At 42.8% G+C, this 144,179-nt stretch overlaps 1 protein-coding gene and 1 pseudogene across 3 annotated transcripts; one reads left to right on the forward strand and one right to left on the reverse strand.

Moving 5' to 3' along the window:
- Window positions 1-14,892: 14,892 nt before the first annotated feature.
- On the reverse strand, window positions 14,893-15,073 carry LOC125155905 (uncharacterized; annotated as a pseudogene).
- A 16,253-nt stretch (window positions 15,074-31,326) lies between these two features.
- Window positions 31,327-109,588, forward strand: PRRX1 (paired related homeobox 1). Of its 3 annotated transcripts, none has more exons than XM_047839710.1 (5): window positions 31,327-32,790; window positions 87,895-88,070; window positions 92,799-92,980; window positions 96,728-96,799; window positions 109,402-109,588. In XM_047839710.1, exons 1-4 carry the CDS (start codon window positions 32,550-32,552, stop codon window positions 96,780-96,782), a joined length of 654 nt encoding a protein of 217 aa, XP_047695666.1. In that variant the 5' UTR covers window positions 31,327-32,549; the 3' UTR covers window positions 96,783-96,799; window positions 109,402-109,588. The 3 variants fall into 3 exon arrangements, with proteins under 3 accessions (XP_047695666.1, XP_047695665.1, XP_047695664.1); XM_047839709.1 differs by lacking the exon at window positions 109,402-109,588 and adding an exon at window positions 102,096-102,237 and having other exon boundaries at window positions 31,329-32,790; XM_047839708.1 differs by lacking the exons at window positions 96,728-96,799; window positions 109,402-109,588 and adding an exon at window positions 102,096-105,444 and having other exon boundaries at window positions 31,329-32,790.
- The last annotated feature ends 34,591 nt before the right edge of the window (window positions 109,589-144,179 follow it).

Raw genomic sequence — 144,179 nt, forward strand, 5'->3', positions numbered from 1 at the left:
GTGTAGCTAAGACAGCACTCACCCCACACATATGACAGTAATGATAGGCTTCTCATAAATTAGTAATAGAAAAACTCAGAGGCCTTATTACACACCCAGAAGAAACAAATAGTGTGCACCTGCTTCTGTAATCCTTACGTAAGTGAGGGAAGAGCTGTGATTTAGACCGTTTTGTGGTTTCTTTGGCCTCTCTTTGCCCCCAAAGAAAACAAATACACACACAGCTGTTATAGCACTTGCTTTCTGCTCCAGAAAAGGGTAAGCATGGAATAGAAATTTTGAGTGCCTGCAGACATTGCCTAATAACTAAAAAGTGACAACACAGCAGGTCTCTCCTGGTTCCCAGTAAGGAGGCAGTAATTCATTATAAAAGCATCTCTGCACCTGCAGTGATGGCTGTTTCATGTTCATTTGTGCAGCAGAAGCTGTCCTTGCATAACTGCGTGAGTCTGAAGCTGAGGAAATAACATCACTACTATAGACCTGGACATGGGAAGCACAAGGATGATCCCAAGACCAAAAGAGGAAGGCATCCCAAGCGTCTCCGGTTCAGAGGTAGTGAGCTGAGATGAGGTCAATGCAGCTTTTAAGAAATTAAATATAAGCCAAAGATTTGAGAATTCTAGACCGTGCCCAATTTCAGTCCTTTCAAAGGGCTGTACAACTGTGATACAGTATGGTACTTGGCTAAGATCGGTGATGTCAATGAATTTAACCTTTATTTTGACTCTTATTTCTTGTTGTTGCTTTTGGTGGTATTGGTCAAAGACTATGGATGCTATTTTAACAAATCCCATTGATTATGGAGAAATGAAATAGCCTTCGAAGATTCCTTTGGAAACCTCTTGTCTTTTTTTCCTACTATGAACTAAATAATCTTGTGGCGGTTTTTAATAAGAATCACTTGACATAAAACGAAAGTTTAAGTCACAGTGCTATGAAGCATTTCAGAGAAATGCATTTATGCATTCATCCAATCAGCTCCAATCGATCATTGAGGGCCAACTATATGTTGTGCTAATCATGGGGAAAATAGAGATGAATGAGAGCCATCTCTAGGGGGGAAAAGACATGTGGACTAATAAAAAGCAATTGAATGATAGATTCTGAGAAGACGGTGAACTGTGATTCAGCAGGACACAAAGATATGCATAGTCAACACTACCAGGTTTTCTAAAGAAGTAAAACTTGAACCCAGTCATGAAATATGACCATGTATTCATCAGACTTTCCAGAGAAGGACATGAATGGTCCAGATGGAGGAAACTGAACGTGTGAGGGTAGAGGCTGAAACAGCTCAGTACATTCAGAAAGCTGAAGCTAGTGCCATTTAGAATAAAGGCTGATTCATTTATTAAACAAACTCCTTAAAACAGTGAAGAAGATGTGTTCAGCCCATGCCCGCCCAGATTTTAAAAGTACTATGTAAATAAATATGTAAAATTTTAAAGCACTAATTATAAGTGCTTATAAAGAAAAAAAGTGAAGGCTAAGGTGGAGAATAGAGAGGAGATGAGGAACAGAAAAACTCTTTGAAGTCCAGGAAGTACTCTTTTTTTTTTTTAATTTTTTTTTTCAAAGTTTATTCATTTTTGGGACAGAGAGAGAGACAGAACATGAACGAGGGAGGGGCAGAGAGAGAGGGAGACACAGAATCGGAAACAGGCTCCAGGCTCTGAGCCATCAGCCCAGAGCCCGACGCGGGGCTCGAACTCACAGACCGCGAGATCGTGACCTGGCTGAAGTCGGACGCCTAACCGACTGCGCCACCCAGGCGCCCCATGAAGTCCAGGAAGTACTCTTGTGAGAGGTGACTTTGGAACTGACACCGGAAGAATGATCAGAAGCTAATCTTAAGCAAAGTAGGTGGGATGACCATTACGGATGAGTAAATGGCTTAGGTACTGATATGTTAAATGGAGGGTGGGAGGTAAGGTCAGTCTAGTTCATGAAAGGAAGTGCATGCAATCACTTTACTAAGGTGTTTATCCTCCCGTAGGTAATAAGGAACCACTGGATAATGCCAAAAGAGGCAAATATGATCATATTTGCAATTTAGGAAATCCACTTTCTTGGCAGAGTAGAGGGGTATTGGCCACAAAATAACCAGTGAGGAAATTGCTGCAATGGTCCAGGCAGTGGAGAAAGGATGAAGACAAGTGATATTAAGGAAAGAAAGGAAAAATAAACAAAAAAATAAATGAAAAAGAAAAAAGAAAAAAAAAGGAAAGAAAGGAAAACTGACATTACTTAGTCTCCTATAGCTATAGAATGGTTCCTTTCTATTTCCTTTATTTGCCTTTTGTGTTTTGTTTATAATACAAGAAATATATGTAATTTTGGAAGAAATAAACAATCAAACAAAAAATAAGACAATTAAAATCACTAAAAGATTCCGGCACTTAAATGACTCTTCAATATCTCGTGTGCTTTCTTCTGGTCTCATTTTTATGCAAACAGAGATTTGGTTTATAAATATTTTTGCCTAATTTTCACAAGACTCCTGCATTGTGGAGAGAGGCTTGGGGAAATGATGGAGTAGGAGGACCCTAAGCTCACTTTCTCCCATGGTGCCAACTAGATACCACTCACATCTGAGTAAATAAACCAGACTGCGATCTAAACACTGGCAGAACAAGGGCCACAACTAAAGGTAGAGAAGAAGCCACATGGCAGAGGTTAGGAAGGGCAGACACAGTGCTCGCGAGCTGCCCACAGACAGGAGGGAGCCGCAGGTGCAGAAAGGGGAAAGCACCAGGGAGCCCACATATGGAAAGTGAATCCCCATAACATCTGGCCTTGAAAACCAGAGGGGCTGAGTTTTGTGAGCTTGTATATCCAGCGGGACTTGGAGCCTGGAGCTTTATGAAGTCAGCTGACATGGCACTAGGCAAGCCGAGAGGGTGAGTGATCACTGGCTCCCTCCCATAAAGAGACAACAGCCTGAGGAGAGGCAATGTGTAAGCCATCGTTTACACAGTGGGCAGGAAAGCTGTTTATACAGATCTCAGGGCCGGTCGGGATAACCTCTCCAGGAGCAAAGTTGCTGGCAGGTGCCATTTTCCTCCCCTAGTCCCCTCCATCTGGGGGAGGTGGCACTGCACAGACACAAGCTAGTAACCTGCTGGTGCACCCCACCCACGAGCTCCCATCCACTCCAAGCCTGCTGGCCTTGACCCTTAGGCTCAGCACAAATTTTGTTAACGCTGTGTACTCCCCACCTCCTTGTTGCCTCCATGTCATGCCCCTGGTGGCCGTTGTATTTCAGGGGATCTGGCCTAGGACCAGTGGCTCATCGCACACACTGCACACACCCTGCCCAGCCACCAGGTGCGAAGACACCACACACGCCCCTGCTGCCGATGCTCCTGGCTGCCAACACCAACACCGAGTGCTGACCTAGGCTCAGCAAAAATTGTTCTACACCACCACCCTGCCTCCAAGCTCTTTTAATGTCGCACCCCCTCAGAGCTGGCCTGCCTGGGTATCACTAGCAACACAGCAAGCACAGCCACGACGGGCAGAGAGTCAGTGCATATGCCTGAACCGAAAGGAAAAGTGACTCAGGCACAGTAGCGGGACACAAGGAACACACATATGAGACTTTCCTGAAGTGCCAGGTTCTAGTGAGCAAGGGAAACTGCACCCCAGTGCATTACAGGACCTCTTCTTCATAAAGCCACTATTTTCAGGAGCAGACGATGTAGCTGACTTTCCGAACACACAAAAACAGAGACCTAGACAAAATAAGGAGACAGAGAAATATGTCTCAAATGAAAAAAGAGAACAAGGAGCACCTGAGTGGCTCAGTCGGTTAAGCGTCCAACTTCGGCTCGGGTCATGATCTCGCAGTTTGTGAGTTCTGAGCCCCACGTTGGGCTCTGTGCTCACAGCTCGGAGCCCGGAGCCTGTTTCGGATTCTGTGTCTCCTTCTCTCTCTGCCCCTCCCCCACTCGTGCTCTGTCTCTCTCTGTTTCTCAAAAATGAATAAATGTAAAAAAAAAATTTTTTAAAAAGAAAAAACAGGACAAAATCATAGCAGAAGATCTAAGCAAAACAGATATAAGTAATCTGCCTGATACAGAATTTAAAGTAGTGAACATAAAGACATTTGCTGGACTTCAGGAAAAGGTGGAGGATATCAGTGAGACCTTCACAAAAAGATAAAAAATATCATTTCAGAGATGAAGCATTCAATAAATAAAATTAAAAATACAATAGATGGCATAAAATGTAGGCTACAGGAAGCAGAGACATATTAGTGACATGAAGAATAGAGTAATGGAAAGCAACCAAGCTGAACAGGTGAGAGACAAACAAATATTGCATAACGAGATAGACTTAGAGAACTCAATGGCTCCATGAAGGGTAATACATTTGTATTATAGGGATCCCAAAATAACAAGAGAGAATGGGGCAGAAAATGTGTTTGAAGGAAAACTAAAAACTTTCCAAATCTGGGAAGAGAAGCAGAGATCCAGATTCAGGATGCACAGAGAGCCCCAAACAAATACAATCCAATGAGGTCCACACCAAGACACATAGGAATTAAAATGGAAAAAAATAGTGATAAAGAAAGAATTTTTAAGATTGCAAGAGAAAAGGAGCCAATTACATACAAAGGAAACCTCATAAGGCTATCAGCTAATTTTTCAGTAGAAACTTTGCAGGCCAGAAGGGAGTGGCATGATGTACTCAAAGTTCTTAAAGGAAAAAATCTGCAGCCAAGGATAGTCTATCCAGCAAGACTATCATTCAGAATAGAAGGAGAGATAAAGAGTTTCCCAAACAATACTTAAAAGAATTCATGACACTAAATCAGCCTGATAATAAATCTTAAGGAGGACTCTGTGAGTGGAAAACAAAAAGCGGAAGTAAGAGTAAGAAAAATATGGGGCACCTAGGTGTCTCAGTTGGTTAAGCATCCGACTTCAGCTCAGGTCGTGATCTCGCGGTTTGTGGGTCTGAGCCCCACGTTGGGCTCTGTGCTGACAGCTCAGAGCCTGGAGCCTTCTTCGGATTCTGTGTCTCTCCCTCTCTCTGCCCCTCCCATGCTCATGCTCTGTCTCTCTCTGTCTCTCAATAATAAATAAACATTGAAAAAAAATTTTTTAAGTTTAAAAAAAAAGAGTAAGAAAAATAGGAAGCAGAAAATCAATAACAACAAAAACAAAAAAAAATTAAGTATATCTATAAAAGTCAGTCAAGAGAAGCACAAAATAAAAGGATGTAAACTATGATTCCAAATATCTGAAATGTGGAGGGGAGAGGAGTAAAAAATGAATTCAAAATTAAGTGACCATCAACTTAATACAGACTTCTATATGCAAAAGATGTTATATATAAACTGAATGGTAACCACAAATCAAAAAATTAGTAGATATGCATAAAATAAAAAGTAAGGAATCCAAATATATCACTAAAAAAAATCAGCAAATCATGAAAGAGAGAAAGAGATAAAAGGATCAGAGAAAAACTATAAAAACAACCACAAAGGAAGTAACAAAATGGCAATAAATACATACCTATCAATAATTACTTTGAATGTAAATGGACTAAATCAAAAGACATAAGGTGAAAGAGTAGATAAAAAAACAAGACCCATCTATATGCTGCCTACAAGAGACTCATTTTAGACCTAAAGGCACCTGCAGATTGAAAGTGAGGGGATGAAGAAACATTTATCCCACAATGGAATATAAGAAGAAAGCTGGAATAGCAATACTTACATTGAACAAAATTAACTTTAAGACAAAGGCTTAAAAAAGAGACAAGGACAGTATATAATAATAAAGGGAACAATCCAACAAAAAGATATAAAAATTGTAAATATATATGCATACAACATGGAAGCACCCAAATACATAAAAAAGTTAATAACAATATAATAACAATAACAACAACAATAATGGGAGGAGGTTAACACCCCACTTACATCAATGGACAGATCATCTAAGCAGAAAATCAACAAGGAAACAATGGCTTTGAATGACACACTGGGCCAGATTGATTTAACAGATATAGTCAGAACATTCCATCATAAAACAGCAGAAAACACATTCTTTCCAGGTGCAGATGGAACATGCTTCAGAATATATCACATATTCAGCCACAAAACAAGCCTTCACAAATTTTTAAAAATTGAAGTCATACTGTGCATCTTTTCTGACCACAATGCTAGGAAATCAGAAATCACCCACACAAAAAAAATCTGGAAAGAGCAAAAATACATGGAAGTTAAATAATATGGTACTAAACAATGAATGGGTCAACCAAGAAATCAAAGAGGAAATCCAAAAGTACATGGAAACAAATGAAAATGAAAACAGAATAGTCCAAAACCTTTGGGACAAAGCAAAGCTGTTGTAAGAGGGAAGTTTATGGCAATACAGGCCTACCTCAAAAAGCAAGAAAAATCTCAAATAAACAGCCTAATCTTACACCTAAAGGAGCTAGAAAAAGAACAAAAAAGAAAACCTAAAACCAGCTAGAGGAAGGAAATAATAAAGATTAGAGCAGAAATAAATGATACAGAAAGTAAAAACAAAAACAAAATAAACAAAATAAAACAATAGAACAGATTAATGAAACCAAGAGCTTGTTCTTTGAAAACATCAATAAAATTGATAAACCTTCAGCCAGACTCATCAGAAGAGAGAGAGAGAGGGAAAGTACTCAAATAAAGAAAATCACCAGTAGAAAGGAGAAATAACAACCAACACCACAGAAATACAAAGGATTATAAGAGAATATTATGAAAAATTATATGCCAAAAAATTGAACGATCTAGAAGAAATGGATAAATTCCCAGAAATATATAACCTACCAAAACTGAAGAAGGAAGAAATAGAAAATTGGAACAGATTGATCGCCAGTAATGAAATTAAAGCAGTAATCAAAAAAACTACCAAGAAACAAAAGTCCAAGACCAGATGACTTCATAGTCAAATTCTACCAAGCATTTAAAGAAGAGTTAATACCTATTCTGCTCAAGCTATTCCAAAAAAATAGAAGAGAAAGAAGAACTTCCAAATTCATTTTATAAGAAAATATCACCCTGATATCAAAACTACATAAAGATACCACAAAAAAAAAAAAAAGAGAGAGAGAGAACTATAGGCCAATATCTCTGATGAACATAGATGTGAAAATCCTCAACAAAATACTAGCAAACATACTCCAAAAATACATTAAAAAATCATTCACCAGGATCCAGTGGGGTTTATTCCCAGGATATAAGAATGGCTCAGTATTTGCAAATCAATCAACATGATACATCACGTCAACAAGACAAAGGATAAAAACCATATGATCGGCTTGATAGCTGCAGAAAAAGCATTTGACAAAGTACAACAACCATGCATGATAAAAGCCCTCAACAAAGTAGGTTTAGAGAAAACATACCTTAGCATAATAAAGGCCATATATGAAAAGCCAACAGTGAACATCATACTCCGTGGGAAAAAACTGAGAACTTTTCCCCTAAGGTCAAAAACAAAACAAGGATGTCCACTTTCACCACTTTTATTCAACACAGTACTGGAAGTCCTAGCCCCAGTAATCAGACAACAAAAATAAATAAAAGGTATCCAAATTGGTAAGGAAGAAGTAAAACTTTCACTATTTGCAGATGACATGATACTATATATTGAAAACCCTAAAGACTCCACCAAAAAAGCTACTAGAACTGATAAATGAATTCAATAAAGTTGCAGGATACAAAATCAATGTGTAGAAATCTGTTGCATTTCTATACACTAATAAGCAACAGAAAGAGAAATTAAGAAAAACATCCCATTTACAATTGAACCAAAAATAATAAGATACCTAGGCATAAACTTGATCAAAGAGATGAAAGACTTATACTCTGAAAACTATAAAACATTGATGAAAGAAATTGAAGACGACACAAAGAAATGGAAAGACATTCCATGTTCATGGATTGGAAGAATAAGTGTTGGTAAAATGTTGATATTATCCAAAGCAATCTATGCATTTAATGCAATCCCTGTCAAAATACAACAGCATTTTTCACAGAACTAGGATAAAAAAAATCCTAGAATTTATATGGAACCACAAAAGACCTCAAATAGCCAAAGCAATTGTGAAAAAGAAAAGCAAAGCTGAGGGAGCCTGGGTGGCTCAGTGGGTTAAGTGTCCAACTCTTGATTTCAGCTCAGGTCATGATCTCACAGTTTGTAGAATTGAGACCTGTGTCAGCCTCATCGCTGACAGCATGAAGCCTGTTCGAGATTCTCTCTCTCCCTCTCTCTCTGCCCTTCTCCTACTTGCACACATGTGCTCTCTCTCTCTCTCTCAAAATAAACAAACATTAAAAAAGAAAAGAAAAGAAAACTTGGAGGTATCACAATTTCAGACTTCAAGTTATATTACAAAGCTCTAGTAATCTAAATAGTATGGTACTGGCACAAAATAGACACATAGGTCAATGGAAAAGAATAGAAAACCCAGAAAGAAACCCACAATTATGTGATCAATTAATCTTTGACAAAGCAGGAAAGAATGTGCAATGGGAAAAAGTCTCTTCAACAAATGGTGTTGGGAAAACAGATGAGCTACATGCAAAAGGATATTGGACCACTCTCTTAACACCATACACAAAAATAAATTCAAAATGGATTAAAGACCTAAATGTGACACCTGAAAGCATAAAAATCCTAGAAGAGAGCACAGCCAGTAATTTCTCTGATATGGGCCATAGCAATTTTTTTTTTTAGATATGTTTCCTGAGGCAAGGGAAACAAAAGTAAACTATTGGGACTACATCAAAATAAAAAGCTTCTTCACAGCAAAAGAAACAATCAACAAAACTAAAAGACAACCTACTTAACAGGAGAAGATATTTGCAAATGACATCTGATAAAAGGTTAGCATCCAAAATATAGAAAGAACTTATACAACTTAACACCAAAAAACAAACAATCTAATTAAAAATGGACAGAAAACATGAACAGACATTTCTGCAAAGAAGACATTTGGATGACCAACCAACGCATCAGCATCAAAAGATGCTCAACGTCCCTCATCATCAGGGAAATGGAAATCAAAACCACAATGAGATATCACCTCACACCTTGCAGAATGGCTAAAACCAACAACACAAGAAACAAGGTTGGCGAGCGTGTGGGAATGTGATTGGTGCAGCCACTGTGGAAAACAGTATGGAGGTTCCTCAAAAAGTTAAAAATAGAACTACCCTATGATTCAGTAATTGCACTACTATTTACCCCCAAAATACAGAAACACTAATTCAAAGGGATGCACCTCGATGTTTATAACATCATTATTTGCAATAGCCAAATTATGGAAGCTGCCCAAGTATCCATCGATAGATGAATGGATAAAGAATGTGATATTATATTCAATGAATGTACTATTCAGCCATAAAAACAGCCATAAAAATTTTTATTCAACCATAAAAAACAACAAAATCTTGCCATTTGCAATGACATGAATGAAGCAAGAGAGTATATTCTCAGCGAAATAACTCAAAGAAGGACAAACATGAAATGATTTCACTCATATGTGGAATTGAAGAAACAAAACAAATGAGGAAAGCCAAAGAGAGAGAGAGAGAGAGAGAGAGAGAGAGAGAGAGAGAGAGAGGCAAACCAAGAAACAGAGTCTTAACTTTAGAGAACAAACTGATGGTTACCAGAGGGGAGGTGAGTGGGGGGATGGGTGAAATAGGTGACAGGCATTAAGGAGGACACTTGTGATGAGCACAGGGGTGATGTATGGAATTGTTGAATCACTATATTGTTCACCTGAAACTAATATAACACTGTATGTAAACTATCGTGGAATTAAAAGTTAAACATAACAAAAAAAACCCTCCTACCTTGTGAACATCATCCCAAACTAGTGTACTCCAATGACTTCATTATTTTAATAGCTACATGGTATTTAATAAATTTATAATGTATTTAATCATTATTCTATTACTTAGTTCTTTTCACATTTTTCCATTATAAAAAATACTTTTATGAATATTCTTGTATATACATTGCTGTGCTCCTGCCTGATTATGTTTTAGAAATTTATTCCTAAAAGCTGAATTTATTATATCAAAGCATACATTTTTTTGATGCAATTTGCCAGAATACACTTTAGAAAATTGGACTTGTATCTTTGTTCTAGCTTAACTCTAAAATAATTTTGGAAATTGAAAAAAAGTAACTATTGTTGCAACTACATTAAATTTACTGATTTATTCAGGACTCATCAACATTTTTAATTTATTTTTTTAATTTTTAAAAGATTTTTAATGTTTATTTTTGAGAGAGAGGGAGGGAGAGAGAGAGAGAGAGAGAGAGAGTGAGCACGAATGCGGGAGGGTCAGAGAGAGAGAGACACAGAATCTGAAGCAGGCTCCAGGCTCTGAGCTGTCAGCACAGAGTCCCCCATGGGGCCCAAACTCAGGAACCACGAGATCATGACCTGAGCCAAAGTCAGATGCTTAACTGACTGAGCCACCCAGCGTCCCCCCAGGACTAATCAACATTTTTAACATATTGAGTATTTTCATCTGGAGATGTGCTATGTTTCTCCTCTTCAAAGCAAGTCTCCTTTGATTTCCTTCAAGAGTGGATTATAGTTGGCCTTTTCTAAGTCCTATACATGTCTTTTTCATTTTATCATTAGGCATTTGACATTTTATTACCATTATGATTAGGGTATTTTATTTAATATTGTATATTGTATCTGACTATACTTGAAATGTGGGAAAACTATGGAACTTTTAAATTTTAATTTGTAACTCACTATAGTATTGAACTCATTGGTTCTAAGGGTTTTTTTCTGTTGATTTTCTCAGGCTATTCAGGTGGACAATCATATCATTTTATAACACTTGATAAGTGTGCTTCCTCTTTCCAACATTACACAGTTCTCTTATTTAATTGTGTTAGCTGGCATTTCTTGGACAATCCTACACAACCTTTGTGATCATAGGCTCTTTTCATTATTCCTGACTTTCTGTAGAGTTACATCATCATAAGACATGATATTGTTCAATTATTTTAAGCTGTGTATCTTATCATGCTAAAAAGTTACTCTCTAATCTTATTTTTAAAGCTTTTATGAGAATAGATGTTGAATTTTATTAACTGCCTCTTCAGCATCTCTTCTGATGCTTTTCTTTTGATGAATGATAGTAATACATATCCTAATATCAAACCACTCATTTCTTCTTAGAACAAATCCTGCTTAGTCATTATAGCTTAGTCTTTTAAGAAATATTTTAGGTTGTTTGGGAAATTGGTGAGTCCTTTGGTTTTTGCACTTCTCTATAAAATTTTGGTATCAGAGTTTTGTTAGCTATCAAAAGAAAAAAAAGAAATTGGGAGCATTCCCTCTTTCTCTATGTTCTAGAACAATTTAAAAAGCCCAGAATTATTTGTTCCCTGAATGTTTGGATAAATGCATCCATAAAATTACTTGGCTCCAGTGTCTTTTGAAGGGACAATTATTTAACAAATGTCTTTATTTATTCATTGAATTTTGATCCAGTAAATATTTTTACCATTTCTAGGGGCGGTACATTTTATTTTCATTTTCCTGAAACACTTTGCTTATTTACTTTCAAGTTACAGGATAAAATTATAGGATGTATTCTCTTACAATGCTTTTACATTTTTTAATCAATGATTATAAGTTCCTTCTATCGTTCTTTATTTCTGAAATAACTTATATAATTAATATTATATATATCTGGCACATAGAATATGTTCCTTGATAATAATGTTCCTATTATTACTACTTTATTAAATAGTGTATTCATTATTTTAGTTTTTACTTTTTCTTAGGATTTGGCAAAAATAAAACATTATGAAGTTGAAGTTGTCTTTGTTTCTTGTTCCATGATAATTTTTCTCCTTCTTTTCACAGAGGCAATCATCATCATGAATTTGATATGACTGTCAATTCCACACCTTTAAATTTACAAGTCTACAAATTCATGAATAATATACATATACATAACATAACATACATAAAATAATACAGTATTATTTTATGCTTTAAAATTTTTTTTAACGTTTATTTTTGAGACAGAGAGAGAGAGAGAGCATGAACGGGAGAGGGTCAGAGAGAGGGAGACACAGAATCTGAAACAGGCTCCAGGCTCTGAGCGGTCAGCACAGAGCCCCACGCGGGGCTCGAACTCACGGACCGCGAGATCATGACCTGAGCCGAAGTCAGCCGCTTAACTGACTGAGCCACCCAGGCGCCCCTATTTTATGCTTTTAAAGCACTTATTAAAGTAGTTATAATACTACCATACCGATGTATACTTCTGCATCTTTTATATTCAATTTTCAAAAACTATACTAATGGACCTATATAGATTGATTGGTATATTGATACATCTGGATATGGAGAGCTCATTTGTTTTTAGCTGCTGTATGGTATTTTGTCATGTGACTAAACCAGCGTTTATTTAATCCCTTCATTTATTAATATTTCCATCCTCTTATTTTTTAGTCTTTAGGTATAATCTACTCTTTTAAACTGAAGTATAATTGACTCATAACACTGTATATAGTTTTAAGCATAAAACATAATGGTTTGATATAGGCATATGTATTGTGAAATGATTAAAATAAATTTAGTTAACATCTGTCACCACACTTAGTTACATTTTTTTTCTTCTGATGAGAACTTTAAAAATCCACTCTCCGGGCGCCTGGGTGGCACAGTCGGTTAAGCGTCCGACTTCAGCCAGGTCACGATCTCGCGGTCTGTGGGTTCGAGCCCCGCGTCAGGCTCTGGGCTGATGGCTCAGAGCCTGGAGCCTGTTTCTGATTCTGTGTCTCCCTCTCTCTCTGCCCCTACCCCCGTTCATGCTCTGTCTCTCTCTGTCCCAAAAATAAATAAACGTTGAAAAAAAATAAAAAATAAATAAATAAATAAATAAAAAATAAAAATCCACTCTCTCCTTCAAATATAAAATTTAATATTGTTAACTATGGTCACCATGATACCTTACCTGCCCTGGACTTACTTATCTTGTTGGTGCAATTTACTTTAAGTGTGTCTTTTGTTGGTATCATAGTGCTGGATTTGTCCTTTAAATATTGTCTGACCAATTTGGACTTTTAATAATCAATTAAATCTGTTTGTAATATTTTGAGTATTGATATACTTGATTTTGTGTTTTATATTTACCATGCTTCTCTCTATATCCCCCCCTCTCTCTTTTTTTTTTTTTTTTGCTTTCTATTGATTTTATTGAATTTTTTAAATTCTTTATTTTCCTCTAGTGGTTTTGGAATTATACATTCCATTTATGTTCTTTTAGTGGTTAACCTCAAATCTGTAACATTAATTTAATTTAATAGTTTAAAATTTAATCATTATCTATATCTTCCTATTAAACAGTCTAAAAAACCTTAGAATGATTTAACTCCACGCTCTTATTTTCCATGTAATTTTTGCCTAGATTTTTGGTCAAGCTTGATTTTTAATTATAACAATTTAGTGATTATTTTTATATTTACTCATACTAAAATCACAAACATCAAAAATGGGCAAACCAACTTGAGGGAAGGCACTGGATGCATAAGTGGGAATTTTTTTACCTTAATGAAAGATAATAATCTAAAAAAAGAGATTAAATAAATATGTTCAGAGTATTTCAAAAAATAAAAGATGTGTTAGAAGTCATTGGGCAAGAATAGGACAGAATGGAAAAGAATCAATTAATGTAGGCAGTCATTGAAATAAAATAACTCAGGTTGAACAACAAACCAGACCCTGCTCAAGAAAGAGGTCAAGAACTAGAAAATAGGGGGTGCCTGGGTGGCTCAGTCGGTTAAGCATCTGACTTTGGCTCAGGTCATGATCTCACGGTTCGTGAGTTCAAGCCCTGCATCAGGCTCTGTGCTGACGGCTTGGAGCCTGGAGTCTGCTTCAGATTCTGTGTCTCCCTCTCTCTCTGCTCCTCCCCTGCTCATGCTCTGTCTCTCTCTGTCTCAAAAATAAATAAAACATTTTAATAAAAAAACAAAAATAAAAAAAAAGAATTGGAAAATAGGTCTGAGGAAGTCAAGTTTCTCAAAACACCATATCGAGAGACAGAGACAATATAGGATAGAGAAGTTAGGAACATGAAAGATGTAATCACCAATTCTGATATATGTTGTTTAAAAAAATTCCAGACAGAGGGCACAGAGAGAATGGGAGAGAGCCAATTATGGTAGAGATAAGAACTAAAAAATTTTCCAGAATTGAAAAAAGACATGAAAAGGAACATATCAAATCCTTAGCAGGAGCTTAAAAGAAGCTCACACATATTCAAACAGTTGTGAAATTTTTAACAATTACAGCAAAGAGAGAGGATCAAGGCACCAGAGGAAAACTCAGTGCAAGTTATTTTTCAGGAGGCTCCTTCAGGGTCTCCTTTCTGACTCAGTCATTCCTTTCATTGGTTTGGCGTTTGCCTACTCAACTTGCCATGTTTACCAGGAGTCTATATAACTTTCTAAATATTTTATAATTCTAGTTTTCATTATGCTTCGGTTCATGTATTTTTACAAATTTAAAATGTTAATTTTCTGCGGCGCCTGGATAGCTCAGTCGGTTGAGCATCCAGCCCTTGATTTCGGCTCAGGTCATGATCTCATGTTCCTGCAATTGAGCCCCATGTAGGGTTCCACACTGAAAGCACAGATCCTGCTTGGAATTCTCTCTCTGCCCCTCCCATGCTCTTGTGATGCATGCTTGTACACACTCTTTCAAATAAGTAAATAAAAATAAAATTTTAATAAAGATTAATTTTAATTGTCATAATTTATGTTACACTTTTTTAAATGTAATTTTTAACTATATTGTCTTATTGTCAAAAAGGATCTGTTCTATTTCTGCTTTTCTAGGAGTTTCTGTTTGGCATAAACGATAGTAATAAATGGCACCTGACTGTGATAACTACAGCCAGTCCAACTCTTGTTTGTTCACTCAATCACAGAAGCCAATCGAATATTCTTTGACTGTTTTATTAAACTGATAAGAACAGATACTACACTTGATCTTAGCCATAAGGCTGAGAAGCAATCTTTGACTGTTTTATATAATAGCATATAACATATTATAAAACTACAAATATGTAATCTATTTTAAATTTCAGAAGATGTATAAATATACATAATATATAATAAATATGAAAATGTGAAGCTTTCTTGTTATATTTCCATGAATGTAGCTTTCTAGTTATTTAGCGATATCCATCTACTGGAGATACCAAACAGGAACAGCAAAGAAAGAGGTGATATTTAATCACTGGCTACCCAAAATGGGATTTTTGAGTAATCTTTACGACAATATTCTTAGAAGCCAAGCATTGTAGAGGGAGCAAAATAAACCTCTAACTTTTTCTACTCTTTAAAAATCATCAAGGGCCAGGAAAGGTTGACCTGAGCATCAAATTCCCACGGGTAGAGAGAATTCAGAAGACACATGTCCTTTCCATATAGGAAAGTGAAAAATCCCACCTTCTGGAGTAAGAGATCGTGGGAAAAAAAAAAGAAAAGGAAAGAAAAAAGAGATGGGAGGAAGTAAATGGTCAGAATCCGTTTCTTAGGCATTCTCCCATAGAGATTCCCTCCCCTCCCCCCATCGCTCCAACTCCAAGGGCTTTTCTATTTCCTATTTGGAACTTCAGGAAGAGATGACCTCACAGAGTTTTATCCTGTATCAAGAAAAAACAAACAAACAAAACATGGAAAGGCTTGGTTTGCTTATGAGGCCTGAGTTAGCCCTCTGAAGGAAGACTCCCTCAATTCCTTAAGTGTATAGAAGAGACCCAGAGGTTCACATGCCAATGGTGTGGACGATGGTGGGTAAGGAAAGTAAATGAGTTGAACCATTGCACCTGTATGGTATTGTTGTGGCAAGTGATGAGGAGACTTGTAAAAAGGATCCCAGTGCTGGAGAGCTGAACCCACGGGCTGAAAACTGAGACAGGTGTGCTGGATTGCACCAAAGTGTGGCTTAGGAAGCCATGGTGAACATTGGCCTACCCATCTAAGACCAAGAAATCATACTTTCATCAATAATACCTGCAAAAGGGAAGCCAGGAATTGGTCCCAACCAGAAGCCTTGTCACAGAGGACCTAGAAATAAAAACAGGACTTATTTATGGATTGTGGATCTTATTTGTGGGTCTTAGGATCTCTCTCCTCTTTGAGATTTGAAGCCCCTCCCTGATGTGCTCAGATGCTATCCTAGAAGAAAGCCAGGGGGATGGAAAGCAAGTGGAAAGATTGAGCATCAACATCCCCAAAGAGACTGAGTTATCTTTAAGAGACTATTTGCTCCCCAGGAGTCTGAGATACCATTAAATGTTGAATTTAAGTTTTTCTTTTGGCCCTGCTGGATGAAGGGTGGGGGGCAGAGGGGTGGACTAGGGAAATAGATTTTATAAATTAAATAAATTACTTTTTTATTTGAAAACTATAGTTTTCAGAGGTGCCTGGGTGGCTCAGTCAGTTAAGAGTCTGACTCTTGATTTTGGCTCAGATCATCCTCTCATGGTCACGGGAGGGAGCCCTGCATTGGACTCTGTGCTGGGCATGGAATCTAGTTAAGATTCTCTCTCCTGCACTTGACCTCTGCCCCTCCCCACTCATTCTCTTTCTCTCTCTTTCTCTCTCTCTCTGAAAGAAAGAAAGAAAGGAAAGAAAGAAAGAAGAAAATAAAGAGAAAAATATAATGTTCAATCATCAACTTTGCTACACGAATACGTTTTTAATTATGTGTTTATATCTTCTCTTTGATAGTGAGCACACTGTAGCCAGACCAATTTTTTTGTTTATCTGTTTATTTTAATCCTCAGTGTTAGTAGGCACTCAACACATGTTGAGTGAGTGAGTGAATGAATGCGTATTGAATGCAGAAAGGCCTGAGAAACTGTTTTAAAAGTACCTATTTTGTTGGTGAGGATTGAGATAGGCATGAAAGGTACAATGAAGACAGACATCTTGTCGAGAAGTGAAGGTCAGTTCTGGGTGAAGAGGTGAATAGACTCTGCAGATATAGCAAAATCAAGCCTTGCAAAGGTCACTGTGTTGAATTCTATCAAACCTTTAATCTCAATGCCATGAAAAGCAATACGAGCGAAGAAGAAGGCTGGAATCTTCACTTAATGTGCTGCCTGACTCTCTATACCTTTTATTTGATTTTCAATAAAGGTCTCTTTGTTCTCATACATGAGTAATGGGTTCAAGGTTTTTATTAGTACTCTTGCTACAGCAGGGTGCAGGAGCTGAAATTCTTCTTCAACCTATGGAAGTGCAGATTCATTTTTCAATGAGACTGTTATCTTCAGAGAGAACATATTTCACCAACACAGTCCAAGGTCATGACAACACGTCCTTCCTACGATCTAAGGACAGGAGTCTGAGTCCCGGCAACTGAGGAACATGCGTATGACAATACTCTTCCCAATGTGACACGACAAAGGAATCTTTCATTAGACACAAAAGATTGGAACCTTTCAAACAAGAGCTGAGTAAAACGGTAAAAAGAAAAAATAACCTAAGTACAAATATCCTTTGATTTATAGACTATCTAAGCATACGCTTTGTCATTCTGAATGCTACCGTACAACTTTCCTCTTTACTCCATTCCCAGGAGAAGAAAGCAAAGACAGGGTCCAAAATGCTTGATGATAACCCTGTTTGGGGATATGGACCCTTTGGTGAGATAAGCAAATGGATTGAGGACTTCTTCCTCATGATATATCTAGGGTTTTTTTCTTATTACTGCTATAGTATCTCACGAGGGCCAAGTGAGAGTAGAGGCCAAGGGATGGGAAATAGGTACTCTTAGGGCTAAATTTGTACTAAAACTTACATTTACAGTTTCAGACCATTGAATTGACACTCCTTTAAATCACTGATACACACGCCAACATGATACAACATTTATCAAGGGAGTTACCAGCAGGCGCCTGATCATGGTCAGAGTCAACCAGATTCTAATCGTGGCCGAGTGACCTCTCCTGCACTGGAAAATGATTTAACCTTGGCAAAAAGGATAGTAAAACCTACTTTCTGGGATTATTGTGAGGCTTAGCTGAGGTAATGGATATAAAACACTCAGCACAGTATTTGGCACATAGTAAGTATTCATCTAATGATAGCAATTATTACTATTACTGCAGGTCCAAAGTTACGACATCGAGATCAATGTGAACAATCATATAGCTGGAGAAAATCTCATGGCCTGTATGTTCCAGATATCTGATTTCAACGCTATATACTTAGTATATCACTTAATTAAACACACAAAAATATAGTTAAGATCCTGCTAAATGTCAGAAGGCAATTTGAAAAATACTTGATGCTTGTTAGACCAAGTAATATTCAGTTTTAAGTATTGTTTTTTACATGTTTCTACTCATCCTTACAGAAATTCTCAGTCAAAGACAAATGATAGATAAATGACACCCATTGGGCCTCCAATTTCTTCCTTGAATTATAGTTTCTGTGGAAATGTAACAAGGGATGTCTTCAGCTTGGGAAGCAGAATATGAAGGGAAGCAACTTTTTTAAAAAAATAAACAAACAAAATCTGTTCTTTGTGCCTGGCGTTTTTTTATCAACATGATCTCTGTAAGACTCATTCATACTGATGCATGTAACAGCAGGTAATATTCAATTATATAAACCTAACACTATTTATTGATAACACCATTGAATATTTGGGTTATTTGCAGTTTGAATCTGTTGCAAAGAGTATTGCTTGTTTAAGAGTGTGTTTTTTAACTCGTCGATTTTCCAGTTTTCTTCTGTTGTTGAATTTTAATTTCATCCCATTGTGGCTGGAGAAAAAGATTCGTATACCTGTCTTTTCAGATCTATTGAGACCTAATTTGTGGCTTACATATGGTCCAACCTGGAAAATGCACTATGCACATTTGAAAAGAAAGCAAGTGCTTTTGTGGTTGAGTAGAGTGTTCTGTAATGTCTGTTAGATTTAGCTGCTCTCTGATGTTGTTGAAGACCTCCATCTACTGAGAGTTAAGTATTAAAATCTTTTATTATTATAGAGCTATTTCTCCCTTTAATTCTGTCAGTTTCTTCCTATATTTTGCTGGTCTGTCATCAGGTCCACAGTGTTCATAATTGTTATATATTCTTGCTGTATTGAAACTTTTATTAATATATAGTGTTTTTTATCCTTTTAACCTGTGTTGATATAAAGTCCATTTTGGCTAATATTCCTCTAGCCACTTCTGCTCTCTTTTGGTTACTATTTGCTAAAGTAACCAATTTCCATTCTCTCACTTTCAGTCTGTTTGTGTCTTCGGATTTAAAGTGAGTCTATTGTGGGGCGCCTGGGTGGCTCAGTTGGTTGAGCATCTGACTCGATTTCTGCTCAGATCATGATCTCAGGGTCATGGGATTGAGCCCCCAATCGGGCTTCACGCTGGTCATGGAGCCTGCTCAAGATTCTCTCTCCCTGTGCCCCCTCTCTGCTGCTCACGTGCTCTCTCAAATTAAAAAAAAAAAAAATTCTGTAGACAGCATATGGTTAGATCATGCACTTTAGCTTTTTCAGCAATCTCTGTCTTTTGTTTGATTGGAGAGCTTAATCCATTTACTGATAAGGAAGGACTTCTGTCATTTTGTTATTTATTTTCTTTAGACCCTACAGCATTTTGTCCCTCATTTCTTGCATTACTATCTTTTTTTGTGTTTAGTTGATTTTTTTTTGTAGTAAAACATTTAAATTTATTTCTCATATCCTTTGTATATATTCTATAGCTATTTTATTTTTTTTTAATTTTTTTTAAATTTATTTTTAATTTTTTTTTCAACGTTTATTTATTTTTGGGACAGAGAGAGACAGAGCATGAACAGGGGAGGGGCAGAGAAAGAGGGAGACACAGAATCGGAAACAGGCTCCAGGCTCTGAGCCATCAGCCCAGAGCCTGACGTGGGGCTCGAACTCACGGACCGCGAGATCATGACCTGGCTGAAGTCAGACGCCTAACCGACTGCGCCACCCAGGCGCCCCTATAGCTATTTTCTTTGTGGTGACGATGGGGATCACATTGAACATCCTAAAGTTATAGCACTCTAATTTGAATTTATAGCGGATTAAATTCAGTTACACACACACACTCCGCTCCTTGACAGCTCTGTCCCTACCTCTCTGGTTGTGGATGTCACAAAATTATATCGTTTACATTGTGAGTCCCCAAACCTAAACAAATAATTCTTTTGAATGCATTAGTCTCTTAAACTATATATAAAACATGTAGAGTTACAAACCAAAGTTACAGTGATACTAGCTTTTAGACAATAATTTTTTAAGTTGATTAATTTAAGAGAAAGAGAAAGAGAGAGAAAGAAAGAAAGAAAGAGAGAGAGAACCCCAAGCAGTCTCTGCAGTGTTAGCATGGAGCTTGATGTGGGGCTCAAACCCATGAACTGTGAAATCATGAGCTGGAATCAGGAGTCAGATGCTTAGCCAACTGAGCCACCCAAGCATCCCTAGACAATAATTTTTTTTTTTTTGAGACTAAGAGACATTAGTCTCTTAAACAACGTAGAACAGAAAAAGTGAAATTGCAAATAATACTAGCTTCCATTTAACTTTATATATATAATTTTTTTTTCCTTTAAATGGCTTCAGTTTGCTGTCTAGTTTCCTTTCATTTCACCTTGCAGGATTCCTGTGAGCATTTCTGGTAAAGCAGCTCTAGTTGTAATGAACTCCCTCAGCTTTTACTTGTCTGGAAATGTCTTAATTTCTCCCTCACTTTTGAAGGACAGTTTTACCAGATATAGGATCCGTGGTTGGCAAGTTTTTTGTTTTTTATTTTTCCTTCAGGTGCTTTGGATATATTGACCCTCTGCCTTCTGGCCTCTAAAGCTGCTGATGAAAAAATCTGCTGATCATTGTAGTGAGGCTCCCTTGCACGTGATTAGTTGCTTCTCTTGGGCTGCTTCCAGATGATCTCTTTATCGTCGGCTTTTGAAAGTTTGATTATAACGTGTCCTGGAGTGAGTCTCTTTGAGTTCATCTTATTTGCACAGGGTTGAGCTTCTTAGGTGTTTCTATTCGTGTCTTTCCTCAAATATGGGAAGTTTTCGGCCATTATTTCTCCAGAAAATGTTCCCTGTGCCCCCTTCTCTTCTCCTAGAACTCGTATAACATGTAAAGGGCCTGCTCGATAGCACCCCACAGAGCACTTAGACTGTATTCACTTTGCTTCTATACTTTTTCTTTCTGTTCACATGTGATAATTTTCACCTTCCTACCTTTAGCTTTGTGGGGTTTTTTTCCTCTGCTGGCTCAAATCTGCTTTTGAATTCCTTTAGTGAAGTTTTCATTTTAGGTATTGTGCTTTTCGGCTCCAGAATTTCTTTTTGGCTCCTTTTTATGTTTTCTATCTCTTTATTAGTGTTTTCAATGTGCTCATATATCTTTTTTTTTTTCTTTTAACTTTCTCCACATCTTCCTGTAAGTCTTTGAACATCCTTAAGGCAATGATGGTTTTAATGGCTTTTCTAGCAGATCTTCTATCAAATCTTTTTCAGGGACATTTTGTGTTCATCTATTTTTTTACTTTGAACAGGCCTTACTTTCTTGTTTCTTTGTATGCCCTGTGACTTTTTGTTGAAAGCCGGACATTCGAATCTAATTAATTGGTAATCCTAGAAATCAGATTCTTCCCCTTTCCCAAGGTTTCGGTTATTGCTTTTGTGTATTGTTTTTTTTATTGTTGCAGGCTCTCTGTTCACGGATCAGCCTGAGGTGCAAACTTAAGATCTTCTCAGGTCTTTCTTGAGCTTGCACTTTTCCTTGGGCATACATGGTCACTTTCTAATTTTCCCCACATAGGCAGTTGCTTTTGAATGTCCTCGTCTTTAAAAACTGTCTATCTCCCAAATGGGGGAAAAGAAAAATGAAGGGGGAGAAAGGGCACTGGCCACTTAAAACCCCTAGAAATCACTTTAGTTTGAGGGGAGGGGGCTTGCAACAATGCGGGGAGTGGAAAAATAATTGCCACCCGCCCTCTTTGTCTGCACCTCTGTGATCAGAAGCCACAACCAGCAATTAGAGCACAAATCCCTGATATTGGAGGATAGGGTCCAATAAACTGTGTGTAGCTGCTCTGAGAACATGTGCACAGCTTCCTGCCATGGGGCTGAGAAACTGACTGAAATTAACCTCAATTTACCATCCAAGCCTTACCCCTGGAAGTTTCAAGCCTTTAATAGACTCTGGAGTTTTAAATTAATTATATTAGACAGATTCTGCCAGTGCAATTGTTGCCTAGGTGGAGAGACAGTTTCTGGTGTTTCTGACTCCTCCAGTCTCCCAGAACCCTCTCTGCTTCCCAGTATTTATTTCCCTCCATGCCTCAGTCTAGATATTTTCTTCTGGTCTATTTTTCAGCTCATTAATTCTCTTTGGAACTGTGTCAAATATCCAGTTAAACTTATTTACTGGGCTTTCAAGTTCAGTCATCTTTTTCAGTGCTAGAAATTCTATTTAGTTTTTACAATTCTAGTGGTGAAATTCTCATCTTATGTGTTCCTTTGGTTATATGAATTATTAATGTTTTTAATTTAAAGATTTATTTTTCTAATGTGTTTATTTATTTATTTTGAGAGAGAGAGAGAGAGAGTGCTAGCAGGGGTGAGGGGCAGAGAAAGAGGGAGAGAGAATCCTAAGCAGGCCCCATGCTCAGCACAGAGCCCAATGTGGGGCTTGATCCCACGACTGTGAGATCATGACCTGAGCTGAAATCAAGAGTCGGGCACTTAACTGACTCAACTATGCAGGGGCCCCTTAATTATTAATCTTTTAAGTCCATGCCTGCTTTCCCTAATACCTGGGCCACCTACTTCTGTTGTACGTGTCGTTTCTCTTGGTCTTGTCTCTTAATATGTCTGGTTTTGCTTCTCTGTTTTAGGATCAAATGCTGGACATTTTGTATGAAAATTATGGTGACTCTGGATGTGATATTTCTTCATAGAGGATTCAGCCTATCTTAAAGGACAACAGAGAGGCAAATCAGCTCAATTCATTTTGTGACTGAACTCAATGTTGGTAAGAGTCAGCCTACATCTAATTTGTTTTCTTTCTTAGGATATAGTTATCTAGATCTCCTAACAGAGAGCCTGAAGTGTTTCTCATGGATTCTCCTTGGTATGCCATGAACTTCAATTGTGGTCTTCTTGGCCCTTGTCAGGTTGCCAGAATCTCTGATCTGCTTTTTATTCACATTGCCTCTTAACCTTTGGCCTTGTGCAGCTTAACTGGCAACTACCTCGGGGCGGTGGGGGGGAGAGCGATTGTGAATATTGGTCTCATTTGTCTCAGTCTCCCTCCTTTATGAAATCTCAGCAATCCCGGATTCACATGTATCTTCCTTTAAGGTCATACAATTGATAAAGCTCTGCCCGGACTCAAGTCCTTCCCTCTTGTTGCTCTATGCCAAAAGGTGGCAGAGAACCCAAGGATAAAGAAAGAATGGATCAAGTTTGGTTTACCTCAGAAAGCATTCTTTCTGGAACATGATTACTTCCATGAGCCAACCCCTGAGTCCTGGTTGCCTTAGAAGCCCTCTGATATTTAGGGTGAAGACGACATAAGTAGTTCAGGTTTTTCCAGTTGCTCTCCGAGGGAACAATGTTGGTCTGCTACAAACTACCGTGTCATAGCCCAAAGTGGAAATGCTGAACTATTGCTGAGTATTTACTATTTGACAGGCACTCTGATGGATCCTTACCTGTGTTGGCTCACATTTTTTAAGCAGTTCTTTGAATTGCTGAAGCTCAGACAGACTAAGTAACTTGCTCAAAATTTTTGAGAGGCAGAACCAAGGAACGTACCTCCACAGCCTCTCTCAAAATAGCCTGTCTGGTAATGGCTAAAGATTAATGGTCATTTGGTCCAAAAACAACATAAAATTGGATATCCGAGATTCTGTATACTAATTATTAATGGAGAAACTAAGATACCTGACAAATTAGAGCGCTCAATAAACCACACCCTTCAAATTTTGAAGGAAATGATTCAGACTTCTGGCTTAAAGAGCCGAAGATACTCACAAGAAAAATTTCAGAAAGAGGAAAGGATCAAAAGGTGAGTGTTTTTGTTTTGTTTGTTTTTTATCATGTATGTTGGGAGGGACGGTTCTGGTGTTTTAAATATGAAGCTGGACACCAGGTTCCTGAAAAGCAAAGGTATGTATTGTGTAAGAGAGGTGAATAGTGACTTTAAGTGAATGGGTCCTGAGCTGCAAAGTGTTGAAATAATACATTATTTCAGACTTTAAAATTCAAAAATTCATAAATCCCGCTCTATCAATTCTTCCTTCTGTAGTGACGAAAATGAGACAAGAGTGTCAGGAAAATGTGACAACTAGAGGTATTGGTAGCTACAGCTGGCCTTATCTACAGTCATACCTTTTATATTAAGTTCTTCACACACCTGCTATCTCACGGTACCCTTTTGAGGTGAGCCAGAAAAAAAAAAAATGTCGCCGAAATGTGTTGCTACTGTTTACTGTAAACTTAAAATAAGGCATGATAAAAAAATAGATACGATAAAAAATAGAAAAAAAAGAAGATAATATATATACACCTAACCTAACAAGTGTAACTGGCCAATAGAAGGCACAGCCAGTTTGTTTATGTATGGGCCACTGTTAGAGGCAGAGGGGACAACAGGAGAGGAGAAGAGAGAGCCCTGTCTGGGAGTAGGGGTTTGTGCAAGGGCTCCAAAGAAGAAAGCAGGTGGAGAATGGGCCGTGTTTGGCTCCAGATTTATGAAAGCAGCAAGCCAAAGAAGGTTATCCAAAGCGGCACACCCACTGGGTATGCTATAAATAAGCACTCAAGTCAGCTGAAGGGCCTTACAGGTTTCAAATCAGCCAAACTTAGCCGGGCCCAAAGCATTTTGTACCTATCCTGTACAAAGAGTCCACCTCACTTTTGCTTGGCTTAGAAACAGAGCTCCAGGGCCCAGAAGTTGGGGAGCCCGCAGAGGCAGCCAGCCAGCCTGGGACCTCAGCTCAGATGTCTCGTGCGGGGCCAAGAATCCAGCGAGCACGCAGGTTCTCTGGTTCTCAGAGTGTGATACAAAAACCCAGCAGGCTTTAGCTGTTCTGGCGCAGGAATGAAGGGTCAGCAATGGTTTCCCTGGCAGCGCTGTGTGCTGCTGCTTGCCTAGAACCCTTCCCGGTTTTCAGCTTCTTAGTCACATGCGTATGCCTGTCCTTAAAGGATTTTTCTAAAATAGGAAGATAGCAGGAATTTAGCCTCCTGTTTCTCAGTAGTGCCCGGAGCTACCTGAAGCCCCGGCCATCTGAGCCTAAGGGAAAGAGCAGAGGAAGGAATTTCACGTTTGTCGAATAACGACTATGGTAAGGCACTTTGCTTTTGTTTTCTTAATGTTCCCAATAGCCATGTGCGGTCCCTCTGAATTCGCCTGGCGAGAAGGGCTTGAGTTCCTCAGGAGAGAGAAGGTAGAGTACCTGCACATTCATATTTCCTCCGAGGGCATTTGGCAAGGCATCCTGACGAGTTGTTATGTTTTATGTCACGTGAACACTCTATAATAACCATAGCTATGCATTCGCATGTAATGTCGCCTGTTTGTTTGCTCCAGTATGACTTAGTCTTCAGTACCAATGCAACAATCACTTGGTGACTATCTGGTGACAGATTTGATGCCAGCTAGATAAAATAGGCCGACCTTAGTGACTGCCTGGATAAGCCAGAGTTGGTGTCAAAGAGGCAGGAATTTGGGGTAATTCCTTGGTTTCCTACTGGGGAAAGAGGAGAAGCATGGAACGACTAGGTCAGTTTAGTTTTGGACATGTTGAGTTTAAGGTTCCGGAATGAATGAATGAATGAATGAATGTCAGCAAGAAGACAGCAATTTTTTCTTTCAGGGCTGACTATATGCTGAGCACTGTGTTAAATGGCTTGCATACATTCTCATTTAATGCTTGCAAATATATGCCGGTAGGGGCCATGATTAGCCCTATTGAAAAGATGAGTAAACTGAGGCATAGAGAATTAAGTAACTTGCTCAGTTTGCCCCAGGTGACCGTCAGTAGATGAGAAAGCTTAAGATTTAGATATTAGACTCACTGTCAAACAAGAGGCAGTTAGCACATGAAAATCTATGAGATCTTATAGTAACAACCTGTTTAATGGAAAGGACAGTGAAGACAAAAGGCAGGACTCCGGAGAATATTAATATTTAAGGAGTAAGCTAAAGCAAAGGAGTACTCTATGAAGACCAAGAAGTGCTCAGAGAAGCAGAGGGCCAGGATAAGAAATTTCAAAACGAGAGTGTTCGATACTGTCAAATACAGCTGAGGCACTTAACAAACTGAGGTCTGAGAATATTCATTGCACTTGCCAATGTGATTACAGATGATAGATATCTTTTTAAAAATTTTTAATGTGTATTTATTTTGGAGAGAGAGAGAGAGAGAGAGAGAGAGAGTGTGTGTGTGTGTGTGAGAGCGGGGGAGGGGCAGAGAGAGAGAGAGAGAGAGAGAGAGAGAGAGCACGCGCCTGCGCGCTCAAGTGTGGGAGACAGAGACCCCAAAGCAGCCTCCAGGCTCTGAGCTGTCAGCACAGAGCCCGACGCAGGGCTCGAACTCATGAACTGAGATCATGACCTGAGCCGAAGTCAGACGCTCAACCAACTGAGCCACCCAGGTGCCCCCAGATTACAGATATCTTTAGCTGAAGCTGGCCCAACGGTGCGTGCAAAGTTAGTATCCAGTGGTGAAATGGCCCCAGGGAATATATTGGGTCTCCCAGCCTGGAGTAGGATGGACACATTATCCATCTTATGGGTATGTGTTTTTAGTCCTATTTTGGAAATGTGTTTTTAGTCCTATTTTCTTTCATTCTTGCAAAATTTCAAAATAATTCAATAGGGCTATTGGATGGAGGTGGGTGTGGGTAGAGAGCATTCACCCAATGCATGGGATGTTCCTAAAATGCCACGTATGATTATAAGAACCAGAATTGGGAGGGCAAAGGAGAGTTTCTTTCAAATCTGGCAGAGAGCCTTCTTCTCAGAAACATTAAAATATGACACCCCTGTGGAATCGATCTTGCATCTCATTTTCTTCCCCTGTTTCATCGCCTATGAATATATAATATATTAGATTGTCAACCAGGAGCAGGAGAACATTTCTACCCCCAAAGCGTATTATTTGCATGAGGGTGGTATTGTCTTGTTTATGTGTCGTGGGACCTGTGACCTGTCACATGTGATTACCACATCAGCTTATTAACACATCAGGGAGTGCAACTCCTGGTTCCCACCTCAGGGGGAGAAATGCTTAGGGTGGGGGACATTCTGCTAGCCAGATGAGGCAGTGTTCTGCCAGTTCCCCGTGCCAGGGAAACCCTGGACAGTGATCAGTACCAAACCTGCCTATGAATAGGACCACCCAAGGGCACGTGGCTAGAAACCAAACCTCCTTCCTACCATGGTCTGATCTCTCGTCATGTTTCCTTGCTAGTCCCAGCTTTGCTCCCACTTGCTTATGGAGGAATCCAGAAACAGGAGTTAGTTTTCAAACAGGGCGGGGCAGAAGGAAGGGTTGCAAAGGCACGCTCAGATGCCGGAAGGATCATGTGGAAGAGGGTTCTGTTTAGCTGCATCACCCAGCGCTTCAGAATTTTAATAAAGATTGATGGATGGATGGAAGTCAAAGTGAAAGCCAAGGAAAGATCTACACATGTTCAGAGATTGTGAGTTCGAAATGCTCTCCTTCCAAGTCTTCCCAAAAGGAAATCACAGGGGGAAAGCAAAGTAGTGATTAAGGAACTAAACAGGCCACAGCGTTCTCTGGGGCCTTCTAAATTCCCAGGCCAGGCCTGCTGCCTGCTTGCTGAGATGGGCATGTGCTCCCGGCCACAGCTTCCCTTCTTCTGACATCTTTCTGCCAGATGGTCCTTCTTGAATTCTAGAGGTGCTTGGCCCTTCTGATTCCTGCAACCTGAGCCCAGAGAACTTTGATCCACCAATTTTCCCCTCCCTCCACCCCTCTAGTGAACAAGGCCTGGCGCCTGGACAGCAAGGGGAGGCCAGGCTGCGACCTTGGGTGCTCTGGAAAGGCATTCTCCTGCCCACCTCTGTGTGCCTAAAAGAGAGCACCTGGCGGCGCTGGCTCTGAGGGTCCCAGAGAGCCTTCTCCGGCCTGGCCGGCTGGCGGCACGAACCCGTGCTTTTCACCATTTTACTTGGGCGAACTGCGCTCTCCAGTCAGTCTTGAGTCTCCCTGTAGGGTTATCCCGATGGCTTTTAATTACGATCCAGCAAATCCAGAATCTCAGCAAATTACAAATGTATGTAAACATAATCAGGATGTGGATCCAATCCACTAGCAATTGTTAATAGATAAAAAAAGGGGGGGGGAGAAAAAAACTAAAAAGGTGTAAACAAGTAAAAAAAAAAAAAATACCAATTCTGCAGGGTCTATGCCTCGGGGATTTGCTTTCTTGGGGATCCTGCCTGCTCCTTCTTCTAGCCCACCCTGCAGCCCCGACTCCCTGCAGTGATTTGGGGCGGAGGCTGGGGGATTCTGGGGCTTGACCCCTGCAACGGCGGCCTACGGGATGCCCTGGGAAGGAGCTGCCTTCGGGAGGGCTGAAGAGCGCCGCGAGCCTTTTCCTCTCCCGCGGCCTCCTCCGCAGGATTCCAGAAAAAGTGCTCTGGGTCTGCGAGACGGGGACCCTGCCTCCTGCCTGGAATCCCTGTCCCAACACTGGCATCTCTCTTTCCCAAGTTCCAGTTTCTGGACCCTGCCCCACTCCCTCACCAAGGTCCTCAAAGGCCACCCCAATTGCTGGAGCAGGGCTCCCAGACTCGGGCCTCCGGAGCCCCTGCAGGGGCCGCTTCGCCAGCGCTGAGCGAGCCCCACGCAGGCGGCGGTATTCGAGCTCTCACTCCCGGAGACATTTTAGGGAAATGTTGTGCATCGAAACTTCTACATAATATAACATATATACACACATACACATATTTAGTCGGCAAATGTTAAGCAAATGTGTCTGATGTTTTTGTGGAAGCCGTTAGCATCCTCGTTGGTAGTGGTAGGACTGGTTGACATTATTACACGAATGACAAGTGGGTGATGTTAAGGGAGTGCCTGATCCCTCCCGAGAACACGGGGGAGTAGAAGTGGAGACTTCCGACTCTGTTTCCAACGGCCCATCCCTGATCTCCCCCGTCGCTACCTCTCGGTCAGTAACCAGACCGCCCGACCGCATACCAGGGACAAGGCAACTTTCTCCGAAGGGCGATCTTCCTCGACTGACAGATCGCTGGGTCGGTCTCCAGGGGCAGCAGCACGTTCCGGGGGGCCGTCAGAAGCCCCACGGCCTCTTACCCAGCCCTTTGTCCCAAAGGGCAGTTCGGTCAGTGTCAGCACGGAAAGAAACGTGAAATTCAACTGTAAATGAGGGCGGAGAAGGCGGGAGAGGCCCGGGCCCGTTCCGGGTCTGAGCAGGCTAGGGGAGAGCGGGGGAGGCTGCCCCCGGCTGCGGGAACAAACCCAGCAGTGCCTCGCGCTCGGCGTGCGGGGAAGGGGGAGAGGGCCCCTCGGCCTTTCCCCCTAAGCTCATCCAGCAGGACGTCTGGGGGAAACCTCTGCGCGATCGAGTCGCGTCCGTTCGAGCGAGCGGGTGGCAGTGCCACGTGAGGCGCTCGGCCTGGGCTCCCAGAGGCTGCGGTGCTGGAAATCCCCGCGGAGGGCGTCCGGCGCGGCGCCCGCACTCGGTGCGGGCCCACCCGGGTGCGCGTCCGCCTCCCACCGGCGTCCCGCTAGCCCCGCCGCGCCGCTCGCACGGGCCCAGACGCGGACAGATGTTTACTGCTTGGAGCCCCGACCGCTGGGGAGACGCAGCGACCCGCGCGGCGCACCGCGCGGCGCTGGCGGGGCTTTGGGCTCCCGGTCGGGGGTGCGCGCGGGCCGGGTTGGGGCGGGGGAGGGCGAGGGGATGGAAATAGGAGGGGGCAGTGGGTGGACTAATGATGAAAAAGTCTCCTCCATCCCGGCTCCTTAATTAAATGCATGGAAAGAACCGAGGCGAGCACATCTGGTTTCAATCTGCAGCCCTTTGATGGCATCAAATGTTCTTTTCCCAGATCAGGGCTGGGAGTTCTGGGCTAACTATGGCCGTTTGGAGCCCAGAAAGCATTTACACACACTCGGACCCCTCTTTCTCTCCAGTAGAGCCTCTCGGCTATAGGAGGAGGAAAAAAAAAAAAGGGGGGGGGGAGTCTAGTAATCAAGGCAGTGGGAAAGTGTGTGTGTGTGTGTGTGTGTGTGTGTGTGTATTTGAAGAACATAAAATGCCACAAATAAGCACTTAATATTTTACTTACTCGTCATATAGTAACTCATTTCTAATGAGACTATTAAAGCTGTTACCAAATTCCAACAGGTCATGAAAAAAATGCCTCAGCACCTCTCTGTTCCTTGTCAAGTCAGGGCTCAGCAGACAGACGGCAGAGCATTATCCGTAGACTTGGGGGTTCCTCTCTCCCTCCGCGTCCTTCCTCTTACCCCCCCCCCCGCCCCCCGCCGCCCGCCCAGGCACCCGGGCCGGACCCTGAACTAAGCAGGAGCCCCGCCCGGCCGGCCGCTCGCTCCAGGAGTGCCCCTGCCTTCCGAGCATCTGGGCAACGCGACCCTCCCGGCTTAGCGTCGTCGCCTGGGGAAGCGACCTTGGCCGCACCAAAGAGGTTACGAAATTGGCCAGGGTGGGGGGAGGCGAGAGCAATTATGCTACACTCGCAGAGTCCTTTCCTCCGGCTAAATAAATATGTAAATTTCCCACTGCCCTGGCCCCGGGATTCCTAGCGGCGAGAGACTCGAACCGATTCGGCGCCTTCTAGATCTCCCCTAACCTGCCTTTGGTTCGCAGAAGAAGCGTGGGAGAGCCTCCCACTATTATCGCTCCTGTTAGTTTATTACATTATTTAAGAGGCTGTCTCTACGGAGCCAAACGTAGCTTTAATTTGCTTGCTCTCTCCTTCATTCTCTCTCAGACACTCCCCCACCCCCACTCCCAAAAACTGTTAGAACTGCAGGAAACGCTAAAAAAAAAAAAAAAAAAAAAAAAAAAAGGCAGAGAGAGAGAAGAAAATTTGATTGAGATAGTTGTGGATTTTTTTCCAACAAGTTTCCCCGCAGCTGTTATCAAAACATGCAAATGAGCTTTTCCAACAAGATCTTAAACAAATCTGGAGGAGTTAATGCCCAAGCAAAATAATCAGTCCGTTTGAAGTGACTGTGGGTTTCAGTTTGTCTTTCCTCCCCGTGATACTATTGCAGGGGAATGATAATTAGACCTTTACTTAAAAAATCCAAAGGGGCTCTCTCGCTTTCTCTTCCCTCCCTTTTCGCTCCCTCCTCCCTCTCTGGCTCCCTCCCTCTCTCTTTCTCTCTTGCTCAGATGTTGGCAAAGGGGGTTTTCTTAATCAGACTGTTTTTTGGTCCGAGGGAAAGGAGGAAGAAGGAGATTGTGATGGAGAAAGGGGGTCTGTAAAACGTCAGGCACCGCACAAAGGCTTTGCCACGTAATTACAGGCTCCTATTAAGTCGAGATCTGCCCTCCCAGGGGTCTCCAATTTTCTTGTATTCCCTACAAAGCCTCCTCTGCATGCCAGTTTGTGCCTTTTGAAGTGCCAGAGAGCTTCTTGATCCAACTGAGAAGGAAAAAGGAGCTCAGCAAGAAGAGGGGGAGAGAGAGAAGGGAAAGGGGGGAAACCCACCACCACCCTCCTTCGGACTCTTGAAGCCCTTTTTTTTCTTCTTACGAAAAGTAAAGTGAGAATCCTGCTCTCCAATACATCTGCAAGACATCACCCTCTCCTCCTGAAACTTTAGTCACTCCTGAGAATCCACAGGAGTGCAGAGAGGGGGAACACGTTTTCTTGAAGATGTTTTAAAGCTGGAACAAGCCTTCTTCTGTTGGTGCTTGAACTCTTGCCTGGGAATAACTTTTTTAACCTTGAAAAAAAAAACCCACTTTGATTCTTCTCTCCCACCCCTTCTTCTCTCTTCTTCTGTTTGCCTAACTCCCCCGCCCTGCTGGCCTCCCCTTTCCTTTCTCCCCCTTATTATTATTTTTAGTGTGTGCGTGTGGACGCTTTTGGAGAGCTGGAAGGAATTTTTTTTCTCCTGACTTGAACATAGGGTGACTTTTTAATTTTATTTTTTGGTGTGGATTATCTCCTTGGACCGCGCCGGACTTGGCCTCAGGAAAGCAACCGAGGCTGTCGAAGGCTGTTGGTGCAGAACTCTGCTCCGCAGAAGGGGGTCCCCCCGCCCTCTTTCCAATTTTTTTTTTTTTGTCCTTCCCCTCCTTCTCTCTCTCTCTCTCTCTCTCTCTCTCTCACTCACTCTCTCTCCACTCCCCCCTCTCTCTTCCCCACTCGGCTCCTCTCCCCCCTCGCGCCCACAGCGTTTGGTGTTGATTCGAGCGGGAAGAGGGGGGTGGGTGGGATCGGAGGGGGAGACCATGACCTCCAGCTACGGGCACGTTCTGGAGCGGCAACCGGCGCTGGGCGGCCGCTTGGACAGCCCGGGCAACCTCGACACCCTGCAGGCGAAAAAGAACTTCTCCGTCAGTCACCTGCTAGACCTGGAGGAAGCCGGGGACATGGTGGCGGCGCAGGCGGACGAGAGCGTGGGCGAGGCCGGCCGGAGCCTACTGGAGTCGCCGGGACTCACCAGCGGCAGCGACACCCCGCAGCAGGACAGTGAGTGAGGGGCGCATGCCCGCGGGAGTGTGTGTCCCGGACGGGGTGGGGGTGGGGGGTTGGGGACGCTGGGGGTCCCGGCCGGGCGCTTGCAGCCCGCCAGGGCCAGGGGAGAGAGGGGGCGAGGAGAGGTGGTGGCAGTGGCCGGAGGAAGGGCCGGTCACAGACGGGGAGGAAAGGAGGGCTCTGCCGAGGGCGTAGCCCAGGCGGCCGCTGCAGGGAGAGGCCCCGAGGTCGGGGTCGGGGACTCTGCCCGCCGCCGACTGTCTCTGAAACCCACTGGGCCGCCCCTCAGTCCGGGGCGCGCGCGGCGACGCGGGGCAACCGGGCTGGCTGGGCAAGGGTCCCCAAGGGGTGTAAAGGCGGGGAGCCTGCCCTGTTCGGGAAGGCGGAAGGTTAAAGGCGCCGAACCGGGTCGGGGGGGCTCCTCCCAGGTCGCGAGCGCGGGTTCGAAGGCAGGCAGGGCAGAGGAGGAGGAGGGCAAGGCGCGCAGCGGCGACACCCGCGCGGCCCCCGCGCGCGGGGCTCCTGAGGCCGGGGCGTGCGGGAGGGGCCGCTTGGAGCGCCGAGACCCAGCGGCCCAGCCGCTCTCTGTGGCCGGCGGTGGCCGCCCTCCACCTGCGGTTGGGTTCGAGACCCCCGGCGGAATCAAAGGCCTGTGCCTGGGGAAGACTCGGCGAAGCAGAGGGAGTGTCCTTTGGGGTGAAACCCGAGCTCCCGGCCCGCACGGTCCCGCACCCGAGAGAGGCGCAGGGGAAGCGCGGGCCCCAAAGCCGAGCCTAGTGTCACATTCGAGGAGCTCTCCCTATTGGCCCTAAGACCTCGAGAAAAGTCCCCGTACAGTCTCCCTTCCCCATCCTTCCCTACTGATACACCGCGTCTCCGTGGATATGTCGCTGGCCTCATTAACCATGCCTTAAAAGGTGACCCCAAACGTATCCCTACGTTCTGGGGTCTGTAACAGACCTGTCACCTGGCTCATCCCAGGTGACATGGGGCTTGATATTTCCTTTTTGAGATTTCAAGGGTCTCAACTTGGCTGGAAGTTTTTAAATGAAGCTAATTCCTTTCCGTGTCATTATTTATTTGGTCTTCAAATTGGGAACCTGTAGACACAGGAGACCCGCCGGCATTCCATGATTTAAAAAAAAAAAAAAAAAGCCAATATCAGACTCTCGGGAAATAGACAAAGCAAACAGGACCCAGAGACAGCTGGAAGCAAGGCCCGGGCAAAGGGCTGCAAAGAAGCAGGCGGCAGGGGAAGCCCCTTGCTCCAGCAGGCCGCCTGCCCCTGGCCCAGCTTCCTGGGTCCAGGCCTAGGATCCCCTCCGCGTTTTTCAGCCCAAATCGAACTGGGGTCGATCCACCCTACGTATTCCCAGAGGCAGAGGGCGACGGGGAGTTCAGGCTGATGGAAATGTGGCCTGCTCTGTTACTACAGAAAGAAGGCCAGCTCTGAGGAATGAACACCCGGTGTCCCCAAGTCCCGGGCAATGGCTGGGCACAGCGGCGGAGGCTCTCTTGAAGATATTGGAGCCTGGAAGGGGTGGAAGGGAGGGGGGTTGCTCGCGCTGCACGCGTCCGCAGCAGGAGTTAATTGCTGGAGTACACACTTGGAGCTCCAAGAGAAAGCGCGGCGGAATGTGATTGTTTTTTAAACGTTTCGCTAGGGAAAATTTAAATATGCAAAGCACAGGGAGACTAGGCTGCCGAATCGCCCAGCTTCTCTGATTCCCCACCTTCCGCGGTTCTCCTTTCGCCCTGGTTAATTATTAATCGCCACATTTATCGCTGTTCGGAGAACTGGAGGCTGGACCCACAACCGAAAACACGGTCGTGAAGAAACGGCTGCGTGAAAAGACCAGGATGGGGCGGGCGAGACCAACCAGTGTGGCTTGACCCCTAAAACAAGCAGAGGGATGTGAAAAGCAGGCCCAAGGCCGGTGGTCACAGCGAGTCCGGGGCCCGCGTCGGCCTCGATGGGCGCCGGATACAAGACGGCTGGAGGGCTGCCGAGGGAACGCCACGAGAAGGGAGCTCGGGTTCCTGGTGGCCTCCTGGTGTGAATGGAACGACTCTGGACTGGGGAGGCCGCCGGGGAAACGCCTGAGGTGTAGGTGGCGCGCGGTGGTGGCTCCTGTGAGACCCAGACCTGGCGTGGCCAGAGGTCGCGCTGCGCACGTGGCGTCCGCCGTGGTGCGGAAGGACACAAAAAGGGCAGCGGGCGAAGTTGGGGACCGTGTGTCCGGAGGGAAGGGGATGCGAACTTCGGGAACCCGCCCCCTTGATTCTTGAACGCATCTCTGAGTTTCAAGGAGTAACGACAGGCCTGGTGGGGAGTGGGCCCCCGAGAGGAAACTGAGGCTCGGGTGCCAGCCAAAGAGAGGCTGTTTAAGGAAGGATGGTGGACAGACGGTTCTGGAAGAAGGTAGCAGAAATGCAGACCGCGCTGATGGGGACAAAGTGACCGACACTTGGGGCTAAAAAGTAGCAGAGAAATACAACAAGGCCTGGCTTTCTGGAGATGACTGGGGCCTATTCTTCCAACAAACAGTTGTTGCTTTTAGAAGCCCTGTTTCCTCAACCTCCTCACTCATCTCTGAGATGAGAATAGGAAGGTCTGGTGAGTGGGGTGATAGTGTTCAGGAGGACCCTTGTCCTCAGTCCTTGGGTCCGCCATCAGGGGTCTCGAAGGAAGCTGTCGTGAGCTGCTCGAGTCGGGCCCCCCACTGGGCCCTGCTGGGCTTCCAGTGGGCAGTGGACAGTGAGGCTCCCAGGGCGAGTCAGAGAAGAGAGGAGTCTTCAGGCAGACGACTAAAGCTGGGCTCTGGAGCCTGAAAGGGACGGAGAATGACCCCAAGAATCAGGTGCCCCTTGCAGCCTGCTGGCAGTCTACCCCAAAGTGGGAAGCCATAATCTTCAGAGGGATGGGGCACGTGTAGAAGACCCGGGTTTACTCTCTCAGTGACATAGAAACCTGTTCTTCCTAAATATTCTTTTCAGCTCCCGTTAGTAAAAAGGGTTTCATTTACAACGATATTGCAAATTCTCCAGTTATAACCTGGGCCGACCTTAGTAAGACCTCACTGATCTCTGTCACTCCTCAGCACAATTCTGTTTCCTCCTCGGTTGACATTCATTGCACTTTCTTCTCTGTAGAATGATTTCTTTTCCCTCTTACTGATTTCCCCAGCCCAGTAAATTTCTCCGACTTCTGGGTTCAAACGCCTCAAGTGTTAAAGAAATGGTTCTTTAACAGTTAGGAATCCAGTGGCTAATGGGGCAGTGTGGAGTGTGAAGGGGGTGGAACAGGGGAAGCCAGGGAGAGGAAAGAGGAACAGGTCATAAAAATAGGCAGACCTACTCCTAGGACCACGGTGCATCCCGCTGTCATTTCTTAATCTGAACTTCTGCAAACTCTTAAAAAAAAAAAAAAAAGCGCCTGCCTTCCACGTTCCCAACCTCTAAATTAGTGAAACCAGATTGTCCTAATAAGACCTTTTGTTGGAAACACATGTAGTCATAAAAAGGTAGACGGAAAGTCAATTAGACACGCGTGCACACACGCACACAGTCCCAAGCCGGTGCTAAGTGTGCACCGGGCGCAGCTGGGCCCCGGGCCTCGGCGGGATGCAAATGCAGAACAGCGGCGCGGGAAATCGATTTGTCACAAAGGGAGAGGTGTAAACGCGGCGCGAAGGAGTCGCCGGCCACACTCCCTGGGCCCAGCTCCGCCGGCTCCTCCCCGCACGAGGTACGCCCAGGGGAGCTGGAATGTTCTCTAGGGTGCTCCCTAGTTGGAATTCACATCAGAATATCAATTTCCCTGGAGTTTCAGCATTTGTAACGCCCAGGGCGCCAGAAATTTTTGCGGCACCACCCTGGGGCCCTGGAGCCGGTGCTGGCACTCTGAATTTGGGCCTCAGTGATCTTGATTCAAAGAGGAGCCAAGGAAATATATAATTTTAAAGGTAGCCTGGAGATTTTTTTCTCTTTATAGGAGGCAGTGAAATCCAGAATCAAGACAGGTCACGGAGCCCCTATGGTCGCAAGTCAAGTCCAGAGGAGAGGTGGCAAATCCTGTTTATCTGACAGGCAGGAGCAGGGCGCTGGATGGCCTCCTTCTCTTAATATTTTGGAGAATTTGACAGTCTGGTGACTTTCACCCGCCCTGGGGAGAAGGGCAGCCCGGAGTGCGAAGGTCAGGGATCCGGGCCTGTACAGTCCGAGGCCGCACACTGCCAATACTCGCCAGGTCTCCAGACCCCCCCGACTGTAGAAGACAGTGAGCGAGTGTCTCCACCATTCATTTATCTGACGAAGCCCTTTCCAAGACTCCCGAGCGCCTCTGCCGCATCTTAGGCGTCAGGCACCCGTGCATTTTGCCATGGTGAACTTTAGGGTCCCCCGCATACTTAGATTAGACCGGGGGTCGCAAGGGGTCCAGCAGCTCCTTCGTCTTCCCAGCGGCGTCATTTTAGATTTTACAACACGAGTCAATAAACCATCTCCAAACGAACAAGGTGTCACATACGCTCCCCTGCCCTGCGGGGGGTGGGGAACCCCAGCAACTTCAGAACCACAGATACCTTCCTACTCCACTGGCTCCGATAAACTGAGATCCGGGTCTTGGACTGCGCGCCCGGCCAGCAGCCACCTCGGAGACCTTTTTTCACTTTTAAATGGCATCTGTAGATTTCAACTAGAAGTCAGTTTGATTTTTTTTTTTTTTTAATGCGTTTCTTTCACAATCCCTCCCCTCTACCCTGCTTACCTGCTCCCTCCTTCAGCGGGACCGCCACCCCAGCTGACCGCTAGCCCAGAGAGAACTCGGCTTCTTCGCAGGCGCATCGGGGACTAGGGTAACGGGATGTCGAAGATCTCTGCGAGCTTGTGCGCGCAAGGCGATCCCCGCGTGCCTCCTGTCCGTGGCGGTTCTAAGGTCATATATTTATTTTTTAGTCTTTGAGAGATGGAACTAGATAGAAGAAGCGCTAGGAGGTACTTTTTTTTTTTTTTTTTAAATAGGGCGAGTAGTGTTTATAGAAAAGGAGATAAGTCTTGAGTTTTGCTTCTCCCCCCCCACCCCCCACAAGGGGTAGAAGAGTTTCTTGGGGAAGAACTCCACCCGGAAAAAAAAAGTAAAACTTGGGGGTTCAGCATCCTCTATTCAAGCCAATTCGTAAGGTCAACCAACAGGATTCTTGGAGTATTCCTCTGAGCTAGAGATTAGACATTTACAGGAGCTACTTGGATAAGGTCTAATTTCCTGTGTCCACTTGGTGTCCAAACATTTACAGAACTACCTGTGAGTGCACACCATTGTAATCTGGGTGCTCTGCGGCGGAATTCGGTTTTAATTTAACTCAGACCGAGTACCACCCCAAACGGTTTCCCCTCAACTCCCTTTTCAACAATACAGAGAGGATGTCTATGTCAACAGCATTAATGTTTATCCACAAGAATTTGGATTCTTGTAATTTCCACCAGCTTCAGGAGCAGGCTAACAACACTCAATTAAAATCTATCTCAAACAGTAATAACAATATCAACAAACTGCCACGACCTTCTTTTCTCTAAATGCTGTTTCTTATTAAATCAGGAAATGCAGAAATGCATTGCCAAGACATCTGAGGAAGGGACAGTCATCGGTGTTCGGGGTCTGCGGGTTTGCTTTCCACCTGTAGAAGTTGTTGAGTAAGATGTCTCCACCGTAGTCTGAATATTAGTAGATTCTTGGCGTGGTCATTTTGTCTAATATAGTGAGGCAGCCTGGAGGAAGTAGTTGTACAGAAAATTAGGAACTACCAATTTTAGCTTTAGACTTAACAAAAAATCACTACATTTCACTTGCCCTGGAACCACTTTTCTTGAAAAAATATCTAGGAAGCTGATTACAGGGACGATCGTCACTTTAAGGGTGGGGTGGGGAACAAAGACACAACCAGTGGTTGGTGAAGGAAATTTTATGAAAGAAAATAAACTTGTCAGAACAAATCAATCACACACATACACGAGTGACTTCTCAGAAGAGCCCAGGGACAATCGGAATCTTAAGGGTTCTGCGCCCCGCAGTTCTCAGATACAGGAAGAGAGTCATGACCAGAAATCAGTCCTCGGGTACTGGATGTCCCAGCCTCTTTGCTGCACCACGTCATGAGGGAGCTCTAATTCCCAAGATCTCTGAGGCTTATTTTTGCCGTTATCGATACCCCCAGACTCAGCCTCAAATGAGGAACGAATCTGAAAAATGCATCTTAATTTGAATCCTCACGATTCGCGTTATTAGAAAGGACAAGGATAGGTCCTCCAGTTGCTGTTTCGTCTGCTTGGAGCTGTTTGCAAGCGACTGGGAATTTTCTTAACGGGCGGGCGAGGAGACACCATTCGGGAAACTTCTCTGCAGGAATGGAGATCGCACCCGGCCTGAACAGCAGGCTCTCCATTTGGGGGGGGGGGGGGCGGTGGAGGAGGGAGTTGATAGAGCAGAGAAATTAGATTTTAACTTTCGAAACAGAGCTTGACAATGGCTTAGATTTTCTTGCTCTTCATCTGGGCCGGAACAAAGATGCAAACACCCCCACCCCACCGCCGCCCTCGCCTTCCCAGTTCCCAGGGCGGCGAGGCGGCTGCCCTGGGCGCCGCGGGATGTACCCGCGAGCCTGCTTGCCTTCTCCGGCCGAAAGGAGGCGCATTCCCCCCGGGGCCGGGGCGGGACGGGCCTTGCCTTCCAAAATCCTTGGACTTTGGCAGCAGAGCGACCAGCTGGAAGACCCGTCTACGCAAGTAGCAACAGATAGGAAATGTCTGTGTCACGAAGACACTCCAGGGACTGCATAAATGTATGCCATACACGCGTGTTCACAGAAACACGGAGTTAGCTGGTAGGAGTTCTGCCTTTCTTGCCTTTGACATGAGGGTGGTCAGGATTCCAGGAAGGGGAAGGAAGGTGGGGGGAACTAGATGCCCCTGGTCAGCGGGTGCTAGGGATGGAGGCTGGGAAGGAGAGGCTTTGTCTCCGTGGAGGCGGGTGAGATGCTTCTGCACATCAACTCCAGGTGCTTAAAGAAACCTGGGCAGATGGGAGAGCGAGAGCGGGAGGGCTGGCGTGTTAGGGAGGGGCTGCCGAGCTGTGACACACACCCTCACTGTACCCCAGTCTTCACGCAGGACAGACACTGGCCACCCTAGAGTCAGGCCCTGGGGTTAGCGGAACCCTCTTTCCCTCAAGGGAAGAACAACAGCTACCCCAAGTCTTGTGTGTGTGTGTGTGTGTGTGTGTGTGTCCCCAGATCTGACCCCTGGCTTCCCCTCATCCTCCCTTTTTAGGCAAATGGCTTACAGGACATTTGAGGAAGATTCTTAACCCCCTTCTGTAAATCTTGGGTTTTTCTACTGGGCTCCCTACCACACCCTGAACTTGGAGGTCAACAAGGCAAGGCAGCAGTGGGAGCAAGGAACGAACGGGCAGAAAGAATACTTTGTCTTCTCAGCAGAGGTGGTGGTTCACACATAGCTTCCAAGATAATCGGAGCTTGGGTGTTCACTAGAAGCAAAAGTGCCAGGCCAGGGCCGCAAGGGAAATTGCTTTCCCACAAACGTTTGTCTGAGAGTAAGAACATTCACCCTATTCACTTAATTACTCATCATCAGTCATGTCATTATATTTTTAAGGACCTCACGGTGCTGGAAGGTGCTGTGGTTATAAATAAGCATAAAAACAGATGGGCGCTCTCCCAGCACTCGAAATGTATATGGGGAGGCCAAATCTTTTCAAAGAGGATTCAGATATACAACTTAAAGGCCAAGGGGCCCAACTCAATCAAAGTTTGAGCCAGGACATGCTAAGTTTAATCAGCTTGACTCTGGAGCAAACTGAAAGGCCTCTCCAGCACTTGGGATTTTTACAGACAAGCCCATTTTCTCCAATCTCCATTGTATTTATCCACACAGATTCATGCTAGGGTGCAAAGGGCTTGGTGGAGTTGGCCTGGGCCTCGTGGGGGGTAGGGGAATCAGTGTCCAGCCTCCTGCCCTCGTCAGCCATCCTTTTCTTTTCATGCCCTGTGCCCCGACTGGCTGCCCAAGGTATGTGTGCTGCCCAGAAGACTCCTGCCTGGAAATCCCCTAAATGCTGCTTTCTAGAATCCTCACAAAAGGAGAGGGTCTGTTGAGTCAATGGTTGATAACATAGCCAAGCATTTTCATGTATTTTTTCTCTCTGATATTTCCTTTTATACTAGCGTACTTAGAGACTTCTCGGGAATAGAGGTTTGGGGAACTGGTTGCTGTTTTGTTTCTTTTTTCAGGTGATTCATAAATATATGAAGTCGAATCTTCCAGTGGAAGTAGGTATTGAATCTCAACTTTTATGCCTGGGCATTGACATATTGTCATCAATCCAGACTGGGAAGTGACACTAAATAATTGTGTACATCGTGACTTTTCTTTCATTTTCCACCAGGGCTACTGTCCCAAATACCTGTCTGGGTCACAGTAGTCCCATACCACTGGGACAGCTGCTAAACTGTTGCCTGGGCTCAGGGAATGCTTAAGTGAAGGGGTGACCTCCCCATCTTTAGTGGGTCCCCCGTTCTAATCCAGCTCAAGCACTGGGCCCCCTCTACTTCCCTTCCCACTTTATACTGTTTGCCTGGGAGATCGCCCCCAGGCTCACCATTTCAGCATAGGTCTGCATACTAATGACTCCCAGGTTACGGCTTCAGGGCCCCCCTTGGAACTGCGCATCCATATAGGTAGTGCCCTGTTCAACTGATTTCCACGTGAACATCACAGAACAACAACAAAACATGACACTATGGCGCTCCCTTTCCCCAGTCGATCCCCTTTTAGCTTTTCCTGTGTTTCTGCATCACAACCCAGGATGCAAACCTCAGAAATTACAGGCTCACCCTGACTCCTTCCTTTCCACCTCTGGCCAATCCATGTTGGGATCTGAGCAAGTTTACCTTCTAAAATCACCCGTGCCTTCTGGATTTCCATCCAGGTCCCAGCAGCCTGCCCATTCACTGTAGATCAGAACTGTTCCCCTACTTTTCCCTAGCGTGCTAGTTAGGCTGGGACATTTCGCACGTCCTCTAGTCTCCTTCCTGCTTCTCTCACTTCTGATGAGATGTCCTTTCTCTGCACCTCTCTTTGCAAACCCACCTGTGCTCTCTTGCAAGGTTCTGCTCCCATCTCCCCTCCTTGAGACTCTTTCCTTGATCTGCTTCCTTTTGGCCTGAGTGAACCCCTTTCCTCCACGCTTCCGGTAGAAGTGATTGGCACTTTTACAAGTATTGCTTAATTATTTTCTAAATGAGCTATGATTGTTAATTTACCCTGAGGATTTTCTTAAGATTAGAGAGTTTTGTAGGGAGGTGGGGAGGCATATTCCATAGTGTATATAGCAAAGCTGTGTAAGTAAATAGATTTCTTTTCTTTTCTTTTCTTTTCTTTTCTTTTCTTTTCTTTTTCTTTTCTTTTCTTTTCTTTTCTTTTCTTTTCTTTCTTTCTTTTGTTCTTTCTTTCTTTCTTTCTTTCTTTTTGTATAGTGTGGTTCTGCTGGTTTTACACTCTCTAGCTGAGAGTAATATTTTAGAAATAAAGCATGGTGGCTCAGTCTGGTTAAGCACCCAACTTCAGCTCAGGTCATGATCTTATGGTTTGTTAGTTCAAGCCTTGCATGGGGCTCTGCACAGACAGTGTGGAGTCTACTGGGATACTCTCTTTCTCTCTCCCCCCTCTCTCTTCTCTTCCCCCACTCACTCTCTCTCACTCGCTCTCAAAAAAACCCTAAAATACATATATATATGTATGTATATATATATATATATATATATACATACATATATATATGCACATACATATATGCATATATATACACATACATATATGCATATATATATACACATACATATACATATGCATATATATAGGCATAACACCAACGTGCAATTCATGCTCATTTTAGAAACTGTTCTATTGTACACTAAAAAGTTTAAATGGGAAAATAAAGTCACCCATGTTTCACCACCCTGAGGTAGACACAGTTCATAGTTTGGTGTTGAAATATTTCCTTTCTATTTTTTACACAATTTTGTATTAATGTCGTCCATTACTGATTTTTCTTAAACCAACGGAGCAGTTTTGTTTTCCGTTGAGAGAGAGAGTAGGGGAGGGGCAGAGGGAGAGGGAGAGAGAGAGAGAGAGAGAGAGAGAATCCCTAGCAGGCTCCAAGCCCCACATGAAGCCAGATGCAGGGCTCCATCCCATGGCCCTGAAATCATGACCTGAACCAAAATCAAGAGCCGGAGGCCTAACCAACTGAGCCGCCCAGGCGCCCCAACAGAAGAATTTTTACTCTCATTTTCAAAGATTGTGTTTCCCCCACATTCAGAACATACACAAACATATAACCCACTTGCTCTCATCAGAAAAATTCAACCAGCACACGCACAACAAACAGCAACTCCTCAAGGATTGTGGGAACCCTGATGTCACAGTCATTTCCCAGAATCCTCAGGTGCCATTGGGTCCATTTCCATCCAGCAGTGAGGACCTTCAGAGTAAACAGTTGCTGTTTCTTTTCTGCCTGTTCTAGCGGGGAACTTTCCCTAGACATGAGCACATGTCTCCTTTTAAAATTGGAAAAGCCGGCATAGTAGTTAAAGGACATTCTAGGACCACAGTTGGAGGGCTACTGCTCAAAAAATTAGTTTTTACATAGTTTGGTAAGGAAGAACTCCACACAACTGGTGGGGAGAAAGTGTCTTAAAGGACTGCACATTTTCTGTTATTGTAGATCTCTGGATCTTGATGTTTTAAAAAAAATTTTTTTTGTGTGTTTATGTATTTTTGAGACAGCATGAGCAGGGGAAGGGCAGAGAGAGAGGGAGAGCCAGAATATGAAGCTGGCTCCAGGCTCTGAGCTGTCAGCATGGAGCCCAATACGGGGCTCGAACTCACGAGCAGTGAGATCATGACCTGAGCTGAAGTCGGATGCTCAACCGAATGAGCCACCCAGGCTCCCCTTGGTGTTTCTTTTTTTTTTTTTTTTTTAATTTTTTAATGTTATTTATTTTTGAGAGAGAGAAAGAGCATGAGCAAAGAAGGGGCAGAGAGAGAAGGAGACACAGAATCCGAAGTAGGCTCCAGGCTTTGAGCTGTCAGCACAGAGCCCATCGCGGGGCTCGAATTCACAAACCCCCTTGACGTTTCTTTGAAATGTTTTAAAACTCATACATGCTTTTGTAACATAGGAGGAGGAAGGCAACATTTATTTCTCTATATACCTTGTAGAATGATGGTCAGGTAGTTAGTGACACATTTCATCACACAGCAGTGTGTTTTGATAAGAGAAGCACTTATAAAAATAAAAAAAATAACGCATTTATCCGTATATGAAAGTCTACAGTACCACAGCCCTTACTTAAAGTGATAATTACAGAGAAAATATAAATTGTTATTAAGAAGTATACTTAAACATCGTTCCCAGGCAAATTGATGTTAAAATATTTGCCTGATGCATGCAAATATTTTCTTTAAGGCAAGTATTAAAAAGTGATGTAAAATCATGTGGAACAGAATTTTTAAAATATGAATTAGATATATCTTAATAATGAATCTCCTTCTCCTGGGAAAGGGGGGACAGAGAGAATAATCATTACATTTGAGGATTAAAAAACCACACTTGTCCAATAAAAGTTTCTGCAGTTCCCTGCGTTGCCTATTTCTGAGGGAAGAAAGGAGAACCACCCAGAGAGCTCTTTGCCTGTAACCAGATGTGCTGTTCAGCAGCCCTACTCAAGTTTGAGGGAAGACCACAGGATGAATCCTCAACACATTTAAGAAATAAAACGTAATTTAGTTCATTAATCATGAAACTGAAATCTGCAGTTTTGCTCCACATATTTCAAAGGCTGAATCCCTTCTGTCAAGAGCAACAGAAAATCCTACCATGTACACTTGACTGTTAGAAGTCTGTTCTTAGCTTCCCTCAGGGAAGAAGAGATTTTTCTGGGTGTGATCAGTTTTACTCAGAATATATGAAGCTCTATTTAAATGTATGGTTCCCCCCTCCACTCCCAACCCCCGCCTTTGCCCTGACATTATCCTTTCTCAGGGTGGTAAGAATATCTGTTTTCTGCCCTGTTTTGCACTTTTTGGCTTGGAGAATCAGGGCTACCTTGAGCAGCCAAGAAATTCCAGATGTGCCTGGGTAGGCCTTAAAGCACGATCATTTTAACTGAATTACTGTATATACTCTGACTGTGGGAGGATTTAATTCTTTTCCCTGATTACTTGTGTAAGTTAATGTCTTAGTTTGTCTTAAAGAATTAATAACATTAATATGAATAAGAAAGGTTGTGGGGCACCTGGGTGGCTCAGTCGGTTGAGCGTCCGATTTCGGCTCAGGTCGTGATCTCGCGGTTCATGGATTCGAGCCCCGCGTCGGGCTCTGTGCTGACAGCTCAGAACCCGGAGCCTGCTTTGAATTGTGTGTCTCCCTCTCTCTGCCCCTCCCCTGCGCGTGCTCTGTCTCTCTCTGCCTCTCAAAAATAAATAAAAAACATTAAAAAAAAAAAAGAAAGCTTGCTTCACAAACTCCAAGAACATATATATCCATACTATTATGTTTTATAAAACCTGTCCTAAGAAGCAGGTAGGGGTAGCATGATTATTTTCCTTTTACAGGTAAGAAAACTGGCTCGGAGAATTTTAGGAAGCTACTGTTAAGTGAGGATTTCTCTCTTGATCCCATTTTATTTATTTTTTCATTCTATCTCATCATCTTTGATGTCAGCCAAATTCTTGTTAATGCATTATAGTTCAGTGAAACAATGCTGAGTCACGAATAGGGAGACTAGCATGCCAACTTCGTAACACATGACCATGCGGCACAATTCTTGTTTATTTCCTCTGGCTCACATTCTGTGTTATAAAGGGAACGTATTAACCACTGTACCTGTCTTCCTCGTGGGAATGCAGCAGGCCCCAAAAGATACTGCCTTTGTGAAAACACTTGAGGAATAAAGGGCCAAATTTATCATCATACATAAGGAATCGAGTAGAGACTTTTCTAAATGATGTCATCAAGCAAAAATTTAAAGCTAAGAAGGTGTCTCAGTAGATTGATGCCCAGCCCTCCAAAAGCAAGAATCTTTCATTCAGATTTAGGGGCATTGGGGGTTTCAAAGCCTTTTACCTTGTATTTAGAGACTTCTGTGCTAAATTACGATTCTACGATTTACTTGTTCCTTGACTTTAGATGCCTCTCTGGCTCATGATTTCCTCACCTAAAAACCTGGCGCGTTAATATCTATTACACAAGTCTGTTGCTTGGAATAATGAGGTAGTGCAAACAAAGACCCCCAAACCCTATTTCCCATCCCATTGAAGGCACTCAGATAAATGCTTGCTCTTTTCCTGCTCCCACTTCTGTGACGTGTCTGACAAGTGTCACTCATTCCAGGCTCGGATACGTATTCAATGTGGTTTCCCAATCGGTGTCGGAGTCCACTTAATGTCGTTAGAACTAGGAATATTCCCATACTCCAAAAGTCACGCTCTTACAACATGTCCCTTACCAAGCGACCAAAGAGACAAATGTTTTTGATCTACGGTCAGGAACTGATGCCTTATGATTTTTAATGACGGGCAGAAGCCACACCATGTGTGCCCGGCAGAGCCCGGAGTCTGGCTCAGAAGTCCCGGACTGTGGTCCACTCCTTCAGGCCACCCCTTCTCCTCATCAGCATGAACCAGTAATCTAAATCTTCTTAAACTTTGAGTTGGCCCCAACCGTTTCTATTTCCACTTGCTTCATCCATCACCGCGGACTGAACGGTGACTAAAGAAGACAAATGCCTCGCCCCAGTTTAGACCCTGAGTTTAATGGAGAAGATACGACATATGCTTAGGACATCAGCCATCAAGACTCCTCATCCCAGACCTGACACAGCCACGAGGTTTCCTGGACGCCAGCCCTGTTAAATTTTCTCGGTAGTGTAATATCTCTGACATAGCACTGTCTTACCACCCCTCTGAGATTTCTTGGGTTTATTTAATTTTTTATACATGAATAATACTCGCCACACTGTGATCATATGTGAAGTTGCCATTCTTGTGCCAACTTGGATTTCCCAACCAGGCGAGTAGGATAAACATCTGTCCCCCAGTTTGATATGTGACCTGCTTTCAGATATGTTGCTTCGAAATATGGGAAACCCGGAAGGTATTCAGACTGCATTTCTCTATCATAAAGCATCCAGGCCTCTTTGCTTGGTAATAGATGAGCTTCTTTGGTAATAGATGCGCATCTCCTTGGTCCATGGGGAGAAAACGGGTCACTGGGGGTGAGGGACTTGGATGAGTTTGTCGCTTGACTTGTGTGCTGGTGTAGAGAAGCAGTTTACCATACGTTTTATGCAAAAGAGAGGCAAGTCAGCTTGTAAGCATGCTCAGTGGGTATTAGTCGAGACTAGGAGCATGGATCTGTCAGGAATATCCATTCTGACATATGGAAAAGTGTTTGTGTGTTTGCTAAAAATGCTGTGTGTGCTTTACAGTAGTATGTAGTCTCTGGGGTGTGGATAGCTGGATTACTGTTCTCCTTTAGAGAACACGGAATCCTTCCTCATGTAGGAAAACTTTCCTTTGGTCCTTGTTTCCTGCATTTCCATCTTCTATGTGTCTCCCATATGCTATTCATTCTAATGATTTAGAGGAAAGAGGTAAAGAGAAATAACAGATAATCGGATTCTTTCTCTAATGTGCTTACAATTGAACCCTGCATATCTTAAAGGGTGATGATGCCTGGTTCCTCTTCATCAGAATGAACTGAAATGTCTTCCAATGCAGATTCCAGGATCCCAGTCTATAGCCAGTGAATCAGCATCTCCCAAACATGTGCCTTTTGACTGCAGATGATTTTCATATACCATAAGTTTTGACAACACGGACGCAGACCGTGTTCTCTACCAATACCGATTGGTCGAATGATGTCTTTTTGTGTGTGCCGTCCATTGTGTCCCGTGTGGTCCGTTGTTACTAAATTCTCCCTAAGCATTAGTCTTATCTCTTCAACCAGGTATGTAAAGTTTTCAAGACAAGGGCAGACAGGAAGATGTTTTATACGTCAGAGAACAGATGGTGCTTTTCCTATTGTAAATGACTTTAATAAGCAGTTACTGAGTAAATGAATGCATGAAGCACTCACTAGATGCCTGGTACTGTTTTAAATGCTTCACATATAAAAAAAAAAAAAGAAAGAAAGACACACCATTTAAGGTGAAACTAAGGTGATTCTTGAAGGTTGTAAAAATCCTAACTGTGGCTAATTTTAGGTGATTGCTATCTCAACTCTTTTTTTTAAATTTTTTTAAACGTTTATTTATTTTTGAGACAGAGAGAGACAGAGCATGAACGGGGGAGGGTCAGAGAGAGGGAGACACAGAATCTGAAACAGGCTCCAGGCTCTGAGCCATCAGCACAGAGCCTGATGCGGGGCTTGAACTCACGAACCGCAAGATCGTGACCTGAGCCGAAGTCGGACGCTCAACCGACTGAGCCACCCAGGCGCCCCTCTCAACTCTTATTCTAGAAGAAAAACCTTGTGCCAAAGACAGGGCACGCTATCACACAGACACTAACTAATATTTACAATTTGACTTTAGTTTTAAGTACGTTTTCAGATGAAAGCATGCCACATTTAGGAAGCTGTATTTCAGTATTGTGTGTCTCTTTTCTTCACAAAGTCCTTCCTTGCTGTTTCATGGTTGATAAAGCCCAGTTTTCTTCCAATGTTTATGCAATTTTGCTTACTCTTTCTCTACACGGTCTGAAAAAAGCCAAGTGGGTTTTTTTTTGTCGGTATGTAGAATTTTGTTAAAAACCATTCAATGAGTAGGATGGATCGCAACGTTTTCTAAACAAGACCCCGAAGCCTGAGTTGATAAGGTGCTGCATAACTTCATAAACTCATACTACAGAGGAAAACCGCTGGGGGGTGTCGCATGGTAACTGACTAGGCTATCCATCAGCATGCTGGAGGCACCCCTGAGGACCCGCCAGAAACTCGGGGTGGGGGGGTGGGATTTTCAGACGGATACGGTCTTGCGTTAACCGAGTAGAAGCCAAGTCCAGACTCAGCCTTGGGTGCCGTTAGTTACAGACCCGTAGTTCTCCAACATTAGCACTCACCAGAATCACTGGAGGGTGTTACAACACAGAGTGCTGGACTCTACTCCCAGAATTTTAATTCAGGAGCTTTTGGGTGGAGGCACCAAGTCTTTAAATTTACCCTCTTTTTCAGACACTGGCCGTGAGAAGGTTGTATTTGAAATTTCAATGTAACTTTTCCAACCTTGCCCTGTTTAAAGACAAGTATATTCCATCCGTGGGGTATTAGACTTGGCATACACTAAAGCTGCATCTGAAATGTCTCCTCTTAAGGTATGCTGCAAGGCTTTTGTATTAAGCGGATTTTCTATTATATATAAAGCTTTTTTTTTCCCTAATGAAGTATGTGTAAATTCATAGATTGCTTTCCAAAGAGTGTGTATATGGGGAGGAGGGGAGAATAGAAATAGCCTCTTAAAAAAAATATTTTTTTATGTTTATTTGTTTATTTTTTTTTTAATTTTTTTTTCAACGTTTATTTATTTTTGGGACAGAGAGAGACAGAGCATGAACGGGGGAGGGGCAGAGAGAGAGGGAGACACAGAATCGGAAATAGGCTCCAGGCTCTGAGCCATCAGCCCAGAGCCTGACGCGGGGCTCGAACTCACGGACCGTGAGATCGTGACCTGGCTGAAGTCGGACGCTTAACCGACTGCGCCACCCAGGCGCCCCTATTTGTTTAGTTTTGAAGGAGAGACAGCATAAGTGGGGAAGGGGCAGAGAGAGAGGGAGACACAGAGTCGAAGCAGGCTCCAGGCTCTGAGCTGTCAGCACAGAGCCTGATGCGGGGCTCGAACTCACCGACTGCGAGATCATGACCTGAGCCGAAGTCCAATGCTTGACTGGCTGAGCCACCCAGGCGCCCCGATAGAAGTAGCCTCTTAAATGACAGACCATTTAACTCATTTGGAAAAGCAGGGTTTGTGTGACTTTAGAAAGCTCAGAGGAAGAGAAAAAGAATGGAGGGCGCTTGCAGAGACGAGAAGGGCCAAAAAGCAAAGAGAAAGGCTTTTTTGGAGCCCTCTCTGCAGCAGAGACAACTGCTGTGTAACAGGCCTCCGAGCCCATCTGGGATCCTTTGGTGACATGAACTTTGCTCTGGTGGTTTCTGACATCACTGGAGCCCCCTTGGCGAAATTACAACTTCATAACTCACAGTTAGCTGTTGTTTATTTTATATTTAATCATTTGTGGAGCACACTGGCAGCATACCCAGGGGAGCTGTGTGGTTATGGTCCTGCAAATCTTGTCGTTGCATAATTAAGTACGTCAGAAGTAATTCACCAAGTGTCATAACATCCCATATTTCAGACCTTTGCAGATGCTGGCCTCGGCTGTGATTGTCCTGAAAGTTGTCCCGGCTGACTCACCTTCTCAATGAGTTTTCCTTTTGCAGGAACAGTTACCCAAGACAGCTGGGCTTCCGAGTGTGAATGCAGTTTTCTGAGTTTCTATAGAAAGACAGTCCCGAATGTGATACTGACTTTGAGAATGGAACTATAAAATGTGGTTTTATTCCCAGTGTCCCGTAAGGATACAAAATGAATCAATCAGATAACAAAGAAGGTTTCTGGGTTAGCAAAGTGAAGGTGGATTAGTCTCCGTATTTCATCGTGTTGGGCCCTGTTGCTCAGAAATGTCCCCACCTATCTAGTGCCTTGAGGGGGGGGGGGGTCTCTCAATGGGAGAAGGGGAAAAAAACGGAAGGAAATTAAGATTCCCTAAGTCTTTTCTAAAGGAAAGAAATTAAGATTTATTGAGCACCCAACATGACCACGTAATGTGCTGGGTGATTTGTACTACTTATGTTGTTTAAATTTTCAGAATAAGGTTGAGCGGTAGATATTGTCGCCCTGATTTACAAATAGGCTTTGAGGCTCCGAGGAGGCTTAGCAACTTGCCTGAAGCCTCAAAGGTAGTCTTGACAAAACCAGAACTTGTCTTGACCCCTCTGGAACACTGTGTTCCATTGTCCTCGCCTTTACCCTCCGGTGGCTAGAAAATTGGAAGGAGCTGGTTGAGCTCAATGGCTTCTCTGCGACATTTATTGAGTGGAACACAGAACTCCGGTGATTGTAGTCCTGGACTGTGTATTGGGATTATAAGTGAAAACATGCAAATAATCCATCAGGAAATTGTATCTTTGCAAAGAAAACCCTTGTGGCACTGGATATTTCAGTGACAGTTGAGCAGCTAAACTGAGGTTAATTACGGGGCTCGGGGAACTCGAATGAAAGAGTGAGTGGGAAGATAGTACGAGAGAAGAAACCGGGTGAACCAGAGGGCTTTCCTGAAGGTGAAGAGTTGATTCGGATCACGCCTCTGACCTTGGACATGACACCACACCCCTCTGAACTATAATCGTATGAAGCTGGAAGAATAGCAATGTATTTTTGACAAGTCTGTTGAAGATTAAATCAGGTGTATGGGGATCTGTCTTACCTTACCTCGCAGGTGGCACAAAGCTTTGGATTTGTGTCAGTTCTAATGCTGGATTGGAATATGGAGGGGAAAAAAAAGGCAGATCCAAAATTTCTGGTTCAATTCTCTTCCTCTATGGGAATGAATGGTGCTCGTTTGTTTGTATGTGTGTTTTTAAAGTTGAGAATAGAATTTAAAATGTTTTTTAATTTATTTTTGAGACAGAGAGAGACAGAGCATGAGCAGGGGAGGGGCAGAGAGAGAGCGAGACACAGAATCTGAAGCAGGCTCCAGGCTCTGAGCTGTCAGCACAGAGCCTGATGCAGGGCTCGAACTCATGAACCGTGAGATCGTGACCTGAGCCGAAGTCAGACGCTCAACTGACTGAGCCACCCAGGTGCCCCGAGAATAGGATTATATTTGAAAGATTCAGACAGTCTGATCTGGTTTTTGGAGCCTGAAATTCATTTTCCAGATGCAATGTTGCAAGCAGTGATTAGGTTCCCTGGAAGCCCCCAAAAGGCTGGTAAATGTATGATACAGATGAACTGTAGTGATGCTGGAGGCAGCCAGGGTGTTGCTTCTGGAAGAAAGCGTCTCAGCGGTGAGGGGCAAGGGGATGTCTTGCCCTCTTTATTGGTGTAGGACCAGTGCCGGGTAAACTTTAGACCTAAATGAATTTAATCTCCGGGCAGCCTGCTGCAACACCCACCCTGACCATCAGTGTCTGTATATGGTGCTCCTCCTGTGTGCCCTTCCGTCACCCTCCATGGCATGGGCATGTTGCATGGCCTCTTTAAGAATGCCGCTGACGTCTCGGTGCCTCCGTCATCCTGCTCACCCCTCTTCTCCAGAGTTCTCAGTGAGGAAGAGAAACAACAGAGCAAGAGATGAGTGGGGATAAAATGCTGAATGGCCATCATCTGGACAAGCGCTCAATCAGCCCTGGCCCCGTCTTCAGGGATGTGTTGATACGACAAAGTTGGAGGCCTAGGCTTCAGTCTGTTACGATTGCAGAACAGATTCCCTCTCTACTCTTTCTGTCACTCACTTTGTCTTACGTTCAGAGAATGTGTATTGAGTGCCAGCTGTGTGCCAGTCACTGTTCCAGGGCCTGGGGGTTCAGGTGAAAAACACAACTTGCTGCTTCTCATCAGCCTCACGCTCTCCTAGGAAAAGAAGGCAATACACAAGCAAATAAACAACTAGATAAATAAGTCAATCATAAATAATAATAAGTCCTATAAAGGAGACGAACCAGGGTTATTTGAGCAGAGAGATATGAATGAAAAGAAGATATTAACTATGTGGAGATGAGATTAAAGAGTCTGTCAGGCAGAGCAGAAGTGAATAGCCAGTTTAAAGGCCGCCAGGCATGAATAAACTTGCTAAGTCCGAGCAACAGAATGAGGGACAGTATAGCCGGAAGATAGCAAGTGATGGGAGGTGATAGATGAGGTCGGAGAACTGGAGTAGGGGTCAGGTGACAGGGACCTTGTAGATCACAGTGAGGAGTTGGGTTTATAGGCTAAGAATGATGGCAGTGGGAAGCCATTGGAGAGATTTAAACTGGGGAGTTTTGTAATCTGATTTATGTAGTTAAAAGAATAATTTTTTAAGTTTATTTATGTATGTAAAGAGAGAGTGTGTGTGGGCATGTGAGGAGGGGAAGGGCAGAGACAGAGGGAGAGAGAGAGAGAATCCCAAGCAGGTTCTGTGCTGTCAGTGCAGAGCCCGACGCAGGGCTCAAACTCAGGCACCGGAGGATCATGACCTGTGCTTAAATCAAGAGTTGGACGCTTAACCAACTGAGCCACTCAGGCGCCCCCAAAGAACAATCTGATTGCTGTATTGAGAATGTATATTGGGGGAGAAAGGAGATGTGATGAAGAGGCCTTTGCAATGGGGGCAGCTAAGGGATTATGGTGTTTTGAATGGCCTTCTGGGTGAGGCGCTGAGCAGACTGGGTTCCCAGTGGGCATCCAGAGTGGCCTCGCCGTAGGGGCTTAGAAGGCTGATGAACCAGCTGGCCTTGTAGCTGCAAGAGGCCTTGCCTGGAGGACTCACTCAGGGTACTTGCTTTTCTTAGCCTCGTCTTTTCTGAATTTCTGTACCCGGGTTTTCTCTCAAACTCAAAAGCCTCTCCCTGGCGGGCTCCCTGGAAGCAGCTGACAAAGGAGAGGGAGTGGTTGGATGCATCGGGGTGTGATAGGGGAGCAATGTTTTCTTGAGTTTGTTATTTGAAAAGTTAGAGCCTGTAATTCAGGTACTGCCTATAATTTTCCCAGAAAGGAAGGGTTCTGTTTTAAGTTCTGCAAAAGCAGCCTCTTTGTAATTTAGCAAAAACATCAGAAGGCAGCATCGTGATCCGGAGACGTGAAGGCTTGTGTTGCCGTAGGAAGGGGTTTGTATTTCCTAGGTGAGAGTTCCTCTGCTTTCGTGTGTATGCATTAATGCCGCCCAAGGTCAGAAATCCATCAGGTCTTTTCTCCAAACAATGGAATAGCAATCCTGGTTCCCTGGAGCTGCAATCAGGGCGTTTTACCTACGACCATTCAGCTAACAAATATTTATTGTGTTCAGCCCAGTGCGGAGCACTCCCCAGGAACCGAAAGAAGCAAATGGCCATGGGCAGTGGCCAAGAGAGCCAATTGTCTAATTGGTGAGATAAATCTAATACTGGCTCTCATGTGGCTCCCCTCTGTGCAATTTTAACACGTCCAATCCTGAAATCATCAATCCTGCAAACTGTTCCTCCTCCTTTCCCTGTTATTCAACAGTATCTCAGGCTGGGGGTGGGGATGGGGGAGGAACCAGCTCAAAAATCTCAACAGCAACCCCACCCCCTTCCTGTCTTTCATTCTACAGGCCTGTTTCTCAGGGCAGACATTTTGTGTCACAGGGGGGCTGGGTGGGATCTTTCCTCGCAGTTCCTTACAGATGGAACTTTATGACCTAGAGGAAGAATTTCAAACCTGTAAGAAACCACCAGTTGGCAAACTATCAGGAGAAATTTTGAATAGCTCCATCCTGCTTTTAAAGAAGATTTTGAGGGGGGGTCTGGCTGATTCAGGCCGTTGAGCACCTGACTTCAGCTCAGATCATGATCTCGAGGTCCGTGAGTTCGAGCCCCGCGTTTGGCTCTGTGCTGACAACTCAGAGTCTGGAGCCTGCTTCAGGTCCTGGTTCTCCCTCTCTCTCTGCCCCTCCCTCGCTCGTGCTCTGTCTGTCTCTCTCTCTCAAAAATAAACATTAAAAAAGTTTTTGTAAATAAAGAAGATTTTCAACCCCAAGTAGTTTAGGCATTCTGCAACTTGTAGCCCCGGCGAGTTGAGAAGCTCCTCGTAGCTCATCTTCTAGAATATTCTAAGTCTGCCAACACCCCTCATGCTATTTTGAGTAATTTGGCAAATGGAAAGTTATAGTCAGCATACACTTATAATTATGTATGCAATCGATTAAACAAACTGTGCAAACAAGTTCAGCGTTTGGATAGAAAGACTAGGCTTCATATACACCAAACCTCGGAACAAGACGACAGGCTTCCACGCTAGAACTCAGAGGCAATCAGTGTCTTAATTTCTTAGCACAGGGAACCGAATCCATATTTTTCCTGAGGCTGAAACGTTGGCTTCGCAAGAGGGTTTATTTGAGGTTTTATTGGGCTTCTCTCTTCCGAGCATCTCCGAATGTCTTCATTAATGGTCTGAAAAAAAGAGCAGAGAAAATAGAGTCAGGAGAGAGCAGCTTGCCCCATATGTGACTGACGCCACCAGCCCCGACGCCTCCTGATGTCAGGGGACATGCAGGACAGTGCCAGGTGGGGAAGGCTCGTCAGAGTGGCAGGCGTGGGATGTCCTGTCAAAGGCTGATTCAAGTCTGGACTCACAGCTGACTAGGAAACGCCTCAGCAGCTCTCAAAAGGCTCACTCCCAGCCAGGGGGATTCGGGAGACACGTTTAGAGGGAAGATGATTGGGGACTTACAGTACTTTTCGCTCAGACTAGGAAGTTTAAAAAATATTTGTTTCCAGAGATGAAGGATAAAGAATTCGGAATCGGAAAAATCTAGATATCGGTTCTGCCTTTATTTCTGCCTTGCGCGTGCCCCTCTTGGCCTCTGTCACCTGTCTATAAAATGGAACGATAATGTCTGCTGATTCTTTTTATCATTGTGGCGTCTCGGGGGTGCAGTGTGGAAGAAGGGATGCATGTGGTTCCAGCTCGGATCGATACTTCTGGAAGACTCTAGTACAACAAGTGGGTAACACACTGCTAGGGATTCAGAGGGTGGACTTTTCACACCTGACAGGGACGCATGAGGAAAGATTTCATGGAAGATGCGTCACCTGAACGGGACTGAAGCGTACCAGAAATTCTGTTTTACAAGTCAGACGACTGCGAGCTAGGAACAACATAAACACCAAGCAAGCAAATCTCACATGGGCACGTACCTGTTCGATCCCATAAGAACCCTTCCAAGCAGAAGGGCGAGGCCTGTGAGTTTCCTTGGCAGGAGCTGACATTGCTTCACCCTGTTATAGTTAAAAATACAGACTCTCCGCCTCCAGGCTGTCAATCTGGCACCTTTCACCAACATTAAACTCCTTTAAAAATGACTTGAAACAACATTACATTAAAAAAATAGAATTAAAAAAAGCCCGGTTAGATTTTTGGTCAAGGGTACAAGAAAACAAGTTGCTGTTTGTGTTTCAGATATTTTTAAAAAATATGGTCTGCTGCGTGGAGAATGGCAGCTTGGAAAAAATGCCGGCTTAGAGGACCAAAACCCTCAGAAGGCACCCTGCATTTTATAACCCAGCTTTTCTTTAGAAGGAGCTAGAGTGGCCCTGGAGAGGGAGGGGGAGAAGCAGAAGGCGAAGGAAGAGAAGTGGAGAGAATTTCTCATTCAAATAATCCCATGGTTTTCAGCAAGGTCGAAAGTCTGAGAGTTCTCTGGTGCCTTGGGGAGTGGGACTAAGGAAAATGTGATTTGCCAAGGTCAGCAATTTCTGACACTCATTCAAATTCTAGCCTTAGGGGGGTAGCTGGTTGATGAGAGCAGAGGAAGAGAAGCCTTGAACAGATGACTTTTAACATGGGTAGGAGACAGGCGGCCGCAGCAGCTTGCATACTCAATTCCATGGGAGGCATTTCCAGAACAAACAGAATCACCTCTTAATTGCCTGCATATGGGTTCCCCGCTTGGTGGATTCTTCTCAAAATCTGCAGTTGACATTTCTAACGCGCACACGCCGGAGTTCCTTCAGTTCGCTGTCAGGGAGGATGCGCTTTGCGAATCCACCTTCATCTGGAAAGTCAACCCAGGTGAAACTTTAGAAGTGTGTACCTTCCGGGTAAATGAAAGCAAGGACCCCATATAATTTCCCGGGAAATAAATACGGGCTTTTGTTTGGGGGAATGGAACTAACATTCCCGGAGTACCTCGTCAATGGTTCCACCCGGCTTCTTTCCACCGGTTAGAATAATCAAGAATCGACTGGCCCCTTCCCTACCTCCACCCCAAATCCAAGTCTTTTAAGTTTTCGGACTAATGACAGCCTGTTTTGAGGGTAGCACAGAATTAAACAGAAAGCGTGATTTCAATGATATTGAGAGCTTCTTTTTTTTTTTTTTTTTTTAAGGTCACCTTGACCATTTGGGATTGTGTCTTTGTTTTTGTCTTTACAACTCAGAACACTGAGTGAAGAACAACACCGACGCTAAACAGGCGGCGTTCAGACCCCATATGTGAAAGCTGGTTTTGAAATGATGAGAACATCTTGGCATCGAACGCTCATAGTCTGTTGGAGTCATATTTGGTGCGTGACTCGGTTGGAGGTGCTCACTGACACTGAACAAGGATTCTTGGTCTGCGAACCCCCCTCTGCAGTGTCTTATAGGAAATGTCTCTGGTGGCTCAGCAGTACCCCATGACTTTCCTGAATTCTTTCTGTTCTTCTCTGTTCTAAGCTAACAGAGTTTGGCTCCGAGGGAGAGGGAGGACCCCGAGGCCAAGACCACGGGCTCTGGGGAGCACTCATCTCTGTCACTCATTGTTCTGTGCAGTTTCTCTGGAACCTCACCTTTCTCTGGAATGAGGATCGCGTGGCCTCCCCCAGAAGGCTGTTGTCAGCATGCACTGGGATAAAGTAAGGGACACGCTTAGCGCTGAGCCAGGCATGCGACAGATCCTTACTGGATGGAAGTTGTCTTATAATAAGTACTTGGTTCCCATTGTACAACTGAGCAGACACTGTGGAGTCCTTTATCACTCAGCCATAAAAGCTGTGTGGATATTTCCTTGAAATAGTCGCAAACATCTGGAAGCAATTTAGTCCGAGGACACTTTAGGTAACTAAAGGGACTCATTCTTAAAATGAATATATAGTCTCAGGAGACTCTGGGGTCAAAGAGCAAGTGACCAACTACTTAAAAGTAAGATCCAGAAAGTTTTGTGATGAGAGAAAGGGGGGAAGAAAGAGGGTGAAAAAGAAGAGGCGGGAGAGAAATAGCTTTTGCTTGAGTCTAAGCATCAAGAATATTTTGATTGAGAAGCAACATGGTGTTTCTTATGTCATGTAGGAGTCAGAGCATCAGGCTATCCCTTCACGTGTTTGTGGAGTGACTTCTAAGTCTGCTGTCATCCCTCCCTAGAAATTTGAATTGCTACTATCATTTTTCCTATTAACCAAGAGATCTTGGGAGAGAAAATAAAACCTAGAACCCCCTACAACTTTGGACTGCGAAAGCAATAAAAAATAGCTTGAGAAAACACTAATACTGAAGGTACAGTGTGGGTCAGGAAGATGTAATGTTACATAGTGTTAGTAGATATCTCTGCAATTGGGCCATTCTTGTGGCAAAATTAAGACGTCTGATTTTTTTCTATGTTTCTTAAAAAGATTGCTTTTATTTAACCAATCCATTTGAAAAAGCAATTTGATTTTTAAATTTGATCTTAACGATAACAGAAAGCGAAGTATGTTGCAAGGATTCTGAATGTTATCCCTTCAAAATTAATTTTAGGTTTATGCTCAGGGTTATCTAGTCTTTAGAAATTTATTTACCCAGTAAAGTTTTATTTAAAAAAAAATCTGAGTATCCTTATTTATTTAGCTAAGTAAGGATATTACATAAACTTCCTACCGTTTTCTGTGTATATTGTTTTAGAAAAGAAAGGACATTCTAGCACCAAAATAACAAAATGACTGTAATCTCAAAACGAATGGATTTAACTTAAGAAGAAACTCACTATACTGTTCTTATCCCCCCCTCTGCATTTTATTCTGGAGTCTTGAAAACTTTGTCTCTGTTCTGAGGATTGTTGACTGGGAATCTCTGATTGAAGCATTTTTTGCTTCCTATACCTCACTATATGGTTGCTGATTTCATTAATGACACTCATTTGATGATTTCGTGGTGACCCAAGTTCAAGAAAAGTTGCTATTATTCTTTAGCTATACGTCTTTTGGTTCCTAGTTCCATGCTAATAAAATGATCATCAATATGCATGAATAACAAAATGCACAGTTAAAACCAGATGAAAGAGAATCTGAGCTAAAAGTAGACATTTGGGACATGAATTATTGATCTGAAGTTGTACTAAATCCACCAGGATGTATATTTTTCCTAATCCACTGGTACCCAATCTCATATTCCCCAATGTCTTAGGGGGCAGGAAAGGGAACTTTTATCAATTTTCAGTATTTCAAGATACCTCATAATAATATATGTTTATCCTCTACAAACAAAAAAAAAACTTTAAGATTTTTTGACTTTATCAATGTGAGTTTAGTGTGATTCTGTGGAGCCCTGAACACAGTAGGGGCTGATCAAAGAACTGAATGGATCCGGTAATGAATGATGATATTCTGGCCTGTCACAAGCTAAATTGTACTGTAGAGAGACAATTTTGAATTTAATTAATGCAAGTGACAGAATATAGTTTACTTGGTAGAAAGGGTTGCAAAACATGGAATCTATGGGGAGAAGGCAATCCATGGAGTTGAAAAGATTGAGAGCATTTCTATGTTGTGAAGATATGTGTGGAAACAAGGCTGTGCTTTGAGGGGGGTTTATACACTTAATCTTTTATGTTTGTGCCCAGAAGTCTATGCTCAGAAGGACGTGGATTTTTTGTTTTTGCTTTTTGTTTGTTTGTTTGTTTAACTTTCAGTATGTAGTTCCAGGGTCCTGATATTTATCAGCTTAAAAAAAAAAATCATTTTCATTTCTTGGGTATTTTTCTTGCTTTAGGACACCAGGGGGCGATATGGGGTGAGGTGTGGGGAGCTTGTTGGGGGGGGGGGTGCGGGGGGTGGGGCACTGAGACTGGATCATGTCATGTGAGGGGGGGAAGCATGTGGATGGAGATCCGGAGAGCAGATTGATCAGTGTGCATTTTAGAGACAGACAGATGAATAGATCACAAAAGGGAAAACTTTTTAAAGATTTGGTTACCTTTTGGCTGAGAAAGACGAAGTTGGCATTCATCATCTGTATGAAACACTTCTCTCATGCGATTTCAGATAATATTTCACTTGGAAAATTCAGGAGCTACCAGAAGGTCTCTAGCTCCCGCTAGCCACTTTTTTTTTTTTTAAGTGTTTCATTATGTTTAAGATTCTCTCAAGTCTCTTCCCTTCCATCCATTCTCTGCAGAACACCTACAATATTCTATGCACAACACTAGAAATATTGGGACATATAAGGTCTGGTCCCTGCCCCCTAGGAGCTCAGAGGTTAAAAAAAGAAGACGTGTGAATCCTAAATCGGCAGTATGTTATGGGTTCTAGAATAGAGTCAGGATTAGGGCAGGATAAAGAAGGGATGCAAAGGATAGAGTTGTTATCCAGTGGCCAAGCAAAAATGTCATGGAAGATATGAACTTCGAGCTGGATAGTGAAAGATGAATAGATATCCATCGCTTAGAATAGATCGAGAGAGGGAGATTATCATAATAGTTAATTTTGCCACCATGAACAATTCAAGTGTGTGTGGCACATAGGAGAAAAAAAAGTTGGTCGGGTCTTAGCATTTATTCATAATCATGCTCGAAAGCACAATCAGTAGTTACCATTAGCAGACTAGTTTTTGAATTTGAAAATGGGAGCGAATACACATTTGGCAAAACTTGACTTCTCCACCACCTGTCATATGTGAGAATTTGTGTGATAAGAGTAATTATAATATAAACTGGGCTTAAATATGCAAGATTTGGAGGGGGGGGTCAGGATGGATAGACACGGGGTACCTGGATTATGTGCCGGAGAGGTCCTAAAAGTATGATTTCGGGAAGAGCATGAGTAAAATAAAATTTAGAAACTATTCAAACAGATGGAAATTTCAGAAAATGCAAGGGCCCAGAGGGAGAATAGTAAGTTGGCCTGACGCAGGCCGGTGATGTCATTGGTATGGGAACAAAGGACTGCTTGAATTGATCAGAGGCGGCCCATTAGAAGAGGCTTGACTGCAGGGAGAAGGTTCTGTCTCGGCAGACCAGATGAGTCTGGTGAGGATAATGCTATAAAAAGGTGCTTGCCTGATCCAGTTTGAGGATGCATCATACCAGTAATGTGGGTTTGGTGTGGCTGTGGAGAAAGTAAGGCAAGCCTTTCAAGTGAGAGATGCGTCTTGCTCACCACTGTTTTTTCAGTGCCAATCAACACCTGGAAAACTGTTGCTCAAAAGGTGTTTATCAAATGAGTAGTGAAATAAAGCAGATGGGTTGGGTGCCAGCCAGCAAGCAGAGATTGGGTTAATATGTTTATCAGCCAACCTGAGAGTGAAATATAGTGTTTTTTTAGAGACTGCTGCTGGGTGTAATCAGGTAAAACAGAGAAGTGGTGAGATCCAACTTGTTTTGAGCTGCCGCTTAAATGGATTCCAACACCACTGAGAAGAAATTTCCTTCCTTCTTTCCTTCCTTCCTTCCTTCCTTCCTTTTTTCCTTCCTCCCTTCTTCTCGTCCCTCCCCCCATCCTCCCTCTCTCCTTCTTTTTTCCTTTTTCATGTTTTTTTTTTTTCAGGTACATGGAATTATGTGTTCCTCAGCTTCCTTCTTTCCTCCTTCTCTCCCTTTCTTTTTCCCTCTCCTTTCTTCTATTTCTCCCCCTTCTGCCTGTCTGTATCCCCTCCCTCACCCTCCTTTTCTCCCTTCCTCCTTCCTCTTCCCCTTCCTCCCCTCTTTTTCCCTCCCCTGTTCTTGTGTGAGGGACAAGTGTAGTACTGAAAATAAATAAAATAAAGGAGTGTAGTCCCGAGGGCTTAATGGGAAGTGGGAAAACATTAACCCTTGTGCTCCGGGTGGCTCATAGAGTTCCGGCAACAGGTCTCAGGGAACTATGGGACCTTCTGTTGGGGTGGGGGACACGATGCCTTATCACAACACTTAAGCCTGCTTTATTGCAACATTTATTCAAGAAATATTTAATGTACAACTGTATGTACTTGGTACTATGTTAAGCACTCCGGGGGATATGAAGTTCCTTGTTCTTCAGGAAACTTAAGAGTTGGTTGATGGGTCTAGAATCTAGACTCTAGATTAGGTATGGAAACAAATAAATATAATAACAAGTGGAAAGGGATACTATGAAAGAGGAACGGACTATATGATATGGGAGTTATCTTTATCTTGGCAGTTCAAAATTGGAATAAGAAGGATCTGTTCTGGAAATACATTTCCAGGAAAAACATTTCTATACATTTCCAGGAAAGAATAGGTGTTTATGTTTACAATTGTCCATGATCAGGAAGTCCTTCCAATAACTTCCAATAATCCTTATGAGTTAAGAACTAATTTCTTATTTTTCCATGGTTCTAACACTTTTCATTAAGTTAATTGATTTGAAAGTTTTATTTAACTCAAAAGAAAGGCCTTAAAAACCTCAATAAATGGGAGTTAGTAAATGTGTCAGGATACCCTTTCTTGATTCACTGTTGAATTGTGTATTTTTATGTAGCTGACTCTTTAGAATATAATTAAAGGATAACCTTGCATTATTATTGAGTATAACCTTACATTATAATAAGCATTATAATCTTACATTATTATTAAGTTGCTGTATTACATGTATTTGATGGAAAACTAACACTTTTTATTTCAGACCACTAGCATTCTCTTATTATTTATTAGTCAGATTTGTCCTGGATGTAGAATCACTTTTTCAAGATAAGAAATGAGAATCCACAACAAGTAATGAGGTTTGGAATGTGTCCAATAGAGAACCTTTGTGGAAATAAGTGAAAGAAACCCTTAAATCAATCTCTCCCCCCCCCTCCTCTCTGTCACACACACACACACACACACCTACCTCTCTTACATTTTTCTGCATCTGGGGCTTTTGAAATTTTTATATCATCAAGAAGGCTTACCTTCTGCAGAAAGCCCTTGACCCTGAGGTACCTTGGGAAATTTTAGGAGCTGGCCTAATCCTATATATATTCCAGGCAAATTTTGACAGCCTTATTGCTTTTCATCATTAAGCGATCCTGGAACTTTTCCTAAATAGTCGGGCATATTAACACCGGCATCTTGATTCAGTTCCAACCCAGCCTTCAATTTATTCCACTTGGGCTAGTCACACAGCATTCTCCCCCACCCCTCCTGTGACCTGAGCCATTCCGGGAGACCCATGTGCGTGCTGTTAATATATGTAGAGTTCTCAGGAGACAGAAGCTACAGAAAAGCCAAATACCATGGTTTTGTTATTATTTCTAATCACAGGGCTCTGCCTCAGCGGAACGAAGGTGAGAAAAGATGAATTAGCATTGATAAATGACTTGCAAGCATAGAATATGCTGTAGAAAGGTTCTAAATATTACTCTAAGGAGTGGAGACAGCATGCAAATGTGATTAAGGAGGTGGGGTCAGAGGGCAAATGCTGGAATAGGGGTGTGCTTAGGGTCAGTGTGACCGAATTCTGCAATGATGTAATTTCCTGCACATACCGATCTCAGAGGCAGGCTCTCAGGAAACAGGATATTTGATATGGCAGTCCTGCCTTCCCTATGAAGGGGACCAGGAAAGAATAACAGTTGACTTTCTTGCTGGGCTGTGATCCCCCACCTCCCCATCCCCCACACCCACTGAAGTCCACAGTCACCATCGTAAATAATTTGCAATTTTGTGTTGCCGGGTAAAACTTGCTCAGACAGACTCTTCAAAGGAAAACTCTTATGAATAAGAAGTTGGGTTGTATGGGTACCATGATGGAGGATGGACAATAGGGGGAGTGGGTCCATTTATTCCTTGCGATTTCTCAGAGACTGAGCTAGAAAGCTGAGAAACTCAGATCTGGAATTGGACTACATTTCCGGCTGAGACAAGGGATCCAGGAACACGTATTGTCGCCGACATCTGATCTTAACTGAAGGCGAGATGTAGCAGCGAAGCGATGCTTCCACATTCTGTAGAACTCAGGTGAGTTTCTGCCCACCAAGTAAAACGGTTGGGAGCAATAATCGTCTTACTTACAAATATTTACTTCCTAACGCTCATGTTTTCTGCTTGTGAGAAGTGGGAATGCTATCGTGTACCACCCAGAGATCCCATGAGGCAAATCCAGTTTTTGTGTTCCAAAGCACTTTGCAGTTTTCGTTGAGGAAGGGATGACCACGAAGGACTTATTCCACGGACTTCGATTCCTGTGTCCAGATGTCAGTACTGAGAAGTTTCCGTTGCTCACATGGGTTCGTTATAGTACAGGCCAACACCTGAAACACAGGTGGAAGGGTGGATCGATTATTTTTAATGGATTTAGGAAAAAAATAGTGACTTCAGGGAATCTCTGAATTCAAAATTGAGTTCATAAGTGGTCGAATCAGATCTACTCTAGAATCTAGAACTCCTTCTCTGGTATTCCTGGTAGACGGAAGCCAGGCTTGCTTAATTAAAGATGTTCACAGATAGGGAGGACACCATCTCATAGAACAGCTGTTTCTTTGTATGGTGCAAATTATTTTTATAAAGTTTATATGAAAATTGTGTGTATGTATATGCCTGTGTGCATGTATAATACATATGCCCTGTAAGGGGCATATTTTTTTTTTATAACGTTTATTTATTCTTGAGAGACAGAGACAGAACATGAGTGGGGGAAGGGCAGAGAGAGAGAGAGAGAGAGGGAGAGACATAGAATCCGAAACAGGCTCCAGGCTCTGAGCTGTCAGCACAGAGCCCAACGTGGGGCTCGAACCCCCAAACCGCGGGATCATGACCTGAGCCGAAGCCGGACGCTTAACCGACTGGGCCACCCAGGTGCCCCAAGAGGCATATATATATATATATATATATATATATTTATGTAACTGCATTTTCTCTTTGAAAAGCTGGTCACGTGGGCTAAGAAGTGTGAGCGTACTTATGGGGAAAATAAGAGAATGGGGATAGCACTTAAAATCTGAGAAACATGCCCACAGTATTTACCAGTGTTTTAAGAAAGCATATTTATGCTTGTAGAAACAAGCGCATCTTTTTATTGATTCAGGGACTTCTACTATTTCACAACGAAAGCAGATTGTAAATAAAACTTAACTGATTTCCTTTTTTCCTTTTCCTGGAGTCACCAAATACTTCAGCCACTAGAGGATAATGACTAACAGCTGTGCTTCAAGTAGTTCCTATAGATAAAAATTAAAGTACGGGAACATCGAAGGATGTTTTTGTTGTTGGAGTAACAATGCGTATAGAAATTAAGAGGTGGCTAGAGGCATCAGCTCTTCTGATTTGTCCTTCAGGCTCTTCCTGCAACAAATTCGAAAACTGGCAGAAAGCGAGAATCCAGTGCCCTGGGAGAGATGGCATGCTGCTGGGCCGGGTTCCCCCACCGGGATGTCTTTGGGGTCCTGATTTATAAGCTATCTGCTGTTAGAATGGCTGAAGGCATTCACTGCCCCCGATGGACTGTCAGAGCTGAGAAGGGGCTGCCGAGGGTGGTCTACCCAAGCCTCTTATTTGCAGAGCGGGGAAACTGAGGCCATTTGCACAAGACCAGCTAGCTAGTTGCAGAAGTGGGGCTGGAACTCGAGCTCCCGTTCAATGCCCACTACGTTCCACCGATGGCCTCCCATAGCTGCGTTTTGGTTGTGACCACTCAGAATCAGAGGCTCTGTCAGTATTATGCACCCATGCATTCGATCACTTGCCCCCTTCCACCCCCTTCTTTTAGCAAAATCTTTATGGAAAGTATTCACATATGCTTGGTGGAGGAAGGGAGTGTCCTTGGGTGGAAAGTTCACTCTTTCATGCTGAGAATGTATACACACGGGAGAGTCACAGCCACACTTAGGTAGAGGAGAGTGTTTTCTTTTCCCGAGTCAGGACCAGAAGGAAGCCTTTTCTCTTGCCAGTTGTGCCTGAGTTCTTTTCACTTGAATGTACAAGCTCCCAGCCAATGATAGTTTCTGTTAGTTCATATCACCTCAAATTCAACAAGAATCTGGCGGAGGTAGGAACTTGAATCTTTTCCCCACGGCTATCCTGACCCCTTCTTCTCTTGTTCTTCTCTTGTCACTTCTTTACCTGGGTATATTCTTTTTTTTTTCTTTTGCTCTATTCTTGGGGACCTTTGCCCGAACCTCGGTTGAACCCAGCACAGGCTTAGACTAACTTAAGATGATTTTTCTGGGACCTTCCAGATGTTCAGTGTGGAGAAATAAAATGGAGACCTGCTGTCCTCTAGATTTCAACATAAAAGGCTTTGGCCTTTCAGGTTGCTCTGTCGGTGGTGGTGCACATATCCAAAATCCTGTAGGAGAGAGAGACAGAGAAGATCAACCCCTCACACCTGGCCAGTCACTCATTCGGGGTACGAGGTAGGCAGGAGCAAAGGAGAGAGTGACCCATGAAAAGTCCCAGGGCCATGTGGCAGTAAGACAAGTTGGGCACGCTTTTCTGTGGCTATTTAGAAACTCATCGGGTGTTAGTCCCACAATGCAGGAATGATGGTAAATGCGTCACTAGCCGCGACCAGCAGAAACACGCCTGTATCATAGAAAAAGAGGCAACCTTGAATCTCAATATCGTATTTTAGGTCTGTGGTTGGCTGTCGCCTAGTGTGTGGTTCTCAGATGGGAACGTACCACAGTATTCCAATAGTTATGAAAAGATAACGCAAGGTGCAGCCAGCAGTGCAGAAGGATGTGGTTAAGATTTGTCAAGCCATCTGAAGTTCTTTATACGTAAAAATACTCCCCCCAATGACTCTTATGAATCCAATTTTCCAGTGTAAAAAGGGCGAAGGACACGTTTTGCCATTTGTGCTAGAGATTAGTATCTTTATTTACATGCAAATTACTTTAAAAGCTAGGGAAACCTATAAAATTTTAAATGTCCCACACCAGGGGGCTTAAACTAAGAGTCTTTGTCAAATAAAAGGAATTCTCCGAGATCTGCTTGGAGCTACTTTCTTTGCGTCTAAGCACAGCCTCTCTTAGAGGAAGGAAACAGTAAAGTTCTCACAGAGAGAGAAAACGTTTACCACTCAGTAAAAATCCCTGGGCTTCGCCGTATGAAAGCTTTAATTTAGCTCAGCTCACTCCTCCATGAGTTAATTTAGAGCACCAATAAAGGGAGATTATTTTTGGACTGAGAATCTGCCTGGCACATTCTTTGAACCTAATAGAGCTAAATAAAGCTATCCAAACTCCTGTGATTTTTAAAGGAGGTCACCCACAAGTGATAGCCCTGTGAGAGTTTTTATCCACATAGCAGACTGAATGTGCAGGGCATGCTCTAATCTGGAGAGCTTAGGAGCTTCATACACGAATAGACCCACTCCTTAAACACGCATTAACTGGAAAAGATGTGGAATGTGAACGTGCCTGCAATCGTGCGTGAGTGCGCACTTGCGCCCATGTTTATATACATGCACACGTGTGCGTGTGCACGCACACACTCATTACTCCAGGAAGCAGCAAAGAGGAAGGGTTTTGGTTGCAGCACTGGGCAAATCCACTGGACTCTCAGTTGCTTTATTGTGAAATGGGAACAATTGTCCCCCATGAAGAGTTATCCTCTTGGATATAAACAAGTGTGTGCATTCACGATCACCTGGCAAGTATAATGTTTTAGCTTTTATCCTTGCCTTGCCTGTAACTTTTCTATTTTTGTATCTATTTTTTCCTATTTATTTTTTTTCTCGTAATCAACATAAGGCAAGCTCATCAGAGAAAATGAGAATAGAATACGGAAAAGGCAATAAGGGGAAAATATCCCTTAGTGCATCTCTCAGAGGTGAACACTCTTAACATTTTATTTCCTTCCAGTCTTTTGATTTTTTGCTGAATATTGTTTTATATAGTTAAGAATACACCATATGTGTAAGTTGTATCCATATAAATGGATATGAATATACATGCATGTATACTCACAGGTGCTCTCATAGTAAAACACCTTTATAAATATAACTACTCATATCGTGTATCCCCCCTCCTCATCGTTAGAAACATCACCAACATCATTTATCGAACACTCTGTAGCAAACCATATATAAGTAATTTACATGTTATTTTATTTCATTTTCATGAAATATTGATGTTTGTATACTGAGACAAACATAGCCAATAAATATAAAATATCGAAGAAAATGATAATATTAACCCGTAAGCCTCTGAGAGAAGCTTCAGGACTATATAAACTGATTTAACTGGCAACAAGGTGGTGGTGACACTCATAATGACCTCAGACTTTGGACAGTTAAAGCCAAGTAAGGATGTATAAGTATGTTTCTTAATAAAGATCTCTTGCCACTTATATAAGCACTTGAGAATACATTTTTTTTTTTTTTAAATTTTAAAGTGTGGAGAACAAAGCCTCTCTTTGTTTTTCTGTTCCTAGGGGATGAAATCATTTAAAGATGGGTCGATGCCTCAGTGAAATGCAAAAAGGCTTCTTCCAAGAATACATAGGCACCATTCAGTGTTTGGGAGGATGTCTTAGCATCACAGTAGAGGCCTTTTGCTTATTAAAATCCACTGTTTTTCTGACCATTGACCCACTAAATGGAGCAGCTGAGAGGAATAACGCCATATTATTTCTTTAGCTTTGGGAAATCAATCTTGCGATTTCCATATTTATCAACAGAACACATTCAGAGAGCAGAACTGGAGCAAAGTTGCTGCTGACTTGACTTGGCCAGCGATCCGCAGGCACTGACTTCCACAACCATCGTCCAGTCTTTCTGGGGAAGGCTTGCTGGTCTACCAGCCTCTGCTGGCGAGGCGAAGGGAGAGAGCATGCTGGAGGTGGGAGAGTCAGCCCGCACAGGGGAGGAGGGTGGGTGAGGAAGGGTGTTGCGGTGGGGAGGGGGGGGTCCCTGGAGAAGGGGCTCCTGGCCCTTAAGTTTCTAATCCTCCCTTCAGAGAGGCCCGCTGGCCCCCAAGGCTGTTGTTCTCCCGCGTGCGGTGTTGATGGTCTGTAATCTTTTGTCAGAGTAATTGACGGTGAAGTCTGCACTTTTGCAGCTAATGATAAATAGGGCTTTTAAAGGTTGTAATTTCTTGTTTAACCGATGCCAGTTGCAAATTCTTTGTGCCGGGGAATAATTCCTCTCTGCCAAATAAAATACAGGGGAAGTCTGTGGCGTGTTTTTCAGTGCATTGTTAGTCACAGCTTGCCTGACAGAGCACTTTCTGTGCAGGAGATAAATGTGCAGGCCGTCTGGCTGCCAATTTCAGTACAGAAAGGACTTTTCCCGTGGAGAAAGCGTTTCTGTTTCCCCGGCAGACATTAAGAAGGTTTTGTGTTCCTTTTTTTTCCACTTTTCACTTTGATTCTTTCGCAAAACTCTTTCAGAGAGGTAAATGTTTGGTGCTCTGAAAGGAGGAGGATTCTTGGAGTTTTTTCAGGGTGTCTCGCTTCTTCCTCTGCTCCATTCTGGAGCTCTGGTTCGCCTGCGGCTCCTCCGGATGAATGGCAAGGAGGAGCCTCCCCTCAGCCTGGAGAAAAGCGTATTATGAGCGGTGGAATCCGGGAAGAGAGTCTCAGGGGGTGTCGTCACAAGGCCCAAGCGGAGAAATGACAGTGAAAGGGGCTGGAAAGTGGCAAAGAAGAGAGAAATAAGGGTTCCTGCGGCCTCGAATGGAGACAGGCTTGCTGAGATTCGAACTGGGATTACTGCCTTTAAAAATGAAACGAAGTGACACAAAAACACAATGAGAAATACTAGTTTCCCTCAGAGTACAAATGGATGTGTTTCTGGGCTTTTCCTATATATGAAACTGCATTTTATTTTATTTTTTAATTATTTTTTTAAAAGCATGTCTAAGTATTTCTCTTTTTTTAATGTTTATTTATTATTGGAGGGGGGAGGGGCAGAGAGAGAGGGGGACAGAGGATCTGTGCTGACAGCAGAGAGCCCGATGCTGGGCTTGAACTCAAGGGAACCGCGAGATCGTGACCTGAGCCGAAGTTGGACATGTAACCAACTAAGCCACCCAGGCGCCTCAATTATAGTTTAAATGTACTAGTGGAGTTAGCAATTTAAAATATACTAATGTTGGGGCGCCTGGGTGGCCCAGTCAACTGTGCACCTCAGTCTTGATTTCAGCTCGGGTGACGTTCCCAGAGTCGTGGGATCAAGCCCTACGTCCGGCTGTGCACCGAGCGTGGAGCCTGCTTAACATTTTCTCTTTCTCTCCCTCCGCCCCCCTCCCCACCCTAAAATAAGAACAGTATATATCCTGAGATCAATTTTTGTCACATCCGATATTGTGTTTTTGGAGATTTTCCTTTTTTTATGTATCCAGTGGCTTAAAGTGAGGCTCCTCAGAGTCCGGGCAGCTTCCGCCGATCTCACTCCGGGGGAAGGTTGGAGGGCAGACACACTTCCGGTGGGTGTAGAGCCTTCGGTGCGCTGTGTTACTGCAGGTTTCCCACCTAGGGGTGCGTGGGCTTTTCAGATTTGTATCTGGACGATTTGGAACGTCCATACATTAAGAGTCATACTTCTTTGTGTCTTGAACGTGTACTTTGCGTCTTTAGTAACTTTGATACATACGTACTTCATAGGTCGGAAGAAAGATGAGCAGGAGAGTTAAAAACAGGCCCAGGTCGGGGAGATCGTGGGAGACGGTGGACAGTGAGATATTATGGTGGCAGTTTAGGAATCAGAGAAGCCTCAAGCATCCTGACCACTAAAAGTAGCCGGATGGGCCGCATTATCTGTGCTAACTTTCTGAATCTATAAAGCACGGATGTTTGTCTCGTGCCCAGCCCAAGGCAACCTCCGTGCCGTTCCCAGGATGCTGTCTGAAAGGCACACGTCTTCCTGTTGCCCACTACCCAGCCAAAAAATCCGTTCCTGACCCCCCTGCACTGAAGAATGAAGTTGCAAGGCTCCTTGTAAGAGGCTCTCCAGCAGCTGGCTCTGCTTTCCCTCCAGCTCTCCCTTTCTCCTCTCCTCAGAGCTCCCCCATGCTCAGCTGTGGCAACACAAGAGAGTCAAGATCCTCTCACCTCCCAGCCCTGCATTCTTGAGACGTCTCCCTCTCTGAACCTCTAAAATGGGGACAATGACATGCCCCGACACAGCACCCTAGTGAGGAATGAATGAGGTGAAAATCCGCTATTAGGAATGAGTAATACTGCTCTTTATCACTCTGCTCCATCCGTTCCAGACTTTTCCTCCCCGTCACAATGTGTATTTTTCCCTCGGAACTCAGTGCGATTACTCCCTCCTTTTCTGTGACTCTTTTCTCACGTATTAAGATACAGTTAATCCCTCCTTGGTGCCACAGCTTTACGGTGTCTGCCTCCACTATTTTAGTTAGCTCGTTTAAAACACTTACTTGTGTATATATCTGTTTTTCCCACTACACTGTGAGCTCCTTGTGGGGCGGCAGGGAGGCCACTCACCTTTCATACCCAGCAGCCAGTAGGTGTTCAGTAAACATATGTTACAATGAATAGAAAGAAAATACAAGGTAGGAAAACTTAATTTCAATTGCATGGTTTAAGGGCTCAAATAAGCCTTGGGCATGAACTCATTTTAATTTGTGGCCATCTGATCATTCCATCTCTACTAAGGCCAAATGCTTCGCTTGCTGGTTTCAAGAATTACCCATTTGTCAGGCTCCCCTCCCCCCGCCAACCCACGAAGTTGGCACGTGTGTGAGGTGTGTGTGAGGGAAAACCAGACCCGCATTTCTGCTAATGTAATGTTCATCACCAAAGGACGGAAAAGAGAACTACCCAACGTCATTGCTTAATTTCTTAGCCAGTTCCTTCGTGCCTGCGCATGCTGACGCTGGAAGACACAAATTTTGTTGGGTTTTCTCGTGTTTTCTACTGTTGTGTCACATGAACATCCTCTGAAGGGTAAACACTCAACTTTTAAATTTTATTTTGACAGCACTTAAGGCAAAGACAGTATAATATGGTTCTTCCATAAATGGCAGTCGTAGAGTATTTCAAACAACTTGGGGATTCCAGAAAGCTGAGGTTGTGGCAGTTCGGTGATTTATGGTGCCGAGCGTAATGGATGGGTACTGGATCCACGCAATTATCTCGTTCCCATTGGCCTCGTGCATAATCGGATTTATGCTCCCACGATTCGGAGAGAGTTCTGCAGCTAGATGATCAGGAGGAGAATAGAACTAGCTTGCAGGTCGTAACTTCAATTCTCAATTTCTTGCCAAATCAGATGTTTAGGAGAGTTTCTCAGAACTAAACACCTCTCACAAACATCGTATGATTGCAAACCAATCACATCAAGAAGTTGGCCTCTTTATTTCAATTTCTGGATTGACATGATACCCAACACGCTGTCTCCAATTCTTGTCTACTTCTTAAAAGTTCTTCCACTTTTTAATAGTTTGGGAAGCACATTTCCTAACCTCCGCATTCATTCCGGACCGCGGGTTGTAGGAGAGGCAGGCAGAGGAGAGCCTTTCAGAAGTTGGGCTTCGTGGCCAAACTACCAGGCGTCAAGGAACCTCAGCCGTGTGCCCTTGGGCAGGCTGCTCATCCTCTCTCAGCCTCTGCCTCTTCATCTGCAGCACGGGGATTAATAATAACATGACCTCTTTGGGGAGCGAAATATGAGAATATTCCACGTAACACGCTTAACAGTGGTTCCTGGCAAATGGTAAGTGCTCCAGTGATTGTTACCAAGAAACGTTTATTAAGTCCTTACTTGGGAAATCGTGTTCATCCAACATCAGATCCTAGAAAGTATGTAAAAGAGGCACAAAATATTGTCTCTGCCTTCACGGAGTTTATAGTGACATTGCCTTACTTATCCGCCTCGTGCTTTCAGAAAAGTCATCTCACTTGAACTTCACTTGCAATCCTTGAAGCCATTTCAGACTTTAATGTCACCTTTTCGTAAAAACACTGGAGCGTGGGAAGGATGAGGGAGCTTGCCGACAGATAAGGAGCGACAGAGGCAAGATTGGCACCCTGGAGTTCGGCCTTCTAGTGCCATTTTCAATATACCCCAGTATCTCTGCTTAGTAGCTCTTGAGACTCAAACCCATAGAAAACAAAGAAGACAATATGACGGTGTGTAACAATGTACTAAATTGTCAGACTCAAGCACTTAGTGCAGTTAGAGTTAAGAAAAGAGAGTCATTAATGTGATCTGGAGAAGCTGAGAAAAGTAAAATAAAATTAAGATTTTCACTAAAGGTTAAACATAATGTACCCACCTACTGACCATTTTTTTCTCCGCATGTTAGTAGATGTTGGTTTCCCCTCTATACTAAATTTAATAAATGCTACTTTGCTTAGTTTTGCTAAACTCTATAAATTATTGGTACATTTGTTTTGTTGAAACTGCATTGTGCTCTTATAGCATAAAGACGTTTGAAATATAAACGAAATAGCATATGTGAGGTGTTTTATGATCCTTGGAAGAAAGGCACCATATAAATGCAACCTCTCAACTGCACAGTTATGAACACAATTACATTGTCTCTCTCTAATGGAATTCTGTCCTCCCCAACTGCACTGAAAATAAAGTGGGGAACAGAGATTTTCCTGAGGTTCAACAACCTCTAGGCTGCGGTTAATTTTTGGCTCGAGACCACAAAAACACACTCCGAATATTCATCATACCCAAAGGTTAAGTAGGGTGCATGTGATGTAATTGATTCATTGGCCTTTGGTCGCTGAGGTCATTGTACAGGACTGTATGCATGCAAACTTGTCTTCTCGGCTGTACTAGTTCTTAAAGAAACTTGAGAAGCAAGATAGACTTTGGAAAGCCAGCGAGTCATACATCCTCCTGTCGTTTGTTTCAAGTTCCCACATGGGATGATCTTGGAGAAACTCACCTTTGTGATAGTCTTTGTTGAAACAAATAAGAGGGTAAAACAGATTTGCACCAACAGATGTGCACCCTGCGTATAATAGACTATCTACCAAACTTTTCTCAATCCTCAATGTTGGACCTCCTCTCCTAGTCCGGGGAATATGGTGTTTTTCTGGATGCTCTGCTTTTGGAAGCGGCATCAACTTGGAATCTAACTAACAGGCCTAGACTCTGTTGTTACTGGATCCTTTGTAACATCGTTTTTCCAGCCCTGTCAAAAAACTGCTTTCTAGAGGGACCAATAAAACTTGCCTAGTAGCTTTGTCTGGACTTTGAAACACATACTGCAAATGGTTCCAAAGGCTCACATATTCCGTGGGTCCTGGTGGGATGGTGTCACTTTGGAAACTCTCAGAGTTTCACGGAAGAGTATCCTTAGGGATTCATCTTTAATGCACGCACACTCTTTTTTTTTTTTTTCTTGCCGCTCTCCCTCCGCCATGTCTGCGTTATGCAGCGATTTATGGCTCCGTTGATACAGCACTTGGTTGTACCAACCAGCACAGCTTGGCAATTGACTTCGTTTGGAACATCACACACTCTGCCTTGCTTTATTTAAATTTGAAACATCTGAAATATCTATTTTAAAATACTGTGTGTGTGTGTGTGTGTGTGTGTGTGTGTTTTGTTTGCAGCTGACTCCAGCTGGCACGGATATCACATGAGCCATTGTCTTGGAGCATCTACCTAGAAACTGATATGTCAAAGTGCGTTACCAGATATAGTTGGCATGAGACTAGGTAATGATGATAGGTCTCAGCAGTTTTAGTGGGCTCTACAGAAAGCCCAAACAAGTAAGATCTCTCACAGTGCCACAGGTTTGTCCTTTTCCCTGTGGGCAATTGGATCTGCTTCTGGTTCTCGTGTTTATAGCGCTGTTATAGTTCAACCCAGGATTCTCTGACTTGAGTCACACGTATGCTCGTACAGACACCCACGCGTGCCACGTATGTGTGCACAGGTACGCAGACATTTTATGAGAAATATGTCGCCCCACCCTTCAGTGTAAAATTATTTTAAAATTCAAGACTTTGCGAAAGCAGCTTTTCATCTTTGCTGTCTTCTCAATTGTTTGAATACCTGCCGGATCTGATCATTTTCTTTAAAACTTACTTAAAAGAAAATAAACATCCATACAATGTTGAAATAACCCTGACATCCGCAAAACTCGACAGCAGTGTTATTTAGGACATCAAGAACATTACACATTTGACTATAGAAATCTGTAGCTGTGGAATTATATAAACTCTAGTTAATCCATTGATAAATTAGTAGATTACAAACATGGAGTAAACATATTATTATTAGATTTCTCCGTTGGTCAAGTATTTGAAAAGGAATTTGTAAGTTAAAATCAGGAAGAGATATTTGAAACAATCTAGTGCAATACCCTTTTTGACAGCAATAGAAATGGAAACCCACTTGGCAAAGTTACATTCTTAAGATAACATGGCTGGAAAAAAAAATCACATGACTTTTTAGGGACAGAGTGAACCCCCACATTGTCTGACTTCTAATCCACCGAAGCCCCACCCCCAACCATTATGTAAAGCCTTGATGATAAAATTCTATGAAAAAACTTTTTAGAATATTGAATTGTGGAAAATGTGAGAAGGGGTATAAAACTATTGAATAAATCTGGTCTGGGGCTGTGACTAGAGATAAGCTTTGATATTAAAAAATGGGCTCTCTCCGGTCAAGAAGTTAACTATCTCTTATTGTTTGGTGACCACCTAACCACAGCGGCTGGCAAAGCTAGTGTCCCTTTAGCCTTGGGAAGAGCTGGGACTCAATCTAAAACTGAAGTCTTCAGGAAAGAAAATCACAAGGATCCTTCTAACCAAGGAGCTTTATCCCCAAACTAACAGATCTGTAGTAAAGGAAGAAGTTTACTGATGCTACCAAAGGAGGTGTGATCACTATCCCTAAAAAAAACCTTGATAGAAATAATCAAATGAATAAGATGAAGGAGCCCAGCAAGGGTCTGCAAAACATGTCTGAAGAGCCAAAGGGGAGCAGACGTCCTTGTAAATAACTCCCTCGTTGGCTACATAAAAAATTGTACCCGCTAAGATGTCCCCACTTTTGCCTAAACCCACTGCCATACACATACTTTCCTTTAACCAATTTATGGCAAACAGTTTGCTTATAAAATCTGATTTTCCAAAATCTCTTCTTCCACCTACCTACCGAATCAGTATATGTCCTTTACTGGGGTGCCTTGAGTTCATAAAATCTTCCAGTTTATCCTCAAGACACTTTATTTTGAATGTGCTGACTTCCCAGTAAGTTAATCACATCATTAACTCTATGCCATTTTAATTGGAATTGCAGAGGAATGGAAGTGTAATAAGAAGAAAGCTGGCAAACGAAAGTCCTATCGATGGCTGGGGAATGGCTGTAGTGGGATTACACACTGGCCTGCCCCCGTTTGTCCTTCCTCTTGCTTCAACATATTGCTATCAAAGTCCTTTCTTGAAAGTAATTTACAAGTCTGAAAGCCCTCTAAAACTAGGGGAAATCTGGAAAAAGACTCAAGGTTGCGGAAGGAAGAGCACCTGTGTTAGCGCCAGAGGCACATTGGAAACAGATGCCAAGGAAGAGAATGTGTTCGGTGGCGACGAAGAAGCCATTGTTCTTACCTTGGGTTAGCCTCCTTTTCTGGTATCTTTTGTTTTTTTAATCAATAAAATTGGTTATTAGGTCTTTCCTCCATCCTGGCTTCTTCCTGTTATGAGTTGAGCAGTCTGAATTCTTCTTGCCAACTTTCAGATGATGGGGAGTTGGAAGTGGTGGCCATGACATGACTCACAGTGACACATAGATTACTCATAGGTTTCCACTCCAGGCGGACAGAATCACCTATTAACAAGGAGTTCTTTAGGGCTGTTCAACAACAGGGGACATGATTCAGTGGACTAAGATTATTCCACATGGAGTTTTGAGTGTTTTGCCCAAAACTTTTTTTTTTTAACTTCATGTGACCTTAGTGCATCAGCTTTCTTACTAGTTAAAACAGTCACACATCCTTGGAGAGGAAATCACTGTATAATTAAGGTTTAGGTGTGGTTGGCAGGGAGTCATGTTGCTGTATGGTAGAGAATAAAGTAGCCAGGCTTTGGCCCAAGCTCCTCTGCCAGTGAAAAGGAACAGAAAACACAGTGACTAGAAATGACTAACTAGAAGAAAATACAACCCAAAGCTAAACATATTTTTTGGCACATAGACATGACCGTGCCAGGGCATGTCCAAAATGGTCAATAATTCCATACGGGTCCATCATTATCAAAGCCAAGCATTTACTGGGGGCTGCCAAGATGTAGGGGGGCTCCATTCTATAGGCTTGGCTCACCCGCCTTCCAGGCTTGCCTTCTAATTTGGGGAGCTAATTACTGATGCAAAGTCTCGCACGGAGAAAGTTCGTGCAAGACCTGGATAACACACGCTCTTGGAATTTACGTGTCTTATAAAGAGTGAAGTAAACCTTCATCTCAGGAAAATTTGTGTGCTGAGACTTCACCTGAGACTCATCCCCGAAGGGGCTGTCAGGTTTGGTGGCTGAATGTGAACCGATCAGGCTGTGCCAAATAGGCATTTTCACCAAGCACGGTTAACATATTCATTCAGTCGTCCCAAGAAAAGTGCCTAAAATGTACCAGACACTAACGCCAGATGCCGGGACGCTACAGGTAACGAGTCAGAAATCGTTCCTCGCGGAGCTTGTATTCGAGTGAGGCAGTCAGCAGCAGTAATAACAGATGGTCAGAAGGGTTGTCGTAAAGCAGATGGTTCAGATGCCGGACAGAGAATAATGATAGGAAGGCTGCTTCTGGTTGGTGATCAGAGAAGGTCCTTGTGAATTGCTGACAGGTAAACTGAGGCTTGGAGAAGGAAGGAGCCATCGATGTAAAGAGTCAGTGGATCCAGGTAAGCTTGTGGAGTTGGGCAGAATCAAGGTGAAAGAAGAATGTAAATGAAAGACGAGGAAAATGTCACCACTGTCTGCAGCACAACTAGAGTAGGGTGATGGAGTGACATGTCACAATGTGGCTGAGAGGGGGATGCTGGACTTTCATAGGACAGAGAAAACCTCTACAGACTGTCTTTGGACCTACCACTCATGCTGCTGTCTCTGCCCTCCTCCCTTGCCTATCATTGGCTCTGCTGGCTGCCACCCCTCCTGGAATATCTCTTGGTTACTGTCACTTTACTTTTCAAGTACTTGTGACTTCTTTCCCCAAACCAGGGATGAAGTTCTTGAAAGGGTTTGTCGACATTTCTCAGAGCACCTATTTGCCTGGCACTTAGCACATGCTCAGTAAATATTTGTTCAAATGAATGAACTGGGTGCTAGTGAAAACCTGTGAAGGTCAAGATTGAGTGTGACCATTGTTAGTGATGTCACTTTTGGGATTAGCCTAAGGTGGTTGATATAGACAGTGTTCTCAGCAAGGCCATGATTAGCTAAGCCGTGGTTAGGAGGTCAAGGCTGGCAGAAGAAAGAAAATAAATAGCAGTTATTCTCATTTCTGTTTGGCAAATTTAAATATTAGAATAGCTGTCTCTTTAGGAACCTCTCAGATTTCCTCTTTCTCTAGACTGTGCTTAAAGGTGACCGGATTTTATTTATTTGAGAAGACAGAGTGTGCAAGTGGGAGAGGTGTAGAGGGAGAAGGAGAGAGAGAATCTTAAGCAGGCTCTGTGCCCAGCACAGAGCCTGACGTGGGGCTCAACTCGGGGCTCAATTCCACGACCCTGGGATCATGACCTGAGGCGAAATCAAGAGTCAGCTGGTTAACTGACTGAAGGAGTCAGACCGTTAACTGAGCCACCAGGCACTTTCTGACCCCCTGCTTTTTAAAATTTCTTTTAAAATAGTCACATTGATTCCAGCTTGGAGACTGACCTCTGCAGTATGCTCTGGATATAGAGGAACAGGTCAATCACCTGGGCTTTCTCCAGGCACGGGTAATTACAGTATAGTCTTCTTCCAATATAACACCTAGCCAAGGATGTTCCAGAACAAAGACAAAACGAAACAAGGCAAAACAAAAATATGACAACAATAACAACAAAGGACAAGATTCAGACATTGCCTTAAATAAGCAATTATTCATACTTTTCTATTGGGCAAGATATGGAAAATATAAAACAATTGTAGAAACCCGCAACGTTGGAATTGAAAGAGATCTTAGTCACCTACTCCAACCTGTAACTTTGCCCGTAAGTCCGCCGAGGCTTTACATCACGGATTTGGCCAGGAATGCTGCTGGGGTAGAATGTGAGCCTCCTGATTGCCACTCCAAAGCCCTTTCCACAATTGCTCCATAGTAGCATTGAAAACAAAATAGAAGGGGCACCTGGGTGGCTCAGTTGGTTGGGCATCCGACTCTTTGATTTTGGCTCAGGTCATGACCTCACGGTTCATGAGTTCGAGCCCCAGGATGGGCTCTGTGCTGAGCACTGAGCATGGATCTTGCTTACAACTCTCTCTCTCTCTCTCTCTCTCTCTCTCTCTCTCTTTCTCTCCCCCTCTGCTCCTCCCTGGCTCAGGCGTGCACTCTCACTCTCTCTCTCTCTCTGTCTCTGTCTCTCTCTCAAAATAAATAAACATTTGGAAAAAAAAGAATTCTCATCTTTAAAAAATAAAAAAAAAATAGAAGGAAATGTGCATGCCTAATCATTACAGTTTTAAAAACATGTATTGTTTATGTCTCAACACAACCCATTTGACAGATGAGAAATTTGAAATGCAGCGATGTTATGGTGTGGCATATTCCTCCAAAAAACATTCAGCTTTATATCACTGTGTGGTTTTTCTTATTCTTGAAGGACAATTTTTTATTTCCTTTCATTTAAACATTATTTAAAAATACCAATCCTCTTATGTTGACCATTTTAGTATGTTTCGGTCTTCATCTTAGTCTGATGTCAAAGACTGGGCCAACACCTGATAGGGGCTTTTATTTTCCCTCCGGCCTCCCTCTTCTACTCTATGTGGTGTTGTTACAGAATTACCTTGGCCCCGTCTTTTATTGCAATGAAACGTGAATTCTCTGTCCCCCGTGGCTTTCTCTCTTGTGGGCTTGTTGTCCTACAGTTAAAACTTAAGGTGAAAAAAAGAGAGAGAGAGAGAAAACCCTTGAGATGACAAAGTTAAGGAAGCACAAGTCGTGCCCCTGCTCTCAAGTATTTAAATGCCTCATAATTGCCTCATAATTGTCTTTTTCTCCAACTAAAAGAGTTGTTCCATCGCTACTGTCCTTCCAAGAGCTGAGCTTCCTCATTAATGAGGTACATCTCCTTCATTCCTCCTGCTTTTAGTTGTGCTTTTTTAAAGCTGTTTTTTTAACCAGCTTTTTCTTTAAAACCATTAAAATTTATTGCCAAAAAAAAAAATGAATCATCAAAAAAAAAAAAAAAAACCCAACACACGGTGGTTACCTCCCATGAAGACACCAATTTCTACTGCTCATGTCAAGATTGATGTTGTGTCATTTACAAGATGACAACAGTCTCACTACAAAGGAAAAAAATGGCACCAGAAGAAGGCAGGAGCCTATGGCTCATCTAGAGCTGTGTTTGTAATCCTGCTCGGAACATCAGCACTTCCAAGGGGACCACACACCTGGAATACTGCAAGTTTAGAAAGCTTTTAAAATCTCAGTCAGAGCTCGCTCTTTTCCCAGAACTTTGCCTTTCTTGGTTTTCTTTTCATCCCTTTGGCATTTACCAAAGTGCTCAGACATTTAGAAAAAAAAGTCACTGAATAAATATTGAGTAATATGACCCAAGTTTTGTGTTTTTAGACATGTGGCAACCAAATTAGTCAACCCAAGGCAAACAGGCTGGGAAATCATTGAATTTTCATAGCCTGGCTTTAGCCCTTGGCCTTCTTCCTTTTTCCTGTCTGTCTGTCTCTTTTTTAAAATTCATTTCTGGGATTACTTGTTCAAGGTACCGATGGCTTCCCTGTCTTTGGAGAGTCGGCCTGCTTTCTGAATGTTTCCTCAACATTTGAAGTGAGGAAGGAAAAATGTCTTGTTAGAAAGCCAGGATTGACTAACGACAGAACATGTCCCGAATGAGGCTTTTTGGACAAATGTCTGTGCATGACTTCTATGGTACAATTTTTGGTCAACCACCATGTCTCAGATCTTGATTTTTTAAGGCTTTTGCTCATTTTTCAGGCTCCCTAGGTCTCAGTCCTGCCCTCCTTCAAACGAACGAAGCCCTCTCACACATGTGAATGGTTTTCTCGCTTTCTCCACTGTTACGCTACGATAGAAAGCTTGCCGATTAAATACCAACAAACAGTGAACAGAAGGAAAAAAGAAACAACAGCAGGGGTTTTGAGCAGCCTGTCTCTGAGGGGTAACGAAGTAGCTATATAATCCACCACTTACCAAATGCCTACTATGTGCCAGACTTTATGCCTACTGTGTGGTCATTACATTTCCAAATGACCCTGGGAGGTAGGTGGTCTTCCGTTTTATTGTTTTGGAAACTGAGGCTCAGAGAAGGGAGGGGTCTTACCCAAGGCCACACAGCCAGGAAGTAGCAGGGCCTGTGGGAGAGCACGGGTCATCTTGATTCCGAAGCCAGTTCAACTTCTGCTCCCTGTCACTGTGCCCACCTGCCAGTGGCAGTTTAGTTGGGTCTGATGGAAACATTCTTATTTTTCAGTGGTTTTTTTTTTTGACATCTAAAAATGAATTGAAAATAAGTGTATACGTGATTCGTCCACAGAGACGTTGGGAGTAGGTTACATATCTGAAGCCAGAATTTTATTTTTCATCAAAGAGAAGGTAACTTGTTCAGCAGCTGAACTCCTGTAATAATAATTCCAGTATAGGATATTTTACACCTGATTACCAATTTGTATTTATTGAGTATTGATAAGAGCTTCATTTGAGTACAAACATAAACTTTGTACTCTGAGGTTACTAAATTGGACTCAGGAGTCGTTATGTAAGAGACGAATCACCAGGTTCTACTCCCGAAACCAAGATGACCCAGTATGTTAACGAACTCGAATTTGAACAAAAAAGAAATACGTGAATAAATAAAATAGACTCAGAGCCACGTGGAAAATGCCAGCAGGGGGAAATTATGCACCTCGTCCCAAAAGAAAGCTAGGGTTCCAGTATGGGACTGCATGAGGAGGCTGGCTTTATATCGGGTCTCATTGGGGTTCCGATCAGGAATCTTTTCAGAAAAGTGTCTTAAGAGAGGTAAAGTAGATAAGATGATTGAGAATTATGTCCCTTGGAAAAGGATTGTATTCTCCAAAGGACAGATGGCCCCAAAATTACATTTAACGTGTTTTCATGCTCGTTTCTAGGGTTTAGGACTGATACTTGACTGAAAAGCAAGAGTGGCACTTGCCAAGTTGACAGGAAAGAAAAAAACTCTACACATCAAGGACCGTCACGCGACGTTCAGGGTCTGGCAGCGGCACCCTAAGGTGGAAATAGCTTGCACGTTGGACACTTGCGTTGGCAGAGACCCGGGCACTCTTGACAGTTGCTGGGGTTCAGGGATGGAAGGTACCAGGTCTACTCTTGAGAAAGTGTAGATGTGCTGCTAAATTTGGCTTTGGTCGTTGTGACGCACTGAGCTCACACTGCAACAGCCATCCCCGTTAAGTGACCCATGTGCCATCTATCGGGGCGCGTATTAAAAGGATGCTGTCTCAATTGCAATTGCAGCTTAGTGTAACCAAAGAAACTCAAACGAATACCACGGCTGTATCTTGCTGCTTTTCATAGGCCTTGCAATAAAAGCTAAACAGTTTTTAGTGGCTTTTGCAATTATACTTCCCTTCAATTCTCCAAAGGTTGCCGGGCCCGAACCACACAAATCCCATTAAAGTAAGTAGTTGTTGTGCAATGGAAGTTCCTTTGAAAACATTCTTCCAGGCCCATAAAATGATCAGCGGGCTGCTCTTTAGATCCGCTTGCCTGCCATGTTTTCAACCCAAAGGAAGAAGACACGCTTTGATGTGGTGGTTGGTTTCTGCTACTGAAGCTGGCGTTTTATCTTCTTGCATCAGATTTCTTTCCAAATTGATGTGACTCAGGCGTACGAAACACATTTTTCTTCAGATTTTATTCCTAAAATATGTTTTTGCTCTACCTTTAAATTACATTTGGCTGACCTATTTGGAATCTCCGAGGCATCTCCCACCAGATGCGGGGCAGAAAGAGGGCCGAGGTCTTTGGGAGTTAATGAAGCCTGCGTGGTGCGTGCGGCGCCCTAGTGAGTAGGGGTCACGGTGTGCCGCCTGGCCCTTCTGCTTGAGGATGGCCCTCCTCACGCTTCACGCTGTCTTCTCCACCCTCTCTCCAGGGAGGCTCCGGCAGCCATAAGTGGAGTCCACTGTGAATTTCAGCCCAGAACCAAGGATGGAGCTGGTGTTCCCTTTAACTACTGGTTGAATGTACAAGGGACGTCCCGCCTAGGACTTAGGGGCTCTCTTTTCTGGAGTGTTCTAACATCCTGATCCATTGCAAACACCTTTAGCACCTCTTTCTTGCCTGTGCTTCCGCTTGTGGAAACCATTCATTTATCTCGGAGCTGCTTTTCTAGTAAGGAATAAAAATGAAGGACTAACTCCTGCACTTACAAAGGAATTGGAAGCACACAGATTTTTCCCAGGTCTAGATCTGATGACGACTGACCTATCTGAAAAAGAAATGGTAAATGTTTTCTTTCCTCCACCGGTAAGGTGATCCAGAAACAAAAGAGACTGTTAACCTAACCTAACCTAACCTAAATGGTTACTATTTGCTAGCCTAACTATTTGCTATGGGCTGTTAAAAAAAATAATTGGAATTCAGAAATCATTCAGCCGTTTGAAACCAGATGAATCACCAAAGCTCTGATTTTCTGAGACTGCTTCTATGCTACAATTACTACCCGACTCTTACGTTTTTATTGTCATGCCAATTTATCAAGGGACTCTATACCTTTTCCACGGGAATATATGAGTGCCTCGAAGTGACAAAACATTTACACAGAAAGGATGAAACCATAACTTTTAGAAAAAATATTTGGTTAGGGGAGCCTGGATGGCTCAGTTGGTTGAGTGTCTGATTCTTGATTTTGGCTCAGCACATGATCCCAGGGTCGTGGGATTGAGCCCTGAGTCGGGCTCCCCCCTGAGTGTGGAGCCTGCTTAAGATTCTCTCTCTCTCTCTCTCTCTCTCTCTCTCTGTCTCTGTCTCTCTCTCTTTGCCCCCTTCCCCCCTCTAAAACAAACTATTTGGTAGTATAGTAAAATATATGTGGGGATTAAGAGAATGGAGAGATCAATATGGATAGAAGTTATCAGCAAAGTCTTAGAGGAGGTAACATTTGGGATGTGCCACAGGAAGCAGAGATGTTGAACTGTGTCCCAGAACGAAAGGAAGAGAAGGGCTAATATGGATGTGGAGAGAAGATGGAAGACGGGGTTTCCTACTGTGCAAAAATCCCCCTGCACATGTTTAATTGATGAGGCAGGGACTTATAGAAGCCATTGAAAAAGAAAATTCAAGAACATCTGGATCAAAGTAGCTATTCTAGGTGAGACTGTTTGCATTTTTAAATGTTCTGATAGGAATGACAACATGTGATACACATGCACCCCCTATCTTAGACCCTCTTTATGTAGCTCATATGGAAAAACCTGTGTTCCCCAGAAAATTTTCCCAGAATAGGGGTTTTTATTTATATCTCTGATGCTTCATACAACATGACTATTGTCATTTGTACTTGAGACTGGAGTGGAATTAGGAGTCCTGGCTTCTAGCTCTGGCTCAGTCACAGCTGGTATTGTAATTTGGGGTAAGTCACTTCATCCTTCAAGCCTTCGTTTACCTCATCTATACAATAAGGGGGTTGAATTAGGCAATTTCTCTGGCTTCACTTGGTGCCAATGTTTTATGACTCGTGGGTCCAAGCTTTTTACTAGAAATCGTGGCAGTAACTGTATACTTGCAATTTACTAGTCATCCACAGCATACATAAAAATACAGAATCCTTCATAAAATCCATAAACACCTTGGAATAGAAATATTGATTTTGAGACGAATCCGTCCGTGTCCTCTGTGGTTATTCTGCAGCTTGGTGACTCCTACCCACTTCAGAATTTCAAAACAGGAAATGCTTCCCGAAGTCCAATCGGACATCAGTATCCTTGGGCAGCAGAAGGTATCAAAATCAACTTTCGAAGCAACTGGTTTTACGAGAAAGATGATTTACCTGCAGTGATAAAAATACACTGCATTCTCTCCCCTCTACTTAACCGGAGTCCGGAATCTGGTAAAAGAGCTTATCACAGGCCCTTCAGATGCCCCGCATTTGTGAACCTCTGCAATGTGTACGTTTCCTCTCGTGCTGCCCGGGAGACCGTGTTGGGTCCTGTCTTCCGTGCTCTTGGAGGAAAGCAGGGAGCGCGCAGCTTGTGGATAGTGAGCAAAGACAGACGAGCCAAGGACTGCCGCTCAAGCTGTCTCTGTTGCCCACTCAGTGTCTCTTTCCATTATCCTTGCACTTTGAAGGACATTTGCCAGATCCAGAGTCCGTGGACCCCTGTTATTTGTGTGTCTTTTCTCACCTTGCACGTGATCTGGACTGGTGTTTTCATTTGTTAAAAACAACAAGAACATTCACTGGGAAACTTTTGCTGGAATTGTTTCAGGCCATCATAGCTATTTATTCTGTGTCACAAACTATAATTCTCCACTTCCCTTACTCCCACGTCGGGGGAGCTGGTGGTTTATGGTGGACAGTCGGTGGAATTTGAGTGAACAGTGGACGATTTCAAAGAACTACCAAGAGATTATGTAGCAGGTTGTAGTACTAAGAACAAAACTCTTGTGCTTGATCAGAGTGTGGCAGCACAAAAAGAAAAGGCTTACAAAGCGGAAGAAAGGATTTAGAATTTGTGGTTATACCTGAGGAAGACTTCTTTGAGGGAAGAAATAGATCATGGGATTGGCTTAAGAAGGGATTTCCTTGATAGGAATAAGAATAATAGCCGAGGGTCTAATTGGTCTCTGTCCTGGGCAGGTATGGAAACTAAGGATTTTTTTTCCCCTAGACTTTGACTTCATAGGAGCATGAAATCCAGATGGTGGCACTGTGAAAAAGGCCTAGACGACCCAGAGAGACCTGAAGTGCAAGACAGATCAAACTGTAGACAAAGAGATTTGGGAAAGAGAATGAGACCAACAGGAAAGCCTCCCAATATTTAATAGGAAGGAGAACACTGATGTGAGGCAGCCGCTGAGAGTGGTTTGACCCCAGGTGTGTGAATTCTAGTGTGAATGTAATTGCAAATGGGTTTCTCTGGTAGCCGAACAGGATGCTGGGTGGAATGTTCCTGGTCTTGATAGATCCCAGAGATCACGATGATTAGATTGGCTTCATTCTCAGGATGCCACTGGTCTGACATTCTTATTGAAAATGTCACAGCAGCGTCTTCAAAGCAGGGCTCCTGGTTGGGGTACCATGAATGGAAGAAACCAGGGAGGTGGTCAACTGTGAATCACAACCCCGAAGCTGACAGAATGGGTGTCGGCACCTTGTTTGCTGGAAGAATGGGATTGGGATCATGTGGTTTCTTTCAACAGTAACAGTTTTCTAAAGACAAGAAAAGTTTCACATTTTCCTTGAAAACAAATGCAACAAGTACTTACTCTATCTGGGTGCCTTAAATATCTGGGGGAAATGCGCAGTCTCTACCCCAAGTATCTATTCTGGGAAGGCAGCACTCATGAAAACTCTGATCAAAACCACTTAGAGGCCTCAGTTGTCAGGCGCTCAGAGATCCGGGCCAGGAGCTCTTGGATTCAAGCTATGCTTTGAATGCACACCCAAATCTAGATAATGCTATAGCTCAGGTAGGCATCACTTTTCTTTGGGACATCATGATTCATGCTGGTCCCTTTCTTGAGTGGGTTGTATGTTTATGGTCAGAGAGGATCAGGATTTCCAACCTCACATGTTGGAAATAAAACTGGCTGAGAGCTAATCTCTACTGAACGTGGAGCAAGTGCCCAAGCCCTGCTTTCCCACTCATTCCTGGTTTTCTTTGGGCCGAGACTCTTAGGGGAAGACCATTGGCAGTGTAAGTCCAGTTCCTCAGGCAGAGCGTGTGTCTTAGGCCTCAGCACCTCTGAGAACTACATGGCCTTTACCGTGGTTTGGACCTCACCTGGATGGTGGTCATGGTAGCACAACAGGTGTTCCACTTGGATTCACACATCCATCATTCCTGCTTGGACTGGGTCAGGTGGCAGGATGGGAGCATGCTACCCTCTTACTTCCAAGAGCATCCTGGGTGATCAGTTTGCCAAGGTGCCTTTGGGAGAACTCAGCGGAAAACAAGGCAGGGGGGATCTTGACAGGTGAAAAATTGGGGTCCCGATTCTCCAAAGGTTCCTAAGATCTCAGGGTCCTAGAACTCCAGTTTGGGGTGAAACTGTTTCAGAGATCTTTCAGTACTCTTCCCCGTGCTTGCGTTCTCCTAGGGCACGTCCCAAGCCGATGCTGGCTTTGGTTGATGGTGTTGGAGCATCATCCTTGAACTAGGCTGAGGCCTCCCTAGCCAGCCTTAGCGAGGGCAGATGCAGTCAGAAATGACTTGAGGTTTCTGGGAGAATGCGTGGTAAACAGGAATCATCCTAATCAGTTTGAACACATTTTTTCCCTCCGTAACTCTGCATTTGTGTTTGTGTGGGTATGTTGAGGAGAAGGAACCAGGGAATAGTTGGTTTCCTTGGTTGTGAAATTGTATGAATGAACATAATATAAGGCAAATAAGGTCCAAAGCAATCCACCCTTCTTCCCTCATCTCTAGAGAAGTCTAGGGATCATGGGTAGGAGTAAGATTTTCCTTTAGCCATCTTTGACAGAACAGGGTTCGAGGAACGTGCAAGAAATGTCTCCCTGTCGGTTCGGGTCTGGTCCCAGATTTAGAAGCAACAGCCAAACATCAGAACTCCCTGGAGGTCGTCGGCTTGTGAACTCAAGAGCGCCGATGCCCGAATCTGCCCCCTGAAAGTGGCATTTGGTTCCAACACTTTGATAAGAATGTGAGCGAATGCGATGATCCCTTACCATAGATATTCAGCCAGAGTGTACCTGGGGACTCCGACATGACTTTAGCTCCTTAGCATCAATTTCTTCTGCTCCAGATGACCAGCTGAACTCCGAGGAAAAGAAGAAGAGAAAGCAACGGAGGAACCGGACGACCTTCAACAGCAGCCAGCTGCAGGCTCTGGAGCGCGTCTTTGAGCGGACACACTACCCAGATGCCTTTGTGCGAGAGGACCTCGCCCGCCGGGTGAACCTCACCGAGGCCAGAGTGCAGGTAACCAAAGTACCACCTCAGGGGCACACCTCTGCAGACTGCTCGAAAACACGAGTCGGTTTCAAACAGGGGCTGCTGCTGAGAAAGATGATAAAGGGGCAGCACGAGGCAGAATCGGATCTGAGCTGCGTTTCTTTGGGCAGCTTAGTATTTTTAAAAATCAGATGTAAGCCCTTAGGTGGGCAGAATATGCCTCGCTACAGCTCTGACTTCTCACTCCTTGTTGCCCGCCCTTTCAGATTCATGGTATGAACGTTGTACTTCGGAGCATTTGACTTGGCCCTCCCCCCCCCACCCCCCCACCCCCCAGCTTTCAATTTGAGCTTTAGGGTGGCCACGGAGATGAATTCTCCGTTCCCCACGTCAGTTTTCCTTCCCAGACTTTGGGAACATACAAACCCTCAAGAGACGTATTACAAATATACATGCTTATGGACCCTGGTGGCAGTAGAAATGAGCCCATCAGAGACCTTGTGTTTAGGAAGTGCGTTAAGAGCACGTTCCGGTAGATGATTCTGTGCTTCTGTGAAGCGATGAAGAGCAAAGGCACGTAAGACCGCATAGAGAGAGAACAGCAATTCTTTCTGACATTAATGCCATGACACATCAACTGCAATCCAGGCATCTAGAAATAACACAACCCGGGATTAGTACTAATGAAGGTAATAATGTAATAATAACACTACTTGAACCCTTATAGGCCGAGTAGTGTTCTAAGTCCTTTGTATAAACTGTTTAATCGTTCTGCTAGTTCAGTGAGGTGGATAGTATTCTTCACCTTGCAGACGGGGAAACTGAGACACAGACAGGTTACACTATTTTGCCGGGCCTCACGCAGTTAGGGCATAGCTAAGCTCGGATTTGAGTGCAGATATGCAGAATTCATGCTTTTAAGCATGGAGTCGACTTTGAATAAATAAGAGTCTGCCGGCTAAGTGCTTTTCCAGGGGCCCTTTGCTACCTCTGCTGGAAGTAAAGATCTCATTGTCCTCTGCCTAGCCGGGGGTGGGCCGCCATCTTGGTAAAAGTGGAAGGGGACCAGGCCAATCTGTCTTGTCTTCTTGAGGAAGTTATTGTTTGTATATTTGTGTTCAGTTTGGGCTTGAGGGATTCCCTTCTGCAGATGACAGATCTCTCGACTGACAGGCGCTTGAGCTAGACCCTCAGGGCGTTGAGGCTGTGTCTGTGCCTTGACGGGAAGTGTACCGTGAGGGACACCGGTTGAGTTGACGGAGAGGGTCCTGGAGGTCCCTTCAGCCTGGCGAGAAACTTTGCAAGAGTTCTCCCCATAGGGACGCATCCGCCTCACCTAGAAATGCTCCCCAGGAGAACAAAAAGAGGTCGGCCACCAAAGGGGAAGTGGCGCCACGTGGGTCAGGAGAAAGCGTGAGGCACTGGGCACTGCGTGGCAATCCCTCCCGGCTCGGGTGAGAGAGACCGGCAGGATGTGCAGGGACGGGACTCGGTTTTGCTGCCTGGATCCCACCATCCAAAGCGAAATCCTGAGGTCTGCCTTCCCACATCCTCATCCCCTGTGCAGCTAACCACAGCTCTCCAAACACGCTCCATATTTCCACTTTTCAATCCCTTCCTCTCCCTTCAAAACCCCCATAGCTTCTGTGCCCCAAGCTTGGCCTACAGCGGTGTAATGAGTCATTTTAGACCAATAACACCCCCCCCCCCCCCCCCCCCCCCGTACCTTGAAGTACCACTTCTGCTGTGGTGATCTGAATTGTAAATAAAGAAACCTGGATGGGGCAAAGCTGGAAAAAAATAATTTTTTTAATGTGAAGGAGCAGTTTGTGAGTTGGTCTTCCTCCCAGTCCAACAATGAACGAATGCTTTCTTATATGTTGAAACTATTTTCTCCTCCTCTTTTCCAACCCTACTATGTTCTCATGCCTCTCAGAACTGCGGGCGTTTCATACACGAGCAGGACAGAATTCTCCCTGTGCAACTTTATTCCTCCTCCGTGAAGTCTTACCCTTCCCCAGCCTGAACCAGTCCCTTGTGACTCTGGCTTTCTTTTATGGCATTTATCACATGACACGTATTATATTGACTTGTATGTGGGCCAGCTTCCCCAACTAGACTGCGAATCCTCTTGGATGGAGGTCATAGCTTATCATTTTTGCAAAAGTCATTTTTCTTCCTCTTTCTTTTTCCTCTCTTTTTTCCCCGCCCCCACCCCCAAACATTTATCAGGCACCTGTTATACTCTTGGAACTGTTTTTGGTTTGCTGGGGATGAGTAAGACATTGGCCCTCTCCTTTAGGGTGTTGTAGACTGGAGGCAGAGAAGACAGATGTGCATACCACACTGTTATGATATAGTAAGATGATTCCTACACTGAAGGAATATACAAGAAATAGCAATAGACCAGAGGAAGGAATGAGCAAACCTACCCGGTGAAAAAGGGTGAAAATACACGTATGTCAGGCACCCATTCTGTGCCAACTCTCAGAAGAGCCCTGTGAGTATTATTTCCTCCATTTGGGTAGGAAACAGAGGATCAGAGACATTAAAGAACTATTCAATGACAAATTTTTAAAGTAATAGGGCCAGTATTTTCATCCAACTCTGATAGACTTTAAAGTCACATTCTTTCCACTACACCACTTTACAAAGGAGGGGTGATGTATTAAATCTTGAAAAACCGGGGCACCTGGCTGGTTCAGTCAGTTGAGCACCCGACTTCAGCTCAGGTCATGATCTCATGGTTTGTAAGCCCGAGCCCCGCATCAAGCTCTCTGCTGTCAGCACAGAGTCCGCTTTGGATCCTCTGCTCCCCCGCCGTCCCTCCCCTGCTCCAACTTTCTCTCTCTCTTAAAAATAAATAGACATTAAAAAAATTTTAATCTTGAAAAACAAGTCTTTTGATACCTGGACAAAGAGGGGGAGACCATCGCAGGCAGAGGAGATTTGGTGTGAATACACAGAGGTGGCAAATCACTGAATACGTCTGGTAGTCTTGAGTCCAGGATAGGAACTGGAAATGATGGAGGGCCAGTGTGTGAGGCCCAAGTGATGCACAATGTGGCCAGGTTGGTGGACCAAGAGCTAATTCCTGAACAGCCTTTGCTCTATGGTAAGAAGTTTTGATTTTATTCTGTGAGTAACGGAGAGCGAGTCAGTGGATGCTATGAAGCAGGGCGCTAACATGATTCCATCTGCATTTAAGATGAGAAATCTAATAGCCATGCAAAGGACACATGAGAAACGAAAGAGCCGGGCACGTGCGAAGCCAGAAAGAGATGTCCAGATTCTCCTTTACCAAGTTCCCCCAGGGCCCTTCCAGTGACGCGACTCTGCGGGGCACCAGCCCCATGGTATTTTATAGGAATGTTGCTCCCAAAGGCTGTGCACCTGTCCCACTCCACACCAGAGAATCTCTTTCTCCCATATTTTGTCATGCATTTCTATAATTGTACCTAAAAGACTTGTTTGGCGGTTTTTGACATTTGCATGCCTGCCTTCTTTTAATAGACTATGAGCTGCTTATGAGCAGAGAGTAAATCTCATGTCTATTCCCGGCAATTAGCACAGATCCTGGAACACAGCAGGAACTCCATAAAGATTTCTTGAATGAGTAACCGAGTGAATAGAATTCCATGGCGCTCTGGAGGAGTTGTATGATCATGAGTCAGATGTCCGTGAGCACAGACACACAGCCACTTATTATGTGTGAAGTTCAACAGACGAATCTCATTGAACCTGTTTCCTCAGCTCCGAAGTAGAAAACAGTGCAACCTAAAGTATGGAATGGCCACGATAACTGGAAGTAATGTACGCCATGTGCTCGCGTAATTCCGAGTCCTCGCGGCACTTGATCAATGCTGCTGTGTCATCGGGTGCAGCCCTTGGTGGCCGAGCTGCCCACATCCCTCAGACCCTGCCGGGAAACGTGCTCCAGTCCACTTCCAACCTTGGGTATCTGCATTTCTATTTTACGTGTTTCTTTCTAGAACGTCAGGAGACTGCCCTGCCTGTGTTCCGCATGCTAGAAGTGCTGGAACATTCATCACCCACGACTGATGGGAGCCAGCGTACAAATCGTGGGCTCTCTCACCCCGGCTGGGCCCTGTGTCCTGCACTGGTCTTCAGGGCTCTGTGGCTGGGCCATCACGGGGGCGCTGCCTGGAAACTCACTTCTAGAAGCTGCTCTTCTTCCCTGTTACTTCCTTTTACTTCCTTTCACCTCGCTCTTATACCAACGCTCTCCGCACCTTCCCAGCGAGCCACTTGCCTCGTAAATTGTTGCCACACGCCCCTTTGGTGAGATGGAGAGACTTTTCTTTAAATGTCCAATAAGTACTTTGAAAGCAGATGGTATTGTCACATTTTGAAGAATTTTGAAACAACTTAAAAAAGAAATGTCGTTGTATCCATGGCCGAACTCTAATGAGGTTTGTCTCTTTTCCTTGATTACAAAGCAACAGGGGTCACAACCCATATGTTAGCCGTGGATCTCACCTCTGCAGGCTCGATTAGGGAAGTACCTCAGGGTCCGGTTGAAGAGTCTTGGCCCTCAGTGGCCCTCTAGCTTGGCCCACCGGGGAAGAGCTGCGGCATATTTGTATTGCTCTGGGAAGAATCCGGTCCCTGTCCTGTGTCTTCCTCGGGGACGCATTTATAGGGTCAGTCAGCCAGGACGTTATTCGTGTAACCTCTTCTTCTTTGTTTCCCTCTCCCTCCTCACGCCCTCCTCTCCTCCCCATGCTGTTCCAGGTGTGGTTTCAGAACCGAAGAGCCAAATTCCGCAGGAATGAGAGAGCCATGCTGGCCAATAAAAACGCTTCCCTCCTCAAATCCTACTCAGGGGACGTGACTGCCGTGGAACAACCCATTGTACCTCGTCCTGCTCCAAGACCCACCGACTATCTGTCCTGGGGGACGGCCTCTCCGTACAGGTGAATGATTGGCCCGCCCTCCCTTGCTCCGCTTCCATGCGTTTCTCAGCGCTCGGTCACGTGCAAAGCTGCTTGTGCAGCTGGCTGACATTTCTTACTGGGTTAACCTCTTCAGAGACATTCAACTTGCTGACACCCCCAGATTTTCACGGGAGCTTACTAGTTGCCCCAGGAGCAGGGTTTGGGGCAGAAGAGAGAGGGGCAGGCCATCAGCAACCTTCTCTTGGACTCAGGAACTCTTGCAAAGGTTTCAAAGATGGGGAAGAATCTAAAAGAAAAGATTGATAAGCTATGCCCAGAGTCCCTCTTGCAACCACGCAGGAACAAAACTTGACTCCATTTCCAAATTTAAGAGAGATTGGTTTCGCCATGCTCAAGTAGAAATTTAACTTGGAAGGCTCTAAGTGTAGGCTCAAAGGCAAATTTCACAGTAAAACTGGTTTTGAATCCAAACCAGGAAAGGAAGGAAAGAGAAAGGAAGGGAGGAAGGAAGGAGAGAGGTGAGGAAGGAGAATCCACAATCATCCCGATCACCCTCACGGCCACTGTCCTTGTCAGTAGGTGTGGACGTCTCATGATCTAAAATACCTTCCTGTTCTATTGCTAATTCTTATCTACTTACCTGAAGTTCTTTGGGGGTCGGTTTGTGGGTGTGGAGTCTTTAAAGTTAAAAAAAAACAACAATGTATGATTTACGCTAAACTTTTATATTAAAAAGGTGAAAAGTTTTAAAGAAGCAACTAATAGAGTACTATTTCAATCTCTTGGAGAGGTTTTCAACCTCCTTTTATTACGCTGTTCAGGTTATTATGATACAGGTGAATGCTAGAGGGAAGTTGAGACGTGAGTGCCTGAGACATTGTCATTGATCCCAAGTGCCTTTCTTTGAACCTAAATCTGAGTACTCTTAGAAAATGGGTCAAGGCCGTGTGCTGTCTCTGGCCATTTGCAGTGGAGGAAGTATTCACAAATTCATTTATTGTCCATTTATTGGCCTTTTTATTGCTAAGGTTAATTAGCGGTTTAAGGAGAGGTCTTAAACTAATCATAGGAGATTATCTCCCAGCTAAAGCTGAACTCCTGATGTGAAATGCCACGTTTGCGAAATGTACAAATAATTTTCAAAAGTTGATGGTTTTAATCTAAGCATGAGGCCTCCCCTAAATGTTCTTTCTGTTCCAAATCAGTTCCTTGAAAGAAATGCCGTAAATGTATTTGGGATTTTTTTTTTTAAATCCCCCATTGTGAAATCAGCCTGAATTACGTTGGTCTTAGAACTCAGAGACCCCTATACATGGGAAATTGGAAATTTCTATCACTCTCTGATATAGTAAGCCTTGCTGATTGCCAGAGGTTAGTCACATCTGTATGTCTTACTTAAAACGTAGACTCTTTTCCCATAGGATTTACTAAAAACACAGTTTGGAGACCGTTGTAAAAGCACGTGTTCTTTAGTCTTTTAAACAAGGGGAGGACTGCTTTGTCTCTCTGATATATTGGTAGCTCATAGACTCGCTACATGGCTTGGGAAATGGATGTGATTCAAAGCTTGATGTTTCAAGGGCTCTGGTTTGGATTTGGTCACAACCAGGAAATAGTGCTCCTTTTTCCGCCTGGGTCCCCGTTAGGAACTTTTCACCTCAGCTCTGAACAGTGCAGTTGGCTGCTGTGTTATCCTTACCAGTGAGAGTCTAAGGGGACACTGCGCGGGTGGGGATGAAATCCTTCCTGCGTTAATATTGGATTAGATTTCCTGCACCTCAGCGGAAGTTCAAGTTCCTTTGCCTCCATCGTATGTATTTTGTATATGGGCATCTAACTGAAATTATTAACGTGCAGTTTGTGTGTGCCTTTTTGGGAAATGTTCTATTTTTATTTCGAAAGTTTATGGAGAAATAGTAGGTACATTTAAAAAAAACATAATTCTATCATCTTTACATGACGAGTTTGTTTATTTTTGCCATTAGAGCACAGTATTTTATATAGTGTAGCCTTAGTCTACATATTTTTGTATTCTGCTGTTTTCATTTAAAATCTTATAAACTAGTGCTTTTTACTCATTTCATGGTATACTTTTATATAATTTTTCTCTTAGATACAGAATTTGTAAAAAAAAAAATAATTAAAAATTGCATAGAATCTGATTGTTCATATTCTGTGTGAAGAATAAATTAATCTCCAGACAGAAGTAGAATGATGGTTTAAAGCAGTAATTTAATCAACCTCAATGTTTTTGACCCAATGTTGACTGAAGTGTTTCTATTTTGATTAATTTCTAACAGTGGCAAAGCTATTCTGTTACTCGGAGGTTTTTCTGCTATGTTCAGAACCAAAATACATTATGGTTTCACATATTGAAGCTTGGTAGGAAACATGTCTTGTTTCGGAAACATAAAAGAGAAACACGTGACGAAAAGCGAAGGCAATGATAGACCTTTTGTGTTATAAACAAAATGAATGGGCTATTTCTGTTGGCACTATTATGTCAAGTTAGTTATCTCACGTGTGACATTCATTAAAAGGCATTTCTTTCGGTCAATCCTTGGAACACGCCTGTGTGCGGCTCTGTCCTTGCTTTGGTTCCAAAGAAGAAACTAAACAGTGGCCCAAGTTTAAGACTTCAGCAAGCAGAACGAGACCCAGTGCTCGTGATCCCTGTTTCGGTCCAACATATTAGGCCACATAACCATATTTTCATTCAAATTAAACCTTACATTACGTTGGACGTAATAAAAACTAGAAGACCGGGAGACTGTGTGATCATGCCGTTTTGATTCGGGCTCGGTCTCAGATCGGTGCAGCATGCCCACAGCTGAGAGCCACCTTCTGGGGTGTGTGAGCCTCCCCTCGGATGTGGCCTGGCCTTGCAACCCAGGGACAGTGAGCAGTTTGGCCAGGGGGGACGGTTCGCTGACTTCCGCGGCTCTCCCCTGGAAGAAGAGAGGAGGAAACCAAGATTCAAAGCAATTGTTTGCATCTGGGCAGAATTATGGCATGGGAAGCAGCCAACCCTTTTTCTTTCTGGGTGTCTTTTATATCCAGAGTGGCGGCTGTACAATTTATCATCCAAGCTGGGACACTGTTGAGAGTGAAAGGGGACCGCTGTGAATAGTTACACCAGGACAACAGGCGGAACCGGGACATATGGTTCATCCTATTTATAGCACGACATGGCCTTGTCCGTTCCCTTGAGCATGTTACAGGTGATGATGTCAGGCAGGCAACTGAGTCACCAGGAGGAGGCAAGCGTTCTCTGACGACACAGACACTACTGTTCCGGCAGGTGTCTTCTTTACTCACAGCCGGTTGAGGGAAGCTTGTTTTTGGCACATGGGCCCGCTGCTTAGCTCAGATCTGTTTTCCGTAGGTGAAGGAGAGCTTGCACCACACCAGAGGTATTAAGACTCACTAGTCTAGTGGTGCTCTGCCTCCTGGGGAGCAGTGATCGACCAAATCCTAGGCTTTTAACTGTTATTTTCCATGAAGTGGTCAAGAAGCCCCTCCCCGGAGACATCCTCTCCTCTGGGAGGTAGAGAATGGCCTGGATCTGCAGCACTGGGTCTGTGGTGCCCATTCCAGAGGGAGGGCTGGGCTGCACAGAAAAGCGAAAGAGAGGCCAGCTATCCTTGTCCACGGCTCCCCTCCCCCGCCCTTCTCCTCCTCCCCCATTTGATCGTGGTCACGGTGCTGCCTGACATCCGCTGAACGCATTTGGCTCATTTCTCCCTTTCACGCTTTCAAAAATAGATCCTCGTCCCTCCCAAGATGTTGTTTACACGAGGGGCTTCATAACGGATTCTAACGGAAGACACTGAAAAGGTAACTTGTCAGAGGGGGACGAGGGTGGCTGCTGCGGGGGCAGGGTTTCAGTGGGAATGAAGCGTGTTCGAGAAAGCGGGGCTTGCAGCTGTAGCAATGGCAGCAGTGAGGTCCTCAAGTGGGGGATACCCCCGGGAAACCAGAGCCGTGAGCATATGTGTCCCTCAAGCTAAGGGTGGTCTGATGGCCTGGAGCAGGGCTCCTCGAAGATCGCTGAGCATGTGAATCACCTGGGAGTGTGTTACAGGGCAGACTCTTTCTGTGAGTCTGGAGCAGGAGTCGGGGTCTGCATCTCTAACGTGTTTCCACGTGGTGCTGATGCTATCGACACCGGGTGTTCGATGACTGCTAGGATATGGGGCAGGGGTCCGAAGAACTGCGTTCTCATCCTGGCTCCTGCTCTTCCCCAGGCCAGTTGGATCATCGGTCCCTCATGCAGCCTTGCATCTAAGGTTGAGCTAGCAACGTTTCCCTACTGCGTATCTGCCAGGGGCATTTGATTTCAGGTAGTCACTGTGCATTTCAAGCAGGACATAAGAAAGTCCTTGAGACGAGAGAAAGACGCAAGGCTCCAGGTACAAAGACGTGTCTAGAAAGAACATTTAAAAATGGCAGAAGGCTCACAGAACCTTCAGTGCAAACTCCAGGCTCGCTTGCCAATGAACTGTGGTCCAAGTGTACCTACTTTAAGAGCTAAATACGCCATTAAAAAAAATCAGCTCCTGAATTTTAAAAACAGAAATTAGAAATGCCTATTTAAATCACGAAAGATGGTTTCCGAAAGGATTTATGGGGTCTCTCTTTATAAGTAAATGTCCACAGGAAAGCTGGTATTGAGTTGTCTTAGACGGAGCAGGTCTACCTCTGTTCTTGCACGGACGAGAGGACAAGCCAGAAAGATGGTCTCCAACCTCCACACCTCGCAGACAGGGTCACACATGCCTCAAGCTCTACAGCCTTTGGAAAAAACCCTAAGTTGGGGAAACCTTAGTATCTCAGGATGACACATGGGCTTCTTGGGCTGACAGATTTGTCTTTGGGGGGAAATTTTCAACAGCTTGTCATCATTTGTCCAAAAGAGCCAAATAGAAAACAAAGTTAGAGTTGAAAATTGAGGCAGGTATTATTCTTCCCCCAGCGCTCCTCAATTGCTTTGTGATCTGTGGGACATAACACCACGGGTGATTCGAAAGCAGAGGGGCAGATGTCCATAAGTTTCCTGGCTTTAAAATCATACCGTATATAGAATTTTCCATGCTTCCTTGGTGTTTGGCAGTCACTCGAACACGTTCCTCCTCCCGACAACCTTTCGGGGTAGGTTGAAATGATCAGAAATGATTTGTCCCCAGTGCAAACAGAACTCGAACCCCGCTGGTGGTTAGCATTCTGCTGTCTGTGGCCGAGCTCCATCTGTTAGGAATCTCCAAATAAGGAGATGGAAAAATTTCAAGCTTGCTTCAATGTGTCAGGTCTGTGCAAGTCCCGGTGCAGATCTGCTGAATCGACAGATGGGATACAAGCATTTCCTTTTCATCTCTACTTCCTCCATGCATTGTATTTGGCAATGCAGTTTCTTGGTCACAGACACAAAGAACATACATTCTTCAAACCTCAATAGAAATGATGCTTCGGCCAAATCCCATAAGCCCAGTCCCTGTACGCAGCTCATGTCTGCATCCTGTTAGAGGAGCAGGTGATTCTTAGAAGGCAGGACCAATGCACAGGATCTCTCAGGGTTGCTAAGGAGGCTCTTGGAGTTATCATGTGCTTTATCTATACAAATCACTTAGTTTCTGTCTCACTTTCTAATCTCGGGAAGCTTGATCCTGTATAGGAACGAGCAGGTATTTCACCTTTGGAATGTGCCTATAAAATCTGTCAAAAATAGCTAACTATCCTCACTTGTTTTCGTCCTGTGAGAAAACGTTTCAAGGTTCCCTTTTCCTAACACAGAGCTTTATACGTTTTGATGACATGGGAAACAGGTGGTCACAAACAATCTTTCACTCTGGCGGCCATTCAAGGCTCTCTTGCATCTGTTGTCACTTTAGGAAGTGGGTCCCTCCCCAACTTACTTTTCATGCTGTTTTTAAAGTATGACTAAGCTGCTCTAGAGGACCCACTCACTAATTCTGTCTTCTCTGACCTGTCACAAGTCTTGCTTGCCACCGGGGTGTCAAAGGACTGTTCTCTGCTTGCCTCTATGGCTCTCTCGGTGCAAGTTGAGAAACGAGACCTATGTCAAACTACCGGAGGGAACACGGACTTGTAATTCTTTAGTATGTGCACAAAATCTCCCTATGGTCTCTACTTGCAGGATTATATATTCTAAACATTGGTTTAGAGGCCATGAAGTAAGACTGCCTCTGTTCTTTTGTCCTATTTCTTAGGGTTATGGAAGGTGCTGGAGTACGTTGAATCCATTTTTGAAAGTTAATAATTTTCCTAGACATTTATCAAGTGCAAATGTTATCATTTATTAAGCTCCTAGGGAATGGCAAAACTCGTTAATATCAGCTGCTTTTTTGTCTTCAAGCCCCACTAACTTGAGGGCTACCTACAAGGCATCGTCAGAGTATCGCTAATACAGTGCTGTCCTTAGAGTGGCACCACAGTACAGTCGGACAGGGGTACTTACTCAACTCTAGCAGCTCAGGCTGCCATTTAAGGGAAAATGTCCCAGTGAAAATCCAATTTCCAGTGTGACCAGTGCGACATACAAGTCTAATTTGCATTGATTTGGTTTTGAGATGGAAAGTGGATCAACATTCATCTCATTTGGGATGTTAATATCTGGCCCGCATTAGAGAATCTCAGTTTTTCTAAGAGATGTGTCACCATATGAAGTCTTCAAACCAGACTGTCAGATGAAGTTAGTAAACTATGATGCAAGAATGGCAAAAATGACTCTACAGTAGATGAAACTGAAGTCACAACTCTAGTAGACATTTCTAGAAAACAGTAGTAGCATCTTCAGTTAATGAAAATAATCCCCCAAGGTTCCAGTTCCCTTTGTCTGCCAAGGAAAATGGACCACACCTTTGACCATCAAAAAAGGAGGGAATCTCTATTAAATAGGACTTTGCTTGTCTAGAATCTCAAAGGCTGGATAACAGACTCCTTGGAAAATTAGGTCAAGTGCTTAAAAATGCAATACTCTATGACATTCTACAATTTACCATCAGGGAAGGTTTTTCTTTATGCTGTCTCGTAAAGTTTTAGCCTTCTGTTTTCAGAAGTCTTTCATTTTGACTCTCAGTGTTTAACAAATAATACAGATAACTCACCATTTCAGCTTCTCTCCTGCACATGTTGAATGGTACTAAGAACCGTCTTTAGGACTTAATTCTCTCACAGAAACCCGGTTGATTTGGTTCACTTTATAATCTATAACTTAGGAACATTTCCCAAATTCAATTCTCTTTTCTTCACTATTTACATCTTTGATTTCACTGAAATCTTAGATTTCAGTATATCCTAGCAATTTCTTGAGTGTAAGATTTACAGGTTTGCTTAGATTTCTGGTAGGGTTTTGAATGGAAGCACGTAGTTCATATAGGAATTGAATGATATGTGTATGGGTTTCGAAAACAAATGAGAACTTTGGGGATATTACTAAAAAAACCTTGCCCCATTTTAACAGGTTATTCTGATCATTTATCTGACTCCTAAGTGAAAACTACCTTAACTGGGGTCCCTTCTGCCTCATTCGGTAGACAGTGGTAGAGTGATGGTCTGTTGAGTAGGTCTAACCTGCACTGATATTTGTTCATTTTTTAACTATGAAAAGATATTTTTAATGGATCAAGAATATGCAATCATCAGCCCCTGCTTGATCAATGACACTGAGCAGGAATCAGTTTAATTATAGTAGCTATTTCTCAGTTATAAGACACACACACACACACACACACACACACCAGTGCTGTAAGGATTTTAAGTTAAGGATGTGCATTTCTGGAAAAACCTAGTGATCTGGGACTAATTACATTTCATTAACCTAATTTTCCTGGGTTAATTGCTAGTAACTGAAATAGGCTATTGTGAGTCTTGACTATAAGTCTTGACTATACGGTCTCCCAGATGAGTATTCATGATACAGTTTTTCTATTTGTAGAGTAGCTTTACTTTTTCTCTCTTTCTGGTCTGTCACTTGATCCCCAGAGCCACAAACTCCTGTGTGGCCGATAAAATTGCACTGGAATGCAGGCAACAGCAAAGCACATGTCATTCCATTTATAAGTCTATCTCATTTCAGGCCTCAGTTGAAAAGGATTTTGCTAATCTTGGAAACAACTAGAAACATTTTCACTTAATTAACATGAGCTCCCTTTTAACTGTTTAGTACACAGTAATGAATAATTTACATTCAAGGCTAAGAAAGCACTGCTTTTTCCTTTAAAAGAAATTCATGGATGCAATTAGCAAAATAACAAAACAAAACAAAAACAAAAACAAAAACAAAACCCAAGTGCACATTTCTGTCTAGTTGTATTTCTAGGTTTTTAATTATAATCTCTGACAATGTGAAACAACTTCAGGTTTTTCTCCAGAATAAGGACAGAGGGAAATCGTTACCTCTGAGGTCAGGGATCCTGAAACCGGCTGGAGCCTCTGCTGGTGTATCTAGGGGATTTCAACATTTCCCAAATAACTGACCCAGAAGACATCGTGAGCTTCTCACGTACTTTTGAGAAGAAGCTATAAAATCAAGCCCAGTTGGGATAAGAAGCTCTTGATTTGGCTATACTTAGCGCCACTCACCAATCAAGAATGGGCTGCTGAGCTGGTTCTCAAGTACACTATTTAATATGGTATTCATTGATTACCTAAAATGTGTTAGAATTAAAGGCCGCTACTCAGAGCGAAGAGGACAAAATGCCCTTTAGTTCCTTTTCAAATGCCTGCTTCTCTGGCTCGCCGCTCCCCCAGGCTGGCGATGTAAGCAGGAAGAGAGATTCAATACTGTTTCAATTGGTCGGCTGACGAAACACCTTCTATTCAACATAAGCAGCTTTCTTCTCTCACCCCAGAAATAAATGATTACTCACCATGTCCAACACAGCAGATACCTCTCCCTGCCCTGTTTCACTCTCCCCACTCTCCCCTGCCCTTCCAAACATTTTCCCAAGTGCCTTAGACCAATGAGATCTGGGGCTGTAAGTAAGGGACCTCAGAGGTCATTCATCCGACCCACCTGCCCCGTGCTGAGAATTGCATCCATCTGGGGCACAGACTTGCGGCTTCGTGAAACTAATGCCTGTTATTCTCCCTGCTCTCTCCTTTGTCCCTACAGCGCCATGGCCACTTACTCTGCCACATGTGCCAACAATAGCCCTGCACAGGGCATCAACATGGCCAACAGCATTGCCAACCTGAGACTGAAGGCCAAGGAATATAGTTTACAGAGGAACCAGGTGCCAACAGTCAACTGAGGAAAAAAAAAAAATAATTAAGCAGGCCTAAGAAGAAATCAAAAACCATAAGACACCTATCCTGCTCTGTCATTTCTTCATCTGCTGGAAAAAAAAAAATCAATAAAAACAAACAAACCAAAAACCTGAACTAAAATATTGGGACCATGGCAGAGAAAAGCAGGAGAGGAGCAAAATGAAAATTAGTTAACCAATGTTTCTCCTCCCTCTGGGATACCACCACCACTTGTTTCTGTGTGTGTTAATTTTGTTTTTCCTTCTATTCACGCGCTTTGCTTTAATATACTCCAAGCTTCTTCAGTTAGGTTCAGCCCACCCCCCCCCCACGATTGTATGGGTTTAAAAAAAAAAAAACCTACAGCAGCCAAAGAAATCGTATATATATTCAGAATCATTGTCTATAGTCTCCTCAGTGACCTGTTTGAACTTTAGTGCCTTACCCTTTCCTTCTTCCCAGTTCTCTGTATAGAAGCTCTAGAAACTTCTGGAAAGCCAAAGTCTTTCTGCAGAATCTGTGCCAGATACGATTTCCTTTCTCGTTGTCTCCATCTCTGTTGGTCACGGTACGGCTTTTCCATCAGCTACTGTTAACCACATCTGGCCACTGGCTTGTCAGATCCAACGCGATTGGCTGTGTCTGGCTAGTTCTAGGCTCTAAGCTGTAGATCTAAGCTCTACTTACTATAAGCTATAGATTTAAGCTCTAAGCTGTAGATGATAATATCACCATCACCACCGCCCCTCACCCCCATCTGAGCAGTCAGCCACATTAAGTTAAAGATATTTGTTGTTTCTGAATGATTTGCTGTCACGGGCTATTTGTTAAAAGAAATATATTTCGCTTGAGAGAGGGAGAGAAATTTGTCTAGGAAAACAGAGACTGAGTTGTGAAAGGCATGGCCTACATCTCTTTAGTGCCTTAAGGGTAGTCAGATGCACACTTATATATATATACTGTATATATTTATATATTTTATATATATATATATATAAAATATTCTTGCAAGCTTGAGTTTGCAAACTCAAACACTACAAAAAGCAGGTTTCATGCCGTCACCACTGTCCTTATCTCTACAGTGATGAGATGTTTTTAGGGATCTTGTTTCCTTTCTTTCTCTACACAGAATTCTCATCAAAGCCACAGAGCAACTGATAGGGCATCTGTTTGAGAACAGGTCTCATTTTCACATTTGGGCTTCAAATAAATCAGAACCTATTTGAGGCTCTGACAGTGTTCTTGAGTTTGGAGTCTGAGCTCCGGTGGAATGGGGATAGATCCTGGTACACCTCATGGGAATTACACTCAGAGGATGGAAAGCCATGTACTTTTCCGCTTCTCCACTCGACAGGAATCTGAAAGACCATGTTTAAATGGGATACTTAAAGGCTTGTCTAAGTTCCAAAAATGGAAAAGGCGACTGTGGGCCATTCTCTTTCTAATACAGTATTTTGAAATAAAGTTTAGTGCCTAGGGCTGCGAGCCAGGACTGACCTGTCTTTGTTTCTTTCTTTTTGTCTCCAGCTGTGCTTTGGTAACTTGTCAGGTGGACTAGACCAAACTACACCACCGTCCTGTGCCTCAGTTTACCTTTTTTGTAAAAATGGGTTTAACAATACTTACCTACCTCACAGGGGTGTTGTGAGGCTCCTTTCATTTGCTCCTTCATTCTTTCCTGTACTTTCTCTTTGTGCAGCACTTTGTAGCCATGGGAGGAAAGAGACTATAAAAGTACACAACGTTAATGGAAAGATATGGTACCTGGAAGCCTTGTTTCCTAGCAAGGAAATGCTACCTTGCTGTAAATACTTACAGCCTCGTATTTGGAAATGAGAAATAGGTTTATACTTCCAGACCTCTCAAAAATCACATCACTTGACCAAAGAATAATGTAATATGCACAGAACAGACATATTCTTGACCTATTTTTATTCCTGACCAGGTTGGTTCCAGTAATCTTAGTTGTCAGTAATTAAAAAGCTTTAGATTGGCTTTGGCCAAATATGCCAACTCTGAATGACAGGCAAGGACTAAGATGCACTTTCGTCACACATTTGCTACGCCTTCCACCTGGCACCTTGAGTGAACGGTGGTAGTTTTTTCAGCCAAACAGCCACCGATCTGAAAACATATTTTGAATGTTGCTTCTGTACTTCTTTTCACAATGAGAAGGAAGCCCATCTTATGCATTTTGCTTTCACCAACTGATCCCCTCTTCTTTTAATACAACTATTAAACAGATGTTTTATGTAGACTGGCTGAACACCACATATGACTTGCTTCCTAAAGAGTCCCCCGGTGAAGTCTTCTGTCCCGCTAGCTGCTGTGGATTCTCAAGATTCAAAGGAACGGTGTGGTCCAACAGATTAAAACATTCTTTGTGAAATAAGTACAATCCGAGACATTGGCGAACTCTTGGAGTTTGGACTTTGGGGAGAAGAGCCACAAGTGCGTTTGGGTGATAGTGCAGGGAACAGAAATCACACACGACAAGATGTTGCTGGATGCGGGAGTCTTCGAAGAGGGTGTAAAGGGATAGAAGGTCCTATGAAACAGTCATTTGAAGCTTTCATCCTGACACCCGTTTTCAGCGGTGCGCAGAAAACCCCAAACCCCAAACCCAAATGCTCTGTGAGACTGGGCAGTTTTACTACTAGAGCCTGGGAAGCGATGTCTGAGAATGTCCGAGATTAACGATGAGAATATCCGAGAATATCCGAGATCAGCCATAGGAGCTTTCATTGATAATGAAAGCATCTGTTATTTAAGCACCTGATCAAGAAGTATACACATGGGACAAGCACTCAGTATTGTTCATTTATTATTGATTTTTTTTAAGGTAGAAGTTGGATATCTGATTTAGAGGAGTAGCCTTTTGGCTCCCAAGCCAGGTCTCAAGAGAGGGCCTCGGGACCACAAAGTCCCAAGGCATACATACCCCTGTTCCTCGCCATCATTATACCCAGGTGCAGATAATACGTACCAACTATCTGTGTCCCCAATCCCTCCCCAAACGAGATGCTGATTTGTAGGATACCTGGCAGGTTAAAATTAACCAGAGAAGGTGATTGAATAAAAAAAAGGGAATGACACTTAGGGTATAAAGATCTCATAAGAAATGTAATATGTAAATTATATCTTGCTTTATGATGTAAAATATACATTGTTTGCGCTAGAATAGAAATGATTCCTTTTCAATAAAAAGAAGAAGGATACTACTGTGTCGTCTTTTGTTACGTACATTTGAGTCTGCTGATTGTTTTCTCTTTGAATTTCAAAAATTGATCTGCTGGGACCTAAGATTACATGCAGGAAAGAGTGAAGGTAAGAGGGATTTGTAGGAGAGAACTTTTATTGGAGTGTGATAGTGTTTCCTCAAAAAGGAAAAGAATCTATTCCTCTAAAGCAAGGACAATGGTAGGAGGGACAGGGGGCCTTTATCGGTATAATGGGTACGTGTAAAGTGGAACTTTTATGGGAGTTCACTTACTTTTCACCCACCACTTTAGCGCCCACAATACCAGCTAACAAAACAGACAAAATACAAAGCACAGACTTTCATTTTAGAGTACAGAAGCAACAGGGCAAAACTTCTTAGGCAGCTGCTTACTGGGTTTCGCGCTGGGTGAATGAGCCTGGGAGGGAACTAGAAAACCAAATTGGGAGACATGGGTTCTGTTTTCATACAAATTAACCGTGAACCAAGGTATGCAACAGTTCAAGACAGTAAGCGCCTGTGTCAAACAAACAAATAGTGTAGACGGAAGTCCAGGAGAGGGAGAAAAAACAAAACAAAACAGCGAGCTCCAGTGGCTGAGGGTTTCTTGGAGGACCTGGCTTGTTTCATCAGCGAGCGCTGAGAGGAGAGGAGATGTTGTTGGCCTTTCAAGCCCGGGAGCAGAGATGGGATGAAGACGGGGACACAGAAAGGAGGAATCTGTGTTCAGGGACCATGGCAAGATGGGCCCGGATGGAACGGAGGGTTTGTTGTGAAGCTGAATGGAAGAAAACGCTGGAGATTGAAACCGAGTCTTCATCTTGCAAAGTATTGTGTGCCAGGGCAGAGGCGTTTGGAATTTTGCTCAGGCCATACAAACCCATTGGAAGTTATCAATCAGGAAAAAAAAAAAAAAAAGGAGGTCATGCAAAAAAATACAACTTTAGCAGGATCATTGTGGCCAAAGAATGAAGCTATTCCAGAGCAGAACAGGAACGAGAAGCAGAAAAACAGCGGGGGTGGGGGGCGGGGGGTGGAGCCAAAAAGCAAAGGTTGAATAGGACACGTCTTGCAAAGAAAGAATCAGTAGGATCTTGTTGGCAGGAAAGAGAGGTTAGAGATACTGGTTTGAAACCCGGGAACCAGGACAATGAATCCCTCGGTGGACAAAACTGACAACACAACCCAGGAGAAACAGGAGAGACCCAGTGACAGAGGACAATAACTGCAGTTTTAAGCGTGTGACTGAACTTGAAAACCAAAATGTCAGTGTCCAGTAAGTGAAGATATGCAAGTAGGGCTTGAAGGCAAGGTCACGAATGGAGATCGAACCTTGGGATTCATCTCTAAGGAGGTGACACCGTGAGGTACCAGAGCGAATGAGTTCTTCGAGAAGAGAGAGCATCGTCACCGTGCTCAAATCATGCTTCTGATAAATGGCCTTTGGAAGTCTAGTGGACGCTTGTACAACGCGTGTTTGAATTGCGTGGGACCGCTGATACGTGGATTTTTTGATAGTCCAGTGTTGTAAATGGGTTTATTCTTCCTTATGACTTTCTTAACAACGTTTTCCTTTCTCTAGCTGGCTTTATTGTAAAGATACAGCATATAATACATATCCAAAATTTGTGTCAATAGGCTTTTTGTGTTACTGGTCAGGCTTCTGGTCAAGAGTAGGCTATTAGTAGTTAAGTTCCGGGGGAGTCAAAAGTTATACATGGATTTTTTATTGTACCGGGGGTTGGCGCCCCTCACCCTTAGGTTATTCAAAGGCCAACTGTAGTTTCAACCCAGGGAGGAAGCTTATACTTTGCAGAACATCTACAGTTGGAGCGAAGGCTATGGAAGACCATTTACAAGGAGCTGCTTGAGAAATAGGGGAAGATTAGCTTGTTTGTTATCCCAGAGTTGAAAAAAGAGGAATTGTCAAAGAGAAGGGAATGTTCAATATGCTCAAATGCTGTAGAGCAGACCAGCTTAACCGGGGATGTAGGAAAGGCCATTGGCTACATGATTTTCTAGAGTACAGTTTACCACGGTGTCGGAGGAAGAAGGTGCCTTTTGACAAGTCAGGGTAAGAATAAGCGTTTCAGAAAAACCAGAAACAGCGGCTTATAGGCCCCTTGCTTGAGACATTCTGGCACTGAAAATTTATTAATAAGGATTCTTTCAGGTGCAGGTGGCAGAGACCTACCACCCGGTTCAAATTACAAGGGATTTTATTTAAAGCCCCCTAGGGCTGCTCACTGAACACAAAGTATTGCTGGAACCCAAGCAGCTCCTGAGATCCCAGATCCTGGAAGAAGGCCCAAGTCCCTAGATCAGGCAAGATCCGCACAGTTTGTCCTGGCATCCATGAGCACTCTTCTGACTGTGCCCCTCTCCTGGGCAACGAGTCTGCAGGGCCAACTGGACGTGCCCACCTGGAACCTGCACTCCCTATTGCAGACCATCCTTCAGGCACTTGGGATTTGGGGCTCAATCATCTGAGCCCATTTTCAGGCCCCTGTGAACCAATGTTTGTGTGGGTCAGGATGCGCAGATGAATCTGGGATATGCATAATGCAGTTGCCCCCTTTGTATGTGCAGGTCTGCTTTTGGTGCTGGGTGGGTGGATGGGAAAAGAGAAGTGGACAGGCCACAGGCTGACTTTCGAGAGTCAGAGCGTCCCCACACTGCCGTGTTCTGGAAAGGAACTCCAAATAGTTTGAGAATTCTACATATAGCTTGAGTTTCCGGGTCACTGCGAAAGTATGTTCATTAAAATAGGAGGGTAGAACAGAATTTGTTGAACGGTTTGTTAGGTTGATTTATAACAAATTTATGGATGTGAACACGCGGACTTTCATTTGTCCCCGGGGCCCAGACGCTGCTCTAGTGTCCCAGTGGATGGGTGCCATACACCTTTTTTAAAGCTCTGTCTTTTGTGTCACTTTCTGGAGATTCCATGAAACAGAAACCCATGCCAGAAACCTTGTTGAGATGTAATTCTTGAACGTGAATCCCTTCTGGCCTCACTTTGTTTTTCCCTCTTAGAAACAGGACAGAGCTCTGCTCACCCAAGACCTCAGTTTGAAAGCCTCCTTTAGTCCTCTCCCTTGAGACAGGGTGGCAGAAGAGTTTGGGACAGTTACTCAGCCCTTCATCCTTAGCAGCATCTCCATATATGATGCTTTGCGGTGAATGGGGGGTGGGGGGGTGGGGGGGGGAGCTTGACACATTGTTTCAGGCTTATGGGGAGAAGGGACAGCAGAGAGGTTTGGGAAGGGACCGAGAAAGAACACTTCCAGTCATTTCTCTGCCCTATACTTCTAAGCCCTTATATCTTCCACCGTGTCTCAAACCTCCCGACTCTGCTTGAAAAACGAGTTTACTATTGTCTGACCCTTGGGAGTCTGGGAGATTTGGGACTGGGTAGAGATCCTCCCTGTTGCATGAAGTGCCTCTGGTCATCTGCTTCTAGATTTCAAGGCCTGTAATAGATAATGCTCCACTTACTTATCAGTTTCTATATTGTCAAGTACCTTTCAAGTGCAAGTGGCAGAAACTCAACTCTAATTAGGCTGAGATGGTTTCATTAGGGGATTTATTAGATGGGTAGGGGTGGTCAAAGAACAAAAGGAGGGGCTATAGGAACTAGGGTAGCTCTGAGAACCTCGGGCACTAGAACTGAGACTTGACATCGTCAGAACTCTCTGTCTGCCTCCCATCTCCGCAGGCAAGTTTTCTCCACGTAGCAGGCTACCATCCGTCCATTTCACTTTGGAGAAAAGATCAGAGAAACAAGCTCCTGTTACAAAAATCCTGAGGGTGGATTCCAGGGTCCTGAATTGTTCTGTGCACAGCCATGATCCAGTCACTGTATCCTGCAGGTGGAGGCATACCGTGCATCCGGACCAGGGTGTCTGCCTGTATCGGGCACCAACACATCTCCTCTTGTCCCCATCTCTAGTTCTAGGCACTACCACAGCATTTGGCCCCCAGGGGACTTCAACTTCGGAAGCCATGTTTTAAAGATGGTAAAGCAGCAGAACCTGGGATCCTGAAAAGTGACTGCAGGAAACAGAGCTGCAACCTTGCTGGCCAGGAACCATCTTGGCGTGTTATATGACAGAAAAATAAAGTTCTATCATGTTTAATCGTTATACAACCAGGCCTATTTGTTACCGCAACCTAGCCCAACCTAACTAATACACCTCCTTCCTCTCTCTTCTCTCTTACTCTCCTTTGTTTCCTTCCTTCCTCTCCCCCTCCCTCCCTCCCTCCCTCCCTTCCTTCAGCCCATCCCTCCTTCTTTCCTTCCTTCCTTCCTTCCTTCAGTGCTTCCTTCCCTTCTTCCCTCCTTCCTTTCATCCTTCTTTCCTTCCTTTCTCCGGTACTACCTGCATTTCAAGATGCTTGTTGTAACTCATAGACATGGCTCTCAATGACCACACACTCTAATTCTCCCACCCTGGACATTTAAATATTATATAAATATTATATAGTTATATAGCATCTTGTGCCTTTTGGATTACCCCTAATAAAGTAATTGGATGTAATAGTAAATGAGTACATGAAATAACACTATCAAAAAATTAACGCCTGACACTCTGGACTTCCTAGAAAATGTTATTCTAGTTATAAAAAAGGAGCATTCCTGAAAGGAAGATAGCCAGGTCATCTACAAATTGAAGGCATCTGAAAACTACTTCTTAGAGTCATATATTTATTTGCTTAGTGTCACTCAGTTAAGAAGAGGTAAATCGAGGCTAGCAAAACCAGACAGCTAGAGAAACTCACCCATGTGTACAGGAAGACATGAATGAAAATGTTCATTGCAGAATGGCTTGTCATAACAAAATTTTGGAAACAAATGAAATGTCCATCAACGGGAGAATAAATAAACTGTGATATGTTCATATAATGAAATACTATTCAGAAATAAAAAATGAATGAACCATGGCTACACATATCCACTTGGATCCTTCTCAGAAACATAACTCTGAGGGGGAAAAATAAGTTGCAGAAAGCTGTATGACCGTATTTCCATGAAGCTTAAAAATGCACACTAAAATCACGTATTGTTTGTAAACACAAATGTAAGTGGCAAAAATGTAAAAAGACGCGTAAGAGTGAAAAACAATTTCAGAATAATAATTTCAGAAAAGCAATTTCTGAGTAAGGAGGTAGAGAGATACACTGGGTCCTTCAAACACATCTGAAATATCTTATAAAAAATATGAGAAGCCAATATGACAAGTCTTAAAGTTTAACAAAAGCTGTGTGGTAAGTACAACATGTTCATGATGTTGATCTCTGTACTTTTCTGTGCATATCATGTTTCAAAATTTGTTAAATGTGGAGAGAAAAGAATGGGCATGTATATCTTACCGCCTCGGCAGGGCAAGATGGGAGACTGAGGTGGGTGTGTTTGTGTAATTCTAGACTTTGCTGTAGCCAAGTGGGGAGGAAGAATGTTATATTTTTTAGAAGACAAAAAAAAAATCCTGCATATATCTTAACTCACCCAATCAAGCTTCTAGGCACTGAAGAGTCAATGGCTCTGAAAGATTTCTGCCAAAAACATCTCCCTCAGTTTACTATTGTACCTAAATTTGTGCTTTCAGAATATGAGTTTCCAGGATCCATTATCTGGTCTCTATCAGGTGACCCATACCTTGAAGTTATTAGCCATCGTCATTCCTGCATGATCTTGAAAGAATAGGACATAGTTTTGATACGTGGAATGGGGGCAAAAGAGAGGTATGTGTGTAGGGTCTGAGAATCCTGTTGCAGAATTGCAAACATTGAGGAGAACTCTACAGAGGGGAATTTGAGGGGATAACGGGATGTAATGAGACAAACACAGACCTTGTTTCCGGTCCCTGCCTGGTTACTTATTTGCAGTGTGATCTTGGGAAGTTGCTTATCCCCTCTGTGTCTTTTTTCTTCTTTTGTACAATGATACCTACCTCATAAACTAAGACAACATACATAAAGCATTAACATCCTACTGGAATCCCCTTGTGGATTTCCTTTCCCTTCTATGTTATCGAGGGGCAACTCAGAAACGGCGAAAAGAGTCCTGAAAAGGTCAGGAGGCCCAGGCTCTCTGTGTGGCATGAAAGCAGAAGGAATTTAAAGATGAGGGAAGTGTGGCAGCAAGAGGAGGAGGAAAAATGTAGAAAGGAAAAGAGGGAACACATTGCATAGAATGTGGGCGACCTCACTGTTCTTCCCACAAGTATACACAAGATGGTTTTCCTGTTGCCTAGCTACTCTTAAAATTGAGGTGTTTTTACAGGCAGTAACTTCTTTGACATTGACTTCTTTCTAGACATGTCTCCTGAGGCAAAAGAAACAAAATCAAAATTAAACTATTGAGACTATATCAAAATAAAAAGCTTCTGCAGAGCAAAGGAAACAATCAGCCTTCAGAATGGGAGGAGATATTTGCAAATGACATATCTGATGAAGGGTTAGTATCCAAAATCTATAAAGAACTTACACAACTCAACACCCCAAAAATGAACAATCCAATTAAAAATGGACAGAGGACATGAGCAGACATTTCTCCAAAGAAGACATCCAGACAGACACATGAAATGCGCTCAACATCACTGATCATTAGGGAAATGCAAATCAAAACTATAATGAGATATCACTTCATACCTGTCAGAATGGCTGAAATCAACAACACAAGGAATAACAGGTGTTGGCGAGGATGTGGAGAAAGGAGAACCCTCTTGCACTGTTGATGGCAATGCAAAGTGGTGCAGCCACTGTGGAAAATAGTATGGAGGTTCCTCAAAAAGTTAGAAATAAAACTACCCTATGATCCAGCAATCGCACTCAAAGAATACAAAAATACTAACCCAAAGGGATACAGGTACCCTATGTACCCTGATGTTTATAGCAATGTTGTCTGCAATAGTCAAATTATGGAAACAGCCCAAGTGGTGTCCTTCAGGTGATGAATTGATGGAGAAGATGTGGTATATGTATGTGTGTGTGTAAATTTATATGGGTGTATATATACACATATACATATATATACTTGCTTATTATATATATATAATATGTAATATATAATATATATTATATTATAATATTATATATTCATATACACATGTACTTATATATAATATATGTAATATATTATATGTAATATATATTATATATTATATTATTATATTATATTATATATATTCATATACATATATACATATATACTTGCTTATTATATATAATATATGTAATATATAATATGTAACATATAATATTATATATTATATTATAATATTATATTATATATATTCATAAACATATATATACTTGCTTATTATTTATATATGTGTGTGTATATATATGTATATATACACATATATATACATATAATGGAATACTACTCAGCCATGAGAAAGAATGAAATCTTGCCATTTGCAGGGACATTGATAGAGCTAGAGAGTATTATGCTAAGTGAGGTAAGTCAGTCAGAGAAAGACAAATACCATACGATTTCACTCATATGTGGAATTTAAGAAACAAAACAAATGAGCAAAGAAAGAAGGAAGCAAACCAAGAAACAGGCTCCTAACCATAGAGAACAAACTGATGGTTACCAGAGCGGGGGGGTGGGGGGGGGGGTGGGGGGATGGGTTAAATGGGCGATGGGGATTAAGGAGGGCACTTGCTATGCTGAGCACTGGATGTCTTATGCAAGAGTTGAATCAGTCTATTGCACACCTGAAACTATTATATTGTACACCTGAAATGTTACACTGTATGTTAACTAACTGCAATTCAAATAAAAACTTTTTTAAAATTGAGTGTGTGTGTGTGTGTGTGTGTGTGTTTTGCCTGGGATACCAAAATGGCGCTCAGAAGTTGAGAAGCCCTCTCCCCTACCCCAATGGCAATTCTACAGAACAGTGACTACAGAGTTTCAATGAATTCCTTTTTTCTCTTTAGTGACACAGAAGAGCTCAGGCACAAAGCCCTAGAGCACAGAGATCATTTCTGAGGGCAGACAAGGCCCTGTAAGTGTTTTAGTTCAGTTCCGTCTCCATAGTGTTCTTGTCTGTGCGATGTCCCTTCTCCTCAGGGATGAAGTGTCAGATGCCAGCCTGCTAGAGAACTTCCCTCAGCCTGGATGGCCCTCCCTCTTTCTCCTCACTCCCAACCTCTGCTTTCCTGGCTCCAAGTGAGTTTTCAGAGAGTCTTCTTGGAGTCAACTGTTTTTGGGTCAGTGAGGGAAAAAGCAGTCACCATGGGGGCCTGGGAATGATTGTGACATGTCCTTCTTTCAGCCTCAGAAAACTGAAGTCTGGGGCTGGCTCCCACACACCCTGCAGTCTCTCTCACTGGGTACCTAACTCAGTCCCCATCCTCCCAAGGAAAGAATACACCTCTTTCCCCCATCTCACGCCAATATGAATAAATTGCTGGTGGTCAGATGGCATTAAATAGCCTGCGAGTATATGCTATTGACAGGAGATGCATAAAACACAAGGATGGGATTTTGAAGAGAATATAAATTAGATGAGTATTAGACCAAAGAAACCTAGTCTTTCCATATGAATGAGAGATAACATAGACGTCAAGGCAAAGCACCATTAGGGATAGGGAGCATCATTACATAATGACAAAAAGAACAATTCAACACCAAGCCGTAACAATTTGAAAGAACACTAAACATTTAATGACATAACCTTAAAATTTCTAGAACATAAAATGACAGAATTACATAAAAATCCACAATCACAGTTGGAAATTCTAACGCACTTTTCTCAGCCAATGATAAAGCAGATTAAAAATTAGGAAGCATACAGAAGAGCTGAACAAGACAACGAATGAGCTTGATTTTTATGAATATTGACAATATAAAATAATTTTTAAATATCAAAGAACTCATTATATAGACCACCTTTTCATTATAAATTGGTTAAACATCATATCATTAACTAAAGAAATATGATGGGAAAACATGATAGGCCATATCTGAAAGTCATAGACAGCAGAAGGTATTCCAGAAGTATATGTCGAGGAAGATATTACAAAGTTTTAAGGAAGGGAGATAACAGATATTCTCCCTGTGTGTGTGTAGGGAAGAAGCCCTACAGGTAGTCTATGATGATGCTGGTCTGGCTGTTGGAGACATCACAGTAATTGACCCTTGTCTTTATCCCACTCTATTGAGTTTTGGAACATACCTGGACTGAACTCATGGTGACCTATGGAGGCTGAGGGAGATTTCTGAACGTACTATGCGGAACTGTACCTAATAATAATATAGGACATTGTATAATAGTTTGATAATCTCAGGCATATGTTCAGTCTAGTCTATGCTCAGGCCTGCTTTGGCCTATATAGGACCAAGGAAGCAAAGCAGCTACGTTTCCTGAAGACTGATGTGACCCTCACTTACTAAGATGTTATCATCCATAACTGTACGGGATATTATGGTGTGAAAATGTGCCCTTCCATTTTTCCTGGAAAATGTGCTGTGTATTCTAACAGTACTAACTTCCTTAAGGATCCTTTTAAAAAGAGAATCCAGCCTAATTTATTGAAGTAATGTTTGCATTTGGTCTTTAGGTCAATCCAAGCCCCCTGCTAAAATGTATTGTCTTGTTTTATTTGTTTCCCAGAAAACTAGTGAATGGATGCTTTTCTAGAAAAAGATAAAAGTGAATATGACCACAAGAGGATAGGATGTGTTGATTATGCTCTTTTAAATGGGCAGGATTAGTAAACTGGTAGGTTAGGATATTCTAAAGTACTTGTCACTTTCCTTTTTGAAGACCTTTTAAAAATTAAGAAAGCTTTTTTTAAAGATTTTTAAAGTTTATTTATTTTGAGAGAGAGAGAGAGAGAGAGAGAGAGAGAGAATCTCAAGCAGGCTCTGTGCTGTCAGCACAGAGCCCAATGCAGGGCTTGAACCCACAAACCATGGGATCAGGACCTGAACTAAATCAAGAGCTGTATGCTTAACCGACTTAGCCACCCAGGTGCCCCCAAATTAAGAAACTTAGGGGGCGCCTGGGTGGCGCAGTCAGTTAAGCGTCCGACTTCAGCCAGGTCACGATCTCGCGGTCTGTGAGTTCGAGCCCCGTGTCGGGCTCTGGGCTGATGGCTTGGAGCCTGGAGCCTGTTTCCGATTCTGTGTCTCCCTCTCTCTCTGCCCCTCGCCTGTTCATGCTCTGTCTCTCTCTCTGTCCCAAAAATAAATAAACGTTAAAAAAAAAATTAAAAAAAAAAAAAAGAAACTTAGTATGGTAGGGATTCCGTACTCTTTTACTTGATGGCTTTATCCTCAGACTGGTAGCTACAAAGTTGAAGATGTCCAAGAGGATTTTTTTAGTAAGTTTCTCATTTGTCAACAACAACAACAACAAACAGAGAAAAATGAGATAGATAATGACAGAGTGCAATTGGATATGATTTTTGACTGGCTGAGAAACCATATCCAAAGGTTATCTGTCTTTATTAGCTTATCTCAGAACTTGGGACTAGGTCCATTTTTGCTTAATCGTTTAATCGGTTACTTGTACGAAGGTAAAAAAAAAAATGTAAGCTGGTCAAAATCTCAAATGACCCAAAACTTGAAAGAATAGCTCATGGACTTGAAGCACAGAATTCATTTCAAAATGGTCCTCATTGTTTATATATTTTAGATAACCGGTTAGTGGACTTCTAGTTCCAAAGGAACAAAATCTATGTAAAGCAATGTCTTTCACTGGTGTGGTTTCCACTACCTACCCCCTAGAATGGCTACAACGAAAGAGATTGTCAATACCAACTGTTGGTGGGGTTGTAGGGCAACTGGAAATCTTATACATTGCTGGTGGACATGAAAAATGATATAATCCTTTTGTAGAACATTGTGTTAGTTTCTTTTTAAAAAAAAAAATTTTTTTTAACGTTTATTTATTTTTGGGACAGAGAGAGACAGAGCATGAACGGAGGAGGGGCAGAGAGAGAGGGAGACACAGAATCGGAAACAGGCTCCAGGCTCTGAGCCATCAGCCCAGAGCCTGACGCGGGGCTCGAACTCCCGGACCGTGAGATCGTGACCCGGCTGAAGTCGGACGCTTAACCGACTGCGCCACCCGGGCGCCCCCATTGTGTTAGTTTCTTATCAAGCTGAAAATACAGTACCATGTGACCAAGAAATTCCACTCCTAGGTTTTCATCCAAGAGAAATGAAAACATTTAGCTATGTAAAAACTTATACCCAAATGTTTACAGCCATTTGATTCATAATAGCCCCAATGGAAACCACCTACATGCCCATGAATGAATAAACATACGTGTGGTATATATATACAATCAAATACTACTTGGCAGGGAGAAGGCCAGACTACTGATTCATGCTACAACACGAATGAATCTCAAAAACATGTTGACTGCAAGAAGATACAGATAAAAGAGTGTCTATGTTTGCTTCCATTACGTGAGACTCTAGAAAAGACAAATCCAATCTGGAGGAGTATAAATTCAGTAGGTTGCCTGGGGATGGAATTGGGAGGATTGACTGCAAACATTACAAGGGATCTTTTTTGAGGTGATTGCACTGTTCTCTCTATCTTGACTGGGATGATAGTTACATGACTACACACGTTTGTTGAAGCTCTTCAAACCACATGCAAAAACTAAGTATATTTCCTTGTATGTAAAATATGGTCTCAATAAAGTTGATTTAAAAATAGCCTGACTGTAGAACTCTAAGAAAAAGTTAGAGACACCAATAAAGTATGTAGTAGCAGAAACAGAAGCTCCTGGAACGACCCTGTGGTGACGAGTTTGACTTGTAGGAAGTGAGATCTAGGAACCGTTGTTGATCAATGGCTTGAGCTGCAAAGTAATGGTTAAACTCATGGTGTGTGTTGATCAACTGATGGAACATCCAGACCCAAAACAAAGTTCCCACTGTCACTTCTGAGAATATTATATGTTCAGAATTGTCCTCAACGCCTCAAGAACTAGGATCTGCAAATAAGCAATGATAACCATTATTATAATCTTTATTACTTATTCTTGTATTTATACTTCTCTTGATGATTAATATATCTGTATGCGTACCTTGAAATTTCCTGAAATTTAGGCACCATCTACTATTGGAAGGCAACCATGTTGGTACCAAATACAAACTGAATCTGATTTTCAGCATGAGATAATATGCTTACATTTCACACGAATGCGAATCATCTTGCCACGTAAACTCTCGTTTTGCATTACAGGATGATGATTGTAAGGAAAACCTACGGTCTCACTTAAAAAAATTAAAACTCAAGGGGCGCCTGGGTGGCTCAGTTGGTTGAGCATCCAACTTCGGCTCAGGTGATGATCTACAGTTCATGGGTTCAAGCCCCACGTTGGGATCTGTGCTGACAGCTTGGAGCCTGGAGCCTGCTTCAGATTCTGTGTCTCCCTCTTTCTCTCCCCCTCCCCTGCTCATGCTCTGTCTCTCTCTGTCTCAAAAATAAACAAAACATTTTAAAAAATTAAAAAAATTAAAACTCAAAAAGAAAGACATCATACCACGGAATAGGAAAGCCAGAAGGTAATCTAGGGCAAACCACAGACTGACCCCTGATGATTCTGCCCAAATTGTCTCTGCTAAGAGACAATCAGGTTGGTTCTGGGAGCCTAGGTTTGTTCTTGCCTAAAATAAGAAGAGTTCCTTCATGCTATCTCCAGATGGAGGCTTACCAGCTTGAGTGAGGTTTCTTGTTGTGAGTGACTTCTACAATTCATTTTCAGTTTGATTTGGGTATCTACATGAGGATAATTTATTTTTTATTTTTTTATTTAAAAATTTTTTTTAGTGTTTATTTATTCTTGACACAGAGACAGACCGTGAACAGAAGGGCAGAGAGAGAGGGAGAGACAGAATCTGAAACAAGCTCCAGGCTCTGAGCTGTCAGCACAGAGCCCGACGTGGGGCTCGAACCCACGAACTGTGAGATGATGACCTGAGCCAAAGTCAGGTGCCCCAGGATAATTTTAAACAGACTTTTTATACCACTCTGACATACTTTCACTGCTTGAGTGGCCTAGCACTGAAACAAGCAAGGTGCCAGCTTCTGGTTAGCTAGCGGGTCCTTGGGGACCCTGTGGGGCATGCCATCTCTCCAGTTTCTTTTCTTTTCCAAGGCTTTTATGGCAAAATGAAACCAAGAAAAGAAAAATACCCACATATTGTGCTGGCCGGGCAGTCCTATCGCATAGATTTCAGAATAAAGCCGTTAGTGTTGATGAATTTTCCTAATTATGCTTCAGACCCTGACATGCCGTTTTGAGAATGGCTCCACATTGTGCTGGCCAGTTTGAACTCTTAAAAATTGTCCAATTGCTAAACCAAACACACTCAGGGTTTTCCAAGGAAAATAATCTATTTTCCTATTTCCTGTGCTCCATTAGGGTACAAAACATAAAATAAGCCAAAATTCCTCCACAGTGGGCTTGCAGTCTTAGGAGACCATTATTTTCTACACAGAAAGTCAAATATTTTTTCCAGCACCAATTTTCTTGCTGACCACATTGAGTATTGAGAAATCAGGGAGAGCCTTCTTGGGAAAAACTGAACCAAAGGAGGAATTTGGCTTTAGAAAACAGGAAGTGGGTTTCTATTGCTGTGTATGGCCAACAGAGAATGGGACTTCTGGACCACATTGTCAAAGGTGCGTGAATAATCTCCAAAGACAGTGGCCACTCCTTCTGATGCTTACCGAAACCAAAGCAAGTTGTATCCATTACTCCTCCTTTGAGGACAAAGCTCTAGGAGAGTACCGAAGGACTTTCTCGCATTTTCTCTCTTTTCAAAGAAAAGGAGATCGAGTTGGGAAAGATCAGTTCAACACTTCTAAGAAGTCTTTAGTACAAACATATTTCATCCATTAGGGTAATGTTTTCCTCAGGCTTGTCCAGGAATAAATCCCAACCTTCTCCCCTTCAGATCCCAAAGACACAGCTGATTTGTTTTCAGTTGGGGCAATGAAATGTTGAAATGGGAAACACATGTCCATTTGGTCTGGAGAGGACAGGCTAGGAAGCTTCTTGTTTATGAGGCCCCCACTCAGCAACAATCTGACGGCCACAGAAAGACTGAACAAGCAACAGCAATTAACTCCTAAATAATAGTTCTTCCTGGGAAGACTGGATTTTAAGTCCATGTAGAACGCTTATTACCTAATATGAGGCTTAAAGCATTCTTTACTTAAAAACAGGAAGTGCTTTTAAAAACTTTACTTAATTGTTGCCCTTCTCTTTCTCAGAACACAAATAATTTGACCTAAGGGCTCCGCCCAGACACTTGCGATCCTGGATCCCTGCCTGGCACAGGTAGTGTTTCATTTGGAAATTTCTTCCAGTGTATCTTTTACCTTTATCGTCTTTTCTAAATGAATCCCAAGGAAAATAGGCTGAGAAATCAAGAAAATGGTGAGAAATGTAGTATCTCCTGAGAGATTTAAACTTGATCAGCAACGCAGGGATGTTGCTGAGTCGAAGGAATCTCGGGAAGCGGGGACGTGTGGAGGGCAAGTGCAAAGGCAGCATCTTCACTCGGAGGGCGGCAGCACGCAGGAGAGATCACAGTCTGATCAGCCTTGCTTGTGGTCGGACCACGGTCTCTGTGCTGCGAACAGAGTCGTTCTTGTAAATAAAACAAATATCAGTAAGTCTAATCACGTGGAATGTTTGATACAAATTCTTGGAATAGCGCTTCTAGAAATAACAAGTTGGGGAGGCGAAATGAGTCCTTCAGCTGATAATACTGACATGCGATTCTATGTACTGCCGTTATCCTGTTTTGAAAAGCCAAATGTTACATCATTTAAAGAGTACCCAATAATGTTCTCTACTGTTTGAATATCTGCTGTGGATCATAGTTCTTGCTGGTACAACCAAACTTAATATCTCTTACTTGTTAACAATCAACATTGATAAATCCATCAGCAATGGTAAATATATTTATTAAACAAGCACTTTTTAGACGCCCGTGATGAGTACAGAGGATAAAGAACGTTGGAAGTATTTTAAGAATACCTTATGACTTTGGGAATTCCTAGGAATTCAGATTTCTTGTTCCCAAGTCCCTAAGATTAATACCTGTTGGGAATGTAGAACACTGGCCTTGGATAAATTTAGGAAGAAATCTCATTCTAGAACAGAATCCTGGAGCTCTGGTGTTAAGTGCCCCAGCAAAGGATGGTGGAAATATTACACATTTGGAAACTGGAAGAGCTATATACAAGCTTTCCTACAGAGACTCGCCCTCTGGGCAATCCAGGGCAAGCCACTTGGCAATACAGATATACTAACACTTTCCTGGAAGGTTGATAAGATCAAATAAGATTAGGAATTTCATTTTGTACTTTTAAAAGTATTTTAATTTGGGGCGCCCGGGTGGCTCAGTCGGTTGAGCGTCCGACTTCGGCTCAGGTCATGATCTCACGGTTTGTGGTTCGAGCCCTGTGTCGGGCTCTGTGCTGACGGCTCAGAGCCTGGAGCTGTTTCGGATTCTGTGTCTCCCTCTGTCTCTCTCCACCCCATCCCCACTCATGCTCTGTCTCTCAAGAATGAATAAACGTTCAAAAAAATTGAAAAAAACCAACGTATTTTAATTAAATAAAGGGTATAAATTCGGGCGGTTGTCTTGAATGATCTTTGCTAAAATTTTGCATGCACAGGTCTAAAACTGGGAAGAGCAAAAGCTTGGGTGGAAAGTCAACTCGAAATTGGTAGAAAGAGCTTTGTGGTTCCATTTTCTGCCCCTAGTAAAGAAAGAGTCTTCTCCATCTGCAAAATAGGGTCAGGAAAGGGTAGGGTGAAGGGGTCCATCACGGACTGTGGAATCCTGGGATTTCTGGGGACTATGAGACTCCAGATTCAGTGGACTTTCTTTTTCAAAACTGGAAAACCTTGTACCAGACAAGTAGGAAAACACAAAAAAGGGATCTTCCAGGACAAAAAAATCAAAGGTCAGATGTGGCCCAAGAATGCTACGCAAGTAGATAAGGGCGTTAGGACACCTTAACCATTCAGTTTTGCACGGCTTCCAAACTTCCATCATGTAAATACCATCTTATGCTTTCTACAACATCTGCATACCATCCGTACTCTTATTTACTTAATATTTTTCTTTAATTCAATCCATTTTTTTAACTTAGCCTTGTCCCAAACAATAATAAACATGAAGTTATTGATTGATGTGCAAATTGTATTTCCCTAAAGCCTATTTGCATAGCTATTACATATATCATAACACATTGGTACATAACCATTACACTAAACAAATGTCCATCTGTGCACCATCTAAAATCAGATTGTCTACCACTGAGCCACACTTTGGGAAAGAGTTATAAGGACCATTTCCACTGAGTTGACTAACAAAGCCTGCTGGAAAGGCATCTTGTCTTAAGTGAGGAAAAGGAAGCATACCTGTGCCATCATGTAGGACCCCATGCTCAGAAGGACCCCAGGCTTGGCCCTTATCTCCTTCCTGGGATTCTTCATTTTTGAACAAGAGGCCCCACACTCTCATTTTGCACTGGGTGCTGCAAGTTGTATAGCCAGTCCCAAAAGGAGAGAGGAATGTGAAAAGGTTGGCATCAGAACATGGCTCAGTTGTGACCCTGAAATTTGCTTTTCGTCAACAACTTTGTGCAATGAATCCTTAAGTAGTTGCTAGAAAAACCACCACCCTAAAATTATGCAAGACGTCCACGGAAGATAAAAAATAAATGTTAGACATTTATTATCTTACATTAGAGCTAATTGTCAGGTAGGGGAGTTAAGATGATATTCATGAATCAATTCGATAGTCTAATTAAGAGCTAACCTCTATGTTGTGGCCAATCATCATAATAGTAGCTTGGAAAAGAAAGGCATCTCTGAGAGCAGGAGCAGTTGGAGAAGATATGAAAGAGGGAAGTTTGAGCCATTTGACATCTCACAAATCTATTTTTAGAAAAGTCTATGCCAAGCCTTTCATGTAAAACCCTTCACAGTCTGGACCCAGCCTTTCCAGCTCCTTCTCTAACCAGTTTCCCCAAAATACAGACTTGTCTCTAAAATTTATAAAATGCAGGTCAAGGCTATCAGTGGAAGCTCATATAACAGGCATTTAGATATTTAAAGTTATAAAACAAGATAACAGACTGTTAAATAATACATGCTGTACTATCCCACGTTGAGTATCCTGCCTTTACAACAACCTGGCAGGCTACCTTCTAAATTAGATTTCCTGGACTCTTGTGAGTTCCACTCTTAAGCTTGTGGGGTGGCTGCTCCCAGCCCCTGGTTACAGCCGACATTCAGCTTCAGCCACAACGTGAGGGACCTCATACACACCACGTGGACTCTAGCTCATGCATCCAAGCTTGACCACACGCTCACCCTCTTTGGCTTCATCTCAGCCCGTGGGTGTTCTCATCAATCGCGTGGTCTGCATTTGGAAGGATGGATTTGGGGGAAAGGCCTTTGCAAGCTCTCCAGTATGTTTGGGGGCCATTTGGACAGGGGCATTTTGACCCTGGGAAAGCAGACTGTGGTCTGCAAAGGATAAGGGTAGGGTGGTGGGGAGGGCATGGGTATGAGCTCTGAGTGAGTATGTTCTCTTTCCCAAGGACTTCTTGGTTCATGGAAGGTGTGTAGGTGGAGGCCGACTGAAGCCTGGTCCTCTAATGCACAGGACCTCGAGAAGGTATAGCCAATATACCTCAAGTTCTACTCCCCTCCTAATTTCTCATTTTTTCTAAAAAGTGCTTTTAAGAATGTCTTTGTCTTCCTATATGCCACTCCCTGACTTTCTTTTTCACCTGGAACACCCACGCCTACTCTGCTCACGTGTCACAAAGCCTGGTTCAAATGCTACCTCATCTTTGAAGCTTTGCAGGCTCTGTTAGACAGAGATAGCTCATTTCCGCTTTGCATTCTCTTGGCATTTTGTTTATGTCTTTATGATAGACTTTATTACCGTGCATTATAATCACTGTCTTCCTGAATTAGATCATGAGGACTTTGTATATGTTTGGTCCCTTGTACCAGAACAGTGATTGGTGACACATAGTTCTCCCTCTTACAGATGTGTTTACTGAGCGAAGGAATGAATGGAATATACTCTTGTGGCCCCAAATGTGCCATGCTATGTAAAAGTTTATTTATCTTGGAGCATTACTGGCCTCTATGAGTCAGTGTAAGCATCTACATGGCACCAAGCTGGTGAAAACTGGAAACACGCAGGGATCCAGATGTTTGGTGTCATGTGGATAGATCCCTAGATGATTGACTGAATTTTTCAGTTCTCATCGGGATGATTGGCATTGTGTGTATATGGCCTTGTGTTACCAGTCCTTGTACCCCCACCACAGTGGGTTCTAAAAGTGACTATTACAGACTCAAATGCTCAGCAAGCTGGTAATGGGATGCAGGGTGCCTCATCACATGCAGCTCATGTGAAAGCTGACAGGTACAGTGCCAAAGGTGATTTCAGTTCATCAGTCCTCATTGTCATTATCAAGTAGCATTTATTAGGCACTCACATGTGCAAAGCACATTTTCAAATGAAAGACATCATGACAAACATTAGCTGATGAGATTTTCTTAAGTTGTGGAATCAACTTCCCTGCAGCCTACCCAGCCATTTTATGAGATTTCTACCAAAAGGGAGTTCCAAGCATGTACTATATTTTGATCAGTGAAATCTCACTGTCCTTTGTTTCCCCAATACTCTGTCCCTTGTCATGCCTTTTCCTTGCCTTGTGTCCCAAACTCCATTTATTGAGTGTACAATTTGTTTGTTATATTCTGCCTCTTAGCCTGGGTAGCTGAGGCATGCTGGAAACACAATGTACTGAGCATCAGAAGCCCGAGTTCCACCTTGCCTTTGTCACTTGGTGACTTGAGGAAAATCACTGAACGTCATACCTGCCTTCCAGAGTTGCTGTGAGATCGAATGAGATAATGCATGAGAAGATACTTTGAAAACTCCTCAGCAATACAAAAGTATTAGAGGTTGTACGGTTATTTGCCTTAAGCACACCCTTTCCATTTGATTTGAGGTGTTGTTTCACTTCCAACACAATCTCAGATGGTGTCTGAGCAATTGTCCTTTAGCGTATCCAGACGGGACGGCGAAATAATGTAAAGCCAATAAGAATTTAATAAACAGGAACGATGGTGATTCTGATGGGTAGAAAACAAGGATAATCTTTCAAGGACAGATGGGAAATTTGAGACCCAACCCTTTCCAGAGGTTTCCAAGGAGATTCCAGGACTTCCGGTGCAAATTCCAAAGCTCAGTGTTCTCCTTCCACAAATCCCAGCCAGTGTGAACTGCCCTCCCCCAGCGATAGCTTTCCCTTAGGGGGTGACAATGTGAGACCTAATTTTTCATGTGCTTTTATGTGGCTTTCATGATGGAAGAGCTGCGGAGCATCAAAGAACCAGCTCAAGCCAGTGCATCCGAGTGGTGCTATCCTATGCCCTGGCCATGGGGTTGCTCCAACAGAGTGTGGGCTGACTACTGCTATCCCCTGTGATGCTGTGATAAAAGGCGGCCAGCCCACAGATAGACAAGTGTCCTTTTTCTTTGAAACAGTGACAGGGGAACAGATGCCCTAGTGGCTTTTTGTCTGAACAAATGTATTTGGCCAGCCATTTCCCTCAGCTTCTAGAGAAAGTGGAGAACGTAGACATTTATAAAGCCCTACGTCAGGGAAAGGATACAAGCACCTATTACGGAATTGACAGGTAATATTCAGAGAAGATACTCAGATTGGAACTGGGCAAGGGAAGGCCAGGTTGCCGGAAGACGGAGCTATTTTCATTGCACAACAATACCACATGGTGGCTCCAGAAAGAACTGCACTAGAGGACAAAGTAGCTAACACCAGTTTCCTTCCTGCAACGCCTTTCTCAAAGGCATTGAGAGAATTTCAGAAAAACAAGGCAGTTAAAAATAGAACATTTGCTGCGTATTTGAAATAGCTTCTTAAATATCTCAAAGAGATATTTTAAACTGTTTTATTTTACGAAGCCTCCTCTGATGGTCTCCAGGTGGATAGGAGCCTCACAGCCCCCCGTGTGGGTGTGTCCAGGGTATCCAGTAATTGACCACTTTACCTGTCTTACTGGCCTAGTAGGTGGTAAATCCTCTGCAAGGGGGGTTAATGTGCTGGAAAGAGCTCCTGTGAGACACTGGCCTGTCCCTGGGTTAGCTGGGAGACCTTAGGAAAATCACAGACTTGATAGACTCAGTTTCCCCATCAGAAATGTGGGGATCGAAACAACTACTTCAGAGAGTCATTGCCGAGAAGTTAAATCCAAGGGTAAACAGTGCCTACCATACAGCAGAGACTTAATCAACATCTGTTGAATGAATAGAAGATACATCTGTAGAACATCTTCATGTATTTTTAATTTGAAATCTGCGGCTGTGGTATTTTTTCAAAAATGCAATTTAAAGAGAGACGTTAAGATCAAATTCTCTCTTTTTAGACACTTTTGTCTTTATTTTGCTCTTCTCTCAAAACAACTCTTCAGGAAGATACTCTTTATACCATGCTGATATAGTTTTTCTAGCCTTTTTGCTCTCTTATTACATGTCAATATACTCATATTTTATGGCCTAAAAACAGGCTCTTGACCTGCAACTCCATCAACCTGATCTTTTACCTGTCTCCATTTTACTATCAAAATCCTCAAGTTAATTTTCTTTTTCCATTTTCTTACTGTGAGACATACTACAGACTTTTAAAACTGCTTTTATTACCACTATGCTACAGAAACTATACTCATGAATATCTCCAATGACTTTTTAATCACTAAGTTTAATGGATTTTAAAAACCTTCTTCTTCTTCTTCTTATACTATTTTTTAACATTGGTAGCAATAAGAGTTCTATATTCTAGATCCAGAGTCACAGCTTATTAGTTTTATGATACCAAGTGAGTCTTGTAAATGTCTCTAGACCTAAACTTCTAATACGTATACTTTACCAACATGTGAAAATAAAGTGAGATAGGGTGTATGAACATCCTTTGAAAATTGTGATGCATTATGCTCATATTAAGAATCATTCACAAGAAAAAATCTTGGAAAACACAAAAATACATGGAGGTTAAATAACATGCTACAAAACAATTAATGAACAAGCCAAGAAATCAAAGAGGAGATCAAAACATCGATGGAGGTACATGAAAATGAAAACACGATGATCCAAAATCTCTGAGATGCAGCAAAAGCTGTTCTAAGAGGAAAAGTTTAGAGCAATATGGGCGTACCTCAGGAAGCAAGAAGAATCTCAAAGAAACAACCTAACCTTACACCTACAGTATCCAGAAAAAGAGAGAAAGAGAAGAATCCAATAAACAAAATCAGAAATGGAAGAGGAGAAATAACAACTGACACCACGGAGAGGCACCTGGGTGGCTCAGTCGGTTGAGCGTCCGACTTTGGCTCAGGTCATGATCTCACGGTCCATGGGTTCGAGCCCTGCATTGGGCTCTGTGCTGACAGCTCGGAGCCCGGAGCCTGTTTTGGATTCTGTGTCTCCCTCTCCCTCTGCCCCTCCCTGTTCATGCTCTGTCTCTCTCTGTCTCAAGAATAAATAAACATTAAAAACAAAATTAAAAAAAAACAATTGACACCACGGAAATACAAAGGATTGCAAGAATATTATGAAATGGTAGATGTCAACAAATTGGACAACCTACAAGAAATGGGTAAATTCCTAGAAATATATAACCTCCAAAATGGAATCAGGAAGAAATAGAAAATTTGAACACACTGATTACCAGCAATGAAAATGAGTCCATAATTTAAAAAAGAAAAAACTCCCAACAAACAAAAGTCCAGGACCAGACAGCTTCACAGGTGAATTCTATCAAATATTGAAAGAAGAGTTGATACCTATTCTCCTCAAACGATTCCAAAAGTATAGAAAAGGAAGGAAAACTTCCAAATTCAAGTTTTGAAGCCAGCATCACCCTGATACAAAACCAGATAAAGACATTACCGAGAGAGAGAGAGAGAGAGAACTATAGGCCAATATTTCTGATGAATAGATATGCAAAAATCCTCAACAAAATATTAGCAAATCGAATCCAACAATATATTTAAAAAGTCACTCATCATAATCAAGTGGGATTGATTCCAGGGATGCAAGGGTGGTTTGATATTTACAAAACAATCAACATGATACATCACGTTAATAAGAGAAGGATATAACCCATATGATCATCTCAATAGATGTAGAAAAGGCATTTGACAAAGTACAACAACCGTTCCTGATAAAAGCCTTCAACAAAGTAGGTTTAGGCAGAACATACTTCAACACCATAAAGGTTATTTATGAAAAACCTACAGCAAACATCATACTCTATAGAGAAAAACTGAGAGCTTTTCCCCTTGGGTCAGGAACAAGACCAGGATGTCCACTCTCACTATTTGTATTCAACATAGTACTGGAAGTCCTAGCCACAGTGGTCAGACAACAAAAAGAAATAAAAGGCATTCAGACTGATACAGAAGAAGTAAACCTCTTTGCAGATGGCATGGTACTGCATATAGAAAATCCTAGTGACTCCACCCAAAAACTACTAGAACTGATAGATGAATTCATTATGGTTGCGGGCTACAAAATCTATATGCAGAAATTCATTGCATTTCTAGACACTAACAATGAAGCAGCAGAAAAAGGAATTAAGAAAATCATCCCATTTATAGTTGCACCAAAATTACTAAAATACCTAGGAATAAACTTAACCAAGGTAGTGAAAAACACGTACTCTGAAAACTATGAAACATTAATGAAAGAAATTGAAGACAACACAAACAAATGGGAAGGTATACCATGCTTGTGGATTGGGACAATCAATGTTGTTAAAATGTCCATATTACCCAAAGCAATCTACAGGTTTAACGCAATGCCTATCAAAATACCAACAACATTCTTCACAGAAGTAGAACAAATAATCTTAACACGTGTATGGAATCACAAAAGACCCCAAGAAGCCAAAGCAATCTTTTTTTTCTAATTTAAAAAAAAAATTTTTTCCATTTATTGATTTTTGAGAGACAGAGAGAGACAGAGCACAAGTCGGGGAGGGACAGAGACAGAGGGAGACACAGAATCCGAAGCAGGCTCCAGGCTCCAAGCCGTCAGCAAAGGCCCAACGCGGGGCTCAGACTCACGAACCGCGAGATCGTGACCTGAGCTGAAGTCGGATGCTCAACCGACTGAGCCACCCAGGTGCCCCGAAACCAAAGCAATCTTGAAAAAGAAGAACAAAGCTGGAGGTGTCACAGTCCCAGATATCAAGACATACTACAAAGCTGTAGTAATCAAAATAGTATGGTACTGGTATAAAATAGACACATAGATCAATAGAATAGAATAGAGAGCCCAGATATAAACCCATGATTATACGGCCAATTAGCCTTTGGTAAAGGAGGTGAGAATATGGCAATGAGAAAAAGACAGCCTCTTCAACAAATGGTGTTGCGAAAACTGGACAGCCACGTGCAAAAGAATGAAAGCGGACCAGTTTGTCACACCATACACAAAAATAAACTCAAAATGGGTTAAAGATCTAAATGTGAGACCTGAAAACATAAAAATCCTAGAAGAGAACACAGGCAAAAATTTCTCTGACAAAAGCCATAGCAACAGTTTCCTAGATATGGCTCCTGAGGCAAGGAAAATAAAAGGCAAAATAAACTATTGGAACTGTGTCAATATAAAAAGCTTCCGTACAGCCAAAGAAATAGCCAACAATATTAAAAAGCAACCTATTGAATGGAAGAAGTGTCCCTCAATAGATGAGTGCATAAAAAAAAGATGTGGTGCACACACACACACACACACACACACACACTGGAATATTACTCAGCCGTAAAAAGAATAAAATCTTGCCATTTGCGACAACATGGATAGATATGGAGGGTATAATACTAAGTGAAATGAGTCCATCAGAGAAAAACAAATATCATATGATCTCACTCATATGTGGAATTTAAGAAGTAAAACAAATGAACAAGGAAAAAAGAGACAAACCAAAAGACTCTTAACTATAGGGAATAAAGTAAAGGTTACCAGAGGGGAGGGAGGTGGGGAGTGGGTGAAATAGGTGAAGGGGATTAAGATTATCCTTTTACCACAACGAGCCCCGGGTGTTGTGTGGAAATGTTTATATTGTACACCTGAAACGAATATAACACTGTATGTTAAGTGTACTGGAACTAAAATAAAAATTTTTAGAAAAGAATTACTACTCCTATTACTATTATCAGGCACACAAGATTAACTAGAAAGAGATCCTGCTCTGGAAGATCCTATTGTCTGAAGAAAGATCTATGCAAGATAATTTAGAAGCAGGCAGATGAGTGCCCAAAGAGCCACTATAAAAGGTTTTTGGAAAACATAGGATATAGCAAAAGTGTGACTTTTTATGGCACACTAACCTATTTAGGAAGAAGGAAGCATTTTCTGATGTACTGAATAGAAAACTAATTGAAGAGAAATTAACAGTTTTTAGTAATGTATTATAATTTAACCCAAGAGACTGGACCCCAGGGTAAGGTCCTCTGGAATCCCGTTCTTACCCCCTTCTTCTGTTCTGTAGCTCTCCTGGCTGTTTGGCAGCCAGCCAGAATGGAATCCTGAAGGCCAGAGATACGCTGGCCACTGAGAAGGGAGAAGGATCTGGTGCTCTGGAAAGTTGCTTCATGCTGAGGCTTGGGGGACCCGCCTATCCTCCATGCAGCTCTGGTGGCTATAAATATACATGGTGGGGGCAGGGGTAGAATCTGGGAAATGAGTGCATAGTCCTGGCGCGCTCAGAGACAAGGCATAAATAAGTACTTATACACACGAAACACACGTACACACATAAATAAATGCCTATCTGCTAGATTTGAGAGGTGGGCCATGGCTTGTGGAAAGGTTTGGAATTTAAGAGAGAAAACAGTTCTGGATTACGATAGAAAGCATAATTATGTGTTAAAAATATGTATTCGTGTACTGAAATTTTTTTAATGTTTACTTTTGAGAGAGAAAGAGACACAGAGCGCAAGTGGTGGGGGGAGGCGGCAGAGAGAGAGAGAGAGGGAGACACAGAATCCGAAGCAGGCTCAGAATCTGTGCTGACAGCTCAGAGCCTGACACGGGGCTTGAACCCGTGAACTGTGAGATCATGACCTGGGCCAAAGTCAGACCCTTAACAACTGAGTCGCCCAGGCGCCCCTGTATTTATGTATTTATAGCCTGTGTCTATATATCAGCAATGCACATTAACAGTAGTGTGCTAATTAGTATAGACCACTGCAGCCTTAATATTTAACAACACTCCTAAACGTAGTTTTTGTTATCATCTGAATTTGAAAATAATCTGTTAAAAATAGTTTCTCATCCTGAGTAGTCCACTCCCTTCACCCTTGAGTTAAATCGAATTGTTCAAATTTTTGTTGTGTCTTCTCACAGTGGCCAATTTTATTTTGAAGAGCAGCTCTACTTTACGGAGGAGATATGATCAAAAGGGCACTGGATAGAGCAGGATGTCCAAGTTTCCATCCTGACTCTTGCCATGTCAGAGCTATTTTTAACGGGATTAAATTGTCCTGCCCCCAGACGTTAGCATTCTCATCTGTTGAATGAGGACTGCACAGTCTCTATGTTCCTGCCCGTTCTGTGATTCTCTGAGAATACTGTCCTTTTCCCTCTTTTCTTCTACTCTTACTGCCTCGATTCTTTCAGGAAGGGTTTTGCCAACTTTGTTTATTAACCTGTTTTTTTTTCTGCACCTTTATTATGCTCAGCTTTTTGGTGAAACTCACGTAAGATTCCCCCACTCTGCCCATGTTAATCTCATGCTGATTACTGACGTGCAGGTTAACACTGCTTAAAGAACAGCGAGTTGGGGTCAAGTAGACCAGGGTTTGGAGCCTGCTCCCTATATACTAGCTGCAAGAATTAGGGCAAGTCACAGACTTCTTGTTTACCTGAAGAATAGGATTGAGAATGTCTTCCTTTCAGATTTGTTCTGCAAATGACTTGATCTATCTACTTCTGCGAACATAACCCAACTTTGGGTTGGGCTTCTTGCCTTCAAGCAACCTTCAGCCATTCAAAAAATATGGTTTCCTATATGCAAGCATGCTTCTAAAAAATCTTTTTTAATGTTTATTTATTTTGAGAGAGAGAGAGAGACAGAGTGGGAGTGGGGGAGGGGCAGAGAGAGAGAGAGAGGGAGACACAGAAGCTGAAGCAGGCTCCAGGCTCTGAGCCGACATGGGGCTCGAACCCACAAGCCGTGAGATCATGACCTGAATCGAAGTCTGATGCTCAACTGACTGAACCACCCAGGCGCCTCGTCTGCAAGCATGCTTCTAGATTGTTGGGCACATTGATAGAGCTTATGTTCTAGAGACAGACAGTAAACAACATACATAACAAAGTAAATTTTATAGCATGTTAGAAAGTAATAATTGCTATGGGAAATAGAAAACAGAAAACGGAGTAAGGGGAGTCAGAAATGGCAGGGGAGGAAGCAGGTTGTGATGCCAACCAGTAAGAGTAGGTGGGATTTGGATTAAACGTGGGGGTATGAGTGTATCTTGGCCAGAGTGAATGATTGCAGCAGGCCTCAAGGGGCAGCATAACCAGCATGTTTAAAGAACAACATAGAGGCAGTTCCTCTGGAGCAGAATAAGCCTGATGGAGCATGCTAGAACATCAGGCGCCAGATCCTATAGAGCCTTATAAGTTATTGCAGAAATGGTGGTTTTACTTTCACGATACGGAGACATTTTGAAGAGTTTTTAACAGAGGGGTGCCCAGATTTAATTTTGTTTTTTTTTGTTTTGTTTTGTTTTTAATATGAAATGTATTGTCAAATGGGTTTCCATACAACACCCAGTGCTCATCCCAACTGGTGCCCTCCTCGATGCCCATCACCCACTTTCTTTTTTTTTTAATATGAAATTTTAATTTTGTTTCTTAAAAAAGGATCAGATGCCTGGGTGGCTCAGTCGTGAAGCATCTGACTTCAGCTCGGGTCATGATCTCACGGTTCATGAGTTCGAGTCCCATTTCTGGTGAGCACAAGTCCTGCTTTGGGTAAAACATGAGCCCCGCTTCTGGTGAGCCTTGCTTCTCTCTCTCTCTCTCTCTCTCTCTCAATCTTTCTCTGCCCTTCGCTTGCTTGTGCCCTCTCTCTTTCTCTCAAAAAGAAGGAAAGAAAGAAAGAAAGAAAGAAAGAAAGAAAGAAAGAAAGAAAGAAAGGAAGAAAAAGGATCACTCTACTCTAGGGGCGCCTGGGTGTCTCAGTCAGTTGAACAGTTGAGGGTCTGACTCTTGATTTCGTCTCTGTCATTATCCCAGAGTCATGGGATGGAGCACAGTATCCAGCTCTGTGCTGAGTGTGGAGCCTGCTTAAGATTCTCTCACCCCCTGCCCCTCTCCTCTGCTTGTTCTCTCTCTCTCTCTCTCTCTCTCTCTCTCTGTCTCAAAAGCAAGGATCACTCTAACAGCTGTGATGAGGATAAACAAGGGTTTCTCAGCCTCAGCACTGACATTCCCAGTCAGATGATTCTTTGTTGGGGGGGGCGGGTGCTGTCCTGTGCATTCATGGTGTTTAACGAATCCCTTATCTCTGGGCTTAGCAGTGGGGAAGCCATTAGTGACCTTACTTTTAATAGGAGGTAATAGCTTGATTAAAGTGAGTTTAAGAAATGAGAGAAATCAGAAGCACCAAGTGTAGACAGAACTGTGCTGCAGAGGGGAGCAAGGGCATAGACTAGTATTGATAGATGAAGCACTATTTTTGGTTTTGGTCTTCAGATGGAGGAAATAACAAGATATGTGTATGCTGGTTGGAACTGACCTCTATAGAGGGGGAAATTGATGTGGGTGTGAGAAGGGAGAACCCCGAGATTCGGGTCCTCAAGCAGGTGAGAGGGGACAGAATCTGCCCAATGCAGGTGGATAGCTTGGCTTACGGAGGAGCAGGGAGAGAGTGCATGTTTAGTAACAGGCAGGAGGGCAGAGCATGTGGCTGCATATGCCAATAGGTAAGTGGATATCATGATGTGAGTCTAAAATTTCTCTTCTGTTTGCTTCAGTTGTCCCAGGAAAGCAGGAGACAAGGTCATCAGTTGAGAGGGGGGGGGGGGTGGAGGAAGGGGGTGTTGGACATCTGGGGAGAGAAAAGCTGGTGTGTTAAATTGTTAAATAGCACAATGAATGGACTAGGTGCGGATACCTCGGTTTTCTGACAGCGTTAAGGCCCATGTGAGGTTTGTGGTTATGAAGTTAAGGTCAGAGCAGACAGAGTGGCTTGTGTTTTTTTTCCAGCCATGTTCAGTGGCATTGAGTGCAGGAGCAGAATAGATGGAATGATTGGGCTTCTGGGCTGTAGCTTTGACACAACGAGAAAGGCGAGCTTCTTAAGGATGTATGTAATAGAGAGATGCTAATGATTAGCTATAAATTTATGTTGTGTAAGACAAGAGACATCAAAGGAATGAGAACCAGTGAGAAGGGGGTAGGGTTATTCATAGCGGTAAGGTTAAAGCATTACTGAGGTTGGACTGATGGGATTGACAAGGGGAGTGGGTGGGAAAATTGGATAAGAATGAAGAAAGTTGGAGGTGCTGTGGTTATTGGTAGTGACAAAGTCCAGGCAATGCCCATGGGAGGGTGTCACCGAGGTCAGGGAGGGCAACATCATCGGAGAAGAGAAGTCAAGGACGTGGGAGGTCATTGCCATTTACTAGACATGTGAGTTTAGAGAAGTGGAAGAATAGAATAACATGCTTAATAGGCTCTCAATAAGTCAATATTAGCCTTTCTGAGCCTTTATTTCATCATCTGTAAAATGAATTTATCAACCTCTTCCTTCCTGCCTACTGTAGGGGATAATTGTGAGGATCAAACGGGACAGTGCATAAGAAAGTGTCTTGTAAATAATCTGCCAATGTTCAAGCACAAAGATTTTATTACATTTGTTTTTTGTCCACGATGTAGGATAGGAATCTGGTGAAGGGCTAAAGATTTTAGATTTTAAAGGATTACCGATAGGAGCTATTTTAGGATCTTGAAGGAGAAAGTGACCTAATCAAACACAATCAGTGGGATTATCTAATTTACACTGGGTGGAGATACCTTGGTAATTATTTACTAATTATCTCTCTTCTCTTGCTTTTCCGGTACAACGTTTACGCCATCCCCAAACGTACAGATTGGATCATCTCAGTTCCCTCACTGCAATAGCCCCATTGTTTCCATGATGATACGTGCGTTCCTCTGCCTATTGTCCCGTTGCCACCAAGACCTGATGTAATTTTGTCTTTCTACCTCCATATCCTGTTCATGGGCTGTGCAGCCTATCCCCTTCCATGATTTCAGAACATCGCCCGACCTTTCATACTGCTGCACCTTTGGGCCTGCTCTTTTCTCAGCCTATAATGCTATTCCTCCATTGGAGTCTATAGATTTGATTCCATATGCTACTTACTCAGTAAGGCCCTTTGTAAAATTTCATCTTTCTGTAGTGCTTTTATTGTGCCTTTGTAATTGAATCTATTTTTGTGTGTGATTATTGATTAAACCATTATTAATTGTTCATATTTATGTCCCACCGGACTGCAAGCTCCTTTAGGGCAGAAGCCACCTGTTATTTATCTTAGTAGAAATGAACGATGAATTCCATCTTCACGAGCATCTATTATTTCTTATGCTCAATATATATTTGATACTTGTGGACTAAGTAAATGGATGGAAGGATGATTGAAGTCTCTGCATGTACAAGGCACCACGTGGAGCGCTGTGTTAAATACTCTTTCAAAAAAAAAAAACCAGTAAGTACATGCTCAATAAAACTTGATTCGTTTCAACGTTCCTATTTCAAGGAGCTTCCCCACTGAATTGGAAACTGCTGGCAGAGTCAGAGCAAACGGAGTTTGACATGTCAACTAAGTCAAAGGAGGCAGCTGTGGGGTAATAGAAACAGAAGTAAACAAGGCTCAGAACCTCTGATTTCCAGGACCAGCTCATACTCCAGCTTTATGACTTCGGCCACCTTGAAACATCTCTGAACATCAATGTCCTCATCCTTAAAATGAGGTATTTGGATTATGTGATCTCCAAAGTCCTTTCCAACGTTAACATTTCATGCTTCTAAAATGCTATGAAATCATCAGCATTAATGTCAAATCCCAAATCCAATTTTGCCAGGGAGAACCACTTGTGAATTTCTGGATGGCTGGTAACCTTGACTGGACAATGGAACTGTTCGCAAGAGAGGAAAACAAATTATAATCCTTTTTTCCATTGTCTAAGGCAAGATGATCGCCTCTGCAAATTATGCACTGTTCTGGGCTCAAAGTCCCAACAACTGTTATGCCTCCTCTCTGGTTTAGAGAGCATAAATAAATGCACATCTTCAATCTAGACGGAAATGGTGTGCCCCAGCTGTTTTAGAAGGCATGGATAAATGCACATCTTCTTCAGTCTAGATGGAAAATATGACATACTTCAGGTTCGGCTCCAACCAATGCGCAGAGAATCACTTCTGGAATCATGAGAAAATGAAAAAAACAAAACAAAACAAAAAACCCTGCACAACTTCAACCAAATTGGAATTGATATTTGTTGCAGAGCCTGGAGACTTGCCTCCTGGCAGAAGGAGATTTTTCCCAGTTGGTTTCAAAAGCCTAATGATATAAAACAACAGCTGGCCTTGTAATTCCTAATAGACTGCATCTGCCCCTGATATTTGAGACTGACCATGACAGCAGTCCCGGTAGGGATCTCCCTGAGCCTCAGTAGATAGCCTTGTTCTTTTTAAAAATCATATATTGTCTTGTTCACACATGCCTAAGACCGAAGGATCTGGGATAAACAGGGAAGACATACAGAGAAAACAAGGGGAAGGTTTTATTTGCTTAGGGAAAATACTAAATGTCTCACAATCCAACTCCTTAGTCCATGACTTTGCGTGTTTTTCCACTGCCACAAAAGAAGTAGCATGATATAATGGAAAAACTGTGGGCTTTAGGGGCAGGTGGCTCTGGGCTTAACTAGTAGCTTGTAAAATCTCCTCCTAAGTGATCATATATAAGTTACTTAGTCTCTCTCGGTCTCTTTATTCATCTGCAAAATAGCAACACTTATTTCTACCCCACAGAGTCATGAAGACAGTGTTTTGCTGGGTAAAATGCCCTAATCCTTTATATGTACCAGATTCCTGATTTGATTATAAAAGTTCTGTGATGTGATCATGGGAGTGAGGTTTGCTATTTTAAAGTTTATTTAGTTTTTTCAGTTTATTTGTTTATTTTTAGTAATCTCTACACCCAACATGGGGCTCAAACTCAGGACCCCAACATCAAGAGTCACATGTACCACTGACTGAGCCAGCCAGGCACCCCGGCTGTTTTAAGTAACTTAAAGGTGTTGTTTTAAAGTTAAGGGTAAGGGCATCTGCCTGGATCAGTGGGTGAAGAGTCTGGGGCTTGATCTCAGGGTCGTGAGTTCAAGTCCCATACTAGGCATGGGGCCTACCTAAAACAAAGAAAAGAAAGTGGAGGATAGAGTTTTTAGTCTTACATACAGAAAATCTAAGCAGTATTGTTGTCAAGTGATTGTCAAGTGTAGATTAGAGATCAGTTGTTCATCTCCCCTTAGGAAGGAGAGTGAGCAGGGCTGGCTCAAGGGTGAGCTTCCTGTGCAGTCACAAAGTGTCTTGTACTTAGAAAAGCCCCATGCTTGATTTAATGCTGTGCTGTTGACACCTTAAAATTCTTCATAATTTTTAAACAAGGGGTCCTGCATTTTCATTTTACACGGGTCCCTGCAAATAACATGGTCAGTCCTGAGACTTAGGAAGGAAATTCAGTGCTATCCGCACGCACGCTCAAATTTATGGAAAAGAATGTGAACACGTGGAGGCATTACTCAACCTTATAATAGGTATTAGCATTTGTGCTTTTGGTTTCAAAGGATAAAATGAATTCTGAGTTGGTGTTGTAGAGTCTAGATGGACTAGATCCGCATTTACATATGTTAACCTAGCAATGATTCGAGGATAAACCTAATCTCTCATGTTATGGGTGGATGAAAAACATAACTCTAGTATTATGAAACACTAGTATCATTAAACTCTAGGTTTAGTTATTAAAAATAATTATGGCCACAGTAATTTGTCAGTGGATACACAATGTAAAGCAATGTAAACGGTGATGTCAAAACATAGAATGTTGGGGGTGGCAGAAAACTGTAGAGCTTTTGAATACATTTAAGTTATTATCAATTTAACACAGACTGTAATAAATATGTTTTATGTAAGATTTGTGTTAGCCACAGAGCAAAAAACATAGAGTAGACAAAAAGATAAAAAGAGAGGAGTCAAAGCGTAGCACTACAGAAAACTATCAGATCACAAAGGAAGAAAGCAGAAAGACAAGAAAAAAGAAAGAAAGGAAGAAAGAGAGAAAACAAAAGAACAAGGGGTTGTGAAAGAGCCAGAAAACAATAAAATGGCAAGAGTAAATCCATATTCTATCAATAATGAATTTACATGTGAATGGACGAGATTCTCCAATCAAAAGACCTAGAGTGCCTGAATGGATTAAAAAAAAAAAAAAAATGACCCAACTATATGCTGCCTACAAAAAGCTCACATCAGCTTTAAGGAAACATATAGACTGAAAGTGAAGGGATGGAAAAAGATATTACAAGTAAATCAAAATCAGAAGAAAGCAAGGGTAGCTATAGTTATATCAGACCAAATAAACTTTAAGTTGAAAATATAGCAAGGGACAAGGAAGGTCAAATTTAGCAGAAAGAAGGAAATAACAACGGTCAGAGTGGAAATAAATGAAAAAGAACCTAAAAAGACAATAGATCAATGAAACTAAGAGGTGGTTTTTTAAAAAGATAAACAGAATTGACAAACAGCTAGACTAAGAAAAGAGAGAAGATACAAATCAATACAATTAGAAATGAAAGAGGAGACAAATGGTATCATAAATGATACCACACAAAGTGCCATGAGAAACTACTATGAACAATTATTTATACGCCAACAGATTAGATAACTGAGAAGAAATGGATAAATTCCTGGAAATGTACAATGTACCAAGACTGAATCATGAAGAAACAGAAAACCTCAACAGACCAGTTACTTTTAAGGAGATTGAATCAGGAATGAAAAACCTCCTAGCAAAGAAAAGTCCAGAACCAGATGGCTTCATGGGGAATTCTACCAAGCATTTAAAGAAGAATTGTTATCAATCTTTCTCAAACTCTTTCAAAAAACTAGAATAGAAGGAACACTTTCAAAGTCATTTCATGAGTCCACCATTACACTGATTATAAAAACCAGACAAGGACATTTTCAAGGTGAGAAAATTGAAAGCCAATATCCTTCATGAACACAGATGCAAAGATCCTCAACAAAATACTAAGAAACTGAATTCAATAGTACATTAAAGGGGTGTCTGGGTGGCTCTGTCAGTTAAGCATCCGACTTTGGCTCAGGTCATGATCTCACAGTTCGTGGGTTCGAGCCCCGTGTCGGGCTCTGTGCTGATGGCTCAGAGCCTGGAGCCTGTTTCAGATTCTGTGTCCCCCCCTCTCTCTGCCCCTCCCCTGTTCACACTCTGTCTCTGTCTCAAGAATAAACATTAAAAAAAAAATTGTAAAAAAGATAGTACATTAAAAGGATCATACACCATGATCAAGTGGGATTTATTCCAGGGATACAAGGATGGTTCAACACTTGCAAATCAGTAAATGTGATACACCACATTAATAGAAAATGAAAGGTAATACAATTTGATATTAACACAAAACAGACACATAGATCAGTGGAACAGAAATAAATCCATGCATATATGTTCAACTAATTTTTGATAAAGGATCCAAGAATATACAAGAAGGAAAGGATAGTCTCTTCAATAAATGGTGTTGGGAAAACTGAATAGCCACATGCCAAGTAACAAAACTGGACCCCTCTCTGACACCGTCCACAAAAATAAAAAAAAAAAAATTGAAGAGTTTAATGTTAAGACCTGAAACCATAAAATTCCTGGAAATAGACAAAGGAAATAATCTCCTTAACCTTCGTCTTGGAAATGAGTTTTTGGATTTGACAACAAAAGCTAAGGTAACAAAGACAAAATAAACACATTAGACTACATCAAATTTAAAAATTTCTGCACAGCAAAAGAAATTATCAACAACATGAAAAGGAAACCTATAGAATGGAAGAAAATATTTGCAAACCACGTACCCAATAAGGGGTTAATATACAAAATATATATGGAATTCATACAACTCAATAGCAAAAACACGAAATAACTCAATTTAAACACCTGTTAGGATGTCTATTATCAAAAGACAAGAGATAACAAAGATATCTTTGTTAAAGATAAAACCTAAGATAAAGATAAAACCTAAGCATCTGTCAACAGATGAATGAAGAAAATGTGAGGTGTGTGTATTAAAGACAATGAAATAATATTCAGCTTTTAAAAAAGAAATCCTGCCATTTGCAGCAGCATGGGTGAAACTGGAGGGCATTGTGCTAAGTGAAATAAGCCAGAAGGATAAAGACCAAAAATACTGTTTGGTGTCACTTATATGTGGAAGCTAAAAAAATAAAGTTAAACTCATAAAAGCAGAGTAGAATGGTTGTTGTTTGGGGCTGGGGGTGGGAGATACAGGGAGAGCTTGGTTAAAGGGTACAAACTTAGAGTTTTAAGATAAATCAAGTCTGGGGATCTAATACTATATTACACGGTGACTAGAATTGAAAATACTGTGTTGTTTAATTGAAATTTGCTGAGAGAGCAGAACTTGTGTTTTCACACACCCACAGACAGACCCTCCCCCCCCCCCACACATGTAAATATGAGAGGTAATGGATGTGTTAAGTGATTTGATGGTGGAAATCCTTTCACAATGTGTATGTATACCAAACCATCATGTTATACACTTCAAGTATCTTATAGTTTTATTTGTCAATTATACCTCAATAAAGCTGAAAAAAGGCTATATTCACACGGAACCAAACTATCTCATAACTTTCTAACTCTAAGGATGAAAACATACACGACTTTACAACGGAAAGATCTGACTCTTACCCTCTTTATCAAGGGCTCATATTTGACATCACCAAGAGTAAGACAATTTGATTTTATGTGCCACCCGATATAACATAATATGAAACACATAGCATTCCCTATAAAGTATTCATATTGAACATGTTTGACCTGAAGCTAATTATTCCTTTAAACCAAACTTCCAGTTTACAGGAATATAGGAGATAAAAGAAGCAAGATAATTGACATCCAGATGGAAACAATCAGTCAGGCAAATTCAGATCGTAGAAGTTCTACAAGACAACTGGCCCAGTCTCTTCAAAATTCGATGTTGTTAAAAAAAAAAAAAAAAGAGGTAGTGAGACTGTTCTCAATTAAGAGAGACTATAAAGATATACAATCAAATATGATGGGTAAACTTCAATCAATCAGATTTTTTTCATAAAAAAGCTAATTAAGATATTTTGTGGACAACTGGGGGATATTTTAATATGAACCGATGTTATATTAGAGATTTATGGTTAATTTTATCTAAGGTAATAATAGTAGTATGAATATAAAGAAAAATTTCCTTACTTTTAAGAGATATAGAAATGTCTTAATTTTTAGGAGACTCACAACGTCTGCATCTTTGAAATGGCAAAATATTAACACTTGTTCCATTTAGATGCCTGGTACATGGAATGCATTTTATTCTTCTTTCAACCTATTCTGGACATTAAAAATTTTCTATAACACAATGTTTGGTGGGAAGAGAACATATTATACTAAACATTTTGCTATCTAGAAAATTGTCCTAAGGAATCAGTGATCAATAGTGATAGAATAGTCCCGACAAAATAAGTGTATAACAATTATAAATAGAGGTAAATAGGCTGTGTATTCTCAAGGAGCAGAATTAATCCCAACAGGATTTTTGGTCAGGTTGACTTTAAAATTTATGCAGAGAATCAAAAGGCAGAGAATAGCTAATTTGTTTCTGAAAAGGGAAAGAGGGAGAAGAGACTTGTGGCTCTAAATATAAAGATTAGAAAGAGTGTATGGTATCATTGACCAATTACACAAATTAGCTCTCAAAACAGTATATGACTATGTGGAATTTTGATATAGGATAGAGGTGGCATGAGAAGGAGAAATTATTTAATAAATGGAGCTGAAACAGCTATAATTCACATACGAGAAAAGTGAAATTATAACACTGCCTCAAACCAAACTCGAGAATCAATTTCAAATGCAGCGAGAACCCAAACATTGAAAGATACTGTGAAGAAGGTCACTAGCTAGAGGGAAACATCAGGTTGAGGGATTTGTTTTTGGTGTTAGGATAGGAGAACCTCGAACTTGAGAAAAGCTTCCAGCAGAGAGAGAGATCTAGAAAAGAGGAGTATTCCTAAGAAAGCATTTGCGGTTGGGGAAGCAGCAAGGTGGCCAGCACAGAGCGGGTCCAGTAATTACTGAAGGAATAACTGAGAGACTGGATTAGCTTAGCTGGGATGTGCAGAAACTGGTTCACAGAGGAGTGGGCTTTTTTTTTTCCCTGACAGGTGTGAAGGGGAGTGAACAGAAGCAGCTACTGCTAAGTTTGCTCGGCTTTCTGACTTTTCACTTCAGGCTTCAGAAGCAGGAGGAAAGGAACTGCTGTGGCTAAAATTCAAATAGAGACTGCTTAAACTCAAAAGGCATGGGAAACAGTGTGTAGATAGGAAAATATGTGCTACGACCAGACAGAGTCCCCTAAGTGATGTCATTTGCTTCCCGGCTTATTGTTGTTGACGCTTTTGTTGGTTTTTCTAACCCTGGCATGAAGACGCTTCCCCGAAGGATAAAGGGAGCTTCCCAAAGCCCAGTGATCTCAAGATTTCAAAAGTCGCATGTGTGGCAAGAGCCAGGGGCAGAAGGATGCTAATTCTAAAATTGAACTGTCTAGGTTCATATCCTGGAACTGACACATACTGGCTATGGAAACCTCCCGAGAGTTCCTTAGCTTCAGAAGTCCAGCCGCCACTTGTATCAAGTGAGGATTCTATTCGCTCAGGCTCTTTGCTGCAAGTTTAGAACCTGACTCTGGCTAACTTGAACGCATTGGGAGAACACAGGGCCGTCTGTGGATCAAAGGGAAAGCTGCAGAACCAGGCTTAGAAAGAGCAGTGACCAGGGTACCCCACACATCCAGGTAGCAGGAAAGGATGGTTGGTTCCTCTAGCAGCCTGGCCCCTCCAATGTTTAGTAATGTCAGAGATGAATATTCAGCCTTTGTCGGTGTGCTTAAGATGAAATTCTAGAAAGTTTGGGTCCAAATAGCCTAATTTATTAATATAACACTGTATGTTGATTACACTGGACTAAAATAAAATAAAGTAAAATAAAATAAAATAAAATCTTGTCATTTGCAACAACGTGGGTGGAACTAGAAGGTGTTATGCTAAACAATGTAAGTCAGTCAGAGGAAGGCAAATGTCATATGATTTCACTCATAGGTGGAATTTAAGAAACAAAATAGATGAACATAGGGGAAGGGAAGGAAAAATAAGATAAAAACAGAGAGGGAGACAAACCATAAGAGACTCTTCAATACAGAGAATAAACTGAGGGTTGCTAGGGGGGGTGTTGGGTGGGGGATGGGCTAAATGGGTGATGGGCATTAAAGAGGGCACTTGTGGGGGTGAGCACTGGGTGTTACATGTAAGTGATGAACCACTTGGTTCTACTCCTGAAACCAGCACTACCCTGTGTGTTAACAAACTTGAATTTACATAAATAAAATAAATAAATAAATGAAAAGAAAAAAATAAATTAAAATGTGGGGTGCCTGGGTGGCTCTGTCGGTTGAGCGTCTGACTCTTGATCTCAGTTCAGGCCATGATCCCAGATTCATGGCATGGAGCCTGCTTAAGATTCTCTGTCTCTCTCCTTCTTCCCTTCTCCCCCACTTGCACTCAAAAAAAAAAATTAAAAAAAAATAAATAAATAAAAATAAATAAATAAAATAAAATAAATAAAAAAAATAAAAATAAATAAAATAAAAAATAACCTGATTTAGATTCTTTGCTTATCTTCCAGCTAGGGGAGCACAGAGCATCTTTTGTATGGTTCCATCAAATATGAAGTTACTGTATTAAAACAAAACCAAAACCAAGTTTACATGTACTCCATGCTCTTGGCCATCCAAATATCCACATTTTCATTGCTTTTTTTTTTTTTTTAATTTTAAAGAGAGAGTGCTAGCAGAGGAGAGGAGCAGAGGGAGAGAGAAAGAGAGAGAGAGAGAGAATCTTAAGCAGACTCAATGATCAGCCTGGAGCCTGACATGGGGCTCGATCCCACCACCCTGGGATTATGACCTGAGCAGAAATCAAGAATTGGACGTTTAACCAGCTGAGCCGCCCAGGTGCCCCCCTCCATCTTTTCATTTCTATGCATTAACTTTCAATAATGTTTTGGCCAACATACCTGTAAATATTCCACAGTGAAAATGGGTTCGTCCTCTCTCTAAAGATGAATAACCCCAAACTACATCCACCTCCAAGCCCAGGATCTCTGAGTAATCACTCTTTTGTCAGCCTACGTCATGAGTCTGCAGCCTGCAGTTCAAGCAAAATCACACAATAGAAAACAATCATGGCTTTCTCTTATAAA

Source organism: Prionailurus viverrinus, chromosome F1 (genome assembly GCF_022837055.1).
Source record: "Prionailurus viverrinus isolate Anna chromosome F1, UM_Priviv_1.0, whole genome shotgun sequence".
In the NCBI taxonomy this organism is placed as follows: domain Eukaryota; kingdom Metazoa; phylum Chordata; class Mammalia; order Carnivora; family Felidae; genus Prionailurus; species Prionailurus viverrinus.

Bases quoted from the DNA above. Each gene is read 5' to 3' on its own strand.
- PRRX1 (XM_047839708.1), top strand. From the start codon at position 32,550: ATGACCTCCAGCTACGGGCACGTTCTGGAGCGGCAACCGGCGCTGGGC. The intron at 32,791-87,894 runs GTGAGTGAGGGG...CTTCTGCTCCAG, and splicing joins CGACACCCCGCAGCAGGACA to ATGACCAGCTGAACTCCGAG. The intron at 92,981-102,095 runs GTGAATGATTGG...TTGTCCCTACAG, and splicing joins GGGACGGCCTCTCCGTACAG to CGCCATGGCCACTTACTCTG.